Below are 144,179 nucleotides of genomic sequence, written 5' to 3' on the forward strand. Positions count from 1 at the left end.
GTTTGGTCTTACTATTCTTTTTCCTTTTCTCGACACCACTTCAATTTTCCTTCCAACTCCAACTTCTTTTCCAGGACTCTTTTGACTACTGATTTCTTCAACTTGTTCTTTTGGTTTCTTGATCAATCTGACTCTCAATCTTCCACCAGGCCAGTAGTCTGCTTTTCTCACGTACTTCTTCCTTGGTTCAGAATTATTTGATTCTGACTTCCAAGTCCTTTTCTTTCTGTTTTCACTTTCACCATCCACGTCACCTTCTTCAGTTTCGTAGTCTGAAATTTCAATTGACTCAGGAACTTCTCTATTCGGCAATTTCACTCCTTCAGGAACTTCACTTTGTTTTCCATTACTGGTACTCGGTAATTCGTCTTCCTCCTCTTCTTCAATTACCCCCAACTTTCCAGATTTCGGATTTCTGTTCCTTACTCCAGAGCTTGTTCTCTGCCTTTCGATACTCTCCTGGTCTGAAACTTCTTTTTGTTTTGCTTCTTTGTCTTCGATAGAGATAACCGAATCCTCAGTTATCTTTCCCTTTAACAGATTCTCTTCACCTTCAGAATCTATTTCAATGATTTCCAAGTCTTTTCTTGTCAATTTTCCATTCACTGGTACAGTTTCCAGATGTCGACTTTCTTGTCGATCTTCAGAATCTGGATTTATTTCACTTTCTGTTTCGCCTTCTGCTTCAGAATCAGAATCATCTGTGGTATCACTTTCAACATCAGAACTCTCAGGAGTTGGTACTGGAATAGTATGACTAGGATGAATCCAACGTTTCAATCCTCTGCACTTTACAGCATTAGTAGTGATCAAAATTATCTGCCTAGGCTTCTGCCATCTAGGAGCTAGACAATTCCTTCTCCGATGTACTTTTGTTCTGACCCAATCGCCAGGTCTCAGATCATGTGTCAAAACCTTTTCATTTGATTGTGCTTCAGTTCCCACCTGATTAGACACAGAAGTTACCATATCAGATAACCTTTTACAGTAATCCAAAATAGCACTGTCATTTATGCTCAACAGTTTACCTACAGGTACAAAAGCTTGCCTCATAACTCTTCCCATTAAAATTTCATGAGGACTCAAACCTGTCTTTTTATCTGGTGTACTTCTTAATGACATCAAAACAAGTGGAAGAGCATCAGTCCACTTTACACCTGTTTCAAGACACATTTTTCCAATTCTGTTTTTAATTGTTCCATTAATTTGTTCAACCACCCCAGATGCCTCTGGTCTGTATGCACAGTGTATTTTCTGCTCAATGCTCAAAGCTTCGCAAATTAACTTCATCAGATTGTTATCAAAATGGCTTCCTCCATCACTCTCAATAGTGACTGGAAAACCGTACCTTGGGATGATTTCTCTGAGCATTAGTTTTGCTACTGTAATTGAATCACAATGTCGTGTAGGGAAAGCCTCTACCCATCTTGAAAATAAGCAAACAATTACAAGCACATATTTCAAACAATTGTGTAAGGGCATTTCGATGAAATCCATTTGTAACCTGGTAAAGGGACCACCCTCTCGACCAATTATTCCTGTCCCCACCACTGATTTTCTGTTTGGATTCATTTGTTGGCATGACAAACACCTTTGACAAAAAGATTCTGCAATAGTTCTGAACTTAGTATTGAACCATGTTTCTCTGAAAAGTCTAACCATAGAATCTCTTCCTAGATGTGCTGGACCATGATATAATCTGGCCATGTCAGCAATCAAGCAATTTGGTAAGACTACTCTGCCATCTTTGTAAACCCACACTCCATCTTCTTCACGTGGTCTACAATCTGATCTTAACCACAAGTCTTTTTCTTCATCATCTGTTTCATTTTGTAAATCTCTAATCTCATGCCATGTTTCTACAACTGTTGTTAGCATTAATGAATTTGAATCAGTTTCTTTACTCCTTTCCCGATTGTATGAATAATTTTTTCTTGCGCAGTATTTAGCTGTTTCATCTGCGAAGGCATTGCCCTTGGAAATATAATCAATTCCTCTAGTGTGCGCTGCACACTTAACAATGGCGATTTCTTTCGGCAATTGTATTGCTTCAATTAATCTCCTAATGAAAACTGCATTTTTAATTGGTGATCCTGCTGATGTCATATATCCTCTCTGTGACCAGAGTTGTCCATAATCATGCACAACTCCATACCCATACTGACTATCAGTAATGATGGTAACTCTTATATCTTTTGATATTTCACATGCACGAATCAAAGCAATTAATTCAGCCACTTGTGCTGAACGAACTCCTTCAAGACATGATGCTTCTTCGACATCTTTGACTGTACAAACTGAATATGAAGCTTTCAAAACACCTCCTTCGGATCTTAAGCATGAGCCATCTACAAAGTAGACAAAATCCGATTCAGACAAAGGTCTGTCTTTGATGTCTTTTCTTGGTTTAGTGCAGAATTCCATGACATCTAAACATTCATGTTCTGTTTCAATGTCATCAACAATTTCAGAATCAGGCAGTAATGTAGAAGGATTCAGATTCAAACATCTTGAAATCGAAACATTATCTGCTCCTAGTATGATTTTCTCATACTTTGTCAATCTGCTACTTGTTAAATGCTGAGTCTTACCTCTTGTCAGTAATATTTCTACTGAATGAGGCACAAAAACTTTCACAGGAAATCCCATAATGATCCCCTCACTTTGTTCGAGACTAATACTTGTAGCTGCAACTGCTTTTAAGCAACCTGGTAATGCTTTTGCAATTGGATCAAGAACTGCAGAGAAGTATGCAATAGGTTTCTTTAGATTTCCGTGTCTCTGAATCAACACAGATAATGCACATCCTTCTCTCTCACTGCAATACAGTTCAAAATCTTTCTCATAATTTGGCATACCTAAAGCAGGAGCTTGACATAAGCTCTTTTTCAGGTTTTCAAAAGAATCCATCTCAGCATCATTGAGAATAATTGGATCTTTTACATCTGACTTTGTCAGTCTTTGTAGTGGTTTTGCGATTACTGAAAATCCACTTATCCATTGTCGACAGTAACCAACCATTCCCAAAAACATTCTGACCTGTCTTTGTGTTCTTGGTGGTAACATTGCTTGAATCATTTTTATTCTCTCTATTGTTACTTGTCTTTTTCCCTTTGCAATTCTGTGACCAAGATATTTTACTTCTTGTTTGCAAAACTGTAGTTTTGCTGGGGACACTTTATGTCCTTCTTCTGCAAGGCGATTTAACAGAATTATTGTGTCTGTCACACAATTTTCTCTTGTCTTTGCAGCTATCAACAGATCATCAATATACTGCACTAACGTAGACCTACCAGGTAAGTCTAGGTCTTCTAATGATCTTTTTAACAGTTCATTAAAGATTGAAGGACTTTCTGTATACCCCTGTGGGATTCTTGACCATCCGAGGGTCTTACCTTGGAATCTGAAAGCAAAGATTTCATAACTGTCTGGATGTAAGGGGACAGTAAAAAATGCATTGCAAAGATCAATGACTATATACCATTCAGCATCATGTGGAATCTGATATAGAATTACTGCTGGATTTGGAACCACAGGACAACATGGAACGACAATTTGATTAACCTTTCTCAAATCTTGTACGATTCTAAATGTTCCATTTGACTTTTTAACTCCCATAATTGGTGAATTACAAGGACTACTCTCCATTTCTTTTAATACACCCTGTTTGATTAATTTTTCAATTATAGGTGTAATACCTTCAATTGTTTCTGCTTTCATTTTATACTGTGGAATGTTAGGAAATTCTATTCCCTGTTTCAATGTAATTTTTACTGGATCTACGTTTTTCATCAGACCCATCTCATTTCCAGTAAAATCCCATATATCAGATTTCACTGTTTCCTTAAGCTCTTCAGGCAAATCTTTTTCTTCAAATGCAGGAAACAATTTTGTTTCTTCTGCTTCCATCATCATCATTGTCATTCTGTATAAACCATCTTCCTCCATTGTTTGTAACTCAACTCCATCAGGAGAACAATATATTCTGCAATTCATTTTACATAGGATGTCTCTGCCCAATAGATTCACTGGACTACTATTACAAACTACAAATCTGTGTTTGTCTCTGTAATTTCCAATTTCAACTGGAACTGGATCAGTTAAGTCAGTTTTAATTTGCTGATTACTTACTCCGACAACTTGGATGGTATCCCCAGAGAGAGGTAGGTTTTCAATTTCCACTGATCTAACAGTAGAACGGGTAGCACCAGTGTCCACTAGAAAAGTGATGTCTACATCATTAACTTTCCCGTTTACAAAAGGACCAGACTGGTCAACCTCAAGAGTGGCTCCAACAACACACTCTTCCTCCTCTCTCGGGCACCGTCAGCAATAATCATCAGAATCACTGTCTTGACTTTCTGCTAATAAAAACTGTTGTGAAGCATTTTGCATTTGAACTCTTTGCTGTTTTTGCGGTTTTATTACCTGTTCACTTCCCTGAAATCCCACGTTTGGATTATATTTTTGAACTCCCCCACAATTCGGAAAAGGTGGTTGTGGCAATTGATCCTGACGATTATTCACCTGTTGCTGTTGCTGTTGCTGCAACTGTCGCTGAATGTTTAACTCGTTTAACCCCTGTTGCATCTGTAGCTGTCGCTGCAGGTCAACACCATTCTGCATCTGTGGATTCAATAAGGGATTCTTTAAGTTTTTAGGAGGATGAGGACACTCGTCTCTCCAATGTCCAATTTCGCCACAATTAAAACAAGGTAATCTTTGTTTCAACTCCTCAATCTTTGGGCTAAATTTCTTTGGAAAATTATTACTTTTAAACTTTCCTTGTATCTGGTTTGTATTTCCAGTTTGAACAAAATTAGTGTTCTTATTACCCATGCTGGCAATCTGTTGCTCAGCCACTTTTACCTGAGCCCACATGGCTTTCTCCTTGAGCTTTTTCTGTCTCACTTCCAATTCATCACTGCAATACTTAGCCTTTCTCAGAATATCATCCACAGAAAGTGATTGCCATCCTACAATGCTATTTCTGATCATTTCTCCGATTTCAGGTTTTAGTCCATAAACAAATCTATAGACAAAATGGCTCATATCCTTTTCATCTAGTTTTTCATAACCACTGTATTGTTTAAAGATTAACAGTAGTCTTTCATAAAAAGAATGAACTGATTCTTTTGTTTCCTGTTCTGTCCTTTCTATTTTAACCCAATCGACTTCTTTGGGTGGAATTTTGTTTTTCATCCAAACAATCACCTTTTCATAAAAATCCATTACAAGAGGATTAGGAGCACCTGTTTCTTTGATTCGCTCAGGTTCTGTTTTTGGCCAACTAATCGATATTTTGCATTCTGTCCAAAGATCTGATGGAACGACAATGTCAAAAAATCCATCTAAATCAATCCACAGAACTTTTGATACTTTGATAAATCTATCTACTTGTCTGTACCATTCCACTGGTTTTTCCCTCAATTTTGGAAAGTCATTCGTAAACAACAGAATGTCCTGTCTCGACCAAGGGACATGAACATATCCTCCACCTGCAATTTCTCTCATTGGAAATTGTTTTGACAATTTTTCCAATCTTTCATCTTCCTTCTTTTTCGTCCATTTTACTCTCCACTTATTCAGTTCTCCTAACTTTTTGATATAAACAATCAAATCTTTTATATGTACTATTCTTCCCATTGAGTTCAAACTCTCAATGTCACTTTCTGAAAAGTCTAATCTGTAATGTTTCGCAAAATTCTTTTGTTTGCTCACATCGATTTCAAGTTCCGCTGCTAGATCCTCTAGTTGATCATATTTATTTTTTGTTTTCCACTGAATGCTTTTGCAAATGAACAGTAGTTCATCATCTCGATAGTAATTTAAACTATCTGGACCGATTGTTCCGATTATTAATTCTTCGATATTCGCTTTTAATTTGGCCACATCAAGTTTTGGTGTGGTTACCCTGACTTCAGGACTCCCTATATCTGATATAGCACCCATTGGTGTTTTTGGAGATAAATCCTCATTAAAGGTTAAATCAGGCATTCTTGATCTAGAAGAGTTTATTTCAGATAATTCTGAATAAAATTTTTCAGCAACCTTTTGAATTTCTGCATTTAAAGGAATAGTTAATCCTGTCTTGTTTGTTTCTTTTTGGTCAAATACAGGCTGAACAGGACCAATCGTTACTGGAACTGTCACAGCTTCCATGCCTTTTGTCATTCTTCTTATTAATTCTTCTTTAGATCTTATATATTCATTAGAATCGACATCTTCAACATTTCTTGCCTCTCTTGTATAATCTTTTGGAGCTTCTCTTGCCCTTGGAGCCATTGTAAAATGTCTACCTTCATTTCGAGCATTATCAAATTCTGGTCTTCTAGGAGTTTCAATGATTTCACAATTATTTGGATAAAGTTTAGGAGCTTCATTAATTGGAGGTGCACTCGGTGAAGTTTCAGTAGAAACCACCGGAGTAGACCATGATCTAGGAGGTCTCAAAGGTTGATTCTTTCTAGCTGTAGTATATATTTCTTCCATAACTGCATCCTCAGATTCACTTTCCATAGATTTCCCTGTAGGAGTACCCATTACCATTTCTTGTATTAAATACAATCCTTCACTCATGTTTCCCTGTCTCCACATTCGCAATCTATCTTCATGAGTTTCTCTTCTCCAAGGTGGATTTTTAGAAGGTCTTTTAATTCCACTAGCTTCTCTTTGTAACTGATACATCTCATCTTCCCACTCAACTAAAGCTTCAAATTGAGTTGGTCTCGGTTTTGGAATAAGAGCATTCATTTTCTCTCGTAAATTTCTCAAAACTTTTACGTTAAATGAACCATCATCAGGCCAAGTTAAAACACCGTCGTTCTTAGTATAGCGTTTCCAACTATCAAACCATAAGACAGTATGATATCCATATTCACCTTCCATGTACGCTGCAGGTGTTTTATACTTATGAAGTAGTTTACCACCTCGCGTTTCAATTTTCTTGTCAGGTGAAAATAAATTTTTAAATTTCTGAAATAATGTTGGCTTTTTCTCAACATGTTTAAAATGATAACTCATTTTTAAGAGTTAATTCTAATTTACAAAATCGTTCGTAAAATATTTCCAGGATGCTCCGCAAAACAACTAATCCGTGCGCGAAACACACCGACAAGCCAATGACAGTTGAGCTACGTCACGTTTCTGCTCAACCAATAAAAATGGAGTTTTCCTAAAGAACCAATTAGCTTACAGATCGTCAGAGACTCAAGAGCCAATCAGAGTATAGTTTGTGACGTAGGTCACCCAATCCCAGCGCGGTTCTGTGACGTACACAGCAGCTGCGGTTTCTCGTTTCTCACTCCTGGCGCTTACCCCTCCTTCACAAAATCTTTTCACAGCGCCATTTTAAGAACACTTTTCAGTGTAAATTAATTCTTAACAATGACGATAAGGACATCATCTGTTCGTTTCACTATTTAGGATAGTTTACATACATTCAAGTATCCACACTTCGGAATAGACGGCGCTATTCACACTAAGGATAATATTCAATTGTCAGTAGAGTAACCCTTACCCCACCCTTCTAACACGTATAATTATGAACTCGCTTTCCTCCGAACGCACCGCGAAGTGACAGTTCTAAGAGTTCCACTTGAACATAAAATACAAATCAAACTCGCACTTTCATACTGAAAATTCCCTAATTTCGAACATACATGAAATCCGTACAGGACTCTCACCTGTTTATAGAGATCATGCACCGTTAGCAAAATAACGACGTTATCCGTACAGGGCTCTCACCTGTTTATAGATATGAAACATGTACCCGTACAGGACTCTAACCTGTTTATAGATAATCATGCACCGACGCTACTTTACCCTTCACTCAAGCTCGGATATAACTAATACTCTTATCACAGTGAGTTTTATGGAAGGCGCTTTGTCCCTATTCTCATGCTGCTCTAATTTCTTAGAAAACCCTCACTATACAAGATTCACACCTAGCCCTAAAACTGTGTTGCACGGCGACAACACTATGGTACACGGCGATACCTCTTGTGATACTCGGCGATATCACTACAAACAGAACAGATGGCTTGCGTGACTAATTTCTCGCCACACAATCTATACCGGTATAGCTTACAGATAGCACGAAAAACGAACTCAACATGTGTTAAAACATCGATCCTATTTCCATACCATAACACTTTAGTAACCCTTAGCAACCAACATATTACCTTGGTTACCCTTAGCAACCATCAATTTCTGCTACCAGAGAATTGATCCAGCGGCCTATAGAAAATATATCATAAACAACGCTACCCAACTTCATAACCTATAAACAAAATTCTATACTAAACTATGGACCCATTTATAAACATGACATAATTTGGGCCTACTGAATCAGGTGGTCGGATTAAATCTATATACACCTAATTTACAAACTATATACAATATTAAACATTTGCGGAAAGAATATTGTCATTATAACAAATCCTAATTATTTAAACGACCACCATTGGCGACGTGATCTAGCTAATAGTAACCTACACTTCTGAATAATCAAGACCAGCTTGTTTGTCAAAAGTAAGATTTTATTTACTAAATTATGGTATTTCAATTGATAGTTTTATAAAAGTAATTTATTAGCATTGAAGCAAGCATGATTGTAAAGAAACGTGAGAAAATTACAATTAAAGCAAATGAATCAAAGTTAAAGTAAGTATTTAAAGTTTAGCATTTCTAAAACCTAAGTCCCTAACTGAGCTAAATAGATAGAAATTAAAGTAAAGTTCTTTGAGGATTCTTACGTGCTCCACGCAATGTCCGACAGCACTTCACCCTCATCGGAAAGTCAGAAAGCAGCAGCCAGCCCATCCCTAGGGGCATGACTTTTTATACCTTTCTACACTAACTAAACTACGCAAAGGAAAGTTTTCAGAAATCTTCGACGTCCCATTGGCTGAGAGTGACAAGTGACATGTCACCCACATTTCAAATCTTCCATTAGGTCACTTTTCTTAAGGACCATTGTCCTTTCCGAATGCAACCAGGAGCTTCCTAGGTTTGCAACAAATGTACAATAATGTTCTCACTGCTTCCAATTGACTTCCGCGGATGCCAAGTTAAGGGCTGACAAAATGTTCTTTTTCGACCTTGGCCACGTCCGACAGAATGATGATAGCACGTCAGTTTTTGCTTTGTGAATGCAGCTTTTGACGAACACTTTATTTCAGAATGGGCGTCTCGTGACTTTTGCAGAAGTAAAATTCAGCTTTTAGCAACTCGAGCAAACTAGGCCCAAAAGCAGGCAACTTATGCTTTCTAGTATAAAACAAACACAAGAAAAGTATTAATGTAAGAAATAATGTAGATTCTGTATTCACCCCAGGATTTACTAATTAATTAACCCACCCGATTAATCAAATGTTACCTAGCAAATGCAAACAAATAAAGCAGCGTTTATATCTACCAGTCTTCATTAATCCATGAGACTTATGTGCACCTAGAATAGTAGAAATGACATCACACAGACAAGGAAAAGCAAAACAAGCACATGCTTCTTTTAAGTTTGCAGCAGTTAGTAGTGACAAAAACGAAAACAATAAATTATTTTATTATTTTGCACGAACAAAAAGATGCAACAATTATGCACGTTTATGAGCACACATGTTAGTCCCCCCCTGTGTAAAGTTTAATCTAAGTTGTATTAGCACGACATATCACAAATCATTAATATTATTATTCATATTATGGAAATGTGACTTCACGAGTTTAAACAAAATTTTGTTTTCTATCTCGCTCCATCACTAGCAGAGCAGAGTATCAGCCAGTGCTGTGTCTAGATAAAGAACATCACCCACCTGTGTCTAGCTACAGAGCAGTATCCAACATGCAGTACTGTGTCTACATACAGAACAACGCTCAGTCCTATCTAGAAAACAACATCTAGCACTGTGTCTGGAGACAGAGCAGCTCCTAGTAATGGCTTGTTGTGAAAAACGCTCTGCAGCTGTCTTTGTTTGGATGGAAAGCAGTATTCAGTGCTCCACTGCAGCCAGCAGCCAGTACTTGGTCTAAGGCGCAACAGGTTTCCGTGCCCAGTGCTATTCAGTGCAGTATCGTCCTCCTTATAACAAGACTCAGCTGTGGGAGTGCTGCGCCTAGACACAGATCATCGCCTGGCACTGCATCTAGATAACTATCAGCTTGCAACATCGTGTCCAAATAAACAGTAAGATCTAACTCTGTGTAGATATATGGAGCAGCATCAACCAATGGACTGGGTACCGGGTACCGCCCAGTACCCTGTGCACCAGCCATCCTTCGGCACTGTGCCTGCACAGACACCGAGCACCAGTCATCCCTCGGTACTGTGTCTGAATCAGAGAAAGTTCAGAAGGATTCCTGTAGGAAGTGTGTGGTACTTTACTTAATTTTTTATCTCTGTGTCTGAATCAGAGAAAGTTAAGAAGCATTTCTGGAGGAAGTGTGTGGTACTTTTCTTTTTTTTTGTCTCTGTGTCTGAATCAGAGAAAGTTAAGAAGGATTTCTGGAGGAAGTGTGTGGTCATTTTTTTTTATCTCTGTAGCTCTGCAGGACCCGCAAAGCGCCCTGTTTTTTTCCTCCGGACATTACTACCTTACGCTGCAAGCAAGAGGGGCGAATTAGATAAGAGCACTCACACATCCTTTCTTTGTGTCCTTTGCCCAACATTCGGTGAATATGTTCAATGGCTGCCAAGCTGTGCCGCGCTGAACCTGGCAAAGGCCTGGCAGACGAGTAAAGAGGGAGCTCGTTCGCGTGCAGGTATTGCGCACGCCACACCTGAAACACTCAGGCCTAATTAACCAACAATGGCACCGGAGGTGCGCGCGAGCGCGGGTGGGCCTGGGGGCTGCGAGAGAATATCCCACAGCTAAAACCTGACAGCGAGAAAGCTTTGATCAGCGCAGACGTGTGTCTGGAACCCGCTGATCCGAGATCAATCGGGGATGATTTGAAGTGGTTGGAAGGTGTTGTACCGGGCTGAGCCTCCCCCGCGGCTCGTGTTTACACTCCTTACGCAAGACTTTTATCCCGGAAGTTGGTCTCCCTCCGCGATATCGAATCTCTCATTAAATTTACTTTCATTTATTGTTGTAATTTGTGCAGAAGCCCCCGTGACTGGGCCAGCGTTGCGCACAGAGTAACTGGGAGGCAATGAAGGGCTCATCACGCGAGCAGTTAACAGGTGCGACATTGTTAGTTAAATAGTTCCAACAGGCGTCACGCGCCACTACCGGGCCTGTGATTACCGACACCGCCCCCCGCAGGTCAGAGAAAAACCAAACAATGAGGATTGCTTCAGTCCTGCTTCCGAGGGCCTGTGAATATAATATCTGGTTTTTTACCGTATAAAGAACAGTAGGCTCTCATTGTATGCGCCCAGCGTCTAACACTTTCAACAAACACATCCTTTTTTATTTTTCAATTGTATTGCTTTGTATGGGTATTATCCTGCAATGATGCGTCCCTTTGTATGGTTCTCCTCCGTGTCTTGACGCCCACAAGTTTTGCCTAGAACAATTATCCCAAGTGTCGTGTTATTCCTTCTCTCTAACACAACCAGGCAGCCTGAATCTGTCACGTGACCGTGCTGCCCATAGTAAGTTTCCCTCTTGAAGAGATCCCCTCCAGGTTGTTCAACACATGCAGCATCGAGAGTGTCAACGAACTCCATTGAAGTCTTGGCACTCACTGGAGGGGAGGCTGGGACAAGAGAGAGCACGGCATGGGGTCTCAAAATGCCGGACAGGGAAAACGTCTGTTATGTTACAGTGCCTGAATTTGGATAGCACCTTTCTGCCATTTGTAGTGACCAATAGTGCTTTCGGAATCTACATGCCGTTTATGGTCCTAGAATTCTTGTTGACCAGAGTTGAAGTGTCAATAGAATTCCTATTTGGAAGTGTTTCGCCATGTTTACCCATGAGCCTCTTAGAGAAGTGGCCAGCAGGGATAGAAGAGGTTAGAGTATTGTTTGGTGGTGGATTATGCTGAATCATGGGTTGCTAGATCCTTTTATGGATTTTGTATGGATGTGTGTACTAAAGGATGTTGTCATTTGTATTGTACTGTTGTTTTTTGCTCACCTTAATAGGGTGGTTGAGTTTGGAAGCGTCATTACTGTATCTCTGGCTTGGATGTGCTGCTGTGTACAAGACGGTGTGGTACATTTAAGTTCGTTCCTTCTGATTGGCTGATGTGTAGATTGGTGAGAGGATGTGGATGTGCTGTGGAGTTGGGCACATAGCTGTATGATTTAAATGCTGTTTGAACATGAAGAGGTAGGTGGTATGTCCCATTTATTCTGAGGTGTATTGTGAACTATGAATAGGAGGTAATATCTAAATATTTTTCAGGTTCTTGGCTTAGAGCTGTGGCCCCTGGGGGAAGTCTAAGGTGTAGTGATGGAGTAGGGTCGTGTTATGAATATAACTTGAGAAGGATGGATTTTTGAGGTGGCACTAGTTGTCCAGATAATATATGGCTTGGAGCCTTTCAGGGATGGTGCCTGATGTGTGCCATTGGCCGAGGCAGATATACAGGCTTTGATAGTCAGGGCCTCTGCGAACGTCTTCATCCTCCACCGAGCTGCAAGCCACTGCAAGGCTAGCCCCAGAGCACCCACACAACAACATTCCCTTAAATCACCACATTCTCTCAGCCACACTCGCCCTTCCAAGCAGCAGATCACACTGGGAGGTTAATTAAACATGCGCAGCAAAGTACAGATTGGACAGCGTAGCCCTTAATTTAGAGTTTCGCAGCCAGGGTATTCATCCACAAAATAGTGGAGTGCCTTGTCTGTCAAACCCTCGGTCTGCTCACTCTGCTATTAGCTGAATGGACCATCATCTTTACAGTGACAGTGCCCTTGCTGACTCCGGAATAAGAAAGTTCATTTCAGTGGCTTGATGGAGTAGGGACCTTCAGAGTAAGGACATCAGACCACCCATCCTATTTAGAGCAGGCAGAATTCCCAAAATGAGAACAATCGTTTACCTCGATGAGCTCACAAGAATTGTTAAATGGTGTTCATGAATAACAAACATGTAAACAGTTGAGCTGAGTAAGCTGATTTTCCAACTTTCACATCTCATGTGCCAGAACACAGTGCATTCAAGGCTAACAGATGGGCACATTTGGTAATGTCAAGTTAGCACGAGCAAGACAACATGACAGAGCGAGTTACAGTTAAAACAAGCAAGCACATTTCAATTTTTCTGTAATAACTCCCTCTTGTGCTACTTATTGCACAGCCAAGACAGCTTAATATTCAGTAATTGTGGTATTTCTAGCCCTTCTCCACCTTCTCTATTTCCCAAAGTACCATAATCACATCTTTCATCAATTTCATAATCACTCCCATTATCATTGTAGCTAACGGAGGGTAAGGATTGAAATGGAAGCAACACAGGTTCAGTCAAGAATGTAAAAAAGGAAGAGAACAGTAATAATGCTCAGGACAATTTCCAGGATTTTCATATCCCACCCTCTCAAAAAGCTTTGCGGTCATGACCAGAGGTCCATATACCGCAGCAAAATATTCTCCTAGTGACCAATCCCCCATGTTTCCATTGAGAAACAATTAAGCAATTGGCGTCCGTGTTACCATAGATATATTACTTTCAGAATATATCATATTTCACAAGGGCATCACACACACACATATATATATATATATATATATATATATATATATATATATATATATATATATATATATATATATATATATATATATATATATATATATATATATATATATATATATATATATATATATATATATTTCACTGAAAAAACCATAGGTTATAGACCATATATAGTTAGGAATTAGCATTTACAAAACCTTGAAAATTCACTGAAAAAACCATAGGTTATAGACCATATATAGTTAGGAATTAGCATTTACAAAACCTTGAAAATTCACTGCAAAAACCATAGGTTAGAGACCATATATAGTTAGCTGGACATTTTATTGACATAAAACCAATGAAATTCCATATATAGTTAGTTGCACTAACTATATATCGCGCACCCGCAATCCACTGCTGATGATGTCACATATTACATCATTCATGACATGGTCAGTGACATCACTGATGACATCACTGATGACATCTCAAATGACATCACTGATGACATCACTGATAACAACATCCAGTGATTTTTTGTTTCTATAAAGTTTAAATATGTCTTACATATTGAAGAATGAGTGGATGTGTAAGTGTCTGGACGAAGGATTTAGTAGGTGCATGACTGACTGTATGAGTGAGTGATTAAATGTGTCTCACTGAGTGCATGGGTTAGTGACTAAACTGTCTTAATTTGTGCATCATTATGTCTGTTGTTCTGTAAACTGCTGCATGTGTTGATCAGTAGCTATATGAGTAACTATATGGGTTATTGATTGATTGCCCAAGTATTTGTATGGGAGACTGAGTGTGTGTGTGGCTAGCTGGGAGGTGTGTGACTCTGTGCAGATCAATCTGTACTTGTATCAATGATTGTATAAGAAGGTAAGTATGTGTTAGTATATGTTTGAAAATGTAAGGTGCTCTATGTTTAACTGTATAGACAAGAAAATGGCAGTGTCATTGATTCTTTACAGGACTCACTAGGTGTGTGAGTAACTCAATGGATGAGTGGCAGACTGTGAGTGTCTGTATAGGTGTATGAGTGCATATGATAGTGTTGTAAAGATGAGTGATTGTATGTATGAATGATTGTATGGGTGAATGAGTGAAGGTGTGTGTAGACGTAGCAATCAGTGAGTGCGTATGTAGTAACTAGTATTGGTGTGTCAATGGTTTCAAAAATTATACTCTCTTTTTAACACTGGGTGAAACAGAGGTTATATTAAAATGTGAGGAGATGCATTGTATTGTCACATGAATGATATCATCAGTGATGTGGTCATTGATGTCAAATGAGATGTCATCAGTGATGTCATCAGTGATGTCATTTGAGATGTCATCAGTGATGTCATCAGTGATGTCACTGACCATGTCATGAATGATGTAATATGTGACATCATCAGCAGTGGATTGCGGGTGCGCGATATATAGTTAGTGCAACTAACTATATATGGAATTTCATTGGTTTTATGTCAATAAAATGTCCAGCTAACTATATATGGTCTCTAACCTATGGTTTTTGCAGTGAATTTTCAAGGTTTTGTAAATGCTAATTCCTAACTATATATGGTCTATAACCTATGGTTTTTTCAGTGAATTTTCAAGGTTTTGTAAATGCTAATTCCTAACTATATATGGTCTATAACCTATGGTTTTTTCAGTGAATTTCAATGGTTTTTTAATAGCAAATATCATAAGCTGTCGAATGTCAAGTACGTGGTAAGTAAAAACATTTTCGTGTTTATGCACACTGATCTGCTTTGAATGCTGCCCCCCACCCCTCATTTCTATTAGGAGTACTCTCTCTTTGCAGATAGTGAAGGGTAGTTAACGCAGCCCTTTGCCCCCTTTGTAATCCGTCGTGCCTGCTTCTCTCTCCATTTGATTGATTGTTCTCTTTGGTTCATTCTCTATTTACAAACAAGCACAGAGTCGCAATACTCTGTTTAGTCTTTGCAGATAGCGAAAAATCGTGTAAAAAAACAAAAGGAATCGAGCAAAATCAGTAGGCCACTAATGGAATCTCTTTTTGACCTCGCTAAAATAGAAACATTAGGAACAACCTGTTGAAAATAGCAATGCGTATGTACATAAGCGGCGTTCATTTGTGTTCACAGTACCCCTTGTTGATTGTTTGAATCGAGCATTGAATTGTTCGAAGTTGGTTCTCTTAAGGATCTTCTCTGCCTGCAAACGAGGAAGAATAGGAATATTCTCTCTCCCTTTGCAGATAGTGAAGGGTAGGTAACGCAAGCCTTTAACACGTCGTACCTATTTCATTCCTCATTGATTGATTGATTGTCCGAACATTGACTGTTTGGGAATTAGTTCTTTTTGGAGGTATTCCCTGTTTGCAAATAAACGTAGGAAAATCTTTGCAAGTAGTGAAAGGGTACGTAATGCGGACCTTTCTCCCCCGTTGTAATCTGTCATGCCTATCTACTCCCCACTGATTGATGCACCTGTTTCACCCGGACCATTTACTAGAGATACGTCATCTGGCCCGACCAGAGAGCACCCCTAGTGAAAAGGACATATGCAATAATAACGAAGTGATCACTGTATCCTGTTAACAGAAACTTTAGCATGAAACAACCTGGAAAGAAAAGAATAGGAAAACGAAAATCAGTAGGCCACTGATGAACATGAACTTTTATTTAACAACAAACAAAGAAACGATAACATAACGTAATGATAAAACCTATTAATGTCCTAGAAACAAGAAAACGTTAAAATATGCCAGTGGTGAGAGACCAGAAAAACAGTAAGAGAAACCAAATCACCCCTCGCTGTCCCACCGCCTGCCACGCCCAAAAAATCGATAGACTAGGGAAAATGCAAGTCAGTAGAACATCCGCCCCCACTCTGGAAACTTCCAAGGTGGGGCAGGGTTGCGGCTACGCCCAGCCGGGAGCAGCCCATATAAGGCGGGTCCTGCTGCCACGCCTCGGCCAGGAGATCCTAACGTAGGGTGTAGCCAGAGGAGAGGCCGAGGCCAGCGGGACCCGGCCAGGGGATTGCCTTTACAACGCTGAACAGTTGCAGGGGGGGGGAATGTCTCCTCGACCCTCCCCTCTCTCTCCCAGTCCGGCCGCGGTGGCCCTTGAGAGTTGCAGGTACTCCCGCCACATGCTCTTCCGGTCCGGCCACCAACGGTCGGGGGGCCGAGGCCGACGGGATCCGGCTGCAGCCGATAAACCAAGGAACCCGTTCATGGGGCCAGAGCCAGGGGCGTCCGGCCGACATCTACCGGAAGCCCGGCCCGAAGACGGACGGGACACTTCTTCTTTCATGAATAATGGCTGCGACAACACTGGGGGGGATGTCTTGCACATGCCTCCGACCCCCCCTCCCCCTCGTCCTCATCGCCTGGTCCGGCCATAACAAATCTCAAGCGAGACGCCGTGGGGTGCACTGGGAGGGAGAGACGGTGCGAACAGGCCTCTCCCGCCTCCCCAGGTGGAGGCTTCCCAGCTGCACCCTCAGCGCTCCAGGCGCCCGGAAAAGGGTTCTTCCACTGTGGCCATGCTGCAACGTCTCGCCCGGCAGGGTGGAGCCCGTCCGCTCATTTGACCCCGCGATCGCCAGTAGCTACCGAACTCTCAAAATGGCGGTCGACCTGGCAAGAGCGGGCCCAGCATAAAGAAATGGCCCGGTCACTGGTTGACTCCACCACCGTAGTCCTCCACGACCTTGAAGATTCTAGAGGAGCCGCGGGAGTCTCCGACCCCCGATGGGGAATGACTGCCATGATCGCCCGTGGAGTGACAAAACTGTATCCGCGGGACGTCGGCGCTCCCATGCTGGCGCCAGCCTCACTTTGAATTACTAGAATCCTGCAGACCTCAGTTCCGGTGAAAGCACAGTGTGACCCGGTAGGAAAAATTGTTGCACCCCCTCCCCTTTTTGACTGATAGTTCAAACCACCGATCCTTTCCTTTGCCCTTTTAACGGAACTTTGGACTGCCTCCCCCTCTTTTACATTTTCTAGAGAAAACAAAACATTAACCACTACATTAGCATAGCAGTTGACACCAGAACTGTTTTCAAATTTAAAACCAACAACATCTTCAACAGAATCCTTTTTGTTTCTGCTGTGACCCTGCTACAGCACAGGCATTGTCCCCAGCAGTAATTCTGCAATGCCGGTAAGAATAGCTGTGGTGCCTACTGGACTCACTCACCCCCGCGGCGCCACACGCCGTTATTTGCTGGGCGGCAACTTACTAGACATCACTTTCGTGCCATCTAGATTTCAGCGCGTTCTGCTGCCTTGGAACTATTCGCACAACAGACCGCTACTGACAAGAATATTTCATTATTGGTGCTGTCAATTTCAATAAATCTATTGGATAATTCAAAAGAAATTGCCACGGTCTCTTCGTTGTTTAAATGTTTTTACTGTTTTTGTTTTGTTGTATATATTTATATGTTATTAAAGTTTTATATTCCTACTACTTTGTTGGAGTGCTATATATTTTTAATGTGACACATAATTGTAAAAACTTTGATGTACAAAGAGTCATTCCTGGAATCTTCCGCTTCAGGCTCGGTCCCCTCCCCAATCACAATACAGGATGGTTTTCAGATAGTAGGAACACGTGTGGTGTGACGGATCTCATCGGGTGTGGGCCTTGATCTACTATAACTCCTTTGAAGAGGGGTGATTCTTTACAGCTGGGGCCATAAACTACATCTGCAGGGCTAGGTGATAGCCTGGACAATCGGACACAGAGGGTGCGGTAGTGAATAGGGCGAAAGGGAGGTGTCGGGCGGGCACAGAGTGTGATTCTCAGGGAAGAGCAGCGCAGATGGGGGGAGGTTTATTGCCCATGCATAAGACAGAGAGCGGGGGTGACCAGTGCCTGGGGAAGATGCTTGCGAGGGTGAGGAGCCATGCTACGAATCGACAGCGTGCAGAGAGTGGGTCTGGTCAAGGCATCTAAAATGGCTGCCGTGCACGACAAAAGTGTGGCATTTCAAAAAAGGCAAGATGGCGCAGACAATGTTTTTCAACACTTCCTCATTTCCTTCGAATCGAACGTTAACAGACGTTGGGGCATATTACCAAAGTTAAGCGATATTTATCGCTAACGATGCTTACCAACGAATTTTTTACCGCTAAGCATCGTCAGAAATTATCGAAGATAAACCTTGCTATTATCAAGGTTTATCGCAAATGCGATAATAAACGGCCGCAATGCATGAATATCGCTAAAAACTCAGCGATATTCATGCATTACCGAGCTAATGCTCTTAGCCATGTTATCCACCTCCCATTGGATAACATGGCTAAGAACTGCTCAGGGCAGGTGTTACTTTTTGGAGATATTCGCGCTTAGCGCGAATATCTCCAAAAGTTGGTAATAGGAGATAGATATCTTGCATGTTGTAATGCAAGTTATTGTGGTATATGGAACTCATACCATAATCTCTCAGGAAAGCAGAAACTGATCCTTTTGGGACCGCCTAAAAAGGCCTAGGGGGTGAGGAGTACTCTACTTTGCCCCCTTTCACGTTCCGAACTATTTTATTTTACTCTCTTCTGTAATTACACAAAATAGCAGCGATAAGATGCATCGGAGACACACAGTGAGAGAAAGGAGGCCGGAGATGAAGAAGAGATGTCAAATACACATTGGAGATAATATAGTGGCAGAAGGGAAGTAAATATGAGTAAACTTACAATGTAACATAAAAATGTTGCACTCTATACTATAAGTCTCATTTTATACTACAATCACTTCGCTACAACCTCATAAATTAAAAAAAAAATGAATAATGTCTCAAACAATTTTTGATTTCTAAATATAAATTTATTCTTCAGAATTTTCTAAATTTGAAAGAACTAGTAACATGTCCTCATCAGCAATTTCCTCATGAAAAGTCTGCAATGATGATTCTTCTAACTCTATGGTCTCCAAACATTCGATAAATTCGCCATCAACAGATTGATCAAAAAAATCATTCAAGTCATCTCCTCCTTGTGACAATATTTCATTATTGGTGCTGTCAATTTCAATCAATGTAGTGGAATCATTCAAGTCATCTCCTCGTGACAATATTTCATTATTTGTGCTCTCAATTTTAATCAATGTAGTGGAATCATTCAAGTCATCTCCTCCTTGTGACAATATTTCATTATTGGTGCTGTCCATTTCAATCAATCTAATGGAATCATACAAGTCATCTCCTCCTTGTGACAATATTTCATTATTGGTGCTCTCAATTTCAATCAATGTAGTGGAATCATTCAAGTCATCTCCTTGTGACAATATTTCATTATTGGTGCTGTCCATTTCAATCAATCTAATGGAATCATACAAGTCATCTCCTCCTTGTGACAATATTTCATTATTGGTGCTCTCAATTTCAATCAATGTAGTGGACAATTCAAAAGAAATTGCCACGGTCTCTTCATTGTGAGCCATTTTATTTTGAAATTGCTTGCTGTAAATTGCAGAAAAAAATAATCACTTTCATTTATCGTTTTTAGTAATACATAATATAAAACTAACTTTATCAAGTATTTAGTATAACAGAAGGACTGCAAATAAATAACAGAAAACATTTTTCAAATTATCTTCAAGTGTACAACATAGTTCCCCTTACAAATTAACAACTCACCTTTTTAAAAGTAGGAGAAGTGTTAGTACTGTGTAAATCAAACACCAGAAATTCACCACCAAAAATTCCTCACAAATGTACCTCAGACAGTAGTATCACAAAATGGCTGTGGTTTCCTCTCATTTGACATATATACATAACCAATTAACTTTCATCACACACAAATACAAAACCAAACTAACATTTTAATTGGTTCTAAATTTCAACACTTTCAAATGTGTTTTCCCCATGCAATTTTCCATAGGACATTTACATACGTCTACAGCCTGAATGGCTGAACGGAATTACACCAAACTTGGCAAAATGGTACATCAAACCTAAGAGGTCAGGAAGGATCTACTATGCCCCCTTATGGTCATTTCCCCCTTCGCTTTGGCCTCCTCTTGTCTCTCAATCCTACCGAGAGACAAGATGGTGGCCGCTACGGACTGTTTGGAATGTTGACAGACGCCGGAGAACCAATCAGCTTCGCAAAGCTCCGTAACGCGAAAAGTACGCGAAGCGGAGCGCTGTTACAGATATATATCTTTTTTTGAACGTTAATTTCTCAAAATCCACTGGAGCACATATATTGAGACCTAGCAAAGGCACATCGGGCTACCAGTCCCTAATATTTTGCCAAGTTTCGTGCAAATCCATTCAGCCGTTCGATTATTATTATTATTTATTTTTTTTGCCCCGCGGGACCCTTTTAAAACCTCCACATCAAACGTAGGGGGTCAGCGAGGATCTACTATTCCCCCTCATGGTCATTTGCCCCTTCGCTTTGGCCTCCTCTTGTCTCTCGATCCTACCGAGAGACAAGATGGCGGCCGCTACGGACTGTTTGGAATGTTTACAGACGCCGGAGAACCAATCAGCTTCGCTTCACAAAGCTCCGTTGCGCGAAAAGTACGCGTACTGGAGCGCTGCCCGGTCCGCTGTTACAGATATATATCTTTTTTTAAACGTTAATTTCTCAAAATCCACTGGAGCACATATATTGAGACCTACAAAAGGCACATCGGGCTACCAGTCCCTACAATTTTGCCAAGTTTCGTGCAAATCCATTCAGCCGTTCGGGCTAAAAGTGAGGCCAACCGCCCTATGGAAAACTCAATGTTAAAAACACGTTTTGGGACCCCCCTTTTTTCTCGGCCCCCCCTTGACGAACCCCCCCCCAAATTTTCAAGGGCTGCTCAGAAACAAAATGTGCCATTTTCCTGAAAATTTCAGCCAATTCCGTCCACAAACGCCAAAGTTATTAGACATAGAATTTTCAAAAATCCCATAGAGAAAAAATCCTAACTATATATACCTACTGGCGACCGCCAGTAGGTAATATATATATATATATACATACATATATATATATATATATATATATATATATATATATATATATATATATATATATATATATATATATATATTTATATATATATATATATATATATATCAAGCTCAGCCTCCAAAAGTTAATCCAACTTCAAAGAACTGCACTCGTGGGACCAAACAGCTTAGTAGTGCTCACGCCAAAATTTAATCACAGATAGTTGTTAACAGACGCGTTTCAGCTTACGCCTTCCTCAGTGTCAACTACACTGTGAGGACGCGCCATGGATATAGCAAACATTAACATAGAAGATGGACTCACTCGTGATAACGGGCGCGCCATCTTGGAACATGTTAGATACAGTTCAACATAAGGTGCTGATTTGCCCTTTCATGGAAACAACTTGTGTCTCGCCGTGGATCGGCGTGGTCCCCCGTCTATGCACATCCGGGGTGGGTGTTTGGTGCTCATAATAAGTCCCAAAATAAAGTTTCCAGAGTCCATCATACCATGCATTGGTAAATCTCATGTTCAATTACGTCTCCGGTGCCCAATATGTACAGTGTCCCCAACAAAATGCCAAACCCAAAACTCAAAACTCAAAACTCAGAACCCACGCTGCTGCGTTTACACAGTTTCCAGAAGGTCTGTATGTTACATCTTGTTTACTTTCCCAAATGAACTGCCAATTCTTCCCCATGGTTCAATCCCCTGGGGGCCTTTGTCATAAGGTCAATTATGTACCTTGACTCTAACCGTCTCAGTGTCCTTAATCTGTCCCCTCCTCTTGGGTTCTCAGGTACCGAATCCAGGCCAAAGTATTGTAATTTGGTTCTATCCCTCTGGTGAGCCTGGTCAAAATGTCTCGCCACCGGATATGTGGGATCCGCTTTCTCTATAGCCCTTTGGTGCTCGAGGACCCTGATCTTAAGTGGGTGAATCGTGCTCCCAATGTATTTTAGTCCACACGGGCAGATTAGGCAATACACTGCATAGTTAGTACTGCAGGTTAGGAATCTTTTGATGGGCTTGGTAATATTTGCTCCTGGGATCTCGTATGTGCGTACTCTTTTGCATCCCACGCAGGCCTTGCATTTGCCGCAAGGAAAAAACCCCCCCATCTCCGCTATTTTGCCTGTTTTCGGTGTCACACTTTTATGATGGCTTCTCACCAATGAGTCTCGCAGTGATCTTGCTTTCCGGTACGTGATCAGGGGTTTTGTTGGAATATCACCTTTCAGTATTGGATCTGTCCCCAGAATATGCCAGTTCTTTTGCATGATTTTCCTCATTTCCATGGAGTCACTGGTGTATGGAGTGATTAGGCGGAATTTGCCCTCTTTTTTGGTTTGGTCATTTGGTACTTTTGTTTTCAGGAGATCTTCCCTTTTCATTTTCCTTACTCTTTTCAGGGTTTGCTCCAAAGTCGCTGGATCATATCCTCTCCTGGTAAACCTTTCTACGCAGCCTGCTGCTGCTGTCTCAAAATCAATTTCTCTGCTGCTGTTTCTCTTCATCCTGAGTAATTCCCCGTACGGGATACTCTGTATTAACCTCTTAGGATGATTGCTGTCGGCTCGTAGGATAGAGTTGCCTGCTGTTACTTTACGGTGCAATGACGTGTGCAATTCGTTGTTGATTACTTCCACCTTCAGGTCCAGATATTCAGCTGCAGTCGTGCTTATAGTGCCCGAGAGGTGTAGGTTGCAACTGTTGTCGTTCAGGGTTGCTATATATTGTTGTGCCCCCTCCATCGTCCCTTGCCACACGATGAAGAGGTCATCGATGTACCTGAACCACCGTATTACTCTCTCCTCTTCTTGCCCCTCAATCTGAAGGACCCTGGGCACCTGCTCCTCCCACCAGCCCACGAACAAGTTCGCGTAGCTGGGAGCAAAGCAGGTGCCCATCGCGGTCCCCGAGACCTGGGTATACAGCTGATCTTTAAACAGAAAATTGTTGCTCGTTAAGCACAGTTCTATAAATTCCAGCAACATGCGATTGTGCAGAGCAAATCTAGCCGGTCTCTTATTTAGATAGTGTTCCATTGCCACCAACCCTAGATCGTGCTTGATGTTGCTATATAGACTAGTTATGTCTAGCACAATCATTAGGTATGTTGGATCCCACGATACTTCATTTATTTTCGTTAGAAAGTCTTTGGTATCCTTAACATAGGATTTGAGCTGTATTACCAGGGGGAATAGGTAGCTGTCTATAAACTTGGACATGTTCTCCGTTAGTCCGTTTATTGATGACACTATCGGTCTTCCTGGGGGCTCCCTCGCGTTTTTATGTAGCTTATGTATATATATATATATATCTCCTGCTCTGTACCACAATGCAGTAAATTTATGGTGATCGATCTCTTGGGGAATATTTTGATCCAGTGCAGTTTTGAACCCAGGTTCTCAATGGGCTAAAGGGCAATCTTGACTATATATCACCAGAGGTCCCATCAGCCACATCCATCATCAATAGTGTGCAAGACTTTACGCGCACCCTGGGCGAAGATCATGAAATGCTTCACTAACACAAGGCGCAATCCCAGACTGCTTAAAGATTGAGCAAGTGACATCTCTCCTGAAAAAAACAGCACTGACACAACAGACCTATACCATTTTCGCCTAGTGTCTGACATTCCCTTCCTCCCAAAACAGTTGGGAAAAAATGTGGGAGCAAACAACTCTGTCAACACATCGAACAGTTCAGCGTATTCACACGTTCCAATCGGAGCTCAGATCATGACACAGCACTGAAACAGTCATACCACACATCATGGATGATACACTCAAAATACTGCACTGGAAAGGCTCCTGCCTACTCATCCTTCTCACCTTTCCTCTGTATTTGACACAGTCAATCATAACAGTTTATTAGAGTTACTAGAATACAGAATGGGGCTGTCAGGAAATGTACTAAAACAGTTCATCTCTTTTCTACATAATAGAACACAATTAAAACAATTGGGTGGTACACTATAGAATGCATCTCCTGACAGACTGGGTATCCCCCAAGATTCCACCATCTCCACTCTTCCCAACTGTTCAACCTCTATATGAAACCACTGATGGAGATAGTCAAGCAAGCAAACCTTGTGTACCACATGTATGCAGATGGCACACAGTTATAATTAAAGATATCCTCCTTTGAGGATATTTTCTGTGTTGGAAATTTGCACTGTCGACAGGATCGCCCCAAATGTTTTCCTTCTATTGCTGAACCCATTTTTTGATGACCATTGGACTACGTGCTCTATACCCCTCTAACCAGTCGTAAAGTGATTATGCACTCCCTATCAATCATGTTAAAATTGGTATACGCCTGATTGGCACCTTTAATTTATTTATTAGTCCCTAGTATATGGTTCCACCTGTACCCAGGGCTGACACATTAAATGCAACTACTGGGCTGCAGCACTCATTGTGCCACCCTCAAAAGTAGCATAGTTAACCCTGTCTCCAGGCCTGCCACTGCAGCCAGGGTGTGCAATTTTAACACTGCCATTTTGACTTGGCAAAAAAACCTTTTGCCAGGTATAAACCTTCCTCTTTACTAACTATAAGTCACATCTAAGGTAGGCCCCTAGATGACAGTAGGGCCAGATGCATTGCATTTAAAAGGCAGGACATGAATATTTAATATTTTACATGTCCTGTCAGTGAAAACCCACAAAGTATTTTTTCTCTGTGGCAAAGCTGGCTCTCCGAAGGAAAACACTGAGTTACATTATAACAATTTATAATTGTTTGTGTCAGTTTGGGAGCAGCTAGAAAAATGGTTCAAGGATTCAAATGATTCAAGGACGTAATAGTAATTTAAAATCTATCTTAATGGTCAAGCAGGATTTTATAATATATTTAAAATAATTTATCAGTTAATAAAACCATAAACAAAGACATGCATTTGACATTGCCATCCAATTGAAATTAAAATAATATAAAAACATCACATGGGGGCCTCTTCTTACCTTATCCCGGTAAAAGCTGATAAAAGCCACACCTGGCTAATATCCCGTAAAGTCCCCCAGCAGGGCCTCCCCAGAATACCCAGAGCAGGCAATGGTGTTTGGTGGGAACTAGGGTGCATAAAGGTTGGACACTCCTGCTTCCCTACCTAGACTAAATTGTTACTAGAGGGGCCAGCTCGATTAATGTCAGGTGGGACCAAGGTAGAGAAGTAAAGTGCATAGCTACATGCAACCAGGGTGAATCGTAATGGGTAAAGGGGGTCGCTGGGGTGCCTGGAGAGGCAGACACTACTGCTGCATTTCTCCATCTAGACTTATGTACTGCTAAAAGGGCCAGCCTGATTTGCACCAGCTAGAGGAAAATAAATGGAATGACAAAGTGCATTGTGCATAACCTGCATGTAATCGCTGAGGGATGGGGGATAGCTACCTAGAGAATCAGGCGCTATTGCATGCCTTCCCAACCTAAACTGAAATATTGGTAAAAACAAGGCCACCCTGGTTAACGTCAAGTGGAGGCCACCACACATAAAGTTCTAAGGTGCATGCTATATAACCTGCATACAGCCCAGATCTGAACAATAGGGGATAGGGGATTAGAGCATTGTTATTCTTCCTGCACCCTTGGCAGCGTACCTTGGCCTGGAAGGCGGAATAGGGAAAATGGAGCATTGTTATTCTTGCTGCACCCCTAGCAGCCCACCTGTGGGATGCCATCCATACATCCTCACCACTCATCGACTACTCTTGCCACAGTCAGAGGCCGAAAGCCCTATATATAATCTTTGGCCTTCTCAAGCTCCTTGAAAATGGGTGTTATATTAGTTTTGTTAAATGAAACTTCTAAAACATTGTCATTTTTCTGCCTAAAACAAAAAGGCTTTCCTGCCGGCATCAAGCTGTCACCGCATCCCAGATGGCTCCCCTGTGGTGAGGTGTGTATTGCTCCTAGACAGTGGTAGAGGAAAGGGGAACTCCTACCTTGATGGGATGGAAACAGGGAGGGAGTACATTCCTGACCTCTCAGCCGGGTCGCCCCTTCGCATTCTGGTAAATGCAGTTCATAAGATTCAGGACAAAGTTCGTAAGTATTACACCAAGGTTGGTGCAAGCAGGTGCTTAGTATAAGGTGTCTCTAGACACGAGACATGGCTTGTGTTTCTGGATAGTATCCTTCATCAGTAGAGATCAATCTGGGGTGGCTAAGAGGCTGCCAAACAATCCAGGCTTCGTTACCTCTCGGGCGCGGAGGTGCTTCACCTATAGCTCGTCAGTGTGCTCCCTCCCTGTTTCCTACCTTTATAGGATGGCCTAGGGTCCCAGCTTCTTCCTGAGCTTCAAAGGATGACTACCTTATAACTGCAGATGAAGCTCACACCTAGGGCTACCTCCACTTTGTCTCTCTAGTCAGGCTGGCACCAATCCCAGTGGGTGTGGAGGAACTGACTCGGATGGGATTAGGGGGTAGGCAAAGGCTTGTCCTCCACCCACAGGTTGGCAATGGACATAAAGTGTACTCCATAGACCTTTCATCAGAACACTCCTGGACCTGTGAAGAATCAGAAGAAGGACTGCACTGCCAACTAGAGAACCTGAAGAAAGAATGGACTGCTTTCCTTGAACCCAGGACCCCAGAAGTGACTCCAAAGGTCAGTTTGCTGACCTACTGTTTGAGCTACAGGGACATAACAGTCTTTCAGAGCTTCTTTTCGTTCTACTGACTAGTTCCAAGTGGACCTTCCCCGGAACCTTCTTCTGACTTCTGTTGGAGTGAGTCCTAACTTGCGAGCTGTGGACCACCAGGTTCTCAACCGTTGCCTGGTGCTAGAGTGTACTCCTGTCCACACTGCAAAAGCTGGGACTTAGAAACTTTTTGCTAACGTTATGCCTGCTGAACCGACAGAGACCAGGATGCAGGCAAAGCCACAGCCATTCAACATCAAATTACCAGTATGCCTCAGCTTGTTAGTTTGCCCCTCTGAAGGCGAGCTGACTTACAGAACAATGTCTAAGTCCGAACCTAGAGGGCCTCATTGGGATCCATGCAGAGCTGCAAGCCTTCGATGTCGAGGTCTTCCTGAGCACAGACTTCGTACTTTGCCCACTCTGATCTTTCCTACGTTCCTGGAACTTCAGCAACCCGCCGTTGTTGAGCCAAATTTCGAACTGAGCTTGCCCTGCTGACAACTCGTTGACAACCACTTTTTCTCCATAAAAGTTTCTAAGTCAGAAGGTTAAGTTAACTTTCCACCTTGACAAACCTGGTCCCTGTAGCCACCCCCATGCATTGGCCTTAACTTTTGACATGCTACTTTTAATTCAAACTTTAAAAATTCATATATCAGGTTCTACCTGTTGGATTTTGTAATTTTGATGCCATTTAATTTAATAAAATTACTCTATTTTTCTAAATTGGCTTGGGAATATTTTTCTGTTGGGTTTCCACTTTATTACTGCTAAAGTTCTGCAGAAAACATTACACGTTCCCTCTGAGATAAGGCTGGCTTCTTTGTACCAAGCTACCACAGGGTTAAGCACAGGTTTATTCAGTGACTTTTGAAATTCACCCTCACAAGGATTGTGATTATTATTTAAGGTGGGTTCTAACTTCCCTCAGCTAATAGGCCAAATTCTCACAATCTGACTCAACAACACCCTAATGAAAACACATACATGGCTGTCATATACCTACCTCAAATAGACCTACATGAAAACAGAATCCCTAATCATCTTTCCAACTCACAGCTCCCCCAATATGTGAATGATTGAGCCATCTCGTTGCCCTCAATTGCAAACCTGTCATCATCGAATCGAGGAAATGTTTTGGGATAACCTTGCAGGAACACATCAGTTCACCAAAACACAGTAAGGTCCACCAACTCCATCTCTGCAAGACAGTGCAACAGTTCTTCCCACCACCCGACTTCAGGACCAGAACGCAATCCATAGTCATATTCAGACTTGATTATGGAAACGCAACCTTAACAGGTCTGAACAGCACCACTTAAGGTGACCCTAAATGCATAGTAGAGCATTTCTCAAATCTCTCCATTGGCTACTTTTTGCCGCTAGGATCCATCAGAGGATAGCCTGCTTGATGCTCAAAACCTTGCACTATGACACACCCAGATACCTACTATAAATGTTAATGCTCCCAAGAGGCAACAGTCCCTATGGAGTGCGTGTTCCCTGCTGCTGGAACCCCCAAGATTCAGGAAAAGATAACCAATGACTGCAGCTTCTCAGTAGCTGCCCCAAGAATCTGGAACTATTTCCCGGTGGAGCCATCAACCAACTGTGCTCAATGAGGGCCGCCTCTTCGACAGCTTGAGCACTGAGACTTAGCTGTATGTAGTTTTTGGATATTGCACCACCAAGGTGGCAACAATGGGCTATGTTCTCATTTTTGTTTTTTTGTGTATTATTTGTCTGTATTGCCTAGCTGATACGTGATTATGTTATGTAATAGGACTTGGTTGTTCCATGTACAGAGCTCTGCTAACTTTGGGTCATGTTTCCCTTTATAAAGCTCTCTTAATAAATACGACTTTAACACTTTCAGAGGTAGTTTCAATCGGTTCATCGGTCTTTACAGAAACATTGTCGATAGATGGGCAGCACTCAACTTGAATTATAAATCATTCACCAACCTTAGAAACCAGCACAATGTTCAGACCAATTCTGTTTTGTATATTAGCTCAAACGCATTAGAGGTCCAATTAGCCACGTATTTCAGATACTCAGGGGCATATTATCAAGAACGGCGATAAAATTATTGCCGCTTTAGAGGCAGGAAACTGCCGCTAAAGCGGCGATAATGGGCTTGATAATATGCTCTCATGAATTCCCATAGCAGCCCAGGTTCCGGTGTCGCTAAAGTGGCGATAATTTTATCGCCGTTCTTGATAATATGCCCCTCAGTTACTTGGTGGATCTCCCAGTTTGACAGACCACTTCCATAATGTAGTATCAGAATTTAAAGAGTCATGCAGTCTCCAAAGTATGCCTGTTCTTTCTCTCACACAATAGCGGAGGACACTTAACAAAATATCTAATAGTAGACACAACATATGCAAGATAGTAGGATCCATCCATTTCCTAGTCACACATAAGCCTGATTACCACAGACTAAGTTAGTTACAATTTGATGGGTAACACCCCTTGCTAAAAAGTCCACAAAAAGATAGGAAAATTAGTACTCAGGATCAACTTGAGTAAAAATTAGAAAGGGAATAGGAGCTGTTTTCTTTGGCCATGGTGTAATCACTGAAACCCACAAAGGTACTGCCCCATCCAACTTCACGCATCTTTCAACTTCACACATGAGTTCATTGTTGGAGGTTAAATGGATAGCAATGGACAATAGTTCTAGAATGGGTCAATGCATAGTCAGGTTATTTGGGGTAACTTGAGTGGTGTTATCTTATTCATGGATAAAGTGCCCATGCAGGTGTAAATCAGCACATTGTTTCTGTCAATTGAAAGGAATCATAGATGCATCAGCATCGGTATCTGTGAGCACCCAGGAACACAGGCAGCAGGAAAAAAGTTCTGGTCCTACCTGGACTGGTCCAGGACCTGGAGGACAGTACTGTCTTTGTAGCTAGAATGCTTGCTCTCGGCATACGCAGTGAGCGCCTTGCAGTGGACTTCTTCCAACCCACTGCCTGCCTCCTCCTGAGTCCTGACCGAGCCACATGATGACCCAAACAAATAGGCTTGCAGCGAAAAGTGCTGCTCAGACCCACTGCACGATCAAGTACCTGTGAAAAGTTACAAGCTTTAGTCCTTGGCCACTGTGATGAGCTCAAAGGGCCAAGAGATTTTAGATCCATGGATCTGGAATATCACGGTTCTCTGGTCTGTTTGCTATCTGATCCGTTGATCAAGGCAGTCAGTGCTCAACACTTGGCAGCAGTGTCAATTACTGAGAACTGCCCAGCACTTGACACTGAAGGACTTGTCCAAGACTTTGGAACTGACCTTGCCCCCTGGGTTAGTGGGGTAATTTTTAGTTTAGTGGGGTAATTTTCCCTGGTGAATCTTGATGCACACTCAGTCACTGGGTTGCAGATCATGCCAGAATGGAAGCTGTTGATATTGCAAATGGATTGTTTGCCATATTCTAGAGTCACATCACCCGATAGGCTCAAGGTAAGCTGGGGACATCTGATGTGCAGAGGGAAGAATCATTGGTTTTCCCATGACATATTCATGTGGGCTGGGGGGCGGAGCTTGCCAAGGCACAAGATGGCTGCCAGTTAAGAGAGCTCCACGAGCCATCAGCACTATTCAACAATAATCCTTGCATCCGTGGGACTTCGACACCACACACCCGGCAGAGTGGAACGTGCCAGAGCTGATCTTCCGATCAATGTGCCCGCTGTCGAGATCTGGTCATGCTGCGGAAAGGAAGCGGACGCGGCCTGCTCTGACGATCTGTGCACCGATCCACGTTTGCCGCAGTCGCGGCTGAGACCTCTTTTTAGGGGGCCGGACCTGGTGGCGGTGAGAGCTCCAGTGGTCTCCCCGAACGAGGTGCGGCTTTTGTGGCGACGGGGACCCCTCGCCATTGGACTGGGCCAGAGTGAGGGGCATGAAAGTAGCGGGCACTCGCTAGACACTGACGCCTGCAGGTGGGCAGCCCCGCTGAGACAGGTTTGTTGGAGTGCTCCCTTGCGTGCCTTGTTATGGGGCCTGTGCCGGCCAACCGCGTAGGCGAAAGATTTAAAAGAAGAAGACGGCGCTGCCAGATGCGGAGCGTATGCTTGCCTGCAGTGCCACTGACTGGAATCCGGGAGTGAAGAAGTGTGAGACCATGGCGATTGGGAGGGGGCGCCCTGTCAGCTCTGTGGATTGTGCCTGTACAGCCCTCACTCGTGACGACTTGCTGTCTACCTGGCTCTGTCTTCTGGGGCACCTGTGAAAGCTACTCCCCTGGAGCTGGCCCTGAAGCCATAGCCCACCAATAAATCTGCTGGAAAACCCTTTGAAGCCCTTTCCCACACGGCCATAAGGAGGACAATCGATGACTGATACGGGGCCCTGTAGAGGCAAGATGACTTGTGAGTAGACTGGGGTCTGGCGATTAACTTGAGAGGGGAGAAGAGCCTATCAACTATAGATGGGAAAATTGATACGTTAGCATACCGGATGCGCCTCGATAAGCATGCAGAACGTATCGATATGACCGAAAGGCACGTGTCGGAAGTAGAGGAGGCTCAATCAGAGACTGACTCGGTCCAAAAACAACTGCCGAAATCTCTTGTTGTGCCTCATGACAAGGCCGAGGATTTGGAGGCCAGGAGAAGCAATACATGAACTTCAGGCCTGCCAGAATCCACTACGATGTGCAACATGGAAGTGTTTATAGAGAAATTGCTCGTCGCACCGTTGGTATGTAAAACTTCCTCCCAAATCTTTGTTGTAGAGTGTGCCCATCGCTCGCTGGGTCCTAAGCCTGCCCTGGGTCCTAAGCCTGCCCTGGGTGCCCCTCCACGTCCGTGATCACAAAATTGTTAAATTATAGAGATAGAGATGCAACCCTGAAACAAGCTAGAGAAAAATAAGACATGACATATGAGGGATCCACAATATCCCTATACCCGGACTTTACCATGAAGGTCCAGAAGCAGTTTGCCCCACTGAAGCGTCCTCTGTGTGAACAAAATATGGACTATGCCATGCTCTATCCGGCCAGACATAGAGTTATCATGAACGGCAAATCAAGGATCTTCCTTGACCCGAATTCTCTACAGAAAGCCCTAAAAGAACAATCTAAGGTGGAAGAATGGCATAAAGAGGCGGAGAGACTAGACGAGGCGGCTGGCGGCGGAATGGAGGCGCAAGACTGAAGAGGGCTCCGGCGAGTGGCTTTTCACCCTAGGTTTACGGCTTACCAGTGAGACTCTTGTACTTAATGAACCCTTAACATTAGGCTTTGACTGCCTACCGAAATCGGACAGATTTGTGGAGGCCGCTCATGAGGGGAAGATGTGGTCTGCCTTCCACAAGTACTGTAAATGTTAATCTGCCATATCAGATGGGAGGGGCACATTGTAGGTTAAAAATGGATGTTATGATTTTTGGTATACTCACACGTGTAAGGGTGGTGGGGGTCCTATTGATATTAATGCAAATTATGTGTTATTATTGCATTATGTGGATGCACCATCTACAATTTGCTGGCACCGTTTAGTTTCTGTTTTTCTGGTGCGGAACTGTGGTAACATCCGCCCCTGCGTGTTACTCACTCCATGGTTCTTTGCCTTTTGTTTTCTAGGGGGAAGGGAGGGGGTGGAGGGTTTTTGACTATGCTAAATTGGGGTTTGTATGGCATGGGAGGAGGGGGGAAATTTTGGGTTCGGTGATTTTCATTTTTTGTCTTCTTATGGTCACAGTGTGTGCAATGGGTCTAATAACTCTGTGGGGAGTAACCCAAGTCAGGAAAAGGATCTGGAGCACGTATTCCGGTGATAATTGGGAAGGCATTGCTAGGATTTAGACCCTACTCCCGGAACCTGGGTGATAGACTGTGACTGTTAACCTGGAATGTCAGAGGCTTGAACGACTTCCGGAAAACTAGGAAAGTTGTTGCTTATCTCAACAGACATAATATAGACATAGCCCTCTTACAGGAGACCCATCTGCCCATAGATAGTCCGATGCTATCTAATAGAAGACTACATGGAATATTTCATGCTGCTGGCTTTTCTATGCATGCACGAGGGGTACTCACATAGTTCAACCCTAGAGCTGGTTTGTGTTTTGAGGCTCTCGAGACAGGGTGATTCTACATGATGCTTCAGTTTTGAGATTGGTGCCGGGACACTCTGTGTGAGTATCAACGCGCTTTATAAATATCTTATTTCATTTAATTTCATTTCATTTCATAAGAAGGGTAGATATGCTATCACCAAATGTAAGGGGAAAGGAATGGAGTTCATAATTGTAAACGTATATGGCCCTAACTTTGATCATCCACAATTTAATCGCGAGCTTCTCGAGTACTCACGTCTGCCCCGTGCCCGTTGATATGGGGTGGTGACTTTAATTGTGTTCTTAACCCAGCTCTTGACCAATCCGGCGGTCCTGCTCAGCAACAGTCGTTAGCTGCTAGGGCAATAGAGGATGCATTAGTGGAAATGGGCATGGTGGATGTTTGGCGCTTGAGATCTGAAGGAGAGGGGGGCTTTACACACTACTCTGCCCCACATGACCTGTACACTAGAATTGATTATTGGTTTTTGTCTGACTCTTGGAGCCCGCAATTTATGGCTGTGATGTGCCCCGCCATCTTTTTATGACCAATCACCTGTACTATTGCATCTTGTTAGCCCAGAAAAAGCCTGCCCCATTTACTTGGAGGATCCCCCTTATGCACTATTAGATGAAGTATTCAGGACTAAGATGACAGAAGCTATTGAGACCTTCTTTGCCACTAATATAGGGTCTGTCACCCCATTCAAGGTCTACATTAGAGGGATAACAATCGTTAAACACTCAGGGTTTCTCCATTCGATAAGAGCGCAATGAGAAAAATTGGAAAATAAATTGGCCGCTCTGGAGCGGGAGGCCCTGAAGGGAGGGAATGAGTGGGTCACGGAGGAGCTTAAAACAACATTAGAGGAGTATCATGAGGAAGCCGACAGAGAGATTAAGCTCTTAGGGAAGTATGCCATAGCAAAAGCATACGGGGAGGGCGAGTGCCCAGGTGCGACATTAGCGGCCATACTGAGAGGCAGACGTGAGACTGCGGGCATTGCAGAACTCGGTGCACCTACGGGAGAGATGACACGAGACCCTGATATCATAGCTGACAGCTTTAGGAATTTCTATTCAGACTTATACCGAACCAGGTCGACTGGTGTGGACGCTTCAGTCCTGGATTATTTGGAGCACATCAAACTACCATGGCTAGCTGATGAACATAGAGACTACCTTATGAGGCCCCTGAAGGCCTGGGAAATCCTAGAAGCGTTAAAATCTATGCGCACAGGTGTGCCCCGGGGCAGGACGGCTTAACTGTGGCTTTCTACAAGGAGTTCAAAGAGCTTCTAGTCCCCCACTTGATTACCCTGTTTGAAGAGATGGGAGAGAGTGGGATTATGCCTCCATACATGTGAGAGGCTATGCTAGTTACACTCCTGAAGCCAGGCGAGCCTTCGCACGAATGTTCATCATATAGCCTGCTGTCATTGTTAAGTGTCAATACAAAATTATTTGCCAAATTTCTGGCGAGCCGGTTGGCCCATGTGATACCGACATTGGTTTGTCCCAAGCAGGAAGGGTCTGTTCCTGGGCAGACCCTAAACCACAATCTACGCACAGTAGTCAGAGCCATTCAACACATTAAGCCAGGTACTAAGGCAGTTGCGATTTTTTTAGACGCCGAAAAGGTGTTTGATTCTGTTGAATGGAAGTTTATGATGATGATGTTAAGGCGGATGGGTATTGGGGATCTCTTCACTCAGCTAGTGACAGATTTGTACAACTCTCCTACTGCTAGGGTCAGGGTGAGCAATCTAGTAACCTCCCCATTACAATCTCCAGGGGCACTCGCAAAGTGTACCTGTTATTGGCGCTATTTTACGCTATCGTGACTGAGCCCTTGGCATGTGCCCTTAGAGAGTACCACAGCCATAGAGGGATACGGTTCCCCAGTGCTAAGAGAAGTGGTAAGATATGCCGAATTTTTGGGGCTTAAAAATTAAGTGGTCTAAATCCACCATTTTCCCCCTCACCACAGCTATGGAACCAATAGAGCTGGAGTTTCCACTAACCTGTTCTACTGAATCTGTGCATTATCTGGGTATCCAGATGCACATGAGTTCTGAGACAGTATTTAATGAGAATTACGGCAGGGCAGTTGCTAAACTAACAGACGATGTTAATAGATGGGGGCAGCTCCCGTTGTCCCTCCTTGGTCGCATCTACCTGATGAAAATGGTAGTGCTACCCAGATTCTTGTTCTTGTTTTTAAATATACCTATGATTCTACCATCCCACTTTTTCAAATTCATCAGGTACCTTTTAGTCAGGTTGGCTTGGACTGGCAAACAGCCTCGGGTCAAGTGGGATGTCCTTACACTTCCATACTCTATGGTGGGCTCGGTGCTCCGGATTTGGAGCTTTACTACCAAGTGGCACGAGATTTGCACACCTTTGTTTGGCTCCATCAACAATCCCCTCCACCCTATCTACACATAGAGAAGGTTGCGGCTGCACCCTCCCACTCAACTACATTACTGTACCGGGCTCCTGCCAGACGTCCAGGCATTTTCGATTCTATAAATGCCACTACAAACGCATGGCAGAATTTACTAAAATGACAAGCTGCCTCTATTTTGAATTCCCCACTCACACCAATTAAGTGGTGTTCGTAGCTGCCGATATTTGGTGAGCCAGAAGTGTTGCATGCCCTGGCCCAACTTTGGGGCCCATAAGGATGGCAGGCGGATCGCCCCCGCCAGGCTAGCGGTAGCCACCGCCGGCTTGGCGGTAGCCACCGCCGGCCTGGCGGTAGCCACCGCCGGCCTGGCGGGAGCGATCCGCCCACCATCCTTGCTGCATAGACCCCCCGCCATATTAACATGGCTGGGGGTCCGCGTCGGACGGAAAGACCGCCCACCGCTTTTCCGGACCGGGGTGGAAAAGGGTTGTATATGGTGGCGGTGTCTAACAGACACCGCCAGCCATATTACAATGGGCATTCAACAATGCCTTTCCGTGGCGGGAATGCCACCACGGAAAGGCATGCAGAGTCTCCCTGCGGGGGCCTGTTGCGGGCCCCCAGGGACTCCGGGGGGTGCACATGGGGGTTACCTATAGTACCCCCTGCATTTCAAGGAACAATGTGGCAGGCACCGCGCGGTGCCTGTCACGTTTTGCTTTGAAACGCACAAGATGTATTCTTAGCATTGGGGCAGGCGTTGCTGTCAGCACCGCCCACCACAATGCTAAGAATATGGGATGCACCCGCCACTGCGGCGGGCACATCCTAATACCTCCCACGGGACCCTCGCCCTTATGGCGGGCGGTCCCTTCACACGATGGGATGGCGGGCGGACTAAGTCCGCCTGTAATCCTAATGGACTCCTTGATATCGCTAAAATAGTAGACCTATTTGATGATGGAAGAGGACGTGGATGGTACGAATTACTCTCAGAAAAGCAGGATATTTCCCCACTCACATTGTTTCATTTTCATAGGGTCAGGCATGCACTCCGCAATGTGCTGGGGGAGGACATGTTGGATCCACCAGAAGTCCTTTCTCATTGGTACTATGGACGGATTCTCCTTGTAAAATCGTTTTTAGAGTTTATAATATGGTGCTAGGCTATCAGAAGAATTTTTATATTAAAGCCAGGTTGGAGTGGGAGATTGACTTGGGGGCCACTCTTGATGACGATACATGGCGCTATTGTTGTGAAGCCACACAAAGTAGCTCCCTGAATGGACGGCACAGACTCATTCAATTAAAAAAATTTAACAGACTTTATTATACCCCATCCCAATTGCATAGATATGGTTTACGAGACTCAGCGAAGTGTGAGAGATGTGGTGCAGAATCACCAGGATTCCTACATCTAGCTTGGCTGTGCCCAGATATAGCTAATTATTGGATCTAATATTTCAAAAACTAAGTGCTATCCCTGAAGAGCCTCCAACGCCAGAACTCTTGCTGGCCCTCCTAAGCTACTCCAAGCGGATACGGAAAGATATAAGGCGACTAGTTGAAATGGGACTGCAGATAGCAAAGTGGGGAGTCGCTATGCATTGAGTGCGGGGGCCACCTCCTACTCTAGCCCAATGGTCAAGGGACATGTTGTTTTGTAATACACAGTCGGAATTATATAGCCAACTGCTCTCTCCCCAGAGCCATCCTAAAACAATTTTTTTGCTTATATCGGAGCTTCTCAGCTGGTATAGAGTGCATTACCTAACAGCTCGTCTTCCTCTTGCTGCGGGTGGAACACTAACTGTGATTTAAAAATTACTGCAGGTATTTCTTCCGGGCCTCAACTCCAGATATTCATCCTGTAAATTACGCTACTAAGCTATTTCAAGGTTATTGTCCATGTTTGGTTTTTATTAGATAATATGACAACTATATGCTATGAAAACTGTTATATGGTTATGTAATGATGCATATATTTTATTTGCTTAATCTGTATATTTTAATTTTTGCAAACTCAATAAATAAAATAAAATAAAAATAAAAATCAAGTGGGCTCAATTTGTGTTTGGGTGACATCAATGCTAAGGGTAGGGCATTGGACCATTTGAGTCAAGATTCCTCACATATCTTAGACCTTTTAGTTTTCCAAATTCCATCAAATCTATCAGTTTTGCTTAAGATTCGGGATTATATGTGCCATTAGTATGTTGTCAGATCCCCAAAGCTTTGCTTAGTTGCTTAACTACAGGTGTCAGAAAGTGAGAATCTTTGTCACTTCCAGTCTGGAGCTGTATTTCACACCTGGGAATCAAATCTTATAATAGTATTTTGGTCACAGTAAGGGTGTCAGCATGGGCACGAGGGTAGGATTACTCCTAACTAGCATACATGAGAACATAAAATGAGACCTGTACATAAGAAAATAATAAGGGCATTTGCATGAAATCTTTTTGGGCATGAATGAATGGTCCTCAATGAGCAGGGTTGGAAGTTTGGGCAGTTTTGGTGGCCTTACCATTGTTGTAAGCTTCACAAATGGTGCACATGTGGCAATACAGTAGATGAAAGGGGTAAACATGTGCATGGATCATACCACCGTGGCTTACATGTGCAGTGCCATTTAACAAGCACCCCAAATTGGATAACAGTGCTTTGGGAGTCACCATTTTACTTTTGTTGTTGCACCACAATCATCTTAATGACTCTGACACACATATTTTAGGCCAACCAACTTTATATTTTCTGGTGCTTGGTCTATAAGCCATCTGGATATGTTAAGATACTACTATTTGGCCACTAGGCGGTGCTCACATAATATACACATTCATAATTAGGCTAGGGTGTATCAGAAAGGCCAAAATAGGGTTTTGTGAAGTGGGAAGTAAATGATGAGAGTGCAGCTGTGCATCTCTCCATCAAGGAAAGTGGACATAACGAGGCTGTGTTCAACATAAGTACCATTATTTTATATATAGACAATTTGGTCATTGGAAGTTTTTATATTTCAGTAGTTAATACAAGTATGGGCATAGTATAAGGTACAACAGCAATAAGGGGCAATCCAAGATCGATGTTTTCAGAGAATTCAACAAGATGAGTGGCTGCAGGAACAGTGTGAAATGTGGAGGCACAACTGCCCGCACAACTTCAAGAACCAAGGAATTATGACCAATCTGTTTCTTTCTATCAACATGATCCTGTACCACCACCAAAGGCAAAACCCTTGTTTTCATGGCCGTACAACGAGAAAGGTTTGGTATAGTCAGGCAAACCCAGAGAAAGGGTAGAAGATAATATGTTTCAGGGACACAAAGACTTGTTCTACTACTGTGTTCCTAGATTTTCTTTTTGACATAAAATAAATAAGTAGTTTCACACTGCTAGTGATGCAGCGCAGCTCCAGAAATTCTCTGTAAAACCATCACCTTATCCCCAGAGAACTATTCACACATTATTCATCAGTGGGGCCCATAACACTGCGAGTTACTCAAACCCACATTCACCCTGCTCCAAGGATTCGGTGAGGACCAAAGGAGAGCTTCTGGATTATAGCGGAGTGTCTAAATTAATACTAAGATTTGTACATTATATACATCTGCAGTTTATTTCTATTACCATGGTTTAATTTTAAGAAACATTTAAACACACCACCATTATTTGGCAATGGATCTGCTAGTAAAGGTTAACTAAAAGACAACAAGACCAGCTTAATTCTCCATTTATTTAATTTTTATTTTAGAGACCTAGGGCCAGATGTAGGTAATTCCGATTTACCTACTCTTAAATACCGAATCATACTGAATCGGTATTTAAGAGTATGTAAATTGGAAGGAGGCAGATGTAGGTAAATTTAATATTACAATTACCGATTCTGTAAGAGCCGGTATTTACCGATTCTGTAAATACCGAATCGGTATTGCCCATTGATTCCTATGGGCCTTGAAGCCCATAGGAATCAATGGGCAATACCGATTCGGTATTTACAGAATCGGTAAATACCGAATCCTGCAAGGGTGCAGGGGGTGTCACTTTGACACCCTCTAGCACCCCAAGTACAGGCTTGTGTGACATGTGGCACACATACATGCCCTAAGGGCATGTCTGTGTGTCACATGGCACAGGTGTGCATGCACAGATGTGCATGCACACCTGAATTCGGTATTTTACCACACAATAGGATTGTGTGGTAAAATACCGACTCTTAAGGGCCTGTGGCACTCTTAGGAGTGTCAGCTACATATGGATTTACCGATTCGGTAAAATTACCGATTCTTAAAATAACATGCCCCTACATTTGAAAACCCTAATACCGGTCGGAAACGGCCGAAATCGGCCGTTTCCGACCGGTATTAGGCCTCCTACATCTGGCCCTAAATCTCCTAGCATGACCTTTCTTTTATTCACTCTAATTTAATAGTCATTTAAACATCAATAACCTAAAGAAGAAAATAGGTTAAATTCAAACATTTGTATTTATTAACATAATAGTTCAGAAAAATAAGCATACATTTTTATTACCAAGATTTCAGGACACGGACATCAGCATAAGGACAGAATAGTTCCCAAAGACCACCTCTCTATTCTCTCTTGGTGTTCACCTCCCACAAGGACTATGCACCCATTCAAAAAGGTAAAGTTCAGAAAAATGTCAAAGTCCTTGCGCCATAGAAAAGATCAGCAGTCCGGTAGCATGTCGGGGTGAAAAGATAAAATCGAAAAGCAAGCCTTTTTTCATACTTCCAAACGTCCTCTTTTATACCCTTTTTCACTAACTTATCTATCAAAAAGTTGTAACTTTTGGGGTCTTTGACTGTCCTGATTGGTCAAGTCGAGGGGTGGATGAGCATAACCTCATCACCTTATTGTTCGTATTTCCGCAAAGTCATAGTTATAATTTGAAAAATAAAGTTGCTATTGTCTCTTAGCAGTTTCTTCCGCTTGTGTCCTTTAAGTGGTTAGTTTTGATGATTTTCCCAAGCCCACGATGCTGACATTCAAATTTGTTGGCACCAAGTCGGGTGTCCTGGCCACACTGTCCTTGACCCATACTGCACAGGCACAGGCTGCTCGCGCTCTTCTCGAGTTCAGTCATGCATGCGTACATCATCGCAAACTCGGAGTCACAGACAGCTTCCATTTTAATGTATGCCGCATAGGCCACAATGGGATCTATTATAGAAACAAACACAATGAAACTTTAATTTTCGAAATATAGCCCTTCTGTTTACCTCCCCCCATTCTAAGGTAACCCGATTAGTTATTACCTAGCAAAATAAGCAACACATAAGCATGGTTTACTCACCATTCTCCATCATTTATGCCACAATTAGACAGACAAAAAGCATATTCATGCAAATCTCGGGTAGATTATGACAGATGCACACTGAATAAACATGACAACTTCACTTAATTAGTAGATTATGGTTCGCAACACAAGCAAATTAGTATCCCATGTGTGTTTGTGTGTGTGCATTTTATTCTATGTTGGTTAATTTCAAAACCACACGATTAATTCATGTTACTCTTATGGAGAAGCCACTTCACGAGGGGTATAAAAAACGTTTGTTTCCAACCTCGCTTTATCACTAGCATATCCCAATAACCACTATGCTATGTTAGTTTTATTTATAATGCACACAAATCACCCCGTACGGGGTATCTGGAATACCCAGCCATCTCCAAAAGAGTGCTTAGAAACGGTGAGAGGTTGGGGTAGCTTATAGACAGCATTAATGTGATCAGCAGATGGAGGTCTTTCGCCAGCTGATATATTGTGACCTAAATATCAGACACAGGGTAAACAAAATTACAATGTCTCTGTAGTTGCTGTTGTATGCCTTTATATGGCTAATTTAATGGGCATGTATACAGAATCGCATTTGATTTAATGAATTATGGGAAAACAGTTAGGCTCAACATACTGATTTAAGCAAGGACCACCAAGGAAAATCATGGTGTACAAATCTTTCTGAAGAACCTATGAAAAGATGGTAGGAGGTTATGTATGCCATTGGTAGTGAACACTTTTTGGGGTGAGGGTTCTGGGCAGGAGTGTCAGCTCACTAAAATCAATGGGCTTTGAAAATTCCTGATGTTATCAAAGTTAATGGGCCAAAACCTTTAGTAGAAGAGTCGATAAAGGAGGTCCACATACGTCAATTATGTGAACATGGGCTATCGCTTGGGGTTTTTGTTGGTTGAATATTTTTTATTGGCCATCAAAACTAAAGTATTATGGTAAAATAAAACATTTTAAGGTACACAGCAGCCATTAGAAAGAAATGTCCCATTACAATGCCCCATAATAGCACTGAGCACTGAAGCAATACCTCCGCCAAGAATAGTGTCTGCATAGGTTTAATGATTTAATGCTGAGAGCCCAAAACGCAAGAAGAAATATGCAATAAGTAAATCGGACATGCACTTAACTATTCCATGTCTCATCTCACCATCTTTGTGCAGCCAACTTTAGAGGACATGTAAAGGCTCTAGACCAGTGTTTCCCAAACTGTTGGTCGTGACCCACTGGTGGATAGCAAGCTGATTTTTGGTGGGTCGGGAAAGTCTGACCAAGAAATAAAGATGCCTTGAAAATCACTGTTTATCTCATCAAATTTGCTGGCGCTTCAAAGACAGAGGTCAAATGTCAGGCTATGACTTCTGACAAATTGCTGATTATTCTTTTCACGTGGGATTGGTGTTTACTTTTCTTTTTTTGACTGAAAGGTGAGAGGATTTTTTAAATTGAATTATGTGACAAGTTTGCTGCAGTATAGGTAAACTGAAGGAAAGGCTCTAGTGCACACACAAAAATGCCTGCAAATTAACTGTATGCGCTCACCAGTAAGGAAAGCAAAAATCAAGAACATTTTATGTATATCTCAGTTAAAGAGCAGAGCAATGGGAAAAGGGGTTCTGAGCACGATTGCATCTATCCGGTGTATTCCCTCGTTTTTATATGGTGCCACGGATCGGAGATTCTTTTCCCTAGACCTCCCAGAACAAAAGACTTTTTTTGTCCTAACATACAACTTTTTCAAAATTGATCCAGCACACAAAATGGTATAGTAAACACCTATGTAATCACAATTTAAGTTTAAAAATCAAACAAATACGGAATCAATTCAGTAGCAGAGTCTTAAGAAGCTTTTTTCGGGAGTTCAATCTTTATTTCATTCTTCACACGTGTCGCCAACGCGTTTCGTCCTCCACGGACTTCTTCAGGGCAAATAAAGTGAACTCATCTTCATACTGCAAGAGAAATACTCTTCTATCCAGTTGAGAGGCAGTGTTATTAAAACGATTTTTTGTTCTTCTCTATGGTGATTGCCAATTCCTTCAGTATCATCAAGTGCAAAAGCTCGGGTCAGATAGCCCTATATATCATGAATTTGAAAAAGTAGATCAAGCCGGCTCGATCGCGTGGCGTCTTCTCTTATGGCGTGGAGAGGAGAACAAAAAATCTGCTACTGAATTGATTCCGTATTTGTTTGATTTTTAAACTTAAATTGTGATTACATAGGTGTTTACTATACCATTTTGTGTGCTGGATCAATTTTGAAAAATGTTTATGTATATCTGAGGTGTGCCTGAAAACGATTTTAATAGGCTCAAAACAAATAAAGACACTTTACTTGGTGATGCACAAATGATCAATATTCACATAAACCAGATTTCCACGCATTATCAGTTGTGTGATATATAGTTTTATTTGTAAAACGGGGATGTCTTTGCAAATTTAGCAGCCATTTAAATGGAAAATGTGCTGTCTGTAAGTGACAATGAGCAGCCACTTGATGGTTTAGTTACATTCAAAAATCACCTTTGGTCATTTCCATTAAAGTTAGACAGGTAGGTCTGGAGCGCAAGCCCCGGCAAGGCCAACTGTGCCTTCAATCCTTTGTTGAGAAATTGAGTACCATTAAATTAGGTTATTGTAACACCTATTATTTATAGTCTATGGAAAAGGCCTAAGAATAATATAAAGATCTATAAAAAATGGTGTTACTAATATACAAATTGTTCTAAATTTTCTAACATTAATGTTAGAAAACAAACTGAAAATGTACTTTTACATATGTGTGTATGCGTGTGCACGTATTCATGTTTGTTAGCTATAGACATAGCACTGTCCTTACACCCTATTCCAAACCTAACCAGACTGTCATTAATTTTAAGTTATACAAGAACATCACTTTATCTATAAATGCAAACATAGATCTGTGGTTAAAAAATAAGCAGTAACTTGTATAATAAAATTGTTCACTATACGCTGCAGGCGTCTGAACAATTACACTAAATATTGCAAAGATAACCAAACTAAAATACCTCATTATTTCCCATCGTCACAATGAAACCCCTCCAAATAACCGAGGGATGCTGCAGTACCTGCTGCATGCCTTGGCAGTTCGGGCTGGACTGCTCCCATGAGGCACAGGGTCAGACTGATTTGCATATGGCCATGTCTGAACTGGGGTGGCAGAGTGGGCTAAAGAACGGTGATGGATTAAACCCAGATCTGTTGACTGGGTGTGAGTGTTTGATTGGTTCAGATGCTCCGTCCATCACCACCCCCTTTTGTACCACGCATGCCTAATTCCAGCACCACTGCTGTATAACACTGTGGAATCTTAGTCCATGTTATTTGGGAGTCGTGGAAAGAGAACGCAAAAAAATCCGACTCTCATGGTGTACAGGTATAGCGAAGAAAGTAGAATATTGGAATATTGGTCATCAACTGTAAACCGTATGTAGAGGGTGGCATATGTGACAGACTGGTAGCAGGGTTTGGAACAACGGGAAAACTTTGTAACTCAGCAGCATTAATGGCTCGCAGATCCTGTACAAAAAGATTATGTCTTTCATGATGGATAGACTGGATTATAGATGCTAACAGTGGGGGCCAGAACCTTTTGCGTTAAGGGAGCAGCAATAAACAGGGTGGTATCCTAGGTCTGCTTCAGGGAGTAATGGATAATGTGGGATGCAGCAAATCGTTTTCATTTGGTTTGGGGGACAAAATACAGCCTACATCACTAGTGTGCTAAGACCACAGAGAGGCCAGAACCTGGGCCTAAGCATTCCATGATTTTAAAGCGAGTCATTTACTGAATCTTGAGAATCTATTATGTTCTCCTCCTTGTATTTGGTTTCTTCTGTAACTGGATATCATTAATCATTTGGACAAACAGGTGTGGTGGTGTGCTGAGGATATAAGTTTACACTCTATCCTTCATTTGGCTAATGTGGTATACCAGTTTCTCCTGTGTATTTTGAGACATCTAACCTGAGAGTTCTGCTGTTCTTTGGTGGTTTTCACATTCCAATCGAGGATGGCCAGTCAGTGCACTAGAGTTGGCGTATGTTTAGGATGTGTTAATCCTTTCTAAATTTTACTGTATCTTTCCATATCAAAGGTGTCTTTATCTAGAAATAACTTGTTTATGTCCCTATTACTTGACTTTACCCAATCTCTTAAGGTGGGCCTTACCTTATTTTGATTCTCCTGCTCATATTTTCCTTACTACACACTCATACACAAGGAAAACTTTTAAGTAGTTTGTGCATTTTATTGCTGCTCATCCCCATGAAGGATTGGGGGAGTAGGAGGAGAGGGTAAATGGGTTGTCTGATAGCTCTTCCCTGCCAACTACCTATGAGGATGATCCACTCACCCCTGGATATTGTACAATCACTGGACACAGCCTGCTGAGGCTTGCAGTGGCCGAGTGAGCTAAAGAATGGTGATGGATTAAACCCAGATCAATTGACTGGGGGTGAGTGTTTGATTTGCTCAAACGCTCCGTCCATCATCCCCTTTTGTATTGCTTTGTTCGCCCTAAGTGTGGCAGGGTATGCTCAGACGTGAGTCCCTTGCTCACTTGGCCACTGGATTCAAGATAGCCTGGTTGATGAGGATTATGAATCCGAAACCGGTCCCAGGATGCTTGTTTCCGGTCCAGGGAAGACATGGCTTGGCAGTTCGGGCTGGACTGTTCCCATGAGGCACAGGGTCAGACTGATTTGCATATAGCCATGTCTGAACTGGGGTGGCCGAGTGAGCTAGAGAATAATGATGGATTAAACCCAGATCAGTTGACTGGGGTGAGTGTTTGATTTGCTCAAACGCTCCGTCCATCATCCCCTTTTGTATCGCTTTGTTCGCCCTAAGTGTGGCAGGGTTTGCTCAGACGTGAGTCCCTTGCTCACTTGGCCACTGGATTCAAGATAGCCTGGCTGATGAGGATTATGAATCCGAAACCGGTCCCAGGATGCTTGTTCCGGTCCAGGGAAGACATGGCTTGGCAGTTCGGGCTGGACTGTTCCCATGAGGCACAGGGTCAGACTGATTTGCATATAGCCATGTCTGAACTGGGGTGGCCGAGTGAGCTAAAGAATGGTGATGGATTAAACCCAGATCAGTTGACTGGGGGTGAGTGTTTGATTTGCTCAAACGCTCCGTCCATCATCCCCTTTTGTATCGCTTTGTTCGCCCTAAGTGTGGCAGGGTATGCTCAGACGTGAGTCCCTTGCTCACTTGGCCACTGGATTCAAGATAGCCTGGCTGATGAGGATTATGAATCCGAAACCGGTCCCTGGATGCTTGTTTCCGGTCCAGGGAAGACATGGCTTGGCAGTTCGGGCTGGACTGTTCCCATGAGGCACAGGGTCAGACTGATTTGCATATAGCCATGTCTGAACTGGGGTGGCCGAGTGAGCTAAAGAATGGTGATGGATTAAACCCAGATCAGTTGACTGGGGGTGAGTGTTTGATTTGCTCAAACGCTCCGTCCATCATCCCCTTTTGTATCGCTTCGAGGCTTGCAGATGGTCAAGGGTGGCTGAACCAGTTTACCTCTTTCAACACATTCATCCAATAGCTCCACACTGAATTATTGCCATCCCTTTGGGCTTCCTGCTGTTATAACTTGGACTTCAGTCATATCTCTAACTCCTAGTTGTTCCAGGGAGCTCCTCATGGCTGCCCAATCATGTCATCCCATCGACAACGTTATCTGTAATCGAAGTAACAGAAATAACGTAATGAATAATCAATAAGGACAAACTCACTTTTCAAAAAACATTTTGATAGACAGTCTGAACTGGTTGGTAAGTTGAACACCAGGGGCTGTATTGCACATAATGCATGGAGGGCTCAACAGGCATGTGTACCTACTTTTCTGTGCCCACGGGCCACTATGGTATTACAGAAGGGGCCGCAAACACTTGTGTGCCACCTTCTGTAATACTGAGAGTGCTGGTGCACATATACCACCAGCACTATCTTCAGAGGGAGTTCTCTCATTTGCATAGGGATGTAGCCCCACATAAATGAGGGCATCACTTTGTCTTCACTCCTTATTATGGAAGCGGGCGCAGAGGCAAACATGCCCTTAGGCGGCAAAATCACAGTGCCTCACAGAAAGATGGTTCACTATCAGTGTGCCTCCTTAAGGTAGACCTCTGTTAGGGTAAAATGTGGTCCCATGGTCCCCCAGACATCCCCCTCATAGGTGGATGCAGTCACTCACTGCACCTGACCGCAGGGGATCTCTGACCCCTTTTCAAAGTGCAGACGGCTTGCTGCATACACAGAGTAATAAGGTGTGGCTTGAAAGCGGCCACTTCATATTTCCATAAATGCGCTGTCCATAGGGCAGCATGAGTTTGCAGTTGTCCTGGGAGCAGTTGATTCATCATGACGTGCACTGAAAGGCTACACTTTTGTTAATACTGCTACACTGGGAAGCCTGTTTTTAACTTAAATTGCCTGTTATTTGTTTTATTCTGTGTGCACTTACCCGCATTCTGCCATCACGATTCCACTCCCCGGTCAACCGCAAGACTAGCTCGTTTGAGTGGAGGGAGACAGGGATCATTTCCGGTCAGAGAGGGAGGTTAGCGATCTAGTGGCTACCCCCTCTATAAAACCGGAAGCCAGCCACGACGCGAGCAGACGCACGCTGAAAGGCTAAGCTTTTGTTAATACTGCTACATTGGGAAGCCTGTTTTTAACTTAAATTGCCTGTTATTTGTTTTATTCTCTGTGCACTTACTCGCATTCTGCCACCACGATTCCACTCCCCGGTCCACCGCGAGACTAGCTCGTTTGAGTGGAGGGAGACAGGGATCATTTCTGGTCAAAGAGGGAGGTTAGCGCTCTAGTGGCAACCCCCTCTATAAAACCGGAAGCCAGCCACGACGCTCGCAGACGCTCGCTGAAAGGCTAAACTTTTGTTAATACTGCTACATTGGGAAGCCTGTTTTTAACTTAAATTGCCTGTTATTTGTTTTATTCTGTGTGCACTTACCCGCATTCTGCCATCACGATTCCACTCCCCAGTCCACCGCGAGACTAGCTTGTTTGAGTGGAGGGCGGCAGGGATCATATCCGGTCAGAGAGGGAGGTTAGCGCTCTAGTGGCTACCCCCTCTATAAAACCGGAAGCCAGCCACGACGCGAGCAGACGCGTGCTGAAAGGCTAAGCTTTTGTTAATACTGCTACATTGGGAAGCCTGTTTTTACTTAAATTGCTTGTTATTTCTTTTATTCTGTGTGCACTTATCTGCATTCTGCCATCACGATTCCACTCCCCGGTCCACCACGAGACTAGCTCATTTGAGTGGAGGGAGGCAGGGATAATTTCCGGTCAGAGAGGGAGGTTAGCACTCTAGTGGCTACCCCCTCTATAAAACCGGATGCCAGCCAAGACGCGCAGCGGGCACGCCTGTGGCCCGCCGAAGGCATGCCAAAGGTAAGCCCGTCTACGCCCGTCCCTGCCCGGGAGTCGCCAGGAGCCAGGAACTCTGGTCTTTTTTCTTCAGACCAGGGTCCTCTTTTGAGATGGACATACTCCACTAAAGAAATGGTAGAGATAGGGTCCACCTCCTGCCCCGCTGATGGGTTGGGCTTTTGGCCCCTGTGCGAGGGTCCTTTCTCATGTCTGGTTTGTGGCTTCCAGGCCACTATTGATAATAAGATACCCACTACCCTTGGCATGACTAACATATTATCTCATACCCCCACAGCTAGTCTAAGTAATCTCCCCACCAACTCGCTGCAGGGGTGGAGAAGCTTACTGTGTAATGTGAGATCCCTCCGCAAGCACTCTGCCGAGGTATAGGATCTCCTCTCCTCAGTGCAGCCCGACCTTGGGTTTTTAACTGAAACTTGGCTGAAGCCCCATTCGGTCCCCTCTATAGCACTTGCTTTGCCAGAGGGATACAGATTCACTTGCATGGATATACAAAATAAAATAGGAGGTGGAGTTGCTATTGTGCATAGGGATAACATCAAGATTACTGCACTGGAACAACACAGTGACCCGACTATGGAAGTGCTGGTCTTCCGCACTGACGTTTCGTCCCGTATAAGTTGGAAGGGGGCCCTGGTATATCGACCTCCCGGCCCGCTAAATAGCTTCCTTCTTCATCTCATCAAGTTAATCGCTCCGCATGTAATCGAGAGCAGCAATTTTTTGCTGCTAGGCGACTTCAATATACACAGTGAGTGCAGTTCCAATGTGGAAGCAGGGACCCTTGTAATGGAGCTAGCTACTCTTGGGTTTACCAAGCTTAATGAGGGCCCCACACACACAGCGGGTCATACCCTGAATATTGTTTTCTTCAACTCCCCTAATGTCTCCTGTAAATCCCCCCAGTTCCTACCCTGATATGACCATGTGTCAATCGAATTTTGTATTCAGGCACCTAGGAAGAGAAATCATACTATCGATAACAACTATGGCCTTTTCAGACAGTGGAAGAGAGTTATTTCTGAGGGTTTGAAAGCCAGTTTTGTAGAGCCACGGATATTAGAATAAGACAACATTGAAGAGGCACTCGCCAAGTATAACTTGGCAGTTTCTAGTGCCGTGGACCAATTAGCCCCCCTGAAACCCCTCCCTAGAACGCCCAGGCTCCCCAGAATGCCTGGTATTCTCCCCTACTTCGTGCGCAGAAACAAATCTGTAGGAAGTATGAAAAACGGTGGCGCCTTACTCATGAGGAGGAGGATAAAGTCCGGTTTCATGTGGCCCTGGCTGATTACCATGGGAAAATCAGGGCAGCACATAAAGATTACATAGCCGTACAATTAGCCCAGGCCAAAAATGACCCTAAGGTGCTATATCGCATCTTAAAGTCCTTTACAGACTCTAAGGCGTGCGAGAACCCGATGGTCCCAACACAAAAACTGTGCGATTATATTGGCACCTTTTTTACACAAAAAATTGAAACCATCTATGACAAAATTGTTCAATAGGGGAAGCACTTTGCCACCACCATGATTCCCGCAAACTCTGGGCAGGTACTTACTCAATTGCTGGGAAGTTTTCCACCGGTGACACAAGTGGAGACTGAGTTATTGATCCACTTAGTAAAATCTAGATCACCTCAGGATCACATGCCGGCAAAATTGACCACTTCTCTTGCCAGCCACCTGTCCCCCTCCCTTGCACATCTCCTCAATCTCTCCCTGCGAGAAGGTTTGGTCCCTTTGGAATGGAAAGCAGCACAGGTAATGCCTATCCCAAAGAACACCAAGGCCCAGCTAATTGCGTTTTTCAATCTCCGTCCTATTTCTCTCCTCCCTTTCCTGGGCAAGCTTTTGGAGAAACATATAAATACTCATCTCTCCAACCATGTCGAACGGACGGGCAGCCTTGATTCATCCCAATCAGGCTTTCACCCTAAACACAGCACATAATCAGCCCTACTAGAGGTAACCAACAACATCAGGATGACCCTAGATAGAGGCCACTCCACGATTCTGGTGCTGTTAGATCTGTCCACCGCGTTCGACATGGTTTCCCATAGGATCTTGCTAAGGAGATTGGAGGAGGTTGGACTTAGAGATTTGGCCCTTCAGTGGTTGACGAGTTTTATTTCCTCTCGCTCCCAGGCGGTTAACCTTGGTTCATATCGATCAGTCGCAACAGATCTGTCCAAGGGAGTCCCACAGGGCTCCTGTTTGAGTCCGACTTTGTTTAACATCTAAGTGGCTCCCTTGGCCAATCTGTTGAGGAACAGTGGGTTCATCCCTGTTTCTTATGCGGACGATACCCAACTGCTTTTTCCATTTGCAAAGTTTACTCCATCAGTGCAGGCCACCTTCTCCCTGGGAATGAGAAACATCTCTCAGTGGATGAGGAGTAACTTTTTTCAGTGCAATGCGGGGAAGACGGATATAATGCTTTTCAGGGAAGCTCAACTACTGTGGACCCCGACTGGTGGTCCTCAGATCTAGGTACTCCCCCTGCCCCAATAACCTGTGTGAAAAACGTAGGTGTTCGCCTTGAAGAGACCCTCACTATGAAAGAGCATGCTGCTGAGACATCCGGCTCATGTTTTCATGTGTTGGGTCTATTGCGTCGTATCCTTCCTCTGCTCCCGGATTCATCTAGGAAGACGCTAACCCAGGCGCTTATATTATGCCGCCTGGATTATTACAATAGCCTTCTGCTGTCTGCCAATGACGCCGCCCTTGCCAGACTACAGGTTGTCCAGAACATGGCGGCACGTCTGATTCTGAATGCACCACCAAGGACAGCCTCTCAGCCCCTGCTTTGCCAGCTCCACTGGCTCCCAACAGGGAAGCGTGTACAGTTCAAGGTTTACTTGTCCAACTCCAGCCCTAGCTACCTGGCATATACATTTATCCCCTACACTCCTCGTGGTTTCTCCGCTCACAATCCAAATACCTCCTCACAGTGCCTAGCATCAAACGAGCCAGACAAGGTGGGAAGGCCCTATCTTATCTGGGCCCCTGCCACTGGAACGAGCTCTAAGACAATTCACGGAACATCTCCTCTTCAGAAAACAGCTTAAGACCTTTCTGTTTACCTCGGATCCCTAGCTGTTAGGTTTCCCTCAAGTGGCCTGTCTAGAGCGCAGAGATACCCCTTCGGGGTTCGATTCTGGCTCTTTATAAATAAATAAAAAATAAATAAATAACAGGGCGCACTGACCAGGTCTACACCAGGCACACCTTTTGAAACATGTGCTGTGATGCAAACAGGAACAAGGCGCCATAATACAGGCCCAGGCTGACCTCCTCCCAATATCTCCACAGAAAATCTACCGTCTTAGCTCAGTACTGGGAGTTGTTAATTGGAGGGCTGGTCGAGTTCCAGTCACTGCACCTGCCCACATGCAGGTGATTCCTGGCTGACATTTTCATGGAAAAAAACTTGGGGCCTTATTCACAAAGGTGAACTTACACTTTTGGTGTAAGGTTACTATTTTGTGCTATTCACAAACTCTGAGTGTAGTTTACATGTAGTATCTTTACGACTGCAGACTGTCCTATCTTTTTATGTGTGGAGTTCTCCGCAGTTGAAAAGATATTGCTTGTAAAACTACACCTGTAATTTCTGAATAGCAAAAAAAATAGTAAACTTGTGCCAAAAGTATACGTTTACTTTTGTAAATAAGGCACATGTTCTCACACTTGAGTCAAGTCTGAAAGTGTTTATCAATAAAAGTTAATTGTTTGTGAATCACAAAGATTGCAACCAACCAGATCCTCCATTCATCCGTAATGTACCAGGGCTCTGAAATATTAGTCAGAGTCCCAATACATAAGCTATTACACACCCAATTGTTTCGTGACAACATTCCCACCAAGTGAGCAAGCAGGAGTCTAGCTGAGCTCCTGAGAATTAGCAGATGTCCTTCGCCAGGAAAAAAATGTCAACAGTTTCACTGAGCAAGCAAGTTTGAGTTTGGCATCTTGTGTACCAGGACATGAAGATGGGATCATCTGGTATTTTGCATGTTCTCCACTGGGCTGTAGTACACCGCCTGGGTGGAAAACATGCCCAGGCTCCCACTCCGACTCTGAGCGCCGACCCATGGCGCTCAGACCTATCAGAACGCTGCTAGCAGCAGCATTGTGATTGTGTTAGGGGAGCCTGTGTGCTTCCTGCTTCCAGGACTCAGCAGGAAGAGAAGCAATGATGGAGGAGAGATGGCCATGAAGACATAACTGCTTTAAAAAATATATATATTTTGTTCCCCCCCACCACCGTTCCCTGCCAGCTGTCTCTGGCATATCACTATATTCAAAAGGACTTGAGCCTAGCCTTTGTGACATATGGTTCTGTATATTTTGCAAACGTTTTTACTGCCCTGTTTGGAATCATGATGAAAGATGACCAACAATAAGGTTTATGCACCAACTAATTTATCCAGTGTTGCTCAGGTGAAGTCAATTTGACAATTTTGGGGGAATTTTGAAATGGCTGTTAAGTGATAGTTGCTTATTAAGCACATGTTGCCAAGTGATGTTTTATTAGCTAGATTGGCTATATTCAAGACTGTGATGATGCATGTTTCTATGCTGACTTTATACTTGTTTCTGGCCATGTACAGCTCTCCGCTGTCTTTTGATCGGGTGTGGGCTATAGCAGTATCATACAGTGGCTTAACACAGGCCCCCGCAACCCCTGTGGAGCGGGGGGCCCCAAGATCCAGGGGGCTCCCTCAGCACAGTACTCTGCCCGGAGATCTCCTTAATGAGTTACGTTTTGTTACGTCAGTCGTATCATATAGATACATACATGTGTTTTGTTGACCAATAATAAACTATTGCTACATAGAGGTAGACCCAGGCAAAAATGTTATACTTCAGTGAAATCTCCGTAATTTCTATCATTTCACTTTAGCTAAAACTCAAAACATTAGGCCATTAAGCCATATTCTGTAATTTCAAGTCCATTCTGGTCACAATTATACTTTAGGAGCACAGGAAGAACACAAGCGAACATAAGGCGAGCGACGGTTGTTCACAGCAAAAAAAAAAAATTGCACTATTTTTTGCGCAAAAATAGTCCTTGCGCCCCTCTTGGACGCGAAGACGCATTTTGCTCTAAAATATAGATCGATTTGCATTTTTCGAAATGTGGGGAAATGTCACGTAACAATGCAAAAGAAAATTAGGCAAATTTCTCACACCCATACATACAAGTCGAAGACACCAGCACAATCAGTAACCCAAATGTCCTCCTTGACAAGGAAGCAGTCATGGACGCAGAGATGCCAGGATAAACAAATGGCCTACATTATTACAATGCAGACCTTGCTGTCGGGGCCTGATCATAGATTGTGTCATGTGGGCTGTTTGTTAGATAAATGTGCACAGAAGCTTATGAATGCCCAGTCTCATATTAAAAGACATGGAGAAAGCATGAAGAAAATGATTTCCATATTATATGAAATGCTTGGTTGAAAATGTAATAAATGATTTCATAAATATATGAGTCTAGTGGGACCTTTTGCTGCCCACGAGTCTCGCGGGGCTTTATCGGAGCCACCAGAAACGTGTGAAGCCATTTATCATATTTCATTTTGGCCATGTCACATCTGATTTCTACACCTCTCTGTCAATATGTCCCCTGTATACAACTCCATTAAGGAGGAAAACTATGGCATTAACCCTCATTTCATGGTTCGCTTCAGCTGTTGTCATTCATTTTAATTTAATTTTTTGAATTTGAGTGCAGGAAGATTATGAGAAGTTGTTATTCAGAGTGGATTTGGCCAGGTTGGAGGCAAAAACATAAACATTCACACTTCTGAAGAAGGTAGACTGCACTGAGCTTCGAAGTCTGGGTGCAAATTAATTATATAATGTCTACATCACAATGTTGCCATTCACAGTGTTTTTACCAAGTTTATCAAGAGACATATTAGACAAAGGCATTTCACACAACCAATACAGACAGCACATAACTGATGATATTGTATTGTGTTTTATTGTAATTGCATTTATATAGCGCTTACTACCACTCACGAGGGGTAAAAGCACTTTTCGGCAAGTAGCACGCTACTCCGGAACCCAAAAAGAATTAGGGGTGAATTAGTATAGGGAGATATGAAATTAATTTGAGCGGTGGGCATGGGAGTTTGTTATTTGGATAGAAGAGAGCAGGGTTTGCATTTATATAGCGCTTTCTACCCCTGATGAGCTGTCAAAGGGCTTTTTGGCAGGTAGCATGCTTCTCCGGAACCCAAACAGGGTTAGTGGGGAATTAGTATAGGGAAATATGAAATTAATTTGAGCTGTGGAAATATGAGTCTTTTGGTTGGATTGAAAAGGATAGTTAAGGGATAGAAGAGGGAAGGTTCTAGAACGTGTTTTCTTTCGGAGCTTGTAGCAGTAGGAGGTGGTTTGGGATGAGTAAAGGAGAGGTGGAGGGGTAAGAATCAGAGGGAAGGGTTTAGAAAGCCTCGTTTGGGAAATCTGAGTAGTAAAGAGGTTTGAGATGATGCAAGGCAGGGTAGAAGAGAGAAGAGTCTAGAAAGGGTTATTTTGGGGGTCATAGTAGAAGTATGAGGTTTGGGATGAACCAGAGAGTGGAGGTACAGGATATATTGAGAGAGGTATAGGATGAGATATAGGGTAGTGCTTTGGAGATGCTGAATTAGAAGTAAAGTAATAAATATAAAGATGCATAAGTACATGGAAAGTATATATGTATGAGGAAGGTAATATATGTAAATTGCATTTAATAAACTCATACTTTCAAGTGTTGCTTTACTTTAAGCTAATATTTTTTTTATCATTTATGTATTTTTTTGTGATTTAATAGTGAAGCACTTGTTGATAAAATAGTTATGATAAAAGTGTACTTATTTATGCACTGGCCTATATACATGTTACACATAGAATAATATAACCATAAGTAATATGTACATTTGTTAATCAGAACTAACTATTTACTATATATTTACAAACAAAATTTGTATGCACATTTATATAAAGGAATACACATATCTAGGCACACATATATTCCAAATAAATGCTATATACAGAACCCATTTATCAAGAGAAAGTAACCGCTGCATACCTGATGCCTAAACCCCTTCGTGAAATAACGGGTGACATCCCTAACCCTTCCTTGAATCAGAACACACCACCCACTAGTGATGGCATCCCTAAACCACACAACATGTGTAAGAGGCAGAGTGAAATAGGGAAGATGCCATCATCAAACGCCCCTCCCCTGGGCCAAGGGAACCCTTTGATTCAGGTAATGAAAGCCTTTTGCACAGCATTCTACTTCACACCTGGGTACACCAATACAAAACCCGTGCTGTAACACACTTCTACATCAACAATGATATCAAATTATGCTTGGCTGCCTATTGTCCTTCTCTCCTACACCGCTGATTACTCACCCTCATGCAACAGCACTCAACAACACACACATGTGTAAAGAAACCCTAGGTCTGCAATGATAACAATACAGACAATTTTTATATCATGCACCATCGCACCTCTTATAACCCTTACTTTGGTTCTTATCACAGAACTGCACTTTAGATCCTCACCACCATTTCAGCCCCACCTACACATGGTCATACTCAGAGAGAGCACATTAGACAAACCATTTTCACTACCAATTGCACAACACAGCTCCACTGTCATACAACTGCCAAAGAGCGACCAAATCAGCAGCACAGTCACAAACCACACCAACATAAATAAACACACAGATAAATTTAGAGTAAACAGCAGGCATACGGATTTATACATAATGGTATCATGTGGCACTGTTCTGGATTGTATGCATACATACGTTACGTTAAAACGTTACGTTACGTTAAAATTATTTATACCGCGCGCTATCACCAGTGGTTTCTTAAAACTATTATGCACTAACCAAGCAATGGACATGCACCACAGCGCTCTGATACCCGATACCTTTTTGCGCTATATAAAACTCTGTTAAAAAATGTTTTTTATCCACACAGAAAACAAAAAACATGTTAGCCACATACTTATACACATAAAAACACACTACTCTTTACTAGATTGACCTAGATGCACACCTCCCTTTGTGGTGATGAAGAGTAATAGTGTGAACCCTAACTGTGCATTCTATTGTCGTGTAGCATTTATATAGTGATTTATATCCCTTTATCAGACCCTCTAGGATTTTGCGATTTGCAAAGAAATTGCGAAATAAGCAGTTTTTTTAAATTATTTTTTTTTTATCCTCATTTGCCTTATTGCCGCCCATATCTCTAACGAAACCACCCTGGGCTTTCAGCCTCATTTACTGGATACAGGGGGGGTGGGGAGGGGGGTAGATCAAAGCTATTCAGAACAGAGGCTCCCCCTAAGGAAACACCCTCGAGAGAAAAAACTGGAGAGCCTCCTTCTGCAGCCACACAATCAAACCTTTTCCCCTTGACTTCCTGTATAAACGAAGAAGACTTTCACCAGTCGAGGTAGGCAAAGGCTTAATCATTGGACCTTTAACTCATAGAAGCCCAAACACCCATACCTTCACCCATATCATGCCCAAAAAAAATCCAAAATGTATATCTTTTCCTAATCTGATCCGAAATATCCAACTTTGCAATAAATCTCATAGATTGTAACCTGCCAAGCTCTGTTGGAGGGATCGGAGAGAACCATTGTTTACATATCTCTCTTTGTGCCAAAAGTACAGCATAAAAAATCAGCTTTGCTTTGTCATTTGTGCCCTTACCTTGCAGATCCGATCTTCCAAATATGACCAGCTCAGGGCTTACCTTGACCTGCAACCCTAGAACACTCGACAAGCAGCTACTCATGGTCTCCCAAAAAGCCTGAATCTTCGGGCATTGCAGAAACATATGCAGATCATCTTCATTTGGGCTTCTGCACATAGGACACACCACCACTCCACCTGAGCCGAATTTGGAGAGTCTTCGTGGAGTCCAGTAAGCCCTATGCACCGTAAAGAAATGATTCCTCCTTAAATATTCGGGTTTTACTGTTTTATAAAGCATAGACATTGTTACTTGCTATAGGTCTTCTGTCGTGATCTCCGGCAAGCAGTCTCCCCACAGGCTCTCCGGTAATGTGAAGAGACCATCCTCCATCTCTAGCATCAGCCAATACCATAATGTTGTTACTTTTTTGAAAACACAGTTAGAGAAAAGCTTCTCCTCTAATTCATTATAAGTTCCTATTTGTTCGCCCGATGCCACGTACCAACTTTGAATCTGGAGAAATTTGAATCTAGAAAAACTGGCTCCCCACTCCTCCTCACACTGGCCCCACAAAATTAACTTCCCATCTGGGAATAGCTGCTTCCAACTCAAAAGACCCATCTCCTTTACCGGTTGAGCCAGCAAATTCCTAGTCCAGGGTGGGGACCCTGGTGTGTCCCAAATCGAAGCAATCTTACTGTAATATGGAATTTTTAAAGCCCTTCTAATTCTGTACCACGTTTCTGCCATGTCTCTTAAAACCTTCAACCTAACCTTCTTAAAATATTTCGGATCAGCAAATTTATACATAAATCCATTCTCAACGTAGTTCTGCTTCTTCAGCATCCCTCTAAACATTTTGTCAATTTCTGTATCAGTAGAGATACCCAGTAACATCCTGTCATTTTTCAGCAAAAATGACCGCAAATAAAATTGCAGATCTGGGAACGCTAGTCCACCCTCACTAACCTCCTCCTAAGCTTCTTCCAAGAGAGGCGCGGTCCTTTTGATGCCCAGAGAAATGTGCTAATTTCACCCTGCAATCTTATGAACCATTCCTTTTTTAAAGTCAAGGGAACTGTTTTGAATAAGAATATTAGCTTTGCCAAGATCATCATTTTCACCAAATTTGCACAACCAAATAGTGTGAGTGGTAAATGCGACCATCCCTGTAGACTAGCACTGATCTCCCTTTTAAGCCTATCAAAGTTAGTCTTGGTAAGATCCGCTATATTATGGGTTATCCTCAATATTCATATTCCAAGCCATAAGTTCTGTTTTCTGCTTATTAATAACATATCCTGAAATACTCCCAAACTCACTGGTTATATCTAGGAGATAGCTCAAGGTTTGTTGTAGTTTAGGTCTATAGATTAAAATATCATCTGCATACAATCCAATCTTCTTGGATCAACCTTCAAACTCTCAAGGCACAATAGTCTCAGAATTCCTTATCTTCCTGGCCAATGGCTCAATATATAAGTCAAACAGAAGTGGAGACAGCGGGCACCCTTGCCTGGTGACGCGCCTGATCTGGACTGGCTGAGTCAACACCCCATTCACCAATACTATAGCTGTGGGGGCCAGATAAATAGCTGTCAGCGTTTTACACACATTTACACCCAAATTAAGGTATTTAACTAATGTCTGCAGATATACCCAGTTGACCCGATCAGCAGTTTTGTAAGAATGCTGCGATTTTTACAAAACTGCCCGTGAAATTTGGAAAATGTGGTGAAACGTTTGCCCTGACAGAATTAATGAGTGTTAAAATGTAGTGAAATAATACGGTCACTGACACAGAATGTGCTGGATTTTGCCTCATAAGTTGCCTTTGATTTTTGCATAATTTAGTCAACACTGCCATGTAATTTCGGTCTGAGTTGCAACATAATTCCATTGGCCCATCATCCCACGAGAGCAATGCGTACATGCTGGTCTAGTTAGGACCAATCAGACCCTAGAGAAGAAATAGTACTAGACAAAAGTTCCGCGACCACTAGTGGAAACTGTAGTATGTCATAATATCAAGCGCAATATTACTATGCTACAAAAGTATCGTAGCTGGAATACCTGTAGCCAGGGTTTAGTTACAAACAACGGAAAGAGTATCATGCTGTTCTGAGTGTGCTTTTCTTTGATGGTACAAATCATATAAATTAAAAATTAAATAACTCAAAAATGAACAAGCAGCGGCCAAAATATATTTAGAAAAAGGCAAGCTAGAAGAATGTAAGTGGCAACAACAGATGGTTTCTGGAACTAGAGAGCAATGGAGAGTGCAAAATGCTCGTTAATATGCATGGAATACTTTGTGACTTGTTGGTAAATGTTGGGACTCACTTCCAGATTACTAAATAGACAAAGTAGGCACCGGCCTATGGGCCCCACTCCTTTTAGGGGGCAGTGACAATGGATCAAACTTAAAGTACACCAACCAGAGGCATGAGATTGACATAACAGTTTATCTCTTGAAAGCTCATCTTCTGGCCGGAGTCAGTTTGTAAAAACAAATCTGGTGCATTGGGAATTCGGATATAATTTGCGAGGGGGGGGTGAAATTTCGACTGCCTAGGGACCTCCACGGGGTTTAATCCGGCACTGTTGGGATCTAAGAGTTAAAACATTTTGCTCAATAAATTCAAGGCGTGTTGCCGATTTGGAACCGGAGTAGGCAGATTTACTCTTTGTTCCTGGCACCCTAGGCAGACCCTCCATGATTTCGTGATTTGCAAAAAAATCACTAAATCGGCAGTTTTGTAAAAATACTGCGATTTGTACAAAACTGCAGGTGAAATTTTGAAAATGTGAAGATGCGAGCTCAAATGGGCTCGGGCTTTGCCAGGGCACAGTGCTCGTGCGTCCCATGCTGCGGGACAGCAGCACGCCTTTTGTATCACTTAGTAATCGGGCTCAGGAGTTCTCCATCCGTGGGATTACGGGACATGCAGTCCCCAACAATGGTGGTGGAAACCCGCTGTGGCTCTCCCCCAGGAATGTCAATGCGGGCCTAGACTTTAAACAGCAGCCACAAGCAAAACAGGATTCAACTCTTGGAGCGTCCTGATTTAGACAAAAGAGCAGGGGTCATGGTAAGATGTACAGCCTTCAATGATATAAAATTGAATACCTCAAGTTTTCTGAAAACAAGAAAAAGTGAACCCCTGGATAAAATGAAGCCAATCAGGATTTACTTAATCCTGCTACATTCCTGGTAGCGAAGTTGAGAATAATAGTAGATGGTCTCGCCCTGGGCTCCACCCCTCGAGCTGGCAATGGGTTACATTCCTTAACAGTAGCGGCATCATTATTATTGACTGAATCAACAGGAAATGGTTGAGGGTTATTCAGCTCACCAGCAAAAATAGCTACATAGCTACTTCTTTCACAAGAAATGATTGACAACCTGTCAACCTCAAGGTATTGCATCAATCTAGATAGCCAGATAGCACCAGCAGAGCATACCTGTTGGTAGTAGGTATGTTGTAATGGTAGTAAGCTGCAGGTGTAATAGCCCTGATTACTCTTGGCACCTGACAGAGCGAACAGTCAGTTTACTTGTAAAAATAGCCCAAAAGGTAGCATCTTTATCTTACTGAGATAAAAAGTGGAGAAATTAATCCTCCTTAAGCGGTTATCAACAACACATGCCCTTTTAAAATTAATCTCTATGCAGTCTCCAAAATCTTGCTTTCGCCCGTTGCCCACCCAAGGAACCCTTCTAGCCATAATGATTTCATTATGCCATAATCTCCTGCTGAACCAATGAACGACTTTATTAATAAATTGTTGACATTCTTCACTCTGCGCAGGTCGAGGAGGAGCTTCTTTTAAAACAACAACAAAAGGAGTTGCTAGAGTTGTCAGTTGAAGAGGCATTTTGGGCTGCTCCAGAGTCAGAAAGACAGTACATGAAGACTAGCAAAATTAGCTTGAGGGACAAATCTTACAGTATTAGTTTCCTTGGAAATACAGCTATCTGAATAAAGGTGGGCAAGTTGAAATGGCACACTTAATTGCTTTTAGTCTACCGTGAATGATTCAAATAGTCTCTTGAGTGCTAAGTATGTACAGAGTTTATGATGTTGAAACTGACCCAACCTCCAAATTCACTACAGCAGTAGTGGCATACACTGGACTGCCAACTGGATTGGGCAGCACTTTATCCTTATGGTGCACAGAACGTAAAGTGTCCTTTTTGACTTTTTTCTGGGTGTAAGCTGAGAAACTCGTCAAAGGCTTCGTAGTATTAACAGGATCCGAATCAATAGTTACAAGTTCATGTGAAATACAAGGATTAATTCTCCTCCATCAGGAGAACCCAGAAGTCTTTAATCAACTCAGGCTACTTCATTTAGTACTAGGGTCAGCGACCTCTGATGCTGGTAGAGCTTGTTTATCTTCCAGCAAAACCCATTTGGTGACAGCTAGGCTTTCCTCAACATTACTGATCTCATGGTTGATGATATCACTAGTTAAAGAATTTGCAAAAGAGGGTGCCTGAGGAAGAGGTGTCCTGCCTCTCCGATTCGGAGGCAGCGGTGCCCCGACAGGGATGCATACATGGGCAGGAAGAAATACAGGACCCTCCCACGAGGTTAGGGCTAGAGCTGTGCTTCGTAGAGTGGCAGACACTTTAAACAGGCCTATTTCAAGTGGAATACTCTGCTAAAAGAGTGCCCAGTGACTTCAGGCTGAAAATGAATGATTATGAGTAAAATAAAGTGACACACAAATGCCGCTAAATTTCCATATTTGTGCAGCTAAATTTCCATATTTGTGCCGCAAAATTTGTTAATCCATGCCGCAATATCCTGGGGGGGTCTGCTTTATGCGGTGCCGCAGCACAATATCGGGCAGTTAGCATGCTGCACCATGTGGAAGTGTGTTGTTGGCAGTGCATTGCACTTGCAGAGAGGATATGAGGAAAGTGTCTTGTTTTTGTGCATGAGCGACCAGAGAAGGGCTCTTTTCTTGGCTTAGGGCATATTACCAGGTTTTTTGATGCAAGAAAAGGCGTGAGCGACAGGTGCGCTAAGGGAGGAGGAAAGGTGAAAGAGACAAGTGAAAGAAACATGAATCAACCTGGACAGTCTGCAGTATAGCTTGTCCACTTTCCAGGTGGATAGGCTAAAACATAGGGCCTTCTACACAGCACTAATGTAACCAGAGGTGCCGCAAGATGCTGTGTGCATGTACTCGAAAGAAGGGGATAATAATAGAGGTCGGGGTAATCCATACGACAATATGTGTAAGGCAGAGATGCTGTCAAATGAGTAAAAAGATGCCAAAAGGGCAGGAAGGGAAATTCCGTATCCAAGCAACCTTTGAAAGGCGGGGACACTGCCTACTGCTGTGTATATACACCCCATGAATGATGAAAGAAGCAGATAGGCAATCAACGCTGGCAACAGGAGCAGAAACTATGCAATTCTTGGAGGGGCCAGATTTCACCTACTCCTACTAGGCCGAAGGATAGCAACATTTCAAGCAAAGATTTGTCCCCCAATCTTCTCTGATTCTCCTGAAGGCTCCCACCAGCAGATGTGCCTTAGACGAGCGCGCCCCAAACAAGTATTGGTAAGTGCTCGGTAGGTTGCTGCCTGTCAGCAAAGGAATGGATAGGCCTGTTCCATATTACTCTTCTCTCCTCACCACTGTGTGGCATCCCCAAAACACTTCTATGATCCCAGTAACCCTTGTTATTTCTAGTTTACGTAAACATGCATCCTCTTGGCCTTCTAGAATTTCCTCCCTGACAAATTCTACTTTCATTATTAGATGGGATTGATATGTCAGGGTAAACATTAAACAGTGTGTTGAAAGGAGTCTTACCCTACTCCATTGTTTCAGCTAGAACAGCAGCATGCATAGATCTGGTACTTCTCCTTTTGTTCACTCTTAGCCCAGGTCTTCTCTGACATGTGAGCCTTACAAAATACAGCTTTCATATCTGCCTCCACAAGAGCATTTCCATTCCAATCTCCTCTGCCCAGTCCCTTCCATTCTCCATCCACCCCAATATCAACTATGATCTAATCTTTAGCAAGAGGTATATTATCCCAAAACAATAGTACCAAAACCTTGCCATCTCCTGTTCTAGAAATCTCCAAATGCAGCCTCTTCCAATGTCGGTTCTAGCCAGCAAAGTGTGTATATTGAGTCTCCTGGACACTGCAGCTTATGTCTGCCCTTGGGGAGGCAAGCTTCTTTCCTCACTTGTAGCATTGTATTTTATTATAGCATTTATATACAGTTAAGTACAGTACTGAATGGTGTAGCATGCTATGCTGTACTGTAGAGTGTGGTTGCCATAGTGTGGATCACTCAGGTCAAAGAGGTCTTTAGGTAGAGTGCAAACACAGAAAAGCTATCACTCAAATCACACAGATTGAACACCAGAAACACAAAAAAAACAAATTAATGGCTAACAGCAAAGACAACCATAAACCAATATTACGGAATATTTACTGTATGAACTGCATCATGCAAAATTCTCTTGAGCACAGAGCACAGAGAGAGAACAAACAGTCACAATGCAAGCTTCCTACACTTACAACAGGTAACGCACGGACAGGAGGTATGCACATTTCCTACACACAGTGCTGGAGCGATAGCAGTAGGATACGATCAGGAAAGCGCAAAATAGGTAAAAAGACAGCAGCAATGTTAGGATCCCTCACAGAGAACAGGAACACAATGGACAGCTGCACTGCAAAGGATACATTTATAGTTAGGATTGTGTTCCATAGGAAAAACATTTTTGATGTGTTTGAACCCTTCGTGCTTTTGATAAATGTTCACAAAACTCTCCAAAAATAAAGTTCCGAGCAGCTCACCTCCAGCCTGAAAAGTTTTTGGGTGATCCGTCAAGTGGGAGCTGAGAAAAAGTGGAAGGCCCTAAACGTGTTTACCCTGTTTATTTTTCCATAGGAACTTTAGACAAAGCTTCAGCCCAAACACCTGAATGGATTTACACCAAATGTGGCAGAAAGTTAGATCTTGTTCAAGGAAAATGTGCTTTTTGTGATTTTGTATAAATTAGTTCTGTAGGTTTTGAGTAATCAAGGCTCAAAAATGTTGTATATTTCATGCCGTGGAGGCTCCACTGACCCGACAGATCTCATGCAGAGATCTGATTGGCTACCACCACATCAACAAGGAGGTGGCGGCGGCCTTCCTAGGACTCGAACTCAGTTTCAAGTCCTTAAAAAAAGGTTAAAGAAAGGACATAAGGGAGCAGGGTAGGGCATATTTTGAGTCCCTAGGCCGGTGTGAGGGACACAGAGGGACCCCCGCCATGGGCTAGAAAACTTTTTTTTTTTAAAGACTTTTTTTTTTAAAAATTGGAATACCTGCAAATCTATGGCAACATGTAAAAAAAACGCTGGGCTCTTGTGCTACTATAAAAACAATAGCCCCCAACACTGGTTGAGCCATGGGCTGGGGGAAGCGCAAAACATTATTTTAGGGAGAGTGGTGCGTGGCCCCTCCTCCCTGAGGGGCCGATTCAAAGAATCTGAGATAAAATCCTAAACGTACTACTTTTGGTATTCACAGATGGCATTTAGTAGTAGTAAAGTTAGGACTCCTACCTTTACTCCTACTAAATGCCTTCTTTGAATACGAAAAGTAGTAAGTTTAGGATTTCATCTCAGATTAGTTCTGTGAATCGGCCCCTGAGACTCTGGCAGGCCCCAGGTACCCGATCCCCCAGGGGAGGGGGCTGCACAGCCCTCCCTCCGAGCCTCAAAAGGCCTGTGGACCACATCCCACAGGGACGAATTCCATTGAAAAGGGTGAGAGGCACACGACCAAGGACAGAAGTAATGCACACTTTACTCACACAGAGCAAGTAAGTCATGGACAGCAACAGTGCTAGATATGCAGATATGCCCAAGAGATACAGCATAGGCCACAGCAGTGAGGTTTCCAGCACACAGAAAAAGCACAGCATGAACAGAATCAGTACAAGCTTCTCCTTCACGGAACTACTGTAGCTGGGAAATGAATAAAGCAAGCACATCACTCAGAATAGACGCAGCATGAACCATGGCGGTGCAAGATAAATAGAAACACAGAAAAGGTTCTGCTGGGGTAGCATTAAATTAAACTTACCTCATTCAAAGGAAGAAAAACATGAACAGCAGCAGAAAGGGGTACAGCAGTAGAATGTTTACAGGGTGGATAGCTGGCATGCAATATCCACATGAACACATAACAGGTTGCATAGCATGCAAGCTTCTTTTACACAGAACAGACGCAGCAAGGACATCAGCAATGAAAGCTTCCTTTGCACATCCAGCACAGAAATATCATGGACAAACACAGAGCTTTCTCGTGGACCTGGTACAGTTTAAACAGCAGCACATCAAAATACACACAAACATAACCGATGCAGCAAGGACGGCAGTTGCACAATCTGCCCTCACACACAGCAGTTACAGCTTGAACAGCAGCAGTGCACATTACACCGAAATACGTGAGCTACAGGTACACTAATAGCATTAGATGATATTTAGATGTACATACAAGGTACGACAAGCTTCCCTTGCATAGAACAAGTGCAGAAAGGGCAGTAGTGATGCAAGCTGCCCTCATATGCTATAGGGGGGAAGGCAGCAGCACAAGATGCACACAAATTAACACCTAAGTTGAAGAGCAGGGACAACAATGCCAGTTTCCGTGATTCAGAACAGTCACAGCTTGAACAGCAGCAGTGCAAGCTTCCCTCACACAGGACGGGTGACGCGTGGGCAGCAGCAGCGCAGGATACACAGAAAGACCCAAGAGGAGCAGCACTGGCAGCAGTAACTCAAGCTTCCCTCACACAGAGCAAGCACAGTATAAACAGCAGCAGTGCAAGCTTCCCTCACACAGGACGGGTGAAATGTCAGCAGCAGCAGTGCAGGATACACAGAAAGACCCAAGACGAGCAGCACAGGCTGCAGTAGCACAGGCTTCAGTCACAAAGAAGAAGCACAACATAAATAGCAGCAGAGCAAGCTTCACTCACATAGGGTGAGTGAAGTGTCAGAAGCAGCAGTGCAGGATACACAGAAAGAGCCAAGAGGAGCAGCACAGGCAGCAGTAACTCAGGCTTCCCCCACACAGATCAAGCACAGCATAAACAGCAGCAGTGCAAGCTTCCTTCACACAGGATGGGTGAGGCTTGGGCTGCAGCAGTGCAGGATACACAGAAAGACCCAAGATGAGCACCACTAGCAGCAGGTGGCCAAGCTTCCCTCACTCAGAACAGGCACAGCATAAACAGCAGCAGTTCAAGCTTCCCTTACACATTAGGGGTGAAGTGTCAGCAGCAGCGCAGGATACTCATAAAGACCCAAGAGGAGCAGCACTGGCAGCAGTAACTCAGGCTTCCCTCACACAGAGCAAGCACAGCATAAACAGCAGCAGAGCAAGCTTCCTTCACACAGGATGGGTGGGGCTTGGGCCGCAGCAGTGCAGGATACACAGAGAGACCCAAGAGGAGCACCACTAGCAACAGGTGGCCAAGCTTCCCTCGCTCAGAACAGGCACAGCATAAACAGCAGCAGTGCAAGCTTCCCTTACACATTAGGGGTGACGCGTGGGCAGCAGCAGTGCAGGATACACAGAAAGACCCAAGAGGAGCACCACTAGCAGCAGGTGGTCAAGCTTCGCTCACTCAGAACAGGCACAGCATAAACAGCAGCAGTGCAAGCTTCACTCGCACGGGACGGGTGAAGTGTCAGCAGCAGCAGTGCAGGATACACAGAAAGACCCAAGAGGAGCAACACTGGCAGCAGGAGCTCAAGCTTCCCTCACTCAGAACAGGCACAGCTTGAGAAGACGCAGTGCAGGCTTCCCTTACACAGGACGGGTGAAGCGTGGGTCACAGCAGCGCAGGATATACATAAAGACCCAAGAGGGGCAACATGGGTAGCAGTAGCTTAGACTTCAGTCGCTCAGAACAGTTACGGTTTAAACAGCAGCAATTAACCCGTTTACTGCGGCCGTTATTTCGGCGCAGTGCGGGTGTTCTATAGAGTGGGCGGGGCCGCGTCGGGCGTTGAACGTTCGCAGCACCAGCCAGATAGTGCTACGAACATTCAGCGGCCGACGGCAGCACTGATAGGGTTAAAGCTCCTTTCATAAAGGACAGGCAAAGCGTGGGCTGCAGCAGCGCAGGATAAACTGACAGACCTCAGAGGTGAAGCACTGGCAGCAGGAGCTCGGGCTTCAGTCACTTAGAAGAGTCACAGCGTGTACAGCAGCAGTGCAAGCTTCCTTCTCACAGAATATATGCAGCTAATACATTTGTAATAAAAGATCTAAAGAAACATGTAAAATGCACAGACAGGGAAGCAGCTGTGCAAGATGCACAGAAACATGGGAGATGAACAGATAGGACAGGTGCACTGTTACCGTCCCTCACTCAGACAAAAAAGATTGCATGGACAACTCAAGCACTTCACTGGTTACCGATCCACAAAAGAACCCTGATCATCACCCTTAGAAGCTTCCACTCCTCAGGCCCCCAGTACCTCCACTCCAGGTTCATTTGCTATCCTCCTTGCCGCACCCTCAGATCACACAATGCAAATCTATAAAAACGCCCAGCTTTCAGAAGTATCTCAAAAGGGGGGAATCTATCACATTGTTGGGCACCAAAGCCTGGAACCAACTCCCTAGTAACATCCATCTCATTCAATCAGAAACCCTCTATAGGAAGACCCTGAAAACCTGGATTTTCACGGCCCCGGATGCACTATGTAGAGCACTCATCTAAACCCTTCTTTCCAGTTCTCAATCACCCTGCCCACCTTTCAGTCCACTATAGCGCCATGATACTGCCCGGAGTGACAGTTTGCGCTCTACAAATACCGTGTAACATAACATAACTGTAGCGCAAGCTTCGCTCCCACAGAATAGGGCAGAAGTTTCAGACCTGTTCTTAGCAGTCGCCCCCTGCTTCTCTGGTTGCCTGGTTGCCTTTCTTCTCTGTAGTTTTACTGCCTCGTGCTTCAAATTGAAGGAAAATTCCCAAACAGCTTCATTTATTTAGAGCAGAGGGAATATATATATTTTTTTGCAAAGTCAAGTGATTACTGTTGAAGTCTGAGAGGCCTGCTGAATATTGTATGCTTATGAATATGGTTTCTGTATTTTTCATCTGGGTAGGATCACTTTATAAACTGCTTTCTTCCCAGAGCACCAGAATATTTCAGCACTGCAGCCACAACACATTTATCACATTTCACCGATCACTGTTCTCACGTCTCTTTATTGCTGTGCTCTGAACAGTCTCTTGTGACACTCTCACCAATGTCTAGCTCTGCGTTTGCCACTGCCTCGCAGCAAACTCTCATCATGCTCTCACCATGACCTTGCCATTCTCTTACTGTGCTCTTACTGAGGCTTGGCATGCTTTGTCCACTGCCACCCCATGCTCTTACCACCTTCTCGCTGAGCTCTCACCTGGAACATATTGCAGGCCCCTGCAGCCCCTGTAGCACTGAGGGGCCCCACAACCCTCCAGAGGGTGCCATACAGGGCCGGACTGGCCATAGCGAGCACCGGGCAATCCCCCGGTGTGCCGCCCGGGTGGGGGCCGGTTTTGGGCCCCCTGGGGGCCGTTTTTGTTACAGGGCCGTTAAAATATCGGCCCAGTACCAAAATTGGCCGAAAACCGGCCCCGGCAAAGAGCTCGGCGCCACCTCCAACTGCCCTGAGTGGGGAGGGTGGGGGGGGGGCGGCCGGGCACTTTGCCGGGGCAGGTTGTGGTTCCCAGTCCGGCCCTGGTGCCATACCACCCTAGGCCAATGAATGCATGTGAGAAATGAGAGGGAGTTTCTGAGAAGGGGAGTGAGTGTAGAGAGTCAAAGCAGATGTGAGCGAAGACTCGGAGAAGGCAGACTGGAGGCGGTGAGGGTGCTGTGGGTCTGGTTTGGAAAGTAATTTGTATTTATTTATTTGGAGTTTTATATAGCTCGAACAAGACCCTTTCGGGTGACAGAGCGCTTTACAGATAGTGTACAAAAACATGGGATAGAACAAGAAGAAATATAAGTACATGCGCATATGATAAAGAGAGAGATAAGAGCACATGGTCTAGCATAAGTCCAGGCCTAGCATATTCCGGCGTGACTAGAAGCAACAAATAAATTGGCAGAAGCAGTCAATCAAGAGGGGACAGAGGTCAGTCCTCAGTGTGAGAGGAATTTGTTTGATAGCAAAATTGTTACTTCTTTCCTGAAGATGATTGTGGATGGGTTGCATCGGATCTCAGTAGGGACAGAGGTCCAAATGTATGGGGCAATTCTGGAGAAGGATCCGTTATAGGTTTTCTTTTTCTTGGATTTTTGTGGCTTAAGAAGGAGCTAGTGTTTCTGGAAGATCTGCTTCCACCCGGTAGGGACAGTTTCTGGGTCAGGTAGGAGGGGGTGTTGTGGTGCAGTGCTTTGTGGGTCATACAAGCAATTTTGAGATGAATCCTGGCCTCATAGGGTAGCCATTTCAGTGACTAAAGGCCGGGTGATATGATCACTTTTTTTAAAACCAGGGATGAGCCTGGCTGCTGCAGTCAATATAGCCTACAGCTGTGCAAATGAGGTTTTCAGGAGACCAACCAGAGTAGTACTACCATAGTCGAATTTCGCTAACACAAGTGCATGTATCGTAGTGGTGAGGTCTGCCACGGGGAGGAAAGTTTTAGTTTCCTAATATGCAACTGATGGTTAGCTCCTTTAGTGATGGCGCTGATGTGCTTTTGCATGAAGAAGTCTTTGTCCAAGGTTAGACCTAGGGATGTGGCAGGGTCAATGATGTGTGGGATACAATTCAATGCATTGAGAAGAGAGTGTCAGTCTTTGATGTTAGGGGTGGTGGTGGGTGGTGCTATCTGTAAGAATTCCGTTTTGTGGGCATTGAGTTTGAGGTGGGTATGAGTCATCCAAAGTTGCATTTTTGTGAAGGTGTTGAAGATATTGATGTTCTCAGGGCAGGTGATTGTAATGTAGAGTTTAGTGTTGTCTGCATACATGTGGTAGGAGCTGTGATAGAGTTTGAGGATGTCAGTTATGGGTTCCATATATAGGTTAAACAATGTCAGGTAGAGAATAGAGCCTTGGGGTACACCCAGCGACAGTGGAGACTAATCAGAAAGAGTGTGATTGAGTTGGATGTTCTGAGATCTGTGATTCAAATTTAATTCAAGCAGAGGAATTAGAATACAGTGTGAACAAACATAAGACAAGGGGTTTTATGGCCCAAGGAACAGACTTTCCAGAAACCATTAGAAACTTTATGGAGAAGTGAAGTAAGAAGGGAGTGGTGCTTAATTTGTGCCAGTGGTTGCAGATGGTTGCACTGGCACAAATAATTGGGAATTCATTTTTCATTATCAGGCGTTTGTAAAAAGGAAGATAAGAAATGAAATATAGGAGCACAATAAAGAAGCATGCATGAATTAAATAAACCTGTAAGAGAGTGATAAAGATACAGGAAGTGTGGAGTTATGGAAGAAAAAGGCATCACGTAAAATCCAGAGTAGGCAGTTTTAGTCATTTCAAGCACAACATTCGGCAGCACTAGCGACAGTCGCCTTGGATAACCTTGGTCCCACGCACCAATTTAGAACAGATGCTGCAATCGTGACACGAGGATAGTGGAGGTCCTGACCAACGGCCTGTAGAGCAGACATTCACGGACATCCACTGAGGCATGAGTCTTACTTTGATAAAAATGATTAAAATAGCAGCCGTGAAAGCCAAAATAGTCCTGTTGTGCAGTATTTGAGCTAGAACTGCGAGTGCAGGGAAAGGAATATTTGCTCTGACCTGGCCTTTAGGATTCTCACAAGACCAGCCATGTGCTTCTCCTGTGCCACCAACCACAGAGAGTGTGACAGGTGCTTTACAGCCAGAACTAAATAAGATGAGCTCTCAACTTGGCTCCATTAAATTAATCCATTTGTACTTAATTAATAGATTACAACAAATTGCTAAATAAAAGTTGAAAAAAGGAAAGCTATGACCCAGTGACACGTAGCTCTGTGATCTACGTGCGTATAAAGTAGCCCAGCACTATGTGTAACATGTACACACACATAATTGCAAGCGGTGCACTGAGGTACAGAGATCTCCAGTTTCTTAAGTTGGTTGTAAATAGCTCATGTGATCTTGAATTGTTCTTTGCTCTTTGGGCTACTAAGTTTATAACAGAAATTACAAACCTACACCTACCAGAATGTAAAGGCGTATCCACCACTGGAGCAGCAGGAACAATGGCACCATGGCCCAGACCCCTGATGGGCCCACTGAACTCTGATAATTGTTGTATTTTACCACCCTAGCAGCAGTCAGAGGAGTCGTTTCGCTTGCTTGCACCAGTGGCCATGACATCCTTGCTAGCTACTGCCAGAAGGCATAGAACTGTTTGGGGCTAGGTGAACAACTCATGCATGGCTTTGCGCAACTTGACATCTTAGGATGTAAGTTACACAATTTCCAACCTACAGCACGTTAGGTATAATGCGCTCAGTCAATGTTGCTGTTTAATCAATTGCAATTTGCATTCTGGGACTTGTAGTTTTAATTTGCAAATCTACGCATCTTGGAGTGCCCAGCAGAGTGCTGGATGAGTATTTCAGGGATCGTAAATGGAGTGGAACAGTGCAAGAAGGATGGCTTCTTATTGACAATGAATCACCAGCTTCGGAGCGGGAACCAAAGGCTTTTTTTTATCCACAGTTGTCCGTATAGTGATGGAATCCCTTTCTTTTCCTGCTGCCCATTGAGCTACGAAGGCCAAGTGGCCTCGAGGTCCCTTCAATGCACCACCTCATTATTACAGATTAAGAGATATTTTTATTTTCACCCTGCTGCCTTGAGAGCCCCTAGTACCGGGAGCTTGTCTTTGATTGACAGGTCTAAGAACCGCCGACCCTGGCCTCGCGCGCACAGACGTGCAGCCCGGGCTCGCTAACGTCAGCTCGCCGGTTCGCGCGCCTCTGGCGTCGCATAAAGACGTCTCTTGGAGGTGTGAGGTGCTCGGTGGGGGTGCAGCTCGCACTGTCTTTCACCTGAACTCCTTTGATGCGCCTGTCATCTTATGCGCCAATTAGTGCCTGGTTTATGGATCACTTCACGGGAGCTCTGGGAAACGGCCGGAGCCGGCCATCTCCTCACAGAGGCGATCGACTGACCAGCGCGTGAAGCCTGCGGACAGGGCACGCGCCTGTCGAAAAGGCTGCCGGGAACTCAACGGCTGCTCTCCCCTTTGATATGCACAAAGGCGTTAGTGCTCGGCCATAGTACAGAGCTTAACCAGTCGAAGACATTATTTGCAACACATTACAATTATAACAAGATTCTCAGTATGTGAACAGAGGTATATTTGTGGAAGGAAATAGACAAAGATTTCAAATATGCCTTTGTTAAAAGCGTGCTTAATTTGAGATGGTGGTTTCTGGTGGTCCCTGGCACTTAATCATCAACACCTGCACTTTTCATGAACACCTGTTAAAGACATAAAAAGCCAGATATATCAAAGGGTTTTGCCTATTCTGTGTCTATGGGGAAATATGTTGATACATATGGCCCTATATTGTATTTGTAAATGGAAATGTATAGCACACTTCTACCCAGAGGTCTCGTAGCGCTGTATTCATACCGCTGTGGAACCCATCCTCGCTTTCCTGTGAAATGCCCACTCCTGGGCACCCTCAAGGTGAAGCCAAGCATCCAAGCACTGCTGGGGCTGTTGTGGAGATTAAGCAAGCTATTGCCCAGAGTCACAGAGTGGGACCCATGATTAGACTAGGCACCGAGGCAAGAATTATCAGGTCCAGGGAAATTGAGTCCAAGAGCCACTGAGTTGGGAATTGAACCCTGGTCCCTGGCCAGACTGCTGCATCAGGGTCTTCCACTCTAACCATTGAGCCACGCTTCTCCATATTCATTTATGGTAGGCACAGGGAGATTAAGCGATTTGCCCAGGATCACAGAATGCTGAGCTACTTTTAATGAGCACCAATTAAGAACACATTCATTTATAGTAGGCACGAGGAAATTAAGCGATTTGCCCGGGATCACAGTATGTTGACCGGACACCGAGACTCGAACGTGGCTCCCCAGCTCTGAAGGTAGCAGCTCTCAAACATTACGCCACATTCTCTCCCCACTTTCATGGTTAGTAGTTGCTTCTGTTTTAGGCGGCGCTAAAAGGAGAAATGGGCTGATGCAAGCTGGCTCCTGGCGAGAGCCCCGGCCCTTATTACTTTTTGCAAATTAACCATTGGAAAAGTCAAATCCAATGCAAAATGTCTCCCTCTTATTTTCAACTAAAGTGACGTCACAGTAGATACAGCATCACTCCACAGCTCACTGTGTTTCATGGCTCCCTCATGGGTAGGCTTGTCTAAAAAAAATTATGCAAAGTTGTAAAAGAAAACACGATCACTCGGGATAGAACAAAGTCCATTGTGTGTTAAGTGCAAAAACAGCCAGCAAACATTAAAAATAGTTTAATTGCAGTTTCAACGGATCAGAACATCTTCTTCGATCACGTGGGGCAGGTAATGTTTGCATCCAACCGTTTTGCTGCTTCATTTATACTTTTTAACTAAACTCAAGTGAATGGAAGCAGGGACATGTAATAAAAATGAAGATAGCAACAGTTTTCTGCAGCAAAAGTCCAGACTTCACACATTTCCATAATCCTCGCAATGCTGTGCCAATTTAAGAATAAAGATATCAGAATGATTCAGGTGAAATGTGCAGTGTACCACGTGGAATAACAAACAAGACTTTGTTTAAAATGTAGATAAGTGTGCAATAAGACTAATGATTTACTGGGCCTCAAGCAGGTACAAATATGAAATAGCACATGATCAATAAAATGTGACAACATACGTTAAGGCACATATGGTCATTTTGGCGGATGGAATATGTACTGTTGGCATGGAAATGCACTTTACTCCCTCCATGACGAGGGTACTCCACCCACCAAATTTAGAGATGCCCACCGGCCCAGCAGACATCTCTTGCATTTCTAGGAACCGCCATCATGGTGGTTCCTGTAAATGCTTTGAAAGTTTCACAAATGTCTCCAGCAACATAACAGAGCCGTATGTCAAAGCTTCTACATTTTTTTTTCCAGAAATAATTCCCAAAGCAGAATTTGGTTTTTAAAAATGAACTTCATACCGTGGAATTTTTTCCCATAGTTTGGGGTTCATTTCAAGGTTTTTGCTTTAATTTAATACCATGTTATGTGAAAGCAAAAGCTGTCCATGTGTTTGCCCACTCTAAATAGGGTGGGCAGACACGTGGCCAATCCACCGACTGCCCTTACTCTGTTGAGCCATCAGAGGTGTATGTAGACAACGATGACGGAGTAGTCTCCGCTGTACATGCACTGAAGCTCCACCTGACTCTAAAAAAGGCAGGATGAACTTCATTGGCAGAGAGGGTACAATATCGCCCTTGCAACAGAGTGCCCTGCCACCAAAGTCTAAATGAGGCCCTCAGCCACATATGCAAGTGGATTCGCTTCCTCAAGCCCTCTTTTTCACTATCATGCAAAATCCATCCAGCAACTCAATAGCAAATAACCAGATTACTTCGGTTTTACATTCTTCATGTTCATATTCTTCATCATCAAATGTAATAATGGATAAGCAGGGAAAATACCTTAAGTACTGCACTCGTGAATGAGACACATTATAAATGTAATCAGCACATATAATACTATTATGACCAGGATAACTACAATCACAATTTTGAAGATCTTCATGCCACAGCTCCTGAATATCTCTGACAACCAACATGTCACTCAAGTTGATGTAAGTAAAGTCCACATTTGTAAAGCGCACAATCACCCGTAAGGGTCTTTAGGCGCTGGGGGGCCGTCGGGAAGATTAAGCGAGCTATTGCCCAGAGTCACATGGTGCTGGGCTGATTTGCCGCCGGAGCCGGGGATCGAACCGTGGTCCCCAGATTCCAGCGTCAGTCGCCCTGGCCGCGGGGCCACACCTCTTCCACCTCTCCCACACCTCTTCAGTCATTTAGGTCTCATGCAATTAATTCCTTCACACTTTGCTTAAGGTGGTCTATCTACTTGTATATACTAAGGGTTGTGTTGAGGAGGTCTTTATTTACAAGACTCTGGCTCACAAAGACACCTTGTTTGCCTGTTTTGAAGTGTTCACACTCTAACCTCCTTTCTGAAAGGGCAGGATGAGTAACATCAGGTCTGTGAAGACTAAGGGGATTGTTATGCTTTACAAGGCCTTGGAAAGACTAAGGGTAGATGGTGGTACATTCAAGCAGTCTGTGTCCAGGGCAGAACAGATGACACAAGTTTCACTTTTACTGAGAGGCATTCCAGTATCAACAGGCAAGTGAACGCAGATCAAGCAGGAAGGAAGATGAATAATTTGCCAATATTTCTCAAGCAACAGCAAAGCAAGAAGTTATTCACACACACAGAGCGGTGGCTAAGCTGAAGGACAGGTTTAGGGCAGTTAGCTTTCTTGATAACTCTCCATTCCATAGCAATGATGTTTCCCTCGAACAGCCGGAGAATGAGCACAGTGACAAAGATACAATGCTAGACCCACAGAGGAATTCAGTATCCAGTAAATGGCCGCTTACCGCAGACAGAGGTGGCAACGATAAAGGGTGATGGCCGCAGCATTGCACAGCTGTGGAGGTGAGAAGAGGAGGTTGGGAACTGGAGAAGTGACCTGTGGTAAATAAATAAATAATACCCTATTTTTGAGTGCATGAATGAATAACAGATAGCTCAATAAAATAAGAGTCAAGATTCGAGGTAGTGGGAGTTTTGCAGGTTTATTACAGCATAAGGACAGGATCAGGACAACCTGCACAGGAATAGGATGGCAGCGCTGCCGGGGGCAGGATCTGGACAAGGGAAGGATAACTTTTAATAACAAAACATGAGCATATATACATAACGCAAACACATAGCATTACATTGCAATAGGCGTAACAGTGGGTGGAGCAGTAGGTGTGACGCGTAGCAGTCGCGAAAGATAAGGGTGAGAAGAAGGTGTAACAGGGCGTATACATAGACATGTGATGCAAACGTAACAGAATATGTCATGAATGGGGCGGAAACCATGGAGGGGGCTACCTGAGGAGCCGGGACCTCTAACCTAGTGGTGCGCGCAAACTGGCAATGACGTATTACTAGGAGAAGCTGGGGGCTATGAACTCTGTGCTAGGAGCAGAGACTGAAGTCTGGAGGGTCGGAGCGACATGTACCTAAACCCTATCTAGTATCTGATGTTTAGGGAACATGTTGATATAAACTAGAAGTCAAGAGGGGAAAGGCTAACAGACTCTAAGACTGGAGCATGCATTATTCTACATGTAGTGCGTGATGAAGAATATTAAATGACCATTAAATACAGTATTCTCTAACATGGAGCCCTGAAGGCTAGACAATGACGGAAACTATTGATGCGATTCAGTAGCTTTAGGAATGCAGGGAAGGAGGGCTGAACTGATAACTGGAATCATAACATAGTCTTGGCAGACTCAGAGGCAGAGCCAGGCTGCACCGGGCACTGCGAGGCAGGAAGTAAGTGAAGGGTCGAGGATACAGGTGGGGGCCGTGTCGCTCCTCAGCGAGGGCTTCAGGAGACAGGAGCTGAATCTGGTGTCCGGGCCCTTTTGAGGCCTGGAAACGGGGACTTTCAATGAAATAACGTGCACACTGAGAAACGTGGCAACATAACTTTACATAGGCCTAATACTCGTATTATTCACGAGAACTGGAAACTGACATACTAGAGGTGGACACAACTGTAATTGCGTCTTTTAATCGAACATGGGAATAACATATGCATATTAATCATGCACACATAACATATGATGGATGACACGTAGGGACACAGAACATGGCAAAATTTACTTTTCCACATTCCCTCCTTGTCACTACGTTTCCATCAGGAAACATCAATATTCATGATACCATCTATCATTTCATACAGTATCATTTGCTCATCTCGAATTCTCTTAGAACGGGATTTAGAACGGGACTTGGGACTAGGAGTTATACTAGGAATACAGGATGTAGCACACATGCCGCAAATCGCAGGGCCACATTGTATACAGAGGCAGCAGCTGAATATGATCGCTACTGCTATACCTAGAAAGGACAAGACTTTCCATCCCCATGCGGAAATTATATTCCAGAACCAACCGGACCATGTCCAGGTGCCTGGATCTTGGTGTAACAGATGGGCAATTTTATGGAGTCTGGTTATAGCTGAATAAACAGACGGCGCGTTATTTGGAATGAAAATGCAGCAACTAGATCCGATGACTCTACAGGCCCCGCCCCTATCGGCCAGTATGACGTCAAGGACGAGACGATTTTGCAAAACGACAAATCTCATAGCAGATTGCTCTTCGGTTAGGTTACCTAGAGCAGAGGCAGTCTCATTTACTACAGCTTCAAGGGTTCTTGTTAATCTACGGATTAACTTACTATTCTGGACAGGGCCTATAAAGAAGAAGAAACCTTTATTGAAATCGGTATATTGTTCTAGAGTAGTTTCAGTGTAATCGACAATCGGGGACTCCCTTCTATGTCTAATGTGTACTAGACGTGTGTTTCTATGATAATCAGATGGGGCTAGAAAAACTGGTGGCAGTAGGAAGGCAATGTAACAGGTTCCCTCCCAATCGAGGGGCAGACGAACATATGCGGTCTGACCACAAATAAAATATGAATGACGTGAAGCTTTGAAAATAGATTTCCCACTGTCACTATACTTGACAACAGTAGTACAATCACTATGTCCTACATGTATGGAACCATTATTTCGGACACATAATTCGCCTTTGACTGGTAGTACTGAAATAGCAGGTAAGTCTGGAGTAGTATCAGACTGAACATTCAGGACCATAAAATTCGAAGAATAATTACCTAAATTGTAAACTTCATTCTCTAGATCTAACCCGGTTCTGTGGGGAAGACCTTGCTTGTCTGGGAAACATGTACTGTTAAGAAAAGACATATCTGTTGAGGATGACGTTAACGTGGACCATGCCCCACACGAACCATTATGTGAAAAAGGATAAGGAAAGAGTGGCAGAACTCCCTTCGGTGTCTGGAAAGGGGGGAGTCGACCACATACCCAACAATTAGTGGCATTGCTGGTCTGGTGTGAGTAATGTAACATGCGGATAAAGGAGTTATTACGCATAGCGAGGCGGTAAGAGAGTTCATGAGGGGGCAGATCACTAAACGTGTGCTCTGCTGTAACATTAGAAGACTTATTTACATGAAGAACTGGGAAACACAGATAAAATGCATAACTGGTGCAGGAAATCATAATGCTGAAAAACAATATGAAACATAGAAAAACGATACATCGGATTGAGTTTTGACTGACTCTCTCACTATGGGGGTCTATTTTATACATGTCAGAAACAGTCTAACCGTTTCACCTAGGGGAGGACTTAGACAATCAAACTGGCTGACTTAATTTACTAGACCGGAGTTTCTGTTTATACTCCTGCTGCGGAGTTTTCTCTAACAGGGGGGGTTTTGAATCAATGTCATTTGCGGGACAGTCCTTGAGAACAATGCTTTGGCAATCCTTCAAATCCTGGGAAATGTTCTTAAAGACGGGTTTCAGTCCATTAAATTGTTTTATATGAGAAAGGTGCACCCAGCCTTTGCGTCCTTCCAACTTCACGGCTGTACGGGTGGTGAGGAGGACTTGTCGGGGCTCCTTCCAGCGAGGCTCCAGCGGACTTGATCTGTCAAAGTTGCGGACCATCACCATGGATCCTGGAATGATTTCATGCGGTGCCACCTCGGTATTGTCTGGAAATGCGGCGGCAACCTGTGAACGACATGAGTTGAGGGCAGACATCAAGGAAGCTAGGTAATCTGTCAGCATATTACTTGAAACATCGGTAATACTTCGGGGTCTAGGAGTACCCCACATATTTGGGGGGCGGCCGAATACGACCTCGTACGGGGACAGACCTGATCTGGAATGTGCGACCATGCGCATGTAAAATAGAGCAACTGGCAGAGCTACTAGCCAGTCCACACCTTTTTCTTGACAGACTTTGGCGATGCGGATTTTCAGGGTTTGATTATGTCTCTCAACGAGACCGGCTGCTTCAGGATGGCGTACACAATGGAACTTCCACTGGTACCCTAACAAAAGGGAAACGTGCTTCATTAACTCTGAGGAGAATGGCTGGCCGTTATCAGAATATACGACTCTAGGGAGTCCATAACGAGGGAAGAATTCACGAACCAACTGCTTGGCAGTGGTCGCGGCTGTGTAATCTGGGACTGGATATGCTTCTGTCCACCTGGACAAAGCGCATACAACTACAAGGACATACTTGAAACCTCGACATCGCTCCATCTGAATATAATCCATCTGGAGGACTTCAAAAGGGTGGTCAGGGGGCTGGAAACCACCTTGTTCCACCGGGACACTTTTACCTGGATTGAACTGACAACATATCATACAGGTACGGACTTTCTGCTTAGCTGCAGCTCATAAATGCTTGTTGAACCAAATGTTCTGGATACTATCTAACATAGCTTTTTCTCCTAAATGTGCTGGACTATGTGCGGTATTGATAATGACTTGAACCATAGAGTCGGGGAGAAACCATGTGGTTCTACCCTTCGTTACCCATCCTTGATCTGTCTGGACCCCTCCTTGTTCGGACCATTTCTTGATTTCATCGGGAGTAGCATGTAACTGGATATCTATGACATCTTGAGTAGGGTCCTTAACTGTCATACATGTAATCGGATCTGGAGTATGTGTCATGTTAACTGGAATGTCTGGAGTCTGGGCTGTAAACTTGGCTGTGCGATCTGCTAGATCGTTACCCTGGGAAATAATGTCAGTGACTTTCGTGTGTGCCTTGCACTTCATGATGGCAATGGATGTCGGTAAATGTATTGCATCTAATAGAGCTTGGATAAGGAGACCATGCTGAATCTTGGTTCCATGAGAAGTCATGAAACCTCTCTCCTGCCAGAGCACTCCAAAGTCGTGTACGACTCCAAATGCGTAGCGTGAATCTGTGTAAATATTAACTTTCAGGTTCTTGGCGTGTATGCAGGCTTGTGTCAGAGCAACTAGCTCTGCTGCTTGAGCGGACAGAGTGTCAATACGGTGTGTTTTAATAACGTCAGTGTCAGTAGTCACTGCATACGCGGCGACTAGTTCTCCTGTACTAGTTCTCATACATGAACCATCCACATAAAGTGTCAGGTCAGGGTCTGGTAATGGAATATCTGTCAGATCTTGTCTTGGCTTTGTCGTAATGTTAACTACTTCCACACAGTCATGTGGGTCAGGATTTGATTTAGCTGATGGTAACAGTGTAGCAGGGTTCAGGACGTTGCAGCGTCTGATTTCTATGTGTGGCTGGAACAGTGTCAATTCATAACCTGTTAGACGTGCAATTGTCAAGTGCTGAGTCTGTGTTCGGTTCAGAAGAACTTCTACGGAGTGTGGAACTTGTACTGTCAGGGAGTGTCCTAAAACTATGGAATCACTTTGCCTAATAGCTAGTGCTGTGGCTGCAACTGACTTGAGGCACGCAGGCAACGCCTGGGCGACTGGATCTAATGTGCTCGAAAAATAAGCACAGGGCTTGTTTTGTCCTGCTTGATCTTGTGTGAGAACAGATAATGCTGTACCTTCACGTTCTGTGACGAAAAGTGTAAAAGGCTTACTGTAGTTCGGTGTGGCTAGAACTGGAGCTTGGCATAAAGCTTTCTTTAACTCGTTGAGACTCAGTGTATGTTCAGATGTCCAAGGGAGAACAGTCGATGTGGCTGCCTCCTGTGTCGTTAACTGTATCAGTGGTTTGGCTAGAAATGCATACTGAGGAATCCATTGTCTACAATAAGAAGTAAGGCCGATAAAGGCACGTACCTCCTTCTGGGTCTTGGGCTGAGGAAGACTCGCTATTAACTGGATACGGTCTGGTGTCAACTGCCTACCCCTCTTGGACAGTAAGTGTCCTAAGTAGACCACTTGCTGGACACAGAATTGAAGCTTCGAAGGGGACACCTTGTGCCCCATCTCGGCTAGGAAATACAGAACCGTCAGTGACGCTCGCTCGCAGTCACGTTCGGAACGGGCTGTGATCAGTAGATCATCGACATACTGGAGCAGGGCAGTGTCAGTTGGCATGTGAACATTATCAAGTTGTCTCTTAAGTGCTTGACTGTAAATACTAGGACTTTCTGTGAAACCTTGAGGAGCGCGTGTGAACATATAGCTCCTTCCATTTAAACAGAATCCGAAAAGAAACTGGCTGTCTGGATGAATTGGAACACTAAAAAATGCATTCTTGAGGTCGATTACTGTAAAGAACGTGGCTTCGGAATCAATGGCTGTCAATAGGGAAGAGATGTCTGGGACAACTGGGTACTGAGGAATGAATGAATGAATGAATACTCATTTCTATAGCGCGTGGTTACCCGGAGGCATCCCAGCGCTGCGGTGCATCAATTCATCATCCGAGAGATTACAGAAATAGGAAGGTTTTTAACATTTTTCTAAACCTAGTGTGGTTCTGTTCCATCCGAATAGAGTCCGGCAGATTATTCCAGAGCTTGGCTGATTGGACAGAAAAACGTCTGCCGCCCATACGGATTCTCCTTATTCGTGAGACTGTCAGAAGATTCTTACTACTGGATCTCAAGGACCTATTGGTTTGGTAAGGGCAGAACAGAGGTTGGATTAGAGCAGGACCTATCTTGAGGAGGGCTTTATGAACAATGGTCATCGCCTTGAATTCCACCCTTTGTTGTATTGGCAACCAATGGAGTTGTTGGAGTGCTGGTTTAGCGGAAGTTCGGCGCGGTGTCTTTAGAAGCATCCGGGCCGCACAGTTCTGTACCGTCTGGAGGACCCTGAGTGTCCCCAGTGGTGCGCCTAAGTATACTGCGTTGGCATAGTCCAGGCGTGTTAGAATCAGGGCCTGGACTAATATCCGCCTTGCTTTGAACGGGAGTAATTCAATAATTTTCCTAAGGGCTCGCATCAGGGCGAAACAGGTTGCTGCTACCTTCTGAGCTTGTGCCAAAAAGTTAAGAGCTGGGTCCAGCCAGACCCCTAAGCTCTTAATTTCCTTTTTGGGGGTAGGGGGGTGTCCTAAGATAGTAGGCCACCATCCGTCCACCGTTGATGGAGCATCATGTCCCAACATCATGATCTCCGTCTTTGTTCCATTGAGTTTCAAAAAGGAGGCATCCATCCACTCACGAACCTTACTGAGACAAGAGGAGAGTTTATCATAGGAAGACATCCGATCAGAAAGGGTGATGATAAGCTGTGTATCATCAGCATACGTCACTAGTTGCACTCCCCAGGGTAACACCACCTCAGCCAGAGGCCTCATATAGATATTAAATAATGTTGGGCTGAGGGATGACCCCTGGGGAACGCCACAGTGAAGATGCACAGGTGGAGAACAGATGTCATCCTCAAATACAGAAAAAGTCCGATCGGAGAGGAAGGATTGTAACCATTTCAGCGCGGTCCCAGTGACACCCACATCACCCAACCTTTGAATCAGGATGGAGTGATTAACGGTGTCAAAGGCCGCGCTGAGATCTAATAATAGTATGGCCGCACAGCTGCCCTGATCTACAATCCTTCTTGCTTCCTCAATTACAGCCACCAGTGCAGTCTCGGTGCCTTGTTTGCGCCTGAATCCTGTCTGGGAAGGGTGGAGTAGATTATGGGTTTCCAGATGGTTGGAAATCAGGGAATTAACATACTTTTCAGTAAGTTTGCTAATTGTTGGCAGCAAAGAGATAGGGCGATAGTTCGCCCAGTCATCGGGGTTGAGGTTGGGTTTTTTCAGTAATGCTTTCACTCTAGCATGTTTCCAGTGAAGGGGAACTTCCCCGGTTGTGAGTGAGGCACTAATCACCTCCTTAATCACCGGGGCCACAACATCAGAGACTAGGTTGAGCATGGTGGGAGGTGCTACATCGGCAGGTGAACCTGATTTAAGGTTACTTAGAAGTGATTGAACCTCCCGACAGTCAGGAGGAGGAAATGTCTCAAGGAGATTCACCTCCAAACTAGGGGATACCGCTGATAAACATGGTATATCATGGAAAGTGGAATAAATGTCTGTAATTTTTGAGACAAAAAAATTTGCTAGTTCTCTACAGCGAATATATGCAAGACTAGGATCAGCGGTGGGACTAGGTGGAGTAACCAGGGACTTGAATATTTTAAAGATTTCCCTAGAGGAGCTTGAGGCCGAGATGATTTTCTCCTGATAATAGTTGGATTGGGTGGATTTAATCAATTTTTTATAGTTGCGAAGGGCAGTCCTATAAGTATCCTTACTGTTTTGTTGGTAGTCTTTTCTCCAGAGCCTCTCCTTCTGTTTACAAAGTTGTTTAAGGGTTTTAAGCTCTGGGGTGTACCAGGCTTTTTTATTTGCTCCAATACGATGGGAAAGCCCAACCTTCGGTAGGGTCTGATTCAATGAGTCCTCAAGCCAATGGTTAAAACAGTCATTAGCGTCTGAAGGACAATTAGTAGTTTCTGGTACAGTTTCTAAAAGATTGAGTGTCCATTTCTCAGTTACTAATTTAGACCAGGGACGTCTGTATTTTTTTACAAAGCAAGCCTGGCCTATCTGTTCCTGGCGGGTAAGAGAGAAGGACAAAAGAGAGTGATCGGACCATTTATTAAGTTCTCGTAGGTCGATCACTAATCGATATACTGGGGGTGCATTTGGATCAGTACGTTTCATGACTGGAATGATCGGAGAATTACATACATTGGAGTCAGTTTCTACAACTACTCCTTGAGCGATGAGCTCGTCAATAATTTTGGATAAGGCTGCTACAGCCTCAGGTGGCAATCTGTACTGTCTGATTCGTGGTAACACTACACCTGGTTTCAGGGTCACACGATGGGGTGTGATTTGCATGTACCCTACATCAGTTGGACCTTGCGCCCATAAATGCTGCGGAACATTAGACAATCTGGGATCAAAATCACGTAAAACATAGTGACCCTTAAAGTCACGTAGGAACAGACGTATTCCCTCTGGGGAACAACATATAACTGCACCTAACTCTTTCAGTGTTTTAATGCCTAATAGATTTTCTGGACATGACTTAGTAAGTAACATATCAGTAGTACGGGACAATGGACCTACTTCTAGAGTAACTGGCTTTGAAATCTCATTTACGATAGGTTTTCCTGAAAATCCAAGGGAAACATTTCTTGAGCCTGAGAGCGGAGCCCCTGGAACTTCGGCGTGACTAATTGTGGTCCTACTTGCCCCTGTATCAATTAAGAACTTTCTGTCTTTCCCTAATACTTGACTATGAACATAGGGACCTTCTTGATCTACAGGTATCTCGATGAGAGGCAAGCCTACCTCCCTCTCTAGGCTGTTTCATGAATACTGCTGGTACTCTGGATACTCAGACTGTGCATACTGGTACATCTGCTGTGTGACATGCTGGGTTGCAGCAATAGGCTGCGGTACTGTAACTGTCTGTTGTGCATTCTGTGGCTGAGGAGTCTGTGAAACTTGCTCTTGTCTAGGCGGACGTGGTCTTTCTTTTGTTTTACCGGTAGCTATGTTGTGTTTCAGAACTGCACACTCGTTTATAAAATGACCTGGCTGTTTACAATAGTTGCAGTTCCCTTTAACGGGAGCCGCAGGATGATTGACTTGATTCGGACCCCTCTTCTGACTGTCTTGAGGAACGGATTGTGCAACTAATACTTTCATTTTCGTGTCTTTCATACGTTTTCTCTCGTGTTCTTGCTCTTCCCTGATTCTATTCTGGTGGTACTGGAGCATCTGGAGCATCTGGGACGGGGTATTAGCTTGCCAGGTACTTTCGACTTACAAAACTCGATTTTTAACTTGTGGACTTGAATTCTCGACTAATTTAGTAACAAAGAGATGAGGGTATGACTCGCTACTTGTCTTGAGGCCACTATTGATGCTAAAGCATTTTTCAAACCTAGAATAAAAATCACTAATGTCTTCTTCTTGTTTCTGTTTACAGGCTGAGATTGCATCCCAGTCTTCCTTTTTCGTTGTTAATAATCTGGGTAAAACTTGAATCAATAATTCTGGTAATTCTTTACATTTCTCTCCTAGACCGGTACCTGGTACACGTGACTTATCTTCTGCTTCTAGAACTGTCCAATCTATCTTTTTCTCTCCCACCTCCCATTCTTTTTCCTTTAGCTTTTCATACACCCCTGCGGGCAACAGGACCTTTAACATTTTAATGATATCTGGGTAAGTGTATTCTCCCATACGGAGCATGTCTTTTAATTCTCTATGGAACCCTGCTGGATCTTTGTCATGACAGGGAATTAATTTCTTCATTTCGAGGAGTTCCATCTTTGTAATCGGGGTGTAAACAAACACTCGTTGCATTTCACCGTCCTCTGTCTTAACTGGATGCACTTCTCGTAACGGGTTCTGTCTTTCTATGTAAAAGGGTTTACTTTCTGGAGGTGAGACATGAACAAAATGCGGGTTCAGAAACGTTCTATATTTGTGGCGCTGTTCTAGAATGACACTAATTAAATCGGTACCCAGACCTCTCCATCTATACTGGAGTAACTCGTTCAGGACATCATGTAACGGACCTGGATCAGAGTGCTGACCCTCATACAAAGTAATGAGGTGCTGGATCATATACATACCCACCAGTCGTTGCTCGGCTGGGGGCAATTTCAGAAACATTTGTGCCACTATTTCGTCTGGAAAAGTGGTAGAATCAGTAATCCATCGGACTGCTGATCGGGCTAGTTCCTGCTCATGCATGGTACTTAATTCACTGTAACCGATTCGTGATTTCAGAATGTGATCGGTAGCTTGGAACACTTGTTCTAGGGAACCTTGTTCTGGTGCTGAATGATGGAAAATTGACTTGTGTTCTAGGCGTAAATGGCGATCTGGAAATCTAGATTTTCCTACATACGCTATCCTGGCGGTATTCTCGTCGTCTTCCTCTTCAGGATCAGAGTTACTTTCTTTCTCGCTTACTTGTGCTGCTTTACGTTGTTCGTGTATCTTTATTATTTCTCTACGGATTTTCTTGTACATACTCTCCATGGCACTAATGGTATTGTGCTTACCCTCGGCTATATTATCACTCCACTTTGTCAGGATTTTCATTTCGGCCTGATCTTTAGACGGGTAATCTTGTTCTCTTATTAGACAGTTAATTAAAAACTTTAATATCATACGCTGGATCTCAGCTTTCCTTTGAGACATGGCATCACTAATACTTTCTGGATCATCCCCTGTACGGATGAAACGATATATTCTGTCTAGATCTTCTTTCATATTGGGTAGGGTGACTAGATACTCGGTCACCCTCCTTACGCGTACTGAATATAAAACCATATTATTCTCGCCTGGGACTGGGTCATAGGCACATTCGCCAAGGGCTTGCCCGATTTCTGCGACAGACTTATTACTCTTGGGAGTACGCTGTGATGCTTGAGCATGTAATTCGAGTGCTGATAAACGCTTGCGTGGCGGCGGGGTTTGAGGAGGACCTCCTCCTGCGGCCCCTAGACTAGAATCGTCGACTGATATTCTTCGTGGCGGAGCGGGAAATTGAAATGCTGGCTGGACCGGGGGTACCGTAGCAGGTACTGCATGGGGTGCCCCGGTGTCTGGAGAAGCAGGATGTGCCTGATTTACTGGGACTGGCGGAGCGCGAACAGGATTTGCATATTCAGGGACTGTGTCGTCCAGATAGGACGAAATAAAAATATCAGCTGCGGTCGGTTTGTGACGTAGCTTGGTCGGAACTAATGGTGACGGAAAATTACTGGATGCCTCCGGGGTCGCTTTTGGCAAGCCCTCGGCAAGAAGAGGGTACATACCCTTAATAAGGGCATTCCTCTGTCTGTCTCTCTGTTCAGTTTTGAATTGTTCACCTATCTCGATTAATTCTTTTTCTTGGGCTCGCTCTTGGGATTCTCTACTTAATTCTGATTTTCTGATTTCTTTTTCGGTTCTTTTATGAGCTTCTTTGCGCCATAACTCGATGGCATCTTTCTGTGACTGTCTGGCTTTCTTTTTCCATAATGCCTCTTCTACTCTCATGATGCACTCAGCATCCCATGTACCCGATACGGGCCATCTATACTTTTCTTCTAACTGTTTGGTATACTCTACCCATAAATCTAGATACAATATGGCGCTTATGCCATGTTTCTGATACATAAAGTGACCTGGACTGTCCCTGGGCGGGACGGGAACTGCTGCTTCCAGCAGACCCTTTCTAGTTTTTAACTGACGTAACTTGGAAAATATGGGCATGACTGAACTGTAATCTAGACACAATACAATACACAATGAACACGATACTTATTCCCCATTCATACCACGACATTGAAATACATGAAAAACATTTAAAATAACAGTTCGAACAGAATACTACCTGGAAATACTGAGAACAGAACACATGAATTTTCTCGAGAACAGAAACTGACTAGAACAGAAACTAGATGCACTGCTGGAACAGTACGATACTTACCGGTCTCATAAAGAGACACGTCAGGACCCGCATCCACCGAAGTGGACACTTCGTTTGTGGGACTGTGTACCACCAACCCACAGACCAGAGTCAATTAAATTGACCCTGTCTAGATACCACCCCAGTAACGGTACTCACCGGGCAGCAAGAACGGAAGGCCTCGGACTGGACTGGACTGCTACGACGACGGACGACGAACTTCGGACTTCGGACTTCAGTTACGGGTGGACCTCCGGATACCTCGGACCTTGGACTCTTGGCTTGGGCTCTGGTCGGGACTCGCCGCGTTCCTCCACCGTCTCGTCTGGATGCTGGACCGCCTCCTCCGTCTCCTCCGTGGGCCTGAGGGATACTTGAGCAGAAATATCTGCCACTGCGCAGAAGAGTTCCGTCACGACTGCAGAGGGTCAGGGGGTCGGCGTGGCTTCACCGACGCGTGGGGAAAGGGCAAGTCCCTATTCGGGCGCCATTATGTGGTAAATAAATAAATAATACCCTATTTTTGAGTGCATGAATGAATAACAGATAGCTCAATAAAATAAGAGTCAAGATTCGAGGTAGTGGGAGTTTTGCAGGTTTATTACAGCATAAGGACAGGATCAGGACAACCTGCACAGGAATAGGATGGCAGCGCTGCCGGGGGCAGGATCTGGACAAGGGAAGGATAACTTTTAATAACAAAACATGAGCATATATACATAACGCAAACACATAGCATTACATTGCAATAGGCGTAACAGTGGGTGGAGCAGTAGGTGTGACGCGTAGCAGTCGCGAAAGATAAGGGTGAGAAGAAGGTGTAACAGGGCGTATACATAGACATGTGATGCAAACGTAACAGAATATGTCATGAATGGGGCGGAAACCATGGAGGGGGCTACCTGAGGAGCCGGGACCTCTAACCTAGTGGTGCGCGCAAACTGGCAATGACGTATTACTAGGAGAAGCTGGGGGCTATGAACTCTGTGCTAGGAGCAGAGACTGAAGTCTGGAGGGTCGGAGCGACATGTACCTAAACCCTATCTAGTATCTGATGTTTAGGGAACATGTTGATATAAACTAGAAGTCAAGAGGGGAAAGGCTAACAGACTCTAAGACTGGAGCATGCATTATTCTACATGTAGTGCGTGATGAAGAATATTAAATGACCATTAAATACAGTATTCTCTAACATGGAGCCCTGAAGGCTAGACAATGACGGAAACTATTGATGCGACTCAGTAGCTTTAGGAATGCAGGGAAGGAGGGCTGAACTGATAACTGGAATCATAACATAGTCTTGGCAGACTCAGAGGCAGAGCCAGGCTGCACCGGGCACTGCGAGGCAGGAAGTAAGTGAAGGGTCGAGGATACAGGTGGGGGCCGTGTCGCTCCTCAGCGAGGGCTTCAGGAGACAGGAGCTGAATCTGGTGTCCGGGCCCTTTTGAGGCCTGGAAACGGGGACTTTCAATGAAATAACGTGCACACTGAGAAACGTGGCAACATAACTTTACATAGGCCTAATACTCGTATTATTCACGAGAACTGGAAACTGACATACTAGAGGTGGACACAACTGTAATTCCGTCTTTTAATCGAACATGGGAATAACATATGCATATTAATCATGCACACATAACATATGATGGATGACACGTAGGGACACAGAACATGGCAAAATTTACTTTTCCACAGACCCACTGGCAGGTAACAGGGCATCAATAGGAGGAGTGGCTCTGGAAGAAGGTCTCAGTCTGGGGCTTGATGTAAGTGCAGAAGCGTGCACCGATGGGCAGTCATATCGTGGAAGGGAAGCACGCTTGCATTGGGAAGAGTAGATCCACATCGCCAGACCATGACTCTTAACAGCGGTATTGGTGATGGGCAGCACTTGGTATGGGTCATGCTGGTGAGGTTGACACCAGAGAATGTATTCAGCAAAGACATTGTATAAACTTTCTGTAACACTGTAGGACTGCATCACCATTCAACTCTAAATCAAGTTTGACAGCAGAGAAGGAAGCGTTTGAAGGTAATATCAAAGACCGCCCCTAACTATCTTGTACAGGCACCGCAAGGATTTTGCGTTGGTAGTGCTCCCATAGAGACAAAGCTAGAAGCAGGGCTTCAGGCCATTTCAACTGGGTCTCAGAACATATCTTCACTATCCTTTTCTTGAGGGTATCACTGTCTGTTTCCACTTTGCCTGCTGATTTAGGGTGATAGGTTCAGCAAAACTACTGATCTATTCCGAGCGTTTGCGAAAACTCCTGCATTATGAATAAAATGAAGTGTTCTTTGGTCACTTGATAAATGAAGTCCTAAGTAGGCGCTTTACAGTGTAATAGAGTCTGCTCTGGGCTTAGCTTTCACCCACCCAGAAAACATAGAGACAATCACCAACACCTACGAGTATAAAAACACCTAGGCCTCTAGATAAAAAGCCATCTTGGTGGGACAAGCAAGTGACACATGTATAACAATGATTTTGGGTCACAGAAAGAAAGAAGCATGCATACTAGTGGGTTGCTGCTGCTAATAATATGGTATCCTTACAGACAAGGGTAGCTCCATGATACAAGCGTGCAAGGATGGGGAGAAGAAGTTTGGGCGCAACCAAACACCGTGAGCTGTATCTCCACACTCCCTCTTGGTCTCTAGTGCACTTCTGCTTGTGACTTGATCATGCAACAGAGACAAATATTTTAGGTAAAGTGCGCGAAGAAAAATCATCTGTGCAAGGTGCATAGCAGCATCAACTGTGCGTGACAGGTCATCCTTTCAGGCAGCTGAATCAGTGAGGACATTGCCCGGGACATTTCACCATGTGGGTATTAGTGGTCAGAGAACCCCCACCACCTAAGCCCTCAACCTTGGTATCATCCTTGACAGCGACCTCTCCATAAGACAATAGGTCAACTCGGTCGCCTCCATCTGCTTCAACACCCTCAGAATGCTCCCTAAGGTCTTCAGATGGACACCAGAAGAACTGTCACACAAGCCCTCATCAGATGTCACCTTGACTATGGATACGCACTCTTATGCAGCAACCACCACCCTCCTCCTCAATCGCCTCCAAACCATCCAGAACACAGCTGTAACAGTCATCCTTGACATTCCCAGATAATCCCACATCACCCCGACCGCTGCAGACTTCACTGGCTCCCCGTCAAGAAGAGATGTCACTTCAAACTGCTTACGCATGACAATAGAGCGCTCCACAACATGGGACCAGAATACCTTAACAATCGCCTGACCTTCCACCAGCCCACTAGACACTTTCGGTTGTCCTTCCTGGCCCTCGCCACTGTCCCCCGCATCCGTTGCACCAAAGACAGTAGAGGTGCCTTCTCCCACCTTACCGCCAGGGCCTGGAATGACCTCCCCATCCACCTCCAAAACGCTACCACCCTCGCCGAATTCGGGAGCGGCCTCTCGACCTGGCTGTTCGAATAAGCCCCACCCCATGCAGCGCCTGGATAGCCCCAGGGTGATGAGCGCACCCATACAAATATTGATTGATTGATTGATTTAGTGCAAAAATAGCTAGCAAGCATTCAACTTTACCCTTGATAAGTTGGAGCATGTAACTCTAAAATCCGTATAGTTTGGCGCTATATTTATAAAAGTGAAAGGAACCAGGAACACATTGTAAAATAGAAACCTACAGATAGGCACTGATGAGCAGAAGCTAGGCCTTTCTTGCGTAAAGAGTGTGAGAAGGTCTTGGGAGATAGCAACACTTTTCTTGAGCAAAAGGATAACCGCTAATTTCTACATTCCTCGCTTCATTGTGCCAACTTCAGAACGAGTCTAGGGTTAATACAGTGATTTAGCTCAAATGTGCAGTTTATCACATAGAATAACAAAATGAGGCTTCCTTAACAAGTGTACCATAAAGCTAATACTTTAGTGGGCCTCAAGAAGTTACGAAAACGAAATATCATATGAAAAATAAAATGTTACAATACATGTTAAGGCACATATGACAGCAGCATTTTTACAGCTAAGGAACCTATGCAAAGTAATTCAGTTTCTCAGTGATAATAGTGAGAAATTCCTGACTATTGGCTTCCACATATTTTGTATAATGTTCTTTCCCCTTTTACTCTTTATGCATACTTTTTGCTTGCGTGAGATTTGTTTGTAAAGAAAATATTACAGGCTGATTTACTAACTTTTCACACAGCGCAGCAACCAAAGTTGCTATGTTGTGTTGCATGACAGGGAGAGAGTAGAAATGTGCACAATGTACTAAGATACCACGCTTCTTTCCTCTCTCCCTGTGCTGGCACATTTTAAGTTGTCATGTGCCAATGCTCATACCCTTGCACCATAGTGCACAGTGAGGGCATGATTTCAAGCAAAAGTTTTCCTCTGGATGGGTACCTTTCCAGTACAAAATACTGTGTTTATACATTTTGTATGCGTGCTGTACAGTGCAGCACAAGTGCAAAATTGAAAACGTTTGGAGAAATAAAAACATTTCTTCAAGTTAACACCAGCTTCAAAGAGGCATTCTATATTTTGGCACCTATTCTTGTCTACAAACATTAGTAGATAGGGTTTTGCATGGGTTGTTCCATGGAAACCCCTGTGTACCAACCATGGTACTTCCCCTTGACGCAAAGCATGGTTAATGCAACTTTGCATTCCTTTGGGGCTACTTTCCAGTGCAGAACAAGTTTTGTGCTCAAAAAGTAAATCACAACTGAACATGTTTGCCTTGGTTTCCGTCACTTTTGTGTTGCAAACTGAGCACAAATTGTTATTAAATCTGCGACGTTGTGTGAATTTACAGTGGGGAGAGAAGTTGGCCTAACGGCTAGGGCCGTTGACCTCGAATCTGGGGAACCGAGTTCGAGTCTCGGCGATGACGCTGAATATCCTATGATTCTGGGCAAATCACTTCATCTCCCCGTGCCTAATTAAAAAAAATGAATGTGTCCTTATGTCACGCAATTGGTGCTATACATAAAACTCTGCTAAAAAAACAAAACTATATATTGGCTGTGTCCACCGCTTGCATGAGAAACTGTCTAACATATACAGCAAATATCTGGCTTGACTTTTCTACGTAAGTGCACATCATGTACAATGTTCACACAGGTGAGTGCCAAGAGTTATTTCGTAATAATGTATGGAATTCTCTTTAAAATCATGCTGATTATGAATGAAAATAATTATGCTCGCACCTATTCATGACACCTCTTACCACTTACATTGCTTGCCCTTGTGGTCTTCTCAGGAATGTGGGGTGACAGGAAGGCAGGGGCAGAGGGGACTAAACACAATTTTAAATTGCACGTCGGTAAGAATCAGCAAAGGAATGTTTTCCACCATTGGTGCAGTTGAGTGATTTTGCATGCACCCAAACTTTGCACCCTTGCCTGGGATGTCACTGAGACCACTTGGTGCAGAGCAGCTCCATTGGAAATATTTGACTGTGACCTTGCAGCAAACGCGATTGAGGATAAAAGATGTTCTACCGACAAGATGATTGACAATATTGGTTAATTTGCTTTGATGCTATTTGCTTAAAAGCGGTCATATTTTATGACCATTTTTCTTAAAACATCATCTCCTGTAATTTTGAATAGTAAGTTATGGCTCTTGTTGCATTAAAAGGTCTTTCCACTGTAAAAGAAAGTGCTGATTACCAACTTGGACAGAATTGGGCAGATTCATTGTTTAGATTTATGAAAACCACCATTAAGCTTTCTATTTACTATTAGGATCAAAAACGTGTATTTCTCTTTCTATAAATTTAAGGTTTTCCAAAATCCGTCACAATTAGATAGTTTATTGGCTGTTTGGTCAGGACTAAGCCCTGGCCCGGAAAAATTTACATTACACACAACTCACAAAAGTGTGTGACTTTCACAGCAGCAACATTTTGCACAATTTTGCAAACTACCTTTCAGCAGGAGAGTGACCCAAACAAAAAATGTCTGGTGGGTGAGATTTTATCCTCAAAGCAGTCCCCTTCTATTAGTGAGCCTTGCCCTCGTGTTTATGTCCACATCAGATGTGGATATAAACACGAAGTGAAAATATATATCCCCGAAATATCACTTAATTTTTGCATATGCCAAGGCTTGGTCATTTGCCAGCCTTTTGTGGTCACCGTCATCTGCCCTGAATGGAGTTGAATGGGAAATACTCTGTATATGGTCAAAGAATCTCAGACACCTCCTGGCTTCCTTCTAATTTTGGGTATAGGTTGGAGCACATGTGCTTTCTATGGGTTGTTAAAAGGGCAGGAGTAGGACGCGAAGCCGCTAATGAAAAGCAGTGAGAAGAATTTTCTTTTGTAGGTAATACCAACCCAGGAGTAAAAATGTGAGGAGGACATCATGTGGATGCCCTCAAATTCTCCTGCCTAGGCCACAATGGAGCAGAAATAGAGTCTAACACTTTAATATGAAAAGAATCCTCAGCTCAAAGCAAATCGCATCTGTTACAACACAGGCCAAAGCTACTTGTGGCTTAACAACGTACTCAACACAACTGTGTCATTACCACGAGTTCCATTACGATGCAAGTCATTACAACAACTTGCTTTAGGGAAGCGTTGGACTTTGGAATAGTTTAAATTACTATTCCAACTCAAGTCGGTGTATCAGTAGGGAAGGTGTTTGACTTAAAATCCTACACCAGCCATACACTGCATTCCCTAAAGCAAGTTGTTGTAATGATTTGAAGTAATGGAACTCGTGGTAACAACACAAACATGGTATTGACTGTGTTGTAAAGGCACTACATTGTAATGCCCATGTTGTAATAGATGTTTCCCCTCAAAGCACAATGTGGTCATCACAGCCTCACCACCTCAAACCCCTCTCATGCCATTGCCACCGCTTCGCATCACTGCTGGTGGTGGCCTGCTTCTCCATGCTCAACTCCTCAGGATTGGGGAAAGTTTGGCAAAAGCTGTTCCGGGTACCGCAGAGCCATTGGTTAAGCAAATACCAGTCAGATCTAGGACGCAGCTTTTTCCGGTTGAGTGCGAGCCTGTACCATTTGCTTTACCTTCCTTCAGTACCCGAGAGCGTCACATCCACACGCAAAGCTCTAGTGCATGTGTCTAATAGCAGAGTGCATCCCCACATATCACGGCCAATATTCTTCCAGTTTACCGGAAGTGTGTGAACCACATCTCAGAGGCATCAGCTGCCACTCGGGGCATATTGTTCACCAGGCTCCCTTTCGACACTAGCAGGGATTACAATTAAACTCCACCCGCTGCAGTTAATCTCACTTTCACAGCAGCCTTTGTCTAGTGGCTGTTTCAAGGATTCCAAGTACGGTGAATACTACTCTGAGTGATGGCAGAGAACAAACTCTGGTGCTTTACCATAGGTATGCATAAATCTGCAGGCTCTGGCCTTTAATCCTACTCACATTAGCCTAAAAAGATTCCAGAAACACTAACTAGCCTTCCAACAGTAATCGATTGAGGTCATTCACCTGTGGAGGCTGTAAGCCGCCTGACACTAGGCTTTCAATATGTACAAGCAGAGAACGGCTCGGGACCAGGGTTCAATTCCCGACGCGGCAGGGTCTTCGACCAGGGTCAACGGACTCGATAATTCTCGCCTCAGTGCCTACTCTAACCAGGGAACACACTCGGTAACTCTGGGCATTAAGCTTGCCTCATCTCTACAACGGCCCCCCACAGACGCCGGGGATGCCTGGTTTCACCCTGGAGATACCCAGAAAGGGACCATCTCACAGGGAAAACCAGGACGGGTTCCCCAGCGGTCTACAGCGCCAGGACACTCGAGTAGAGTAACAGTGCGCTTTACAAGTATCCCACATTTACATTTACATTTACAAAGAGCTTTCTTAGCATTGGGTGGTGCATAGCGTCAAAAACTGGTAACGGTCCTCAGCTGCGGCCCGTGCAGGTAGGAGCAGTGGGGCCTGGTGGGGGTGATTTCAACTGACGACCACGAGGGAAAATTAAATAAATATTTGATTTTCCCTCGTGGTAGTAATTTGAATTCCCACCCCACCCGGCCCCACTGTCCCACCGCTCTTACCTGCACAGGCCGTGGCTGACAATCCTTCTACCCACCACTTGCGTTCCGTGCCATGTTTAGAGTGTGGGAATTGTGGTTTGCCCTGTTGACTCCGCCATCTGGAAACTGTTCTCAGTGTACCTTATGCACGAGAATGGTCTTAGAGGGGCTGTCCTATTTAAGGCAGATCATAAGACACCATTCCCACCAGTGTAAACCATTGTGATCCAAGACAAGAAAAGTCCAAAATGTTACCCTTGTGCAACCAGAAATGTTCCTGTGTGGGGAACATTAGCTTTATTTTTTTATGAAAACACACTCGCATATTGGTGTTCCCTCTTCATAGAAACCAAATGCTGACGGGTCCACCATGCCAGCATGTTATGATGGCCCTGCCATGACAATTTTTTTCCATCCAAAATGGCTCCTGCAATGAACATGGGGCCTCATTTATGAGAAATGACGCATTGCTGCGTGAAAGCAGCGATGCGTCACTTCTCAGTGCGCACTCCTTGCGACATGATTGATGCATCATATTTACAGTATGACGCATCATGTCGCAAGGAGTTACAGATACGTCAGCATTTCTGACGTATCAGTAAGCGCAAAAGTCACGCATTGCTGGGGTGTGTCACAAAAGTGACGCAACTCCAGCAATGCGTCCTTTCACATGGGGAAAACCCCATGTGAAAGGGCTTGCGTCAGTCTTACGCCTGCTGTGAGGCAGGCGCAAGATTTTGACGCAACAGCATCCTAAAAGTGACGCAGTGAAATCTCATAGATTTCACTGCGTCACTATTACAAGGCTTTTTACGGGGGAACGCCCCCTCTGCATACATTATACCTGACGCAGGTATAATGTAGCGCAGGGGTTTACAAAGTGACGCATCTGCTTAGATGCGTCACTTTGTAAATAGTGCGCAACAGGAGGCATGTTTTACGCCGCTGATGCATCACAAAAAGTGACGCATTGGAAGCGCAAAACTGACGCAAGGCCTCATAAATGAGGCCCATGGAGCAGCTTTAGAGAACAAGGCAATTCAATCGACAGAAAAGTCCAGATGCAGAGGCTGGCAATGACTGAGCTGGCACCTGCTCTGTCTTTCCCACACCTGCCTTATGCCAGTTGGCTTGCTGAAGTCCAAAGCCTGAAATATCTGCAGTCTTCGTGGCTGCATCTCTCATATCCTCCTCTCTACTGTGCGAGCAAGAAAGGGTTAAGGAGCCCCATTGCTCCACAGCCTCCTGGGGTGCAGTTCAGAACTTGCAATTTGCATCTGGTAACCTCTTGGTCATTCCGCTGCAAGATCATCTATCATGGTTTGTTTTAGCTGTTGTGATAGCGCTATTTATTATGCAAAAGGCTCGTCCTCCTACTTTCTATGAATACGAAAATGACTATCAAGCGTCGTGGCTAATGGCGGCCGTTCCCTCCATCTGACGCCTGAGCAGTGGTGGGTCACTGCGTACAGTATTTCACGAGGCAGAATAAAATCACTAATTAAAAGTAGACAAGCTTCAGCGTTTGGCGCTAACTGCACACAGGCAAGCTGAGCTTGTGGTGACAGTTGTTATGGCTGCAGTGGGGAAGCGAAGACACAAATGGAGCAGGGGAGGTGCTCGCCTGCAGGTGTATAGTGTGCAATAATTAATGGACTGTGAGCTTCCTTGAAGCAACGGTTTGCAATCATGACCAGTACTGAACACCTGCTTGCAGTGTGTTAACAGGCGACAATTCGCAAACAAAACGAGCTGCAGCTGTGGTGAGTAAGGTGCTATTATTCTGTAGTGTTAGACCTATGTAATTTATTTGACTTCCAGTTCTTATGCCTGCTGACACATACATTGAGCTGTGCCGCAAATCACTCCATTTGCTAGTATCTGCTATTCCACACGTTCCATTGAGATCGGCATTTTCAGAACGCTTTCTCACTGTGGCTAGACTTTCTCACTACTAGCCCACATCTTGAACACATAATGGGATCAAAACCTGTGGCTCAGCATTACCTCCTCGTCCGTCTTCCTGGATGCAGTCCTTATGCAGGTGATACTTCTCCTTTCTGGCAGACCCAACTCCCTAGCTGTAATACAAAAAGTTCTCCCAAGATGGCCCCCGTTACCCAGGAGCTACCACAAAAGGGAGGAACTAACAAAGCACTTCCTGTAACATGCCATGCCAAAAAGACAACAGTAAAACAGGAAATAGCCAACCGCCAAGCCCAGGCGTGAGGGTGGCACTCAGGACTGCACCCAGGAAGAACAGGACTAAGAGAAATGAAGATTACCGGTAAGTAACCAGGGCATTCCTGATTGCCAGGTTTTGACTGGCTCACAGGGCAATTCGGCAGTGCCTGAAGGGCTGCTTAGACATGTCAGTGTGTGGGACTCTTTTTTTAGGCTGTTTGTGGGCCTGTTTTATTGTCTGCTGGGTCATTTTTATTGTTGATTTCCCTGATATTTAAAAAGCATTGCCTGCAACAAGCTCAAATCCACGCATTCTTCCATACTTTGAAAAATCATATATACAGTCTGTCTTTACAAGATAAAATTTGCCGCAATTAACAAATATGGGCCTCATTTTTTAGCTATCTAATTCACTATCAGAAGCCACATTTATTTTAATGCCCGGACTTATTTTCTGTCCTAGTTTGACACTGCTGGGTACTTATTTGCATCTTCTGGGGTGGAGCTTCCGTGGCCACCATTGATGTCCAATAATAATCAAAAATCTCTGTTCTGGTTTCTCTGTCGCTTTTCAGAAAGGATACGTCAACACTGTTCTGAACCTTCAAAGACATGCTCCCTGGATTTTGTTTTTCAGAGCTCTTCCTGGGAATCCCTTGCATGTAGCCAATCCTCGTTCGTACACTTACTTTGGAGCTATGCGTTGAAACTGCCCATGCTTCTTTTGTAGCAAACAACTTTCAGTTCATGAGCTGCCATTATGTAGCAAATCGAAGGAGGTTCTGAGCTGTGGTTGTTTTGTGAGCTAGGCATGATTTTTGATCTTAGATCTACTTACATTCAGAGAAGTAGCATGAACCCCAAAACCAATGGCAGTCCAGCATGCCCACTACGTTAGAATTCTGCAATGGCCAGTGCAAGGATTGGGGAAATAATTATATTCAGATCTAAAAACAACACAACCTTTTACCTGAGGAAATAAAAGAGACAGAAAAGACGCTCCCAATATGGATTAATTTAGATCAATCCAACCTGGCACCCACACTGGAACAAAAAATGTGTGGGCTAAGGAAGAAGAAACTGCCAAGATCTAACTGACTGGCAATAAAATGGAAGAAAAAGCAGTCCCTTTTCAAATGCATTCTGTGTCTATTCCTGAATGAATGAAACCACATCAATGTCAGCAAAATTACAGTACATACTGGCTAGATACTAAGGTAGAGTGCAAAGATACTAATTGACCAATGACAGAAACATGAGCAGAAGGGCCAGAATCCCTGGTTACTGGCTTCTTTTCAAGGTGTGGACAACCCAAACAAGTCCCTTGCATGGTGGGCTGTGGGCTGCCTGGAGAAAGAGTAACAGCCTGAGAAAGAAATGGGATTGCTGAACTGCATTCCCCAGGAAAGTGTCTGTGTAGGCATGAGCACAGCAGTCATGTGACTGAGGAGGCTTGTAAAGGATTTGAGGCCTGATCTAGAGTTTGGCGGACGGGTTAATTAATCACAAACGTGACGAATATCCAGCCCGCTGTCTTACAATTGTATTACATCCTATGACACTTGTAATACTGCGTACGGGATAATCATCACGCTTGTGACAGAGTATCCCATCTGCCAGACTCTAAATCAGGCTCTTAGTTCTGACCCTGCAGGAGGCCCCTGGAGTGTCCTCTATGAGAGAGGGGCTGCTTTATGGAGTTAACCAGGATGCTTGTTTCAGGTTAAGGGAAGACCTGGCTTGGCAGTTTGGGCTGGACTGTTCCCATGTGGCACAGGGTCAAGACTGATTTGCATATAGCTGGGTCTGAACTGAGGTGGCAAAGTGAGCTAAACAATGATGATAGATTCAACCCCAGATCTGTGACTGGGGGTGAGTGTCTGAAAAGTTTTAGCGCTCCATCCATCATCTCCTTGTGTTTGCTCTGTTCGCCCAAAGTTAGCAGGGTATGCCCAGACGTGGGTCCCTTGCTCACTTTGCCACTGGATTCAAAGTAGCCTGACTGATGAAGGGTCTTACCCAGAAACTGGTCCCAGGATGCTTGTTTCCGGTTCAGTGATGACCTGGCTTGGCAATTTGGGCTGGACTGTTCCCATGAGGCACAGGGTCAAAACTGATGTGCATATAGCTGGGTCTGAACTGAGGTAGCGAAGTGAGAAAACTAATGATGATGGGTTCAACCCAGATTGGGGGTGAGTGTCTGAAAAGTTTTAGCGCTCTGTCCATCATCTCCTTAGGTTTGCTTTGTTCGCCCTAAGTTGGCCGGGTATGCCCAGACGTTGCTCACTTTGCCACTGGATTCAAGCTAGCCTAGCGGATGAAGGGTGTTACCCAGAAACCGGTCCCAGGATATTTGTTTCTGGTTCAGGGAAGACCTGGCTTGGCAGTTCGGGCTGGACTGTTCCCATGAGGCATAGGGTCAAGACTGATTTGCATATAGCTGTGTCTGACATGAGGTGGTGAAGTGAGCTAAAGAATTATGATGGATTCAACCCTGATCTGTGACTGGGGGTGAGTGTCTGAAAAGTTTTAGCGCTCCGTCCATCATCTCCTTGTGTTTGCCTTGTTCGCCCTAAGTTGGCAGGGTAGGCCCAAATGTGGGTCCCTTACTCACTATGCCACTGGATTCAAGCTAGCCTGGCTGATGAATGGTGTTACCCAGAAACCGGTCCCAGGATGCTTGTTTCTGGTTCAGGGAAGACCTGGCTTAGCAGTTCGGGCTGGACTGTACCCGTGAGGCATAGGGTCAAGACTGAATTGCATATAGCTGGGTCTGAACTGAGGTTGCGAAGTGAGCTAAAGAATGATGATGGATTCAACCCAGATCTGTGACTGGGGGTGAGTGTCTGAAAAGTTTCAGCGCTCCGTCCATCATCGCCTTGTGTTTGACCAAGCCTATAAGCCTCACTGCGTTGCATCCTCAAACTGCATGATATCTCGAAAATATTCTCATATTCCTTAAATCCGGCATGAAAAACTGACCTTTAACTAAAACTTCTGATTACTTTCTCTTCTTTTTTCTTCTGTCTTTCGAATGTCCCTCCCCTTCCCTTCCATCTTCTGCATGCCTCTTCTCTCTGCACAGAACCTAACCTGACACATGCATTTTTGCCTTATTCTCTATTGTAGTATGTCTGCAAATTGCCCACAACTCATTTACAAGATCACAATCTCTCCTCCTTCCCCTGACAGTCATACCTATGCAACCGAACAATACCTAATCTCCTTTAACTCCTCGATTAATCTCACCAACCACGTGCTTAAACTCACACACACCACCACTAATGATCACAACTAATCCCTACTAATTTAGCCCAGCATAAACAAACTGGAATGGCTGCATGGAATAGTTGCATGAGCACACAGGGCTAATCCCAATAAGTAATAGTAACCAATACTGGATTAATCACTAACCTTGGGTTCCGGATCAGCGTGCTGCCTGACTTAAAGCGCTTCAGCCCCTCATCAGGGGTAGTAAACGTCATATTAATGCATTTACAATTACAAATTCAGACCAATCCCAAATGACTCACTGTGTTGTTTGCAGAAAACCTTAAATGTGTGGCACCTGGCCAGTATGTCTTGCTAGTTCTATAAGATTCAAAAACTTACTACAGGTGTTATTTCAAATTAACGTGTTCTTCATTTGTTTTGAAAAACAATATTATACTTCTACAAAAGAGATGTCTCAAACTTTCTTTAAAATAAGTAGAATTTAGAGCACCACTTAGGGGGTCGACATATTTTTATTGGAATTCCAATAATACACATAGATGGTATAAATATGCAGCAAAACTTTAGTCATTTTTTACTGCAAAGTGTTTTGCTTTGCATTGTTATGTAGAATTCCACTTCACATTTCATTCTAAACCGGTCATGAGGCTAAATGATGGTAGTGCATTGGAAACTGCAGAAGCTATTTGAGATACATCTATTGATTGACAATAGTTATAGTAGGAAATGCATATAATTGACATTTATTTAATACACATGTACTTAATATATAATTTGTTCCTTAGTAACAGAGTTATTTGATTACTTATGCTTTGATAAGAATATGGAGTAAACTTTCAGATTTTTTTATTGACTACTATTCGAACCAATGTGCTATTGCGCAATGTTTTCATTAAAAAATGTACTGGCAATAATGTATAACAATGTTGTGCAGCAACACGGCTGCTGTGTAGCATGGCAAATTTCTTTTTTTTTTTTAAATGCTACGATGCAGCCAATGCGAATGGGTCTTTTAGCGTTTGAAAAAAAGGTTCATTAGCGCTGGCCCCATCATATTGCTTTAAAAAAATTATTTTTAGCTGTGTGCTTCTCCATCCCCTTGCCTGTCCTCCCTCCACACCCATGCTAATCTCTCCTGCCCTCACTCTCTCCCATGAGGGAGTGGTTTGGATGCAAGGAAACAAGTAGGAGGAGAGGGTGGGAGAGCAGGAATTGGGTGGGCAGAGAGGACCGGCGAGAGGAAATGGGGAAGCAAACCAAAAACAGAGTGGGAGACGCTAGGGCACACACATAGACAATGATGGGTGGGCCGGAGGGCAAGCACACGGACAACAGTGGGTGGGCAAGAGAGGGTAAGGCAAGCACATAGATGACAGTGGGTGGGCGGGCAGGAAGAATACTGGGGTAAGCTCATGTTCAATGGAGGGTAGTCCAGAGGGGCTGGGGCGAGCACACATACAATTGAGGGTGGGTAGGAGTTGCTGGGGCAAGCACACGGACAACAGAGGGTGAGAAGGAGGAGAATGTGGGAGGAACATGGTGTGGAGAGAAGTACAACAAGCAGACAGCTGGAAACCTCACTCTCACAGACTGCTCACATTTTAAAAAAATGCAACGTCTGAAAAAGCAAGAAGTGGAAGGATACAGCAAAGTGTCCATGCTCCAGGGAGGGATAAACCTAAGAAGAGGAAGGAAGGCCTAGAGAAGCTGGTGAATTGGAAACGAGCAATGACAGTGACAATGAAGCCCAGCAATGGTAAGTAATTGGCGGGCTGCAAACCCACTGTAAGGTAACAAAATGTCTTGCAACAGACAGGGAATGTGCTGCCTGAGGCAAGACCAAAAAAAGCCTGTGTAAAATCTACATTTAGTACACCACCATTGGTGCAGTCCTTTGCAACATCTACTGTGAAGAGATGATAGGTTAGATTCTGTTTCTTTCCCTGTAACTTGCTCTATTGTTAAAAATGTACAGTTGTTTCAGTTATTAACACAGAAAATGTAGATTTTCCTAGTATTTATGACGGAAAGTCTTAATTTTATTAAAGACACGGAGGCGAGTATTATGCCTTCTTTTCTTGCTTTATTTTAAATAGCAGCAAGATAAGCAAAGAACTACAAATACCCAGAAGGCCCAGCAGAAAACTACTGGCCAATGGGGATCGAATAAACAAACAATGGACCAATCACAACCAGGGTAGTATATATGGCCATCCCTGACCACACGAAGTCCTCTTTTCTTGTGCGAGAAGTCAAAGAGAATGCATAAACAATGGAAAAATAGAAACTAAAATGCACACAGTCATAATCCAAGCCAAAATATCCTGTAGGAAACCCAAGACTGCAGGAAAACGCTGGAGGAGAGTCCCCGATGAAGAAAGAACATCCACTGGAGCAGATGCAGGTTCAGTTGGAGGTCGGTGGTAAAGCCGGAGTTCCTAAGGGCGGGAAAAACAGACAGAATTAGTAGAATAGAGGTGGGATAATACTCGCCTCCGTGTCTTTAATAAAATTAAGACTTTCCGTCATAAATACTAGGAAAATCTACATTTTATGTCAAGAACGGAGGCTCCTATTATGCTTGTTCAAAGCATATTAACAACAACAGAAGAAGCAGAAACAACAGGTTTGCAATAAAACGTTTTGAAAATAGCATCATTAGACCAATCTGCTGATTTCAGGATATCCTCCAAACGAGAGCCTGCCCAAAAGGCTTTAGAGGCCATGGCACCCCTGGCCGAGTGTGCACCAAAAGCAGTAACATCAATGCCCGCAAGGGACATGATCCACCTCACCCAACGGGCTAAAGTGGCAGAGGACACAGGGAGATGGGGTTTACGAAAAGAAATGAGCAATTGCGAATGAGAGGAAGACCTGAGACCAGCAGTTTTTTGTTCATAACTCTTTAAACATAGTCCAACACAAAGTTGGGGCTGTGAAGGAAAATAAGGATAAAACACAGATTGTATATTGGTTTTGGTACGCCGGTGAACCTGAAACAAAACACCAGAAGGTGAAAACTGTCTGGAAGACAAATCCAAAGCTCTGACATCAGAGACACGTTTGATTGAAATTAAACATAACAACATGGTAAGTTTGGCTGACAACATTTTGAGAGAAAGAGCATCATTTGCAGGCCATGAAATAAACAATTTGAACACCAAATTAACATCCCACAAAAAGGAATACTTAGCCAACGGAGGTTTTGAAAATCGAACTCCACGAAGCAGGCGACACACCAAAGGGTGGGAACCCACAGGCTTATTGTCAATAGGACAATGATTCAAAGAGATAGCAGATCTGTACAGATTAACCGTGCGATAGGACTTACCCGCACTAGCTTCGGAAGCCAAAAAATTAACCACGAGGCTTAAAGGAGCTGAAAAGGGATCGACAGACCGTTCCATACACCAGCTTGCCCATAAAGACCAAGCGGACTTGTAGGCTCTGGAGGTGCCAGGGGCCCAAGCTCTGCTGATAAAGATTGAAGCCTCCTGTGAAATGAAGACGTCAGGCGCGGAAGACCGGAGATCCTCCAAGCGGACAGAACTAGAGATCTGTCCAGAATCAAGGCGTGTGGAAGTCCCTGAGGATCTAGCAGGAGATCTTCGCTGAAGGGAAGCAGCACCGGAAAGTCCACCGCGAGCTCCAAGAGAGAGGGGAACCAGATTTGGGCTTGCCAGAAAGGAGCCAGGAGAACCAGGGATGTCGACTGACGACGAACCTGGGCCAGAACCCTGTTGATCATTACGAACGGAGGAAACGCATAATTGAGAGACAGAGACCAATCCTGCAGGAATGCATCCGTCGCGAGAGCAAGAGGGTCCGGTCTCCAGCTGAAGAAACCGGGAAGTTGGGAATTGAGCCGGGAAGCGAAGAGATCGATAGAAAAGGGACCCCATTTCTGGGAGAGAGAAAGAAAGACAGAGGGAAGCAGCTTCCAATCGCTTGAATCTCGAAGGTATCGAGAGTGCCAATCTGCGATGGCGTTGAGACTGCCCGGGAGATATTCCGCTCGGAGAGATAGCTTGTGTTGAAGACAGAAGTGCCAAAGGCTCTTTGCAAGTTCCGCCAGCGGTTTTGACTTTGTGCCACCTAGATGGTTTATGTAGCGAACCGCAGAAACATTGTCCATCCGAAGGAGGATGGAACAACTTGCTTTGTTTTTTGCCAGACTGCGGATTGCAAAGGAGCCTGCCAGCATCTCTAAACAGTTTATGTGCAATGACGACTCCTCTGGAGACCATGTACCTCCAGTCGAGATTGAACCACATCGGGCGCCCCAACCCGACAGGCTGGCATCTGATTCTAATACAAGATCGGGGGCCGTTGCAAAAATCGTTCTCCCGTTCCACGCATCTAAATGGTCTATCCACCATTGTAACTCGAGACGAGATTCTTGGTCCAGCTGGACAAGATCCGAGTACGCCAAGCCTTGGCGCAGATGATGAATCTTCAAGCGCTGCAGAGCTCGATAGTGCAGAGGTCCTGGAAAGATCGCTTGAATGGAGGCTGACAGAAGGCCTACGACCCTTGCAAGCGAACGAAGAGACACCTCGGAAAGGCGAAGAATTTGACATAATTCCGACCGAATGGCTGGAACTTTGGAGTTCGGGAGATAAAGAGATGCCGTGGAAGAGTCCACTCGGAAGCCCAGAAATTCCACACTCTGGGAAGGGACTAACATAGATTTCTCGGAATTGATGAGGAAACCCAGATCCAGAAGGAGGGACTGAGCAATCTCGAGGTGAGAAAGAAGAGTCTGCATGTCGGAGTGCATGATCAAGATATCGTCGAGATAAATGATGAGACGAATACCGAGGGAGCGCAGATGGGACACCACTGGCCTCATCACTTTGGTGAAGCACCAAGGAGCGGAAGAAAGTCCGAAAGGAAGAGAACAAAATCGGTAAGTGACGCCGGACCACTGAAATTGTAGAAATTTGGTGTGGGCCTCGTGTATAGGAATTGAAAGATATGCGTCCTGTAGATCGAGCCTGACCATCCAATCGGATTGGCGTAACGTATCCCTGAGATGGAGAATGGTCTCCATCTTGAAGTGGCGATAAACCACGAACTGGTTGAACCACTTGAGATTGATGACTGGACGAACTTTTTTGTTCTTTTTTCGAACCAAAAAGAGGGAGCTTAGAAAACCTGAGGGATCGAAGGGAGCGACAAGGATGGCTTGTTTGTGAAGAAGACTTTGGATCTCCTGTGAGACTAGCAGAGCCACGTCTGCGGAAAAAACCAACGGAGGAGGAAAAATAGACTGGAAAGGCTGAGCGTAAAACTCGATGAGATAGCCTTGAACGGAATTGAGGACCCAGGGATCCGCCGTGAGCGCGCGCCACCTGTGAAGAAAAAGAGCAAGACGTCCTCCGATAGGAGGGGGAGGGCTCACCTTGGTAGTTGACGTTGTTGTTGTGGGCGCGGAAACCTTTTTGTCCTCGACCCCTGAAGCCACGACCTCTTTGGGGGTAGAACTGTGGCTTGAATTCTTGAGAGCCGGAGTTGGCTGCGCCTCTGGAACCTTGGTTCGGGTAACCGCGGCCGGAAGAGCGGTTCCTGCCTCTGCCGGCCCTGCCAAAAACCCGAGGGGTAAACACTTTTTTGATAGAAAATTGCGCTTTGTCTAAAGAAGCAAAAGTGGACACGTAACGGCTGAGGTCCTTGACAAGAGAATCGCCAAACAAAAGGCCGTCAGCCTTGACACCCGGATCCTGGGTAGCTAGGTTGGCCAACTTCGGATCCAATTTGATCAACAGTCCTTTACGGCGCTCATGAGTGATCGCTGCATTGGCATTACCTAACAGGCAAAAGGAGCGTTGAAGCCACAAAGAGATTTCCTCCGGATCAAGGTCCGAACCTTCCAAGCGGGCCGTCTCCGCCATATCCAAAACCCGGGCCAAAGGGCCCACAACATCCAAAAGCTTGTCCTGGCAAGTGGACCAGGCTTTATCCACACCCCTGCGGGGATCCTTGCCAAACTTCGAGAAGAAAGTAAGAAGGGGTTGATCAATTGAAGGGGTAACGGTGACATGACAAGGAAGGGAAGGTTTTGGACACTCAGACTTGAGCTTAGCACGAACAGACTTGTCCAAAGGCAGACGGAGCTTGGAGGAGATGTATTCACCCACATGAGGAGTGGGGAACCACTCAGTAGAATTGGGATGTCTGATAGAAGAGGGGTCAAACATAGGCTGGCCCTCCGAATCCAAAACAGGTTCAGACGCAAAAGCATCCAATCTCGCTTTCTTGGGGGAAGGAGAATCAAGCAAGTGAAGTAAACCAGTCGAATCATCTGTGTCACCCATATCATCATCATCATCATCCGTGTCAGGAATTGTATCAATGACCAGCTTCTTAGGAACCTCCACATTTTTTGTCTTAGATTTACTCTTAGACGTAGCAAACTTTAACCCCTCCTTGCTAGGAGGCCTGGGAGGAACCACGTCCTCAACCAAATGCGAGGAGGCCTCGCGACCCAACAGTGACACTTTTTTAGGCAGAGAAGTGGAAGGAACCAGTTTACGCTTTCTGCTATCCCCCGCAGAATGGGCCAAAGCTTTGGTCATGAGGCTTATAAGGGAATTTTCCATGTGTCTGGACACACGAGACATAGAAGCCTCAACAGCAGTCTCCACTGAATTATTAATGAAATGACTGAGGTCTGACTTGAAAGCTTCGCTTTCCTCATTATCCAGCTCTGGAGAGCTTGTATTTTCCATTGCAGCAAAAACGGTAGGGAAAGGGTTAAAGCAGAGAGGAAAGGGGGCGGAAACGGGCCGGAATGGCAGGGAGACACTCCCCTGGGGGCGGACACCGCGTTGTGCAAGCAGCGGTAAACACACGAGCAGCAGGGAGCCACGGAGCACTGTGAGGGAACAGCCGGTAAGGCGGGAAGCGTGCGCAGCGGGAGAAACCAAGCGCTGACACACGCGAGGGGGGGGGTCCGAAAACGGGGCAAAATCAAGTCGGAATCAAGGCCGACCAGCCAGAAGAGCGCGAACGCTCGTAAAGCACAACAGCAATTTTTGGCAACAAACGGAGCATAAATAAGACACAGCCAACGCAATAAACGCGCAATAACAGTGAAATATATAAGAGGAAAAGAAAATGCGACTTATCTTTCTGCGTAGCAGCAAGAAAAGAGGACTTCGTGTGGTCAGGGATGGCCATATATACTACCCTGGTTGTGATTGGTCCATTGTTTGTTTATTCGATCCCCATTGGCCAGTAGTTTTCTGCTGGGCCTTCTGGGTATTTGTAGTTCTTTGCTTATCTTGCTGCTATTTAAAATAAAGCAAGAAAAGAAGGCATAATAGGAGCCTCCGTTCTTGACATAAAATTGTTTTCAATCAAGCCTTTTATGAGTATATTTTAAAGACAGGTCTAATAAGATTGTACTGTTCAATTCTTCTAAGTTTAACGTTAAAGATAAATGTGAGTGTCAAAATGGTGCACGTTTTCTTGGAAGGCCTTTGAGACTTGTTTTAATCATGTAGTTAGTACCCTAGAGTTGAGATGGGAACATCCGTTATCTCGAAGTGCCCGTCATATAATTATTGACCTAAAAGTTAAAAACATAAAGTTGAGCCCAAAATGCTGTAAATGTGTGTATTTCAAAGCAGTGTTTGCTACTTTAAACCTGCCTTTTGTTGTGAATTGCTTGGAATCCTTACAAATGCAAGTTCTTGTGGTGATAATTTGGGATTTTTAAAATGATATGTATAGCAGTATTTATCTCTTGTTATTTTAAACTCTTTAAATTATTTATATTATACCAAATGTAAGAAAGTGTACAATTAAATATTGCCACCACATGCTGACAACACGCCCACACTGAAACCCCCCCCCCCCCCCCACACACACACACAGAAACCTACACGCATGCTTGCGCACACACATACACAATCCTTGCCTCAATGATTGAATGTCCCTTCTACAGTAGACTGAGAGACAATTTAAAGCACAGAAGCTGCTGGTAGGCCCGCTCCTTGTAGGTGACAGGTAAAAAGGCACACACGTAACCCCAGTGCTTGCTAGGGGAGGGCCTCCAAGTAAGACATGTACACACAAAAGAAGCTACCCTGAATCAATATCTGATTCTATATGTGAATAACAGGCGCACTACGCTTAATTAAGTGGGGTGCCAGGCATCTCAAAAATTGTGAAGAACTGTCCTCACACACCACCAGGTGTCAAGCTTCATCATTGGCTGTCCTCACTCTCTAGAAACCGTGTTTGATAGAGAGCGGGCCTTCACCTGAAGACAGGGAGGCAATTCTAAGAACTAAGTGGGGTGGCCCGAGATAAAGTGAAAGGTTAAAATGTAATGCAAATGCCAAATACAATGTATTCGTTAGGTGTTTGCTTAATATTAAAAGTAAAGCGTGGGGACCAGGGGGTTTAGTACCCCATCCGTGTTGACCGCCCAGTTACAACTAGGGTGGTTGTGCCTCCCTTAGACCACTGCAACCCCCAGGGGGTGGCGCATCGGTCTTGAGTCCGCAATATGCTTGGCAGGACCACCGCGGTACCACAAAGCATATTACGAGTTTATTTTCCGACGCAGTTCTCATGGCGGTTCCACCTCCATAAAAACCGTGGGGGGGAGAAAACGTAGGACCCCTTGTGCCTCTGGGCCTGGGAATGTATGCAGGGGGCAGATGTGTACACCTGCGTGCATGCACCCCAGTACCTGCACGGCATGGACTGCAGCAGTCCATGCTGTGCAGGGACTGATTTTGATGTTCCCATTGCGGTGCCTATTTTATAGGCACTGCCATGGAAACGCCAAAGAACCACCCGGCAAACCAGGAGAAAACTCCTAATCTGACGGGCAGGGCAACCACGGGTTTGGCGGTGCTGGAGCGGGGCGGTCCTGCTCCCGCACCTCCAAACTTGTAATAAGGCCCTTGTTCTTTTTGAGAGGTATTATAAGGGAGCTACCAGTGAAACTCTTATGTTTGTGCTTTTAAAAGACAGTTTTCAAATGTGCATGGCATACAATCTGGGTATTACTAAAATCTGTATTTTAGAAGCACTTTTTTATGTTAACATTTTTTGCTTATACTGTGTGTAATGCAAGATTAAAATAATGACTTACATATTCAAGGTGCTTTCTGTCGCAGACTGGGACCTCGTAGCACTAAACATACACAAGTCACTATTCACCACAGCACCAACCAGGATTCAGTTCTGTAGCTCACTGGACACAGACCTCTGCAGTGCATAAGAGGTCGGTGATAGAGGTTTCATAATATGCGACAGAGCATTTCTCTCTGATTAACATAACTTGCATTTAATTTTCATTTAAGCTGTGCCTTATTTTATATGTAGTTACCTGAAGGTGGAAAAATAAATAAAAGTTACAGTATATTTTGTTTTTCTAGCCAGTCCTCTGCTCCGCCCCCACGCTCCCTCACCCCTTTCCCATTTTATGCAGGATCAGAGGTCCCATACATTTTTTTAAAGCACTTCGCCCATTGCTGAGAACACATACAAAATTGTCATGGGTGCTGACGTAGTGTAAAAAATACTGCAGCTTACTAGAGTAATCTTATGGCAGGGGTGGACACTCTCCTGAGCTCTGAAAGGGACCCCTCTCCAGCCCAACAATTATTACTATTTTTATGATGATTTTGCCCAGTAACCACTTCAAAGTCATGTCAGGTATTTAACAAAGTGTATCTGTGAATGACTCACAGATTTCTCAGGTTGCATTGAGTGATGTACTACAATGTCAGATTTTATTTGTTTATTAACTTATATTGTTTCTGTATAGCATGGTCATAGGTGGAAGAGACGCACAGGAACAGAGAATGGTATAGACAGGGCCACTAGAATTATGCAATTGTGTGGCGATTTTTGCATAATTATAGATGTGCCGTATTTGCCACATAATCATTCTGCTGCATGATCTGTAGACTTTAACAAAAAGTAAATGTTTCGAGCTCAAACCGTTCAAAAGATTCTAAAACGCAGCAGCACGTGTTACCATGCAGTGGAAGGCCTTTTTCAAAGGTAGACCGGTACTTTTCGGTTGCTTATTTCTATATTTGGTTATTAAACTGGTACTAACGAGGTGCACCCAATGCCGAGGCAGTGCATACAAGTGCAAAAAGTACAAAATAATGAAGTAGTTCTATTAAAAAATGTACTACATTATGCCGCGTTATTTGCCTTTTCTTGCCACACAATTTACTGAACTCCGCCATATAATTTGGCACTCTCGTGCCGCATAATTCCAGTGGCCCTGGGTATAGGATAATCAAAACAGGAGAAAATGTCTACGTTAATCCTAACAAGAGTCAGATGCAGACACAGCTCAAAAGAAGTGAGCAGAGTTTGACTTTTGGGGTAGACCAGTCATCCTTGTCTACACTTTATGTTAACAGATTAGATTCAATGAGACATTCAGTTAGTCAGTCAGTGGCTCTTGAGGCTGGATCTGAATAATTTGAAGTAGGGGAGCATGCGTAATCTAATTTCAAAAGAGTTACAGATTGTTTGAGGCTTGCTGGAGAAATGTGTTTTCCAATGGACATTTTTAGGTTTCGCCTGGAGATCCGCTGCGCAGCAGCGTTCGCGCAGGGCGAAATCTTATGATCCTACAGTGTGGGGCTTTGTCCCGCCTTCTCTTCCATTGGCTATCTCCATAAATGGAGGCTAGCCATTGGAAGAGATGGGTGTCTGTTACTCTTTTCCCCGTCCCGACGCGATTCGGGGGCGTTTCTTGCTTTTTTTAATCTTGGTATTTAATCTTGACGTCACTGCAAGAACATGCCCCCGAATCTCGAAAATACAGGAGCTTTGTGGCAGCCATTTCAGGCCGACCGCCGCCGGAAGAAGTCCAGGTGGGTGCTTGATTTTTTTTCCCCCCGCTGTCCGTGTGCCCGGTCCCGCCCCCCCTCCCGCTGTCCGTGTGCCCGGTCCCGCCCCCCCTCCCGCTGTCCGTGTGCCCGTTCCCGCCCCCCTCCCGCTGTCCGTGTGGCCATTCCGAGTTGTTGGAAGTTAGATAAAAGCGTGCTTGCAAGATGCAACTGTAGGAATCAGAACATGCATCACCAAATAGGTCTGCCTACATATTGTGTGCTTCCACTTATTTATGAGGTAACCTCAGAAGCAGCCCCAGCCCGTCTCTTCCTGCATGCGTTCAGCCCTCTAACACAAATCCCCGCTGCTACGATACCCTCAGGCACCCCCGCAGTGAAGATGGGGCTCTCAGCTGCTGAGAGTGATAGTGCCGGGCAAATACCACAGTCTGCTGAGAGAGTCGCACGTTACTGTACATGTCTTTGCATTTGCATAGGCTAGCGAGTGGTTGTGTTATGTAGCGCTGCGGTTCCTTCCAGCGCTACATTACATCCCTTTCAGGAGGAGTACGGATTGAAAAAAACACTTTGCTGAGCGTTGATGCGGTCACACTGATGTCGGGGCGGAAGTGCGTGTATGTAGCAGTTCTCAGGAGACTGCTTCAGTGTTTTCATTTTAGAGATTTAACTCTCTTTCACAGAGATTTCGTGCAATAATTACGTTATACTAATACGTGTTACTGTAGTGCTTCACTTGCCAATATTGGATGTGCCCTCTGCTGTGCCCGGGTAGCTCTGGTGTACCACTTGCCCATTTACACTGCGTGCATGCTGCGCCCGAGCTCCTCTTGCCCATGCCCGGCTGTGCCCGGCCTCTGTGAATTTGAAAGTGTCTGCTGGCTAGGCCGCGGCACCCTGCCCCCGTGGAGTTTCCTGTGTGACAATGCTGTTTGAATTTTTTTAATGCGCCTCATCCCAGCCTTGAATGGGCCTTTGTCCTGTGCAGACATCAAAGGGCCGGGGGCATTGAGGGCGAGTAGATTGGGACTAGGGGGCGGGTCGCTCCTCCCCCCTCATTAGCCTGTGATAAAACAGGTCTCACATTCCCTCAGCACTCACAAACCTGCCTTCAGCCCTGGATTAGTAAAGGGACGCAGCCCTCCCTGGGACTATCAGCAGCATGGACTTTCACCCACCACTGGACTTGGTACCCCTCGGGACGCGCCCCTCTGACACACACTGGAAAAGATGTACTCATCACTGCTTTTTACTCTAGTGTGAACTGCGCCAGGTCATCGGCCTTCCAGGCGCTGCATGATTTTATTTTTTTCTAGCATGAACTGCGCATGGTGAGCACTTATTTTTGTTTACAGCATGAACTGCGCCTGGAGACCGGTTGTCTGGGCGCTGTATGGTTTTTAATCTGGCATGAACTGCAAATGGAGACTGGACATCTTTTTTGATTGTTTGTTTTTCACTGTATCGTGACCTGCGCCTGGAGACCGGTTAACTCGGCACTGTACAATACACTTAAATGGCGCACGAAAAGAAAAGAGACACAAATTCATGTGTCTGGATGGATGTGGGGAGGAGGGACAATCCAGTGAAAGCTAACGGACACTCAGGGCTCGAGCCCCTGCCAGTCAGGCCCAGTTGAAATAAACATAGTAAGACCTGAAATTAGTATTAGTAGCGACCGCAGCGCGTAGAAACTGCGTGACTGACAGGAAGCTGTTTTTTTTATACCGTAAGTAGGGTGTGGAGGTTAGACACGTGATTTCACATACTCTGGTTTCAAAACCTCTGTCGAAATGCACACACTATGATACAAACAGCACCAGTTATCACAGTTTGTCAGTTTCTAAGCGCTGTAAACCATGGGCATTAATATTTACCCAGTTTAACTGTATTGATTATCTCGACCTCTGAAGGATAACGGCTCAGATGTTCTTGTGAGCTGTATGCGCCGATGTAACTTGGGGACACCCGCTGCCGGTCTGGGAAGCCTGCGAGAGATCGGAGGGGACATGTCCTGGCGTCGGACAGGAGTCCGGTTTAGAGACCAGCGGTGCCTGGGCTGTGTGGATTTTGGCTTGCAGTTACGGTTTCACCGTTTCCAATTAGCGCTTCCAAATACATGTTGAGGATCAGTCAGGAATGTCCCCTCTCCCCTCACCCCCTCCCCCGAACAGTCCTCGGTAGCACAAATAAAGCTATGCCTCACACAGAGCCCCAGCTGCACCCCCTCTCTCAATGGAAGGTGTTTTATCGAGCAAAGGACAGCAACAACCGAAGCACTTGTTAATCCCGGCGCAAATCAGGCGCTTGCGCTGTAAACCATGGGCATTAATATTTACCAATTTTAACTGTATTGATTATCTCGACCTCTGAAGGATGAACGGCTCAGATGTAACTTGGAGACACCGGCTGCCGGTCTGGGAAGCCTGCGAGAGATCGGAGGGAACATGTCCTGGTGTCGGACAGGAGTCCGGTTTAGTGACAAGCAGTGCCTGGGCTGTGTGCATTTTGGCCAGCAAATTACGGTTTCACCGTTTCCAATTAGCGCCACCAAATACATGTTGTAGTCAGTGCCCTGCTTTGCTTAGGGTGATTTGTAGTCACTGCCCTGCATGGCTGGGGGTGATTTGTAGTCACTGGCCTGCATATGTTTTTTTTTTTTTAACTTGTTTTTATTGTTGTGCTAACGCGGGATTTCTGGTCTATTGCTGTTAATCCAGATCCCAATTCAGGTCGACTAAATCGTTGGTACCTGTCATTGAGTAAAAGGCAATCTACTACTGGGTTAATCAAGAAAGAACTTACGCCACTCTAAAGAACCACTTACCACTGGAAAAGGTTTAAAAGTTTATTATAAAGCCAAAGCTATCTGGAGATACAAGCACCTCAGAATGAGGTTCAAAAGATATACAGGAATCAATACAAACAAGAATTCTCTATATGCTCTTAGTCGTCAGAAAGATATCACTAAAACAAATTCAAAAAAAGCATTAAAGTTGCCAACATGGACACAAGCTGTAGCTTATGCGTCATTTACAGAAAGGAAAAGTTCAGGTTAGACTGTCCCTACACTAGACTAAGTGACATCCCTACTTAACAAGATCTTTACCTAAAAATGTGTCAGCCGTGGTGACTTCCAAAGAAGATCACACACTTCCCTTAGTCTTTGTCTCAAAGTCGAAGTCTTGCAGTTCCCTATCTGCCTACCCATCCGCTCTCTTAGGTTCCTCAGATCATCTGCTTCAACTCCACCCCGGGGTGCTGTCCCTAATACAAAATCACTTTTCCAATAGGAACGCCCCTGGAGACGCCTCTCACGTGGTGTTGGTTCTGGCGGCAACTTCCATGCTGGTACTCCTCGGGACCCTTCGTTAAAGTTGACCTTGCTTCCCAGGCTTCTCTCCGGCAAGACGGTACCCCCTAGAAATTCCTGAAGACTCCTACAGGCCGGTGCCTGGCGTCTCTTGAACAAAGCCTATTCATCATTTTCTGATTAAGCCCCCTCGCACCTGCAAAAGACACTTTTTCTATATAGGCCCCAAATTCCGGCCTCCACCATATCTTGAAGTCGTAAACTATGTAACAGAATTTACAGTTAGTGTCTAGCACGACTTTTCTCTAACGAGCACATACAGATCAAAGAAGCAATTTTATCTATTCAGGCCTGCTAAAATTACATGAAACGGGCCTCTGCCATATGCACATTTAATTTCTTTGTTTAAACAGTATTCTAACCAACACACATTACTATAATGTAACACATCTATTTAAAACATTATTTCAATTCTATGATTAATAATACTTTGCAGTAAAATGACCTTAGAATCCAAGTTACTTAAAAGTGTAGCAGCATCTTTCGTTTCTTGTGAAATGCTATGTGGCCACACATTTCCATGGTTTGCAGAATTACATTTCTTTTTCACACAGCCTCATAACGTGAGACTCCAACATCATTCTAACATTTCTACAAATCTCTACATTAGTTTTTCACACTGATATATGTATCCCTACTCTAATTAATCACTTATATATATCTCTTCACCCTATAGGTTTGACACTCTTGTGTATTCTATTCTAAACTAATACAACGTGCTTGTAAATATGGTGCACTTCTACATTTTTCAGATTTGTGCTCTCTCAATCCCCCCTTTGATGACTTCCAGTAGTCATCATCATCACAACACCCTCTTTAAGGTATAGAGTATCAAACTGAAGTCGTAGCAATATTCCCTCTTTTCATCTCCTCTAGAGCCCTCAGACTCCGGTACTGATTCTCCTGCATCGCAGCTAATCTCCTCCCCTGCTCTCGCATGGATCTCTGCAACCTGTTTGCTCTATACCATTTGTACAGTTTCACGAACCCCCACAAAGCGATTACACAAATCACTATTATGATGATAGGTTTCAATATGTACCAAATGATATTCTTTCCCAGGTTGGCAAACCAACCTCCAACTTTACCCATTCCTTGACCTACTTTTTCCCATACTGTTACCTTTGTCAAATCCTCTATCTCATGGTGTATTTCAGTAATGTTTCGAATGTACTTTTCTAGAGGTTTTGAATTGTCTGGAATGTAAGTGCAACATTCCTGGACCTTCAAAGCCTTACAGACTCCTCCCTCGCCAACAGAACGTCTAGAGCAAGTCGGTTCTGAAGAACCATTGCCCTTATCGATTGCATCTCTCCCTCTACCAGCATTAAAGATCAAGCAGTACTGGCGGATAGTCTATCTACAACTGTAGCCAATCTTCTTATCTTAACATCATTTAGTGCTATCCCCAATATAGGAAACATAGCACCAAATACATCTCCAACTACCTCCTCAGCGCTTACATCCCTTCTTCTTCTAGTTTGTTTCCCTCTCTTTTTGGTTTCTAAGTCCTCAGCATGGTATATTTTGGGGAAGACAATTGCTAAGTAACATGATCCATACCAATTATCTGGTAGTTTCACGTATGCATTTCTTCCACAAACAAAATACACATTCGGGATCACCTGCATTTCCTTTAGGAAATCTTTGGAGTAATACTCCAGTTGGAAAGCATGTTCACAACTGACTTCTCCCACAAACACATTCTCATAATATGTTTGACTTCTGTGTATACACAGCTTTCCCCTTTTCTCTCTGTCTAAAGCTATTGGACCATTGCTACCCTTTCTTTGGTGTGCCCTTTCTTCCTCGGTCCAATCTGTTTTCCACTGTCCTGAAGCTTTTAGGACCTTTTGTCTTCTATATCGATCATCCACCTGCCCTATAAACTTTTTCTCAGTTTCTGACACTTTACAAGTCAAATTATTTCTTCGGGCATGTGAAGTATCTAGTGTCTTCCATGGAAGGAAACATTTCTGTAACCTGTCTTCACTTTTGTAATAATCCCATTTATTGAGGTGTTTGTAATTTGGCACCTCTGGCAATATCGAGTCAAAGTTCGAGAAGTAATACTCAAACCCCTCACGTTCATAAAATATGCTCAGCAACAAACTACATGAGATTCCATAGGTCAATGGAAGATGATGATACCTGATGCCTTCATCTACAGAGGCTGGCAACTGCATGCAGACATAGCAGTTCTTCGCCTCCATGACATTAATGTATTCATAAAGCAATTTGGCATAAGCATTTGATTTAAAATTCCCCTGTGATTCATCTGCATGTAATCTTTTTATTTCAGCATCTAACAAAGCTTTCTCCTTCGCTGTGTTTTCCCCCTGTTTGCCAGCCGTAGGAGGCTTCTGTGTTGATGCACTTTTTGCTTCTTTTTCTGCTTTCACATCATTTTCATGTCCCACTACATATGATACAGTAACCACTAAAACTATAAGAGAAATCACTACCACTAAAAGTGTGCCTACTATGCATTTTGCCCTGCGGTTCGGGTTGCCAGCCTCCATGATCTCAAGACAGTGTAGCTCTGGTTCTTTTTCACAGTACAAAGTCTCTTTTCTTTGCTTCTCCAATCTTTCGAACCACACCTGGAAGCTGAAAATCCCCTCCGCCAGAACAGTCTCTGAGTTCTGTAGCAATAGACAACCTTAACCCTTCTCCATCCTCTAACTTGAAATCCCTAATTTCGTCGTCTTCTTCTTGAAGCTAGGTTATCTCTCAATCTGTATTTACAAAGTTCTTTGCAAAGTCTCTAGTAATCCGAAATTATGCGTGTTCCAAGAACTCCCACCACTTGCTCGAATATTTCCAAACGAAGAAGGATTCCCTCAAGTATTGGACACCTGGAACAGCAACACGGAAATTCAACTGTCTCTAGGATCAATTTTCTTATTCCGCTCAGGAGAGGAGGATAGACGATGTTGAGTGTCAGCAGCCCTTCGACCTCCACTCCTGGTATCAGCAACTCTACCTCCACTGTTATGATGGGGTCAGTTCTGGTCAGGGTCACTTTCCTCACCCTCCCAGTTCTGCGTCCTTCGGACATCTGTAGCGAGGTAGGTCCACTCAGGAGTAGCGTATCTTCTGCAAGGCACCCGCACCCTCCTTGATCTCCTCGGACCTTCCTGTTCTTGTCCTTGTGCACTTTCTTCTGGATCTGAGTCTTCGGATATAGGAGCAAGAGTTTCCTCTCGAGCTGGCTTCAAGCTTGGCCTCCTTTTTCTTTCATGCCAGATAGCTTCTCCACGCCTTGTTCTCCTATTTCTTGTCTGTTCACTCAGTTCTGGATCACTCTGAACTTGTTCTGTGTCTGAGTTGTTTTCACAGCAGCTTTCTCCTTCTGTGGCAACTTCAGTTTCACTGCCGTTCTGTCTTTCTTCTTCCTCTGGATCTGTGACACTCCCCCTATCTTCAGACACCCCCACAGCTTGACTGATCCCCTCTTGCGATTCTTCCTCCACAACTGGATTTTCGTCTGTGAGAGGAGCTGTTTCTTCAAGAGGTGCTGGAACTCTTCGAGTATGGGAAGCGTGGATCCAATTTGGCAGCCCTCCGCACTTCACGGCAGTGTTCGTCGTTAAGATGATCTGGTAAGGTCCTTTCCAGCGCACGTCTAAGCAGTTCTTCCGGACGTGCTTCTTCACCACTATCCAGTCACCTGGACACAGGTCGTGGCATTGATCTCTTGAGGATGGAACTTCTGCGGCCTGTACCTGAAGAGACACAGAATGAATGGCGTCAGACAACCCCTTGCAATAATCCAGGATCAGGTCATCTGTGATATTCAACAATGCGGTTGTTGGGACAGTTGGAAGTCTCATTGCCCTCCCCATCAGCACCTCGTGTGGAGAGAGACCTGTCCTCCTGTCGGGTGTGCTACGCATGCTCATAAGGACCAAAGGAAGAGCATCAGGCCAACTTAAGGAAGTTGATGAACATACTTTAGCAATTCGACATTTCAACGTCCCATTTATCTGCTCCACGATACCTGAAGCCTCTGGTCGATAGCTACAATGCAATTTCTGATCAATGTTCAATGCAGAGCAAAGCATCTTCACAACTTCGCTGTTAAAATGTGTTCCTCTGTCCGATTCCAGAGAGGCAGGCACCCCGAAGCGCGGTATCAACTCTCTAAGCAACAACTTTGCTACTGTGAGTGTATCGCACCTACGTGTAGGGTATGCTTCAACCCATCTGGAAAATATGCATACTACCACCAGAACATACCTAAGGCGGTTGACTTTTGGCATTTCAATAAAATCCAATTGCATTCTGTTGAAGGGCCCTCCAGACCTCCCAATGTGACTCAGTGTAACTGGTGTTCTTTTCCCTATATTCAACTGTTGGCAAGTAACGCATCGCTTACACACTGCTTCTGCTGCAATCCTAAATTTTGGGCAATACCAAGTCTGCCTGAACACCCTCAGCATGGCATCTCTTCCCAAATGCACTGGACCATGTATCTGTCGTGCCATTGGACTCGCTACCTCCTCGGGTAACACTGCCCTTCCATCTGCTGAAACCCAAAAGTCCATTTCACTTCTCACACAACCTGCTGTTTCCCATGCCTGCTTCTCAGATTCAGGTGCATTGTCTTGCATTTGTTTCAAATCTTCCCAAGTATCAACAGTTTCTAACATCATGCTTAGTTCTGTCTTTTCCTGAGCCCCACCTACTTCCACCTCCGTGAAAGTATAACCATGCTCCGCACAATAGCGGGCAACTTCGTCTGCATATCTATTTCCCTGTGACACAAAATCTGTATTTTTCGTATGAGCTACACATTTCACAACCGCAATTGCGGCAGGACCCTGTAATGCTTCTAACAGCAGTCGTACAAATTCTCCGTTTCTGATTGGCGAACCAGAGGAGGACACGTAACCCCTCTGAGACCACAATTGCCCGAAATCATGAACTACACCGAAACCATATTGGCTATCAGTATATATGGTGACTCTAATTTTGCTACCTGCTATACAGGCACGGGTCAATGCAATGATTTCTGCTACCTGAGCGGAGTGTACTCCTTCCAGGCAAGCGGCTTCCACAACTCCAGTAATGGTGCAAACAACATAAGCTGCTCTCAACCGACCAGTATCATCTCTTAAACATGAACCATCGACAAAGTAAATTTCATCGGGGTCGATCAATGGTTCATCCACAATATCTGGTCTCGGCTTCGTACATAGTTCAGTCACATCAAGGCAATCGTGATGTTCACAGTCTTCGCTTTCAATGTCATTAGGAAGTGGCATCAGTGTAGCAGGATTCAAGACAGAGCACCTCTTAAGGGTCACGTTCTCTGCAGCAAGAATAACTTGCTCATAGCGCGTGAGCCTACTGTTAGTCAAGTGCTGGGTCTTGGTCCTGGTCATTAACAGTTCCACAGAATGAGGTACATACACCACTAACTGGTGTCCCATCACAATGCTTTCACAACGCTCAATGCTGACACCTGTTGCAGCAACGGATTTGAGACATCCGGGCAACGCTGCGGCTACTGGATCTAAGGTAGCCGAAAAGTATGCAACTGGTCTACGGGCATTTCCATGGACTTGCACTAAAACTGACAAAGCACAGCCCTCCCTTTCGCAGCAATAGAGGGAAAATGGCTTCTCATAGTCCGGCATCCCCAGAGCCGGAGCACGACACAAGTCATCTCTCAGCTGTAGGAACGCAATCAAGCACTCATTGTCCCATGGTACCGGATCGCTCACCTCCTTGTGCGTCAGTTTCTGTAAGGGTTTTGCTTTCAGTGAAAAGTTAGCTATCCACTGTCGGCAATAACCAACCATTCCTAGAAACATCCTGACTTCTCTCTGTGTTGTAGGCGAGTTCATCTTCATGATTGCCTCTATTCTATCTGGTGACACCTTGCGCTTTCCTTTTTCTATCCGATGCCCCAAGTACTGTACTTCTGTAAGACAGTACTGCAATTTGCTCGGGGACACCTTGTGTCCATTTTCAGCTAAATGGTTCAGCAAGGCGATGGTGTCTTCTTTGCAAGCTTCTTCTGTTCCTGACGCAACAAGTAGGTCGTCTATGTACTGGACCAGAACCGAGTTCTGTGGCAGCACTAGACTTTCAAGGTTCTTTTTCAACAGCTGGTTGAAAATTGAAGGGCTATCTGTGAACCCTTGTGGGATTCTACACCATGTTAAGACGCGATTCTCCATTTTAAAAGCAAAAAGATACTGGCTTTCTTCGTCTAATGGGATTGAAAAGAAAGCCTGACAAAGATCTATTACTGTGAACCACTCGGCTTGGAATGGTATCTGAAACAGTATCACTGATGGATTCGGTACCACTGGACAACATGAAACAACAATGTTATTAATTTTTTGAAGATCCTGTACTATTCTAAATTTCCCACTAGGTTTCTGCAAACCCATAATCGGGGAGTTGCATGGACTTCCCACGATTTCCTTCAGTATTCCCTGTTGAATCATAGAGTCGATCACAGGTTTTATTCCTGCAATCGTCTCTTGGGACAGCTTGTATTGTGGCGTTCTTGGATAATCAACATTTGGTTTCACTATGATCTTTACTGGCTCTACCCCTTTGACCAATCCTATCTCTTCTCCTGTAAAATCCCATACTTTGGATGATACTGCCTCGCGTAGGTCCCAAGGAAGATCCTCCACAGTCAGAGTAGGATACAGTTCTATGCATGTTCTTGAGTTCACAATTTTGAAGGTAGCGTCATCATCTGTCGTCTCTACCTCTACTCCCTGAGGTGTGCAGTATATGGTACAGTTCAACTTGCACAATAAATCCCTTCCTAATAGACACACAGGACTAGAATCACACACCACAAACTGGTGTTCATTCATGTAGTTTCCGATTTTCACTGACACTGGTTCCGTCAAAGGGCTAGTCATCCTCTTGTTTGCGACTCCTACCACCTGAATTGTTTCCCCCGACATTGGTAGATCCGGAACCACTGCTGATCTCAAAGTTGATCGGGTAGCTCCGGTATCCACCAAGAATGTTGTGGGACATCCTGCCACTTCAGCCTCAACAAATGGTCCTCTTTGATCCACTTCCAGAACTGCCCCGAGGGTACAGTCCTCTTCTTTGCTTACACGTTGTCCCGTCAAGGGATCAACGTAGTAACACTCTTCTTTAACTGTGAACAAAGGCATTTGTCTATAGACCTTCGCTCCAGTCGTAATCTTTGGTGGCTGAGGGAACTGGGCTCGTGGAGCCGAAGTCCCCCCTTTGGCCGCATTACTTCTTGACACTGTCACCCTTTGAACTGGAGCCTCCTGAACTTCCTCCTCTACTTCTATCTCTCCATTTTCAGGGTTATAGGGACACTCGCGTCTCCAATGTCCCACCTGGTGACACTGATGACACTTTGTCGTTTTCTTCAACGTAGCAAGGTCTATTCGAGGTCTCGGGTTGTCTTCGCTGTCTCTATTCTGTCCGTTTGGTTTTCGTCCCATTGTCCCTGTTCCCAGTTGGCGCTGTCCACCCTTTCCAGCTGATTGCATCTGCACTACCATCAATTATTCCTTTAATTTTTTTGCTTTGGACTCTATCTCATCACTACAGTATCTTGCGTATCTCAAAATCTCATCCAATGGTTTGTTTTGCCAACAAATTAAATGCTGCTGAATCATCAGACAAATATCAGGTCTCAACCCCAAAACGAACTTTGATACAAATTGTCCTATATCCTTGGGGTCCATTACATCTAGTCCACTGTATTGTTTGAATGCTTTCAGCAATCGCTCATAATACTCATGGACTGTCTCCTTTGGTTCTTGTCTTGTTCGGTCTATTTTTACCCAATCTATGTCTTGTGGTGGCACCTTTTCCTTCAGCCATGTCATTACCCTATCGTATTTCAACATTACAATTTCAGACGGTCCATTTGTAGCAGCATTCCTTTCTGGTTCTACCGTTGGCCACTCAACACTAGTCTTGCATGCTGTCCACAAATCTCCTGGCACCACAATGTCAAACAAGGTGTTCAAATCAATCCACAATACCTTCGAGATCTTCACAAACCTTTCTACCTGCTTGTACCACTCAACCGGATTGTCCCTTAACTTCGGAAATGAGTTGGTAAATGCAGCCAAATCTCCTCTACTCCAGGGCACATGTACATAGTTCCCATTCGATATTTCTCTCAAAGGATATGCCTCCATCTGCATTACCCTTCCTTCCGGAGACATCACACTCGTGCTCCGTCTGACAGTACCCCTTTTGGACCACCTCTCTTCCCATTTGTCCAGATCTCTCCACGCTCTTATTCCTGTTATCAGCTCCCTTATGTGTGTTTTTAATCCTGTAGTTCTCTTCTCATCTAAGTCTTGGTCTGAATACTGCAACCTATGGTTACTCTGTAATGTCTTTGTTCTGGACAAGTCTACCATATACTTCTCTGCCAATTCAGACAGTTTCTCATGAATTGCTCTTGCCTTTCGGGTAATATCCTTTGCTATAAACAGTAACTCATCTTGTTCGTACAAGTCAATCCTTTCTAAGGCTAACGTCCCATCTATTATCTCGTCCAGATCATTTTTCAAACTAGTGACATCAAGTCTTCTGGCCTTTACTGCAGCTTTCAGTATGCTAGCTCTAGGGGGTCCATTCACATCTCTCCCATCCCAGCTCCGAGTCCTACGTCTAGGTTCAGGCGAGTTACGGGGAGTCCTCCCATGTTCCCATCTCTCCAGGTCCCATGCAGTTCCATCCTCCCTGGGTGTATGGTGAAACACTTTCCCATTTCTCATAATCCCAAAAGTCCCATCCTGCATGGTTTCCCTAGATGCATGGTAAGACATTCCGTTATTCCCCCTTTCTTCATCATTTGCCGGTGGTCTCTGATCTCTCGACCCATGGCAAGATCCTTCACTGTTCCCCATGCTCCCACGACTCCAGTGCTGTACATTATCATTAGGTGCATGGTGAGTACATCTAAACCTATCCTTGTATTCTTGTGTCCTTCGGTCTCCCTCACTTGTAATGAGACGGGACGTCTCCCCACATTCTGTACTTCTCTCCCTTCTCTCCTGCCCATTTCCACCGTCTATATGACGTATAACTCCTCTACTCTCCGAGCTGTTACCATCCCACTCCTGACTGCTTGCGCTAGCCCCGCAGTGAGACAATGTTCCGTTGCCTCGACTCCCCCAGTCAGCCCCTGTTCTCGACCTGTGGGCTGGTGCTTCTGTGGACCCATCCCATTCTCTCAAGTCAGCTCTCAGCTCCTTAAAGGATTTCGGCCGTGGTCCCTTCAGGTCCATCGGTCCTCTCTGACCCCCCTGTTCTTCTGCGGGACCCACTGCTGAATCAAATGGGGTGCTCCACGTCACTGGTCCTGGTAATTGCCTCCAGGCATTTGTCATGTTATTTCTCCTTTCCATTTCAACTCTTTCTCTGTCTAGCCGCATCTGTCCTTCCTCTCTGTCTCTCTCGGGGTTGTAAATCGATACTATAGGACCTATGGTAACGGGTACTCGTAGAGCGTCTGGCAACCCATAAGACTCCACCCTCTCAGTTTCCGGTACCTTCTGCACCACAAACCTTCCGACTACACTCTGTACTGTACTAGGTTGAGGTGTCTCCTCACCTTTGGTAGGTGTCCACTCCGATATAGGGAGTGGTCTATACCCCTCTATGGCAGCCCCAGCTCCCCTTGGGAGTTCGTTACTTTCTGTCTCCCCAACGTTCGGAGGCGGTCTATCTATTAGCAATCTATTTATCAAGTTGTCCTCCGACTCGCTCTCCTCATCCTCTTCCATGAGCCTCTTTTCTCCTGCCACCTCTCTCACTGGGTACAACTTGTCCACCTCAATAGCCTGTACCCTCCATCTCTTGGCGTCTGCATCCCATTGGGCATCTCGCACTGCCCTTACTGATCGCTTCAACCTTTCTTGGCGCCTGTTCAAATTTCTATCGTGTGCCGCCCTAATCCACGCATTAAGGGCCTCAAACTGTGTTGGTCTAGGCGAAGGATTTAATGAGGACATAATTGCTTTCAGCCGATGTAAAGCCTCTAACCTACACGTTCCATACTTAGGAAACGTCAGTTCCTCATTCCCTTCCGAAATCTTGCTCCATTCACTAATCCATAGTATAGTATGCAAGCCAACATTCGTTGCCATATAGTAAGCTGGTGTACCCTCTGGCGGTGCCTCTTCCCCGTAATAAGAGTTCCTTCTTTTTCTCTTAAAAATCCCTCTCAAACATTTAAAACACTTCATGTTCAAAACCTACAGAATTTCTATTTTCTCCGCGTTTGTTTACTTCCTAATGACAATCCACCAATCTCAGCACGGTTCTCGCTAACTGCCCTATCACAACGCAGCTTTTCACTGACGTCACACCAACCGCCCTATCACAGCACGGCTTCTCACTAACCGGCCTATCTCAGCGCGGCTCTCGCTGACGTCACTCGTCCCCCTTCGCAGCAGTTCCCCTCCTTACTCAGCTCGTCTCCGCGGTCATGCATGCGTCCCATTCATACTCCGAAAAATGATTACTTCCGTCCAAGCGATCACTTTTCTTGACTGTACGCCCACAGTCTATCTGTAATTGTCACCTTGACTGACGAAATGTCTTTCCGTTTACGTCCAGACAATCGCCTTCTCTGATAGGTTACTTACACACAGTAACTTTCGACCAGCGTCCGTTACTCATACACTCACTCTTACACTCCCCCTATCTCGGTCCTGCGGCGGTCAATGGTACCTCATGACCTCCTTACTCTGGTCGACAATTACTCTGGATGTTCGATACACCCGAACCACTTAAGCTCTACCCCGAACTTAAGATTTTACCAGGTTGCGCGCGCTCACAACCTTCTCACAATCACACTACAGGCATTCAACTCCGCATGACATTACAATACAAATACAACACAAAACACCGCAATCTGTTCACGCATGACCCTTGTTATACTCACTCTCGTCCGATACTGCTGCTTTTCTCTCGCGCCGTCAGCACCTTCTTCGGCAGGCCACCTCTCGATCTCTAGGGACCTTTGGGTAAACTAACCTAGTCTAGATCACCTTCCTCAAGAAGGTAACCATCCTCACTCTGCTACCAACTGCTAACGCGGGATTTCTGGTCTATTGCTGTTAATCCAGATCCCAATTCAGGTCGACTAAATCGTTGGTACCTGTCATTGAGTAAAAGGCAATCTACTACTGGGTTAATCAAGAAAGAACTTACGCCACTCTAAAGAACCACTTACCACTGGAAAAGGTTTAAAAGTTTATTATAAAGCCAAAGCTATCTGGAGATACAAGCACCTCAGAATGAGGTTCAAAAGATATACAGGAATCAATACAAACAAGAATTCTCTATATGCTCTTAGTCGGCAGAAAGATATCACTAAAACAAATTCAAAAAAAGCATTAAAGTTGCCAACATGGACACAAGCTGTAGCTTATGCGTCATTTACAGAAAGGAAAAGTTCAGGTTAGACTGTCCCTACACTAGACTAAGTGACATCCCTACTTAACAAGATCTTTACCTAAAAAGGTGTCAGCCGTGGTGACTTCCAAAGAAGATCACACACTTCCCTTAGTCTTTGTCTCAAAGTCGAAGTCCTGCAGTTCCCTATCTGCCTACCCATCCGCTCTCTTAGGTTCCTCAGATCATCTGCTTCAACTCCACCCCGGGGTGCTGTCCCTAATACAAAATCACTTTTCCAATAGGAACGCCCCTGGAGACGCCTCTCACGTGGTGTTGGTTCTGGCGGCAACTTCCATGCTGGTACTCCTCGGGACCCTTCGTTAAAGTTGACCTTGCTTCCCAGGCTTCTCTCCGGCAAGACGGTACCCCCTAGAAATTCCTGAAGACTCCTACAGGCCGGTGCCTGGCGTCTCTTGAACAAAACCTATTCATCATTTTCTGATTAAGCCCCCTCGCACCTGCAAAAGACACTTTTTCTATATAGGCCCCAAATTCCGGCCTCCACCATATCTTGAAGTCGTAAACTATGTAACAGAATTTACAGTTAGTGTCTAGCACGACTTTTCTCTAACGAGCACATATAGATCAAAGAAGCAATTTTATCTATTCAGGCCTGCTAAAATTACATGAAACGGGCCTCTGCCATATGCACATTTAATTTCTTTGTTTAAACAGTATTCTAACCAACACACATTACTATAATGTAACACATCTATTTAAAACATTATTTCAATTCTATGATTAATAATACTTTGCAGTAAAATGACATTAGAATCCAAGTTACTTAAAAGTGTAGCAGCATCTTTCGTTTCTTGTGAAATGCTATGTGGCCTACACATTTCCATGGTTTGCAGAATTACATTTCTTTTTCACACAGCCTCATAACGTGAGACTCCAACATCATTCTAACATTTCTACAAATCTCTACATTAGTTTTTCACACTGATATATGTATCCCTACTCTAATTAAACACTTATATATATCTCTTCACCCTATAGGTTTGACACTCTTGTGTATTCTATTCTAAACTAATACAACGTGCTTGTAAATATGGTGCACTTCTACATTTTTCAGATTTGTGCTCTCTCAGTTGCATCATCAAGCATGAGTACAGGGTAGATCTGCTGCTGGCGTGGCGTCAACATTCAGCCGTGGTCAGCCGTTCGCGCAACTTTTCTGTACATAAACCTGTGTAATTTGGCATTTCATCCACTTAACATTACAGACCAATCAAACAAGTATTCAGGCTAGGATACAGGAAACCAGCTCCGCAGGGGAGAAAGAAGATTAATAATAGACATGTAAGTCCCCGCCAGAGGGGTCTTTGGATCAGGGCCTGTATAGTTCGCATAGCGGTGGTGCCAGGTAACTGGGGGGGACTGAACTGTGGGAGGGAGCATGTAGGTGGTAGCAAGAGCATAGCAGAAGGAGACAGGTGTCGGGCGTTGGGTGGCAAGGGGGTCCATAGTAGTCGCTCACAGTGAGGTAGAGCGGCCAAAAGGGTGGAGGTGTCCCGTGCATGTGGGTAGCGGGTCGGCCGACATTGGGGCGGGGCGTTGACGAGGGGGGCGTGGAGTACCGGAGTCCGGCACAAGAATAAGGGCATCAGTCAAGGATTATGGGTTCACTCAGGTAGGTTGGCTGGGGAGGGAGGGGAACAGTCGGGTCCGTGATTGGGGGGGGAAAGGTGTAGGCGTGGGCGGGTCATCAGTGCGCAAGGACTGCCGGAAGCTATGGAGGAGCATGGCCCATTCCATAGAGATGGTATGTTTACGTGCGCCCCTGGATTCCTCCTCCCGAAGGGCATCTTCCTCGGCCGCCGCCCACTTACAGACTGCCCCTGTCCATGCCGCTATGGGGGGACCTTCCGGAGATCGCCAATGCATAGCTATACATCTTTTCGCCAGTAGCAGCGCTAAGGATACAAAGCGTCTGTGCGCTGGGACCCGTTTAGAGATGCGAAAAATGCCTAGCGCGCTGGATTCCCAAGAGGCCAGGGTTGCGAGGCCTGTGAGGTCTTTCAGTGTGTCGTGTACCGTCTGCCATAGGGATTGGAGGCCGGGGCAGCTCCAAAACATGTGGCGGAAATCGGCATCGGGGGAATGACATCTGGGGCATAGGAATTGTGTTGTGGGATAAAAATGTTGCAGTCGCGCCGGTGTGAGGTATGCCCTGTGTAGTATGTAGTATTGGATGTTTTTGAAACGGGCGTTCCTAGAGACTCGTTTCGGGGCCTCAAGTAATCCGAATCATGTAATGCGCGCCCGATGTCTTCCCCCATGTGGCTCGCAGGGTCGCCAGGGGGGCGTATGAGAGTTCTTGGATCGATTTATATAGCCAAGTGACTAAGTGGCGTCCCATTCCCATATGCAGGATAGTGTGTATAACTGGATGTGTGTCAGGTTCGCCGGCCTGGAGATTTTGATAAGGACGGAAACCCTCGAGCAGCTGTCGGTATCTGAGGAACTGACCTGGGGGGAGTGCGAACTCAGCGACCAGCCGGTCGAACGATTTCAGCTGACCGTCCTCAAAGAGCGACTCCATGTCCGTGATGTCGCAGTGCGTCCATTCGGCGAGCATAGGAGCCGAGAAAAAGGAGTCCCGCCTGGGGCAGCCAACCAGCGGTAGTAACGGGGAGTACGGGGTCCTCCCGGGGGATATCCGGTGGATCCGCATTATGCATTGACGCGCTATCGCGACTTGGAGGGGGTACGTACTTCGTGGTTTGGTGCCCGGGAGGAGAAGACGGGTAAGTTCCGGGGTCGTGACTCTGCCGGTCGGGGTGTAAGCCTCCCGGGTATGTCGGTCCGCCGTCCAATACGACAGCCATTGGAGCTGCGCTGCCAGGAAATAGGACTCAAAGGAGGGAGCTCCGAGCCCGCCCTGTGTTGTGGGGAGTTGGAGGGTTTTCAGGGCCACTCTGTGACGACCGGAGCCCCATATGAGGGTGCCCAGGAGGGAGTTGAGGTCTCGGAAGAAGGACCTAGGTGGCACCACTGGTAGGTTAGCGAAATGATAGAGGAGTCGGGGGAGCATCACCATTTTAGCCAGGGTATCCGCCCTATCGGGGCTAGTGGGAGCTTGGTCCAGAAGGCAACAGCCGAGCGAAGGCCAGCGAGCACTCTGCGGTGATTACCGTCGAAGATGTCAGCCGGAGAGTGATACAGGCGGACCCCGAGGTACAGGGGGGCCTCCGCGGACCACGAGAGTCTATGAGTCCCCAGCTTAACGTCACGGGGTGGCAAGTCCGGGTGGAAGGGGTAGATCGTGGACTTGTCCCAGTTCACTCGGAGTCCCGAGGCATCTGCGAACTCAGTGAGCGTCACCCCTAAGGGGGTAAGGTCAACTTCGATGTCCCGGACATAGATGAGGAGGTCATCTGCATACATGGAGACGCAGTGTGTGACGTCCGCAAGCGGGATGCCCCAGTGCAGTCCCTCCTGACGCAGTCTGATCGCCAGCGGTTCGACGGCCAGGGCGAAAAGAAGAGGTGACGGGGGCACCCCTGTCTTGTGCCTCGCCAGACCGCAAATGCAGGCGAAATGTATTTCCCAATCCGGACGCGTGTCGTCAGATCGGTGTATAGAAGGCGTGTGTATGCCGTGAGTATCAGGCCAATGTTGAGACGGCGTAGGACCGAGAACAGGTACGGCCAGGTGAGGGTGTCGAACGCCTTCTCCAGATCTAAGATGAGGCAGGCGGCACGAGGGAATCTGTCCCGCACCTGGTCCTGGACATGGAAGACTCGGCGGATGTTCTGTGAGGTGTTTCTCCCCGGAACGAATCCGCACTGGTCGGGGTGGATCAGTGGGCATACGACCCGGGCGTATCTGTCAGCCAGTATCTTCCCGAGGACCTTACAGTCCGCCGATAGGAGCGTGATGGGGCGGTACGAGCCCATGTGGTGTGGGTCTCTGTGTGGTTTGGGGAAGGTAACGATCACTGATTCTCGCAATGAGCAGGGTAACACTCCTAGATCAAGGGCCGTTGCGAACACCTGAGCCAGGCGAGGGACCACTAGGGAGGAAAATGTCAAGTAGTATTCTAGCGGGAGGCCGTCTGAACCCGGGGCTTTATTACGAGACAAGGCACGCAGTGCTTGGGTGATATCTGAGGGCGCTATTTTAGTGTCGAGCGTACGTTTGTCAACATCCAATATCGTGGGCAACGACAATGATCCACGAACGACGGGGAGAACCGGGGTGAGGCCCCGTACACCTTAGCGTAATAGCGTTGGAACGCCAGGAGGATCTCAGCTTGAGATCGCACTAGCACACCCTCTAGGTTGATGACGTCTGTGATCGGTTTGATCTCGGTGTCTTGCCTCGCCATCCAGGCCAGCAGCGCTCCTGTTTTGTCCCTGTCTTTATGGACTCTGGTGGCATAGGCGCTGAAATTATATTTCCTGAGATCAGCACAAGCCGCCTGGTATGTTGACTTCGCCTCGGCTGTGAGCGCGGCGTGTTCTTCTGAGTTATTGGTTTGTTTAGTGAGTGCAGCTAGCCGCCGTTCCGTGGTTGAGAGTGTCTGCTCCAATGTGCGACGAACCCCTGCGATCTGTTTGATGCATTCCCCTCGTGCCACCACCTTAAACGCATCCCATTCCACCAACGCCGACGATGCCGTGTTCGCATTGTGTGAAAAGTAGTCTTGTATGCTGTTCTTGTGTGAGTCCCTGAATACCTGGTCTGTCAAACAGTCCTTAGGGAGTCGCCAAGTGGGGACAGGCGGGTGCGGGGGGTGCCAGGTCAGGCGCAATATGTGGGAGTCATGGTCCGAGATGATCCGGCCCAGGTAGTACGAAGAGATTAGTTTAGGGAGGATCGGTGCAGAGCATAAGAATCTGTCCAGGCGGACCCGGAGGTTGTGGGGTATCGAGTGGAATGAATAAATGCGGGCATGAGGATATAAGTGTCGCCAAGCGTCAGTGAGCGCCCAGTGCGTGGCCCACGCTCTGAATAGCTTCGCTTGCCAGGGGACTGGGGAGCATGCTGGGGGGGGTGTGATCGGTCCAAAGTGGGGTCCAACGTGCAGTTGTAGTCACCCCCTAAGACCCAAGGAACGGCAGTGAACTGGGCCTATACTCCTGTAAGGTGATCCCAAAATTTATCCTGCTCAGTATTAGGGGCGTAAATGCTACCAAGGAGGATCCCCTGTCCATCTAAGAGTCCCTCTAGTAGTGCATATCTGCCTTCCTTGTCCACCACCCGTCTGAGTGCTCGGAAGGGGGTTCCCGGCCTAACCCATATTAAGGCGCCGCGCGCAAATGCTGAGTATGTCGTGGCACAAAAGGTCCCCCTCCATTTGGCCTGTAATCGGCCTAGTTCAGTAGCGGTAATATGTGTCTCTTGTAAAAGAGCAATACTAGCTGTCATGCGCTTTATGTAGGAGTAGACTGAGTAGCGTTTACTGGGCGTGTGGAGGCCCCGTACATTTAGTGTGAGGACATTAACGTCCGAACGAGGAGCCATCATTGCTAAGGGATCGTGCATGCGATCGGGGCCCCCCTGCAGCCCCCGAGGACAGTGTGGTCATGTGTCTCGCATTTGCTCCTGCGCGCCATGCTTCCGTAAGTATGGGGGGGGGAACTGTCGGGAGTAAAAACAGGTAGAACCAAGGGTGGGAAACAGTCCCAATACAGGGGATATTTCACCGGGGGTGGCATATCCAAACTAATGTCCCACTAGGGGAGAAATATAACAGAATTCTGCGGGGGTGGCAGCATGTGTTACCGCCGGGCTTGTGCGCGGATCGGGCTTTTGTAGGAGATGTGTCTATCGCGCGCGAGCGCACACAGCTAATTTGTTATGCAGCTTTGGCTCACAAACAGCACATACAGTGACCAAGAAAAGAGGATACATTAATCGTCATTTCACCCATCAGGAAGAGGTGCCGGGTTTTCCAGTCAGGTTAGCGTCCATCGTGTGTGGGACAATGAGAGGGGAAGAAATTGGGCCAAACCCCGACATTGTGCCATCGCTGTCTCGGTCTTTCTCAGGGGTGAACAGATGCGGTTGGCATTCCAGGTCCGGTGCAAGGGGAGAGAGGTGTAGTTCAGCCACCGCTTTCAAAGCGTCTCGTCTCTCCCATACGATTTGCGTAAGGTCGGGTGAGCCCGAGGGGGAGGATGCTTGGCTTTTGGATGGGCCCGCCTGGGTACGTTTCGTGTCCCGTCTCCTGGATCGACGTGAATAGCTGGTGTGATCCCGTTGGGGCCCGGCTTTGGGGATCAGCGGACAGTGGAACTCAGCCCAGTCCTGTGCCTCATCCGCAGTGGTGAAGAATAAGGCCTTTCCCTTGTGTAGCACCTTGAGGCGGGCCGGGAACAGTAAGGAGTATTGGATATCGTTCGCGCGGAGGCGTCTCTTAACGTCCAGAAAGGCAGACCTCTGCTGTTGAACTTCTCGGGCATAGTCTGGGAACACCATGACCTGTTGGTCCTCCACCTGCAGGGGACCCGCCGCCCGGGCCGCCCGTAGCACACTGGCCTGCATATGGTTGAGGGTGATTTGTAGTCACTGGCCTGCATATGGCTGGGGATGATTTGTAGTCACTGGCCTGCAAATGGCTGAGGGTGATTTGTAGTCACTGGCCTGCATATGGCTGAGGGTGATTTGTAGTCACTGGCCTGCATGTGGCTGGGGATGATTTGTAGTCACTGGCCTGCATATGGCTGAGGGTGATTTGTAGTCACTGGCCTGCATATGGCTGAGGGTGATTTGTAGTCACTGGCCTGCATGTGGCTGGGGTCATTTGTAGTCACTGGCCTGCATGTGGCTGGAGTGATTTGTAGTCACTGGCCTGCAAGGGTGAGGGTGATTTGTAGTCACTGGCCTGCATATGGCTGGGGATGATTTGTTGTCGATGGTCATTGGCCTGCATATGGCTGGGGGTGATTTGTAGTCACTGCCCAGCATCGCCGGGGCTGAATTATGGCCCCTGCCCTTGATTTGTAGTTGACTCCTAAAGATCTGTAATACATGCACATTAACCCACTTAGCTATCCTCCGACCGGACAAGGGGTGTCACGGGCCAATGGGAATCAAGGTTGTAAAAATGTTAAGCCTTGTAGCAGAATGTAGTGTCACCTTATCTCCTCTTTGGTGGTGTTGTGTAATTTATTAGAGTCTGAACGGTTTTCAATGATTACAGTTGTTAGTAAGGCAATTCTTGTTGCAGATGCAGACCTAAATGACAGCTATTTAAATGTATGCTATTCTTTCCTGTAGTTTTCAGCACTGTCGAGTCAAATGCCACGATGAAGAGCATTATGAACAATTCTCACATGTGATGTTACGTTGCTGTGCCTTAGATTTTGTCTAACGACGTGGCTAATATAATATATATATATATATATATATATATATATATATATATATATATATATATATATATATATATATATATATATATATATATATATATACATATATACATATATATACATATATATATATATATATATATATATTTATATATATATATATATATATATATATATATATATATATATGTGTATATATATATATATATATATGTATATATTTATATATATATATATCGCTAATTGGTATGAGTTATATGGATTGCATTTTGGCTTGCACTATTGCATTCTGTGTCTTGTTATCAAACACTATCTGGTCGAAGTTTATAGGAGTTAACTTACATCTAGCATGTTATTTTTGGTTACAATATTGGGATATTATTTTACTTGTTTTGTAATTTTTTTTAACTTACATTGTTTCCACCCCAAATACCATATATTTTAATTTGTTCTTGTATGTATTTCATAATTTAAGTTTTATACGAAAGCTTGTTATTTGTATCCAGTTTGGAGGCTGCCATTTTATTCTGGAAAGTGAGTGTGTATAAATATAAACAATATGGTTGTGCGGTTACCAGCACCCAGAAAATATATATTTTTGTAAATATCCGTATTCAATTTTAATTAGTTGGTGTTGAGGAAACAAAAAAAAGGCATCCCTTAGTTTGGAAAGCCTGGACAGTTCAGAAATGTGTGTGTGTCTCTGGGTGTGTGTGTGTGTGTCTCTGGGCGTGTGTGTGTGGCTCTGGGTGTGTGTGTGTGGCTCTGTGTGTGTGTGTGTGGCTCTGGGTGTGTGTGTGTGGCTCTGGGTGTGTGTGTGTGTGGCTTTGTGTGTGTGTGTGTGTTTGGCTCTGGGTGTGTGTGTCTGTGTGGCTCTGGGTGTGTGTGGCTGGCTGTGTGTGTGTGGCTCTGGGTGTCTGTGGCTCTGGGTGTATGTGTGTGATAGTAATTGCTGTCTGCTGAGCTCGTCCAGTAGGGTACAATAGGTCTCACATTTGCGAGAGATTAAGCTATTGGCAATGTAAATGACAATGCCATTTATTTATCTGTTTTCAAAACCAACACATAAATAAAAATGTTGTCATTTACAATGCCAATAGCTCTAACTTTTGCAAAGGTGAAACCGTTGCATTGTAAATGCTTGTTTGTACTTGAAAAGGCCACATTGTAAAAACAACTTTCCTTGAAGGCACTTGCTTCCTAACGCTATGGTCAGTTTCTCCGCCAAGTAATTTGGAGTAGTCACATTCAGTGTTTTGTAGGTAATGCGTGAGGTCTTGCGTCCGCTTTTTGACTTTAGACGCAACCACTTGAGTGATGGCAGGTCTGAGGTGTTAATTGCAAAAGGTTTCAAAGTGCTTTTATTGGAGCAAAGCAAGTCTTATATATGATGTGCTGTTGTATTCTATTCTGAACATGAACATGGCTTGAACTCTCATCTTCTGATCTGCTTTGGCAAGAAAATGCCTAATGTTGCATATAATTTTGACTTGGTGATTGATGTACTTTAATACAGCCTTTATGTTGGAGCTGAGGTTTAGTTTTAAGTCTAAAATGACAGAGAATTGTTGCAAAAGAGATGGTTCAGGAGTGATCTCAATTTTGTTGAGGTGTTCAATCCAGTCAGAAGGTATTTCACAGTTTTCTTGTTTTGTTTTAAGGAAAAAAACTAAGAATCGAGTTTCTGTGGGTTGCATTTTACTTTTATATTTTGAATCGAGGTTTGTGTTTCTGATATGTGTTTCTGATATTGATATGGGCAATCTGTTTTCAGTTATAACCGGGAAAGATGTGAGTATGGGTGAAAATGAGATACTGTGTTTCAACAGGAGTTCACCTAGAGATTCAACATAAAGGTTAAAAGGAAGGGGCCAACATGTTATGTTATGTTATTTTGTTATGTTATTTTGTGGCTTCTATAGCGCACGGCTACTCAGAAGAGTGTCCCGGCGCTTTATTAACATCCTGAAAAGCAAACACAACACAGTAAAAGAAGGGAGAAAAGGAAAATAAAATCTAAGAGGCAAACAGCCAGGTTTTTAGGCCCTTCCTAAAAGATAGCAAGTTTGAATTGCTACGTAACGCGAGGGGCAGAGAGTTCCAAAGCTGAGGGGCCCGGAACATAAAGGAGCGGCCTCCTAAACGGACCCTCCTCACACGGGGAACAATGGCGAGAAGTTTCGATTCTGATCTCAGAGATCGAGAAGGACGATATTGCTTAAGCCTCCTCTGCAGGTATTTAGCCCCGGTGGAATAGAAGGCCTTATGCGCGAGGGTCAAGGTTTTGAAGACTATCCGCTGCCGGATAGGCAGCCAGTGAATCGATTGCAATATGCTTGAAAAATGAGCTCGCCTATGCAGACCAAAGATGGCACGGGCCGCCGCATTCTGGACCACCTGCATCCGTTGCAAGAGGTATTCGGGCAGGCCAAGATATAAGATGTTAGCATAGTCCAATCTTGAACCAATCAAGGCCTGCACCGTAATCCTCCTGTGATCCTCAGAAAGCAACGGAAAAAACTTCCGAAGCATGCGGAGAAGTCCAAAGCATGTGCCCGTAAGGGCGAGGATCTGAGATCTTAAGGTCAGACCGTTGTCAATTTTGACCCCCAAGTTCTTCGCTAGCTGCGATGACTGCCTCGGAGGAGACATGTCCGCCGGCCACCACACCTGCCAGTCCGGGTCGGATTGACAGCCGAAGAAGAGTACCTCCGACTTATCTGAGTTGCACTTGAGGCTGTTCAGTTGGAGCCATTTGAAAACAGCCCCAAGGCACTCACGGATACTCTCTCCGTCAAAATCCTCCCCTTTCCGGCAGGTGAAGAGCAGCTGGGTGTCATCCGCGTAGGATACGATCTGGGCTCCAAAGGACTCAGCCAGAGCCGCCAGAGGGGTCATAAAGATGTTAAACAGAGTCGGGCTCAATACAGAGCCCTGCGGGACTCCGACTCCCAGTGGCGGCATCTCAGCGGAGGCTGAGGAAACCCAGACCGACTGTCGGCGACCAGCTAAGAAAGATGTGAACCAGCTGAACACCGTCCCCCTCAGACCGATCTCATGAAGTCTGATGAGCAAACCCTCATGGGGGACGGTGTCAAAGGCCGCCGACAGATCGAGCATGATCAACATAGCTCTCCCACCCAAATCTAGCGTCTCCTTGATGGCCTCAGATACCTCCAGCAGCGCCCTCTCCGTGCTCAGATTAGGGCGGAAGCCCGACTGAGTGGAGTGAAGCAGGGCGTTGGATTCCAAAAAATTGGAGAGCACGCTGTGTACGTGCTTCTCCAAGGTCTTGGCTAAAGCCGGAAGAAGAGAAATCGGCCTATAATTAGCCAAGACCTCAGGAGCCAGACCGGGCTTCTTGATGAGGGGAATGACCATGGCTTGCTTCCACGTTAAAGGGACCTCACCTTGGCTGAGAGAACGATTCAGGAGAGGGTTGACCAGCGGGTTAACTACCTCCGCCATCTTCGCCAGAAATTTGGCCGGGCAAGGATCAAGCGGTGATCCAGATTTAAGATTGGCCAAAAGAGCCAAGGATGAGGCAATTGATATAGGCGGAAAGTCTGACAGGACAGGTCCCGAGGGGATCGATGGAGCAGGGTCAGCCTCGGGGCCAGGCAGGGGACCCGCCGGCCACGGTGGAAAAGACTCCTGTATCATCTTGATCTTTGCGGTGAAGAAGCATGCCAGATCCGAAGCCCACTTCTGAGTGGGAGCAGACTGGGCCACGTTCGACCGCGGGGCGATGTATTCCCTAACGATCGTAAAGATCTCCTTACAGGAGTTCGAGGCATCCTCGATCCTCCTGGCAAAATAGCTTTTCTTCTCAGCAAGAATCGCTCGGTGGTAGGCTTTGACCCTAGTCCTATATTCGAGTCTGGCCTCTAGGTTATACTGGGCGCGCCAGGTCCTTTCCGCCACCTTGCACTGCCTGCGAGAAGCAAGCAGCGCACCAGTAAACCACGGGGCAGAAACCCGTTTAGGTAATGGTCGAGGAGGTCTGACAGGGGCCAGGTCGTTTAGCCTATCCTCAAGCCAGGCCTGCAAGACTTCCAGGTCGCTATCCAAATCTCCCGTTAGAGGGCACGTATGTTCACATAGTGCTTTAGACAGCAATTCAGGAGTCACCTGGTGCAGCGCCCTTGTCTCTGAACCAAACTGCCTAGGGGCATTGCTCCGGGGTCTCTCATAGAGAACTGCCCCATACAAAAAGGTGAGGAATGACTTGGTGAAATAGGTTCAAGAGGTTGCTCCATAACCAGCTCACAGCACTGTTTTGTAAGCCGGTGTACTAAAATGGAAGATTGAGGAGAATGTCAAGTTCACTCAGTGAGAATAGGTTGGTTATTTCCTGTGTCTTTCCTGTGTAAAACGAGCTGAAGAGTCAACCATAATATTGATTGGGCTTCAATGTGGTGCTGTGATGAGCTTTATATCCTGATTGAAAGAATCCTTGAATGTGATTGTTCTTGTTTCTTGTTGTACTGATCAGGGGCAGCTCCTCCGCTATGGCAGAGGTGTGTCGCCCACTGCTTTTAAGCAGTGTAAAGAAGAGAAATATAAAATGATAATAACTTTTAAGTTATCATTTTATGCTTCCTGACGTGTCCTGCTGCTTTGCGGCGGGCGGGTGGGTGGGGCTGCTCTGCTCTCCGAGCAGGGCACGGGAGGAGTGGTATGCCCACATCAAAGTGCGCAATGACAGTTTGGTCAGCCCTCTCGGGCCACTCAAAGCATTCATGCGCACTTCCCTGTTCTCCATGGAGGCTGCATTACAGCCTGCATGGAGAACATGCCTACCCCTCCAGCCCTTGCCTAGACCAATCACAAACCTGCCATTGCAGTGTTGTGATTGGCTTAGGAGAGGGAGTCTGGTTGCCTGCTTCCTGTTCCTGTCGGAGGCAAGAGAACAGGAGAGCAGAAACAGATAAGATGCGGGACCCATTGATGTAAGTTTTGCTTTTTTTTTTTTTAAATTGTTTCGGTCCCCGCTTGACACCACCAGCTCCGCCCCTCCCGTGGCCCCCTTCATGAACCCCGTGCCCGCCCCCCCCATCAGTGAGCCATGCCGGCTGCCGCTGGTACTGATTGAGTTTAATAGCCACACATTTGGGAGGCATGGAATTTTTGTGAAATTGTCTGTTTAGTTATGGTAAGAATCTTTCTTCTTTAGTAGAGGTCACCCATGTCCAATTTTGAGAGGGTCAAGTACAACACCATTTTGGCGAAAGGCATTTAAGCTGTTTAGCCTATAAGACCGTAGGACATTCACGGATCTTTGATCATATATGGATGTATCCAACCATTGGTGAATTGGCATGACCTTATTTTAGTGATTGATTTCTCAATGTCTATTGAGTGATTGAATCAAAGGTGTACCACATGGCCAAAATGAGTGAGGATTGGAAGGCTTTCATTTTTGTTGGGGCTGGAGTCAATCTCTTTTGTTACTAGGGTAAATTTGGGGGAAAAATTGTTCTTCAAGTCTGGGCTCGTCAGCTGGTGTGAAGGCATGAAAGTCTGTCGTATGGGAACGTTAAACTGCTCTTTAGGACAATTCTGGCAAAATTCTGTTTCCTTCTAAGGAAAGTGCATGTAGTTTGAAACAGTATATCTTTTTCATATATGCATCCAGTGGCTTAAAGTTAAATGATGAGGATGACCTCGGATGGTTGTTTCTTCAGTTTACACTCAACACATCGCAAAGTTTTCCTTTGAGCGTTTACTGTGCAGGAGCACCAGAGGGAGGTTGCCAGAGGGAGGTTGCCTGTGAGAGCACTGACTTAGTATATCACACTGTTGGCATTAAAATTTACAATTCATTTTTATACCCACTTAAAGAACCATATCATAGACTACTGAACATATATATATATATATATATATATATATATATATATATATATATATATATATATATATATATATATATATATATATATATATATATATATATATATATATATATATATATATACCTACTGGCGGTCGCCAGTAGGTAGTTATAGTTAGGATTGTTTTCCATAGGAATTCCGCAACATTCTATTGTGCATAACTTTGGCGCCGGTTGAGGAATCTGCCTGTAATTTTCCTTAAATTTGCCTCGCTGCGCTCCGCTCCTTCCCTGAAAGGTTGGGGGGGATTCCTCAAGCGGGGGCCGAGATAAAAGGGGGTCCCAAAACGTGTTTTCCCCATGTTAATTTCCATAGGGCGGTTGGACTCACTCTTAGCCCGAACGGCTGAATGGATTTCCACAAAACTTGGCAAAATTGCAGAGACTGGTAGCCCGATGTGCCTTTGCTATGTCTCAAGATATGTGCTCCAGTGGATTTTGAGTAATTTAGGTTAAAAAATATATATATATCTGGGCGGAGCCTAACCACACATCTGATCTGATTGGCTGTCAGCACTTCATCCAAGAAGTGTTGGCAGCCATCTTGGTACCAATATACATGATAGCACCTCATTAAAAAGCATTGTAGTTAATAGAGGGTTTTAGGACTTTAGTTACATTATAAATCATTTGTTGATGGTACCATACTGATTTTAGGAATTGTGGTGTGTTCTAAGGTGATTTTACCATGTGAAAAAGCCTTCTGCTGTGATATCAGGAATCATGTTTGAAAGAAAACTAATATCTCATGGTTTTCCCACAGTGGTTTGGAAGGGGATCTATAAGCTAAACTGAAAGCATATTTTCTGTAAATTCACATTATCTTTCTCAGTCATGTGAGAATGAAGCCTGACATTCTCAGTAAAACATGTACATCCAACAAGGACAGAGACTGTCAGTTGATTCCTTTGTGTTCTACTGCAGCCTCCTAGAGTGTTCTACAGAACAACTAGAGCGCTAACAGTCCTACTTATTACAAAGGTTTAGCACACCTGAAGCCATCATGATGGGAATAAAGTGGTAACTCTTAAAACATTTAATTTAAAAAGGAACAAAATGAGGGGGTATATTATGCCATAGAAAGTATTATTAGTGCTGCAGAAAGAAAAATTAGGGCACATTTTGAGTGACTTCTCAAATCCTCTTCCATTTCATTAAAAAATTCTGATATGCAGTCTCCCAAGATTGCCACCAGAGACAAAAGAGCCCAAATGTAGCCCAAATATCAGCCAGATGTAGCCCAACTATAGCCCAATGACAGAATGTCCCAGAGTGTTCTAAAGAACAACTAGAACGCTAACAGTCTTACTTATGACAAAAGTATGGCACACCTAAAGTCATCTTGATTGGAATAAAGTGGTAACACTTAATACATTTAATTTGAAAAGGAACAAAATGAGGGGTTTCATTTTGCCATAGAAATTTTATATATATATATATATATATATGTATATATATATATTCACTGAAAAAACCATAGGTTTTAAACACGTTATAGTTAGGAAGTAGCATTTAAAAAACCTATGAAATTCACTGAAAAAACCATAGGTTTTACACACGTTATAGTTAGGAAATAGCATTTACAAAACCTATGAAATTCACTGAAAAAACCATAGGTTTGACACCAGTTATAGTTAGCTGGAAATTTTACTGACATAAAACCATTGAAATTCCCACGTTATAGTTAGTTGGACTCACTATAACTTGCGCGCCTGCAATGCACTGCTGCTGATGACGTCACATATTACATCACTCATGACATGGTCAGTGACATCACTCATGACATCACTGATGACACCATCCAGTGAATGTGTGTCTTTCTGAAAAATAAATATGTTTTATATATGTATATGTAAAGGTCGATGGAAGAATAAATGTTTAAATAAGTGTCTAAAAGGATGTTTAAAAAAAAAAAATTGATTGGTTAACTGGCTTATATCTTAGTGAATACATATATTAGCGAGTAATGTTTAAATATTTAAATATATGAATCAGTGTTTGACTTTGTGTATAAGTGGCTGCATGGGTTGGTGAGTAGCTACATGTGTGTGTATATGGGTTATTAGATGTTTTTTTAGTATCAGTATGAGTGCCTGTATGGTTTGGTGGGGGTATTACTTAGCACATAGATGCATCAATGACTGACTCACTGTTTGTATGTGTTTTGAAGACAGCATATGTGCAGGACTGTATGGGTGGATGAGTGTGTATATGTGTGTGTTAGTGAGTGAATGACTGTCTCACTAGTGTCTTTATCAGTAACGACATATGTTTTAATCTAGTATATGTGAGTATTGATGTATATAAGTGAGTATATGTGAGAGTGAGAGATTGTAAGAGTTCCTGTTTAAATAAGTATGTGTTTCTATAAGTGATTGTTTAAGAGAGTAAGTATGTGTAAGTTTCCTTAGAAGTAAGGTGGTAGTGTGTGTATAGTTGTATATGCAAATAAATGGATGTTCAATAGTTTATTTGCATGTGTGAGTATGTGTGTGAGTAACTTTTGGATGACTGTCGGTGTGTAACAGGATGTATAGGTGTATCACTACATATGATGAGTGAGTATATGTATGAGTGACTATATAGAACTGTTGGTGAATGAGTGGATGTGTATATAGATGGTGGAATTACAGAATTGGTTGTTGTAACTGGTATGGGTATCTCCATTTTTTTGAAAATGTTAGTTTCTATTTTTGAATATGTGTTTCAAGGGTTACATTACACTGAAAGGAGGTCTGTCACTATGTCACAAGGATGGTGTCATCAGTGATGTCATGAGTGATGTCACTGACCATGTCATGAGTGATGTAATATGTGACGTCATCAGCAGTGCATTGCAGGCGTGCAAGTTATAGTGAGTCCAACTAACTATAACGTGGGAATTTCAATGGTTTTATGTCAGTAAAATTTCCAGCTAACTATAACTGGTGTCAGACCTATGGTTTTTTCAGTGAATTTAATAGGTTTTTTAAATGCTAATTCCTAACTATAACTGGTGTGAAACCTATGGTTTTTTCAGTGAATTTCATAGGTTTTTTAAATGCTAATTCCTAACTATATAAGGCCTGAAACCTATGTTTTTTTCAGTGAATTTCAAAGGTTTTTTTAATGCTAATTCCTAACTATATAAGACCTGAAAGCCCACCAGGAATCTCCAGTATGCACCAGGGGACTGCATTGCAGAGAGGTGTAATGAAGCCACGCCCCTTTTTACACCTCTCTGCAACGCAGCCCCCGTGCATGTTTGAAGAGGGGGAACTAATTCCCCTTGCATACTGGGGGCCCCTGGGGGCCAACTAGCCCACCTGGGACCTCCAGTATGCGCCAGGGGGCTGCATTGCAGAGGTGTAATGAGGCTATGCCCCTTGTTACACCTCTCTGCAACGCAGCCCCCTGCCGCGTTTGCAGAGGGGGAACTAATTCTCCTTGCATACTGGGGGTCCCTGGGGGCCAACTAGCCCACCAGGAGCCTCCAGTATGCGCCAGGGGGCTGCATTGCAGAGAGGTGTAATGAGGCCACACCCTTTTTTACACCTCTCTGCAACGCAGCCCCCGTGCATGTTTGAAGAGGGGGAACTAATTCCTCTTGCATACTAGGGGTCCCTGGGGGCCAACTAGCCCACCTGGAACCTCCAGTATGCACCAGGGGGCTGCATTGCACAGAGGTGTAATGAGGCTATGCCCCTTTTTACACCTCTATGCAACGCAGGCCACTGGCGCATTTGCAGAGGGGGGACTAATTCCCCTTGCATACTGGGGGTCCCTGGGTCATATCTGCCCAAACACCGATATTCCGAACGATTGAAAATGACTTTTCTTGAGAAACATTTGGATTATCATGTCCTATACTTTGGAATTTTTGAAAGACTGACTTTGAGGATGCTATAAATTACTCAAGTCTGCCCGAATTGTGTGGGTAAAATTGATACCTAGTCACTTTGAATAAGAATGTACTTACGTCTCGTCTAACATTTGGAAGAAATATCTAGTTATATGACAACAGGATACCGACATAACTTGAAGGAAATAAGAACGCCCTGAAGAAGTTCTGTTGTACAGAACGAAACGTTTCGGCTTGCTGTGGCACATAAACT

At 44.6% G+C, this 144,179-nt stretch overlaps 1 protein-coding gene across 1 annotated transcript; it reads right to left on the minus strand.

Moving 5' to 3' along the window:
• Positions 1-40,644: 40,644 nt before the first annotated feature.
• Positions 40,645-107,828, minus strand: LOC144824232 (uncharacterized). The gene is made up of 2 exons (XM_078683378.1): positions 106,610-107,828; positions 40,645-40,892 (listed from the first exon to the last, which is right to left on the minus strand). The coding sequence occupies exons 1-2, from the start codon at positions 107,826-107,828 to the stop codon at positions 40,645-40,647; spliced, it is 1,467 nt and encodes a 488-aa protein (XP_078539504.1).
• Between the last annotated feature and the right edge of the window lie 36,351 nt (positions 107,829-144,179).

This window comes from Lissotriton helveticus, chromosome 3_1, assembly GCF_964261635.1.
Source record: "Lissotriton helveticus chromosome 3_1, aLisHel1.1, whole genome shotgun sequence".
Lineage (NCBI taxonomy): Eukaryota > Metazoa > Chordata > Amphibia > Caudata > Salamandridae > Lissotriton > Lissotriton helveticus.

Bases quoted from the DNA above. Each gene is read 5' to 3' on its own strand.
- LOC144824232 (XM_078683378.1), bottom strand. From the start codon at position 107,828: ATGTCTCGTGTGTCCAGACACATGGAAAATTCCCTTATAAGCCTCATG. The intron at 40,893-106,609 runs GTGAGCCCTCCC...TTTCTATAATAG, and splicing joins CAACAACGTCAACTACCAAG to ATCCCATTGTGGCCTATGCG.